The sequence below is a fragment of the Lutjanus erythropterus genome, chromosome 11 (genome assembly GCF_056507025.1).
Source record: "Lutjanus erythropterus isolate fLutEry1 chromosome 11, fLutEry1.hap2, whole genome shotgun sequence".
In the NCBI taxonomy this organism is placed as follows: Eukaryota; Metazoa; Chordata; class Actinopteri; order Lutjaniformes; family Lutjanidae; genus Lutjanus; species Lutjanus erythropterus.
This window is the reverse complement of record NC_139327.1, coordinates 28,472,717-28,616,895: the sequence shown is the minus strand read 5'-3', so window position 1 is coordinate 28,616,895 and position 144,179 is coordinate 28,472,717. Positions and strand designations below refer to the sequence as shown.

Below are 144,179 nucleotides of genomic sequence, written 5' to 3'. Positions count from 1 at the left end.
ATAGATGGAATATGTTGGATATATCCGTGCAGAGTTTGCATGTTCTCCTTGTGTTCTTTTGATTTCTGTCTGGCTTCCTCCCACATAAATTTGATTGTAAATTGGTGACTCTAAATTGCCCATAGGTGTGAGTGTGAACGGTTGCCTGTCTCTTTGTGTCAGCCCCAGTGATGAACTGGCAACTTGTCCAGGTTGTCCCCGACCCCTCGCCCAGTGTCAGCTGGGATAGACCCCTCACCCCAGTTTTAAAGTTGCTAAGACTTCTCTTAATGTCAATCATTTTCAAACCATAATTCTCATTTAGCTTTGGCTTTTTTGGTAGGACGTGATTTGTCCCGATTCTCAAGAATGGGAGATGTACATATTAAAAGTCACAGAAATATAATGGTGTGAGTAATAAAAAAAAACAAGCTTGAGAAAGAAGACCTCCACGCACAAATGCTGCTTGAAGTGGTTGTAAATGTCAGATTGTCAGTTTTCAGAAAAGGTACAGAGTTTGAAAAGTTGTGAGAGGAAGAGTTTTCAGGTTTTAATATCATTAGTGACATCCACTGTCTTTGCTGATGAAGGCATATTCAGCTAGGGGCAGTCTAGATTTATCCTGCCTTCATCTTACATAATATTTAATACTGTCATCAGTCACGAAATAAAGGAGGGAAAGATGGAACATAAATATAAACTGTCTCAAATTAGTTTTACTGTTATTTTTTCATTATAAAAATTCATGAGGTAAATTAATGAAAAATATAAAAGAGGTAATTTGAGCAAAAGCAATTTGTTCCCGTTCTATTTTTATTTCTTATCTCCTGAAACTGAAACCTATCAAGTGCTTTTTTAAGACGACAGCCTCCTCCCCTGAAAGTCAAACTCATTTTGACAAATCCCGATTGCGTGGGAGGTGACGTTGTGCTAGATATGCACAAGCAGCAGGACTTAAAAATCAAAGAGAAGGGAAAAAAATGGGTAAGACATTCCAGTGCGTATATTTTAAAGCCCTGAGCACATCATAAAAGTGAAGTTAGAGAGATGAAAATGTCACTCTGACTGAGTAAAATCACAAAATAACTCATGAAAGCACGAGAATGTACTGTAGATAGCTTGCTGGGAGATGAGTCATACACAGCTGTATGTGTGCTTATTTGACAGGCATTGCACCAGAGAGGTTCGACTGAAATGCTGGGATTCTTTTTTGAGTTCTTGTGTAGTTAAAAGGATTTCGGCCTTATTGTCCTGCAATGTAAATGTATGTAAGAAACTGCAGAGGAACAGGGCTGAGGGTGCAAGAAGGGGACGAGTCATTATTCACTGGATGCTGGAGAAAGAGATGAGGGGAAAGTGTTGCTTTTGTCTCTGTTTTCAGTTCAGAACCATCTGAAGGCCACTGGCCAAAATGAGCCCTCCTCAGAGCACCCAGAAACTATTTTTAGTCCAGACATTTGCTGAATAAGAAAATATTGTTTTGCTACTTAAAAAAAAAAATAAATAATCACTTTGAAGCCATGAAATGTATAATTTCAGTCCATCACAGAGAGCACTCCAATACTGACACCAAATCAATGAGCTCTTCTTCTTTAAAATCAAAATCTCTTGGTTGGTTTGCCAACAGTCCCTCTGGATTTAATAAAATATCCACGCTGCAATTTTTTGTGAAAGGAGTTTAGAAAATTACAAAAAAAAACCAGACAGTTCAGTGAAAGGTAACTCTGTCAGTTCTGCTTTTTTTTTTTGACTGATGTCTGCTGTCAGCCCAGAACATCTCATTTATTTATTTAGAAGAAAAATATTGCTTTTTCTAACAACCATTTTCTCTGCTGTTTTTTTTTTTTTTTTAATGTTATGGTATCTCGCAACTCACAAGGACGTGGGAGTGTCATGATTCTCCAAATCCACAATTCTTAGACTTTAGATATCAAGTTCATGATTTGATTTTTTTTTTTTTACCACTGACAGCTATGTCATTGCTAGACTATCAAATCTTGATTACTGAAGATTTTAACAGCACCCACAATTTTAATTCTGGTACAGATAAGCCACACTCTGACTGATAGTTGACCAGTATTTATTCTGGTCCTTTTTACCAGCAGCGTCTTCTTTTAAGCAGCAAAAACAGCGATAAACTAAAATAAATTCAATATTACAAACACAAGCGTATTATCAGTACAAAAATGAACCTACAAACACAAAATATTATCAGTGCAAATAAAATACAAACACAAACACGTGTGTGCCATCTGACCCGAAATTCAGGAGCCCCACCAAAGTAGGAAGCCCCCACCGAGGCCAGCAACCCTCACCAAGGAGGCGCCGCACACCTGAGGAGGGACCTCCACCGAGGCTGGCACCGCCCGCCGAGCTGTGAGTTATTGTGTTGATTGTAAAAAATATTTCAATAAAAATTCACAATAAGAAAATGGCAGCACCAAGGAGGCACTCCTGCTGTGGTTGGGGAAAAAAAAATCAAGCCCCAATGACTAGAGGTGAAACAAAGCTGACACAGTGAAGTTGATTTCTGACCTTTGACCTTTTGGATACCACATGGAAGAGGCGCCAACTGAGCTGCAATGGGGCTGCAGCCCCAGAATGCCACTTGGGCAGCACTTTAAAGGGCGTGACCAAGCCATTTGGCCACTCATATGTTCAGGCCTGGGCTACTATTGAATGGAAGTTAATGCAACTTCCTGTGTTTTGGAGAAACACTGACCTTTGCTATGCCGTCATGGCAACACTATCTGACAAAACGTCAAGATCTTCACAATATAGTACTATCATGGTCTTAAATGGATAAAAAACTTGCTCAACTTATCAGGTTTTACTGGTAATTAAGCTTGTTTATCCTCCTTATTTGTCCATATCAGGAGAATTGTTTCAACATTAGTGTCAAGAGACTAATTAACTCAAAGTAAAAATGTTTATGACACAGCGAAACATCTAGTCAGAGTCCAGTCATGTGGTTCAAGTCCCCCACCTGTGTTTCTTCTTCTCGCTTCTTGCTCCCTTGTGCTCCCTCTCATTTCCACATCTTTTCTTTTCTCCATACTTACTTTCCCACCACTATTTGACAATAAGCAGGAGAAAACCAGCCAATTCCTTGCTCATCTGTGTGATTATCATAAAAAATGGCACGTAATTCAATTCCATTAGCTATTTAGACGGGGAGAGTGACCATGGGCATGTGATTTTAGGCTTTCACACTCAAACAAACGCACATAAGAACACGCACACACACTTATACCTCTAGTGGTCCCACACAACACACAAGGTCGTGACATTTTCATGTCAGGACAGGATGAAAATAGAAAGAGGGCCATGAGCTGGACAGACTGAGGCACAATGAGTCAGTGGGCTGATAACACAGACAGACTGAATCAGTGGGCTGAAAGCAGAAGACAGTTTGTGGGAGCGTGTGTGTGTGTGTGTGTGTGTGTGTGTGTGTGTGTGTGCATTCTTTCAAGGGGGAGAGAACAGGGAGGAAGTCAGAGAGATGATGTTCTCAGGTTTTTAGGGGCTTAGCTGCAGGTGCTGAACACCAGTCCTGCAGGTCCCTTTGGACGTCTGCAAACTGTTCTTCAACCCCCTTCTTCACAGGCTCTAAATAACTCTAACTGCCTTTATCCCAATTAGATTTATCCTCTCCCTCCCTGCCTCACAATCAAATACACACACAGTCACTCTGCTGTCTTGCTGGTTTTATGTTCTTAATCATACCATCTGTTTTTATTAAATTTCACTTACTGCACTGAAATGTGGAGGAAGAATCGGGAAAAATATTTGTTTAAACATGGAATATTCCTTTTTTGTAACTGTAGAAGTTTAAACAAAATTGATTTTTCGCCTTCTCTACCAAATTTCATTAATATATATTGAACAGTTTTTATATTTGGGCTTGCAATCTATTGTGATTTCTTATGTTAAACATATTCCATTGACTGCTGAAATAAACAGAATAGGCATTTCATCTACATACAAGTGCCTTTAACTAATGGTCAGCAGCCTCACCAGATCTGTCACAGCAATACTCTGACGGATGGAAGAGAGGAGAAGAGTGATCTTTGAGATTTGGCAGCAGCGGCTTTTCCACAGGGAAACACTGTCCTCTTGTGGTAAATGTTTTGAGATGAGAGATTTAATTTAAGAATACGCCTACTTGCATGATAACAGCTTTTTATTTACAGAGGATCAGCTTTGGGATATGGAAGTAAATTCTTTTTGTATGACAAAATTAAAACCAGACAAACTATAGATAGAAGGTACTGCAGATTGTCATGATGACTTACAAATATGATCATGTAGAAAACCCAACCCAAGACAAGAAAAGATGTTGTTGAATCCTTAAAGGATAAGGCCAATGATATCCTGTATTTTTTTTATATTAGTCAAATCCTGATGCAGCCTAGTTTACATCTCAATTATTGTCCCACACTATTAAAAACATTAACTATACTGTTACTCTGGGTGGTATGTCCTTTCATTCTGATGAACATGAGTTTACTGAACATCTATACCCTGTTGCTTAAATACTCAGTGTGCCAGTAATCCACGGCTGAAAATAGTCCCCAGCAAAATGCACTATATACTCCAATTTTAGTGACGTCTGCTAAATAAACTAATAAATAAGTAAACAAATATCACCAGCTCCGTCCGGTAAATATTGGCATCAGCCATTGAAAAAACATGTTTGGTCGACTACCAGTTAGCATCTGTGGAACCAATGGGCTTATGGATTCATAAAGTTTTGAGAAATAAACGTGCGTTGTCAGTTTTGGTCTTTTCATGGGGTGTGTTGGAAATAAGAAAAACATAATAAATCACACCAGTCTTACTGTTTAAGATTTTAGGGATGCAAGATTATTGTTTTTTGGGGTTTCATTTTTGCAGTGTCTTAAAACAGCTTTACAATTTTTCCACTGCAGCAACTGAAAAGTTCTCATATTTAAAATGCCAGTCAGAATCCAAGAAAAAAGGATATGTTTTAGGAATATCATACAAATACTACAACAAAACCTTGACAAAACGAGTGAAAGACAGTCAGTAGCAGGTCATTAGTCAACAATCAGAAATTACTCACTGGTTGGAGATGTCTAGTCCACCAGAGAAGAAGACTGGGTGAGCCGACCCTTGGTTATAGAAATGAGATGATAGATGAGACTCTTCCGGTTGTGTATTGGTAATTCATTCCTTTGACGCAGTTGAAATTAGTTTCGTTAAATAACTGAGCCCATCGTATAGGTGAACATTACTTTCTAGCTTGGACAAGGCACTAACTAAAAACAGAATAACATCCGTCCACTACCGTTCTATGCGTTCTCATTCTATGTCCCTGTTTCTCTCCCGGAAATCAAGAGTCGTCGCTGTGATGTCACATTCCCCACCGCGCGAAAACTTTTACGTCTGAATCACAACAATTCTCCGAGGTGAGTTGACTTCATAGCATAAATACAGGTGAAGATAACTGCTACTATTGAAGAGCTTTCTTGTGTAACTGCACGGAGGAGCAAGACAGCTGTTAAACACGACAACAGAGCACGTAGCGAAACTCACGCAGTTAGCTAACCTGCTGCTGTGTTGACAGGTAGCTAGCTAAGTTAGCTAACGCTATGTGTAATGTTAGCTTAACAGGAGCTAAACTATATGATTCAACCCAGTAACATAAAGGCATCAAAAGGTAACGTTATTAGCATGTCATTAAAAACATTAACTTGGTCTATTTCTAGATGCATTCTTTCACTTAATTTGACGTGTTCGTTAGTTTTGTTATTAACTTTAACATTATATTACACTTGAATGTTCCGACTTATAAATGATACAACTACATGTCTCGGACTAATGATCTAAATCTATTGAAACTGAGCATTTTGAGACAAAACCAAAAATCACACATGGAGTAGAGCTTTTGTGATGATGATGAATGAATTATAATATAGTTAAGAAAAATAGAGATAGCTACCCTGGATCAAGAATTTAAGCTCGGTAATTTAATAGGGCTGCACAGTTGATTGAGATATTATCAAAGTCGTAGTATGACCAAGTGCAATATCCAAATTGAGCCTGCAATCTTTTGATAAAGTAAGAATACGTGACAAACAGCATTGCAGTGAAGTACTGTAGAGCTAGAGAGATGCCATGGTTTATAAATCACCAGATGTAAGAAAACGTGTGATACAGACGCCAACAAATATCACATCATCTTGTGATGCAAAATTTCCAGTAGCTAAGACTCATGTAGCAATATTGGTCAAAAATAATTTTAATTTGATCTTTTGTTAACCATCAGTGATGGGCAGTAATGCATTACTATAATAAATTACTGTAAAATTAATTTTCCAAGTAATTTGTAGTGTAAGGGATTACAATCTGTAATTATATCACGTAATTCTTGGTTACTGAGCCTCAGTAGGCTCATCTTTTGAGGATGTGTATGTGCAGCAGTCAGAGCAGGTCGTGTCAGTTGCAGTCAGAAAGCAAAACGAGGGGTGGAGGATGAAACGGAGGGAGAGAGGCATACTGTTTGGTTAATCCACAAAGAATATGCACTGATGAAATCTCATTTGAAGGCCACACTCAGAGATATCGATTTTATTTCCACCACAGCTGACATCTGGACAGCTAACAACAAAAGCTTTCTGGGTGTCCACGGTTTACTGGATCAACAGTTGAACCTTGGAATGCAACAAGGCTTCCAACAAAGTACAGGAGTAATATAACAAGTAATGTAACTTCTTACTTTTGATACCAAGTAATAACTAAAGTAATATTATTACTTTTTAAAGGAGTAATAAGTAAAAAGTAACTTATTACACTTCCTGAGTAACTTGCCCTGCACCATATTGTGCAATCCTGTAATATAAAAATGAAAAATCAGGTGCTCTTTAGGGACAGGGCCAGTAGTTAGATAACCATAAAACACACAATGACTGTCTAGCTTACTAGTGATGGAAGTCCTCTATTGGCTGGCAGTCTTGAATAACCCTAGGGACTCTCATGGTGAATATAAAACATGAGAAACATCTTATGATTATAAAATTATAGTATAATTTCATATTTGCCCATAGTTCCATATCTTTTTCATCCCAAGATTCAACTCTGATTTTGGCAATCCCTGCTTCTCAATAAGTACTACTGATGCAAACTGAACTGAGTAGTCAACATAGTGATGGCTTGTTAGCAGAACCATTATTGTACACGAAATGCACTGACCTGAATGACTTCTGCAAAGGGAATGCCATTCAAGGCAAAGCAAGGTAAATATATCTCTATAACACCTTTCAAAAACAAGGCAATTAAACATGCTTAACATGAGCCATCAAGGGACTTAGATGAGATGTCAAAGAAATGCAAGACAATATAAAAAGACAAAGATTAAAATATGCTAAAATAGAGGAAGAAAGATCAAACAGTAGACAAGTCGAAAGTTGGCACGGGCTGACAAGATAACAACTTCTGCACTGTAGTCTTGGTCTAACCAAGGTAGTGGCTGCAAAGTGCAAACTGGCAGCAACAAAATGCTGCAGTCAGCACATCAACTGATAGCACTGGTAACCACGATAAGCCCATTTGTCTGTGTGGCTGCAGCTGAATTTTAAGGCGACATCGCAAATTAGATGTCACTATCTATCCACTGTTGCTAAATCTATTTCAGTTGATCTCACAGTGAAATGCTTTGGCACGAGCTCTCCTGTTTTCATCACTGCTGCTGATTTAAGTCAAGTGTTCACCTCCCTCTCTTTCAGAAAGCAAAAATGTCAAAGATAGACAAGATGAGCATCCTGGGGGTGAGGAGCTTTGGGATTGAGGATAAAGACAAACAAGTCATCTCTTTCTTCAGTCCTCTGACTGTGCTGGTTGGACCCAATGGAGCAGGGAAAACGGTATGAGAACATGATTTGAGGAGAGCAAAGGTTGACTATGAAGCATGACCTGGAGGGAATGAACAAGACAGTTGACAGAACTTTAAGATGACACACAAGCATTAGGATTTGGCTAGCTGGTCAGATTTGTTCCCTTTTTGTCATATTTTGCAAGTGGCCACTGCAAAAGATGGATAAAATATTCCACTGCAGCTCTCATGTGTTAAATCTTACAAAATATGACACTTTTCTTGTTTGTTTCCAGACTATTATTGAGTGCCTTAAATATGCAACATCAGGAGAACTTCCTCCTGGAGCCAAAGGAGCTGCTTTTGTTCACGATCCAAAGGTGAGCTTGCTCTCTTGTATCAATGAGTCACCATGGCTTGCTGAATATTTTCTGAAAGCAGTTTTCTTTGGGTTGTCAGTAAGGTTACAAATTTTGTGCACTTTCCTTAACTGATCCTTAAAAATACTAACAATCAGTTAATTATTTTATAATTAATAAGATATAAAACACATGCTTATTTCTCATTTTTTCCTCTTTTTCATTTTTTCTCTTTTCTTTCTCATTTTCAGTTTAATATTAAGTTTCCTTCACTAGTAATTGGCTCCACCAGACAAACCAATGTCAGATGAGGTGCAGTTAACACCATTTCTAGACTATAAACTAATTATTGGTTAATACATTTTTGATTGGTTAAATTCTCAATGGTGATTATTCGATTAGTGATCATTAACATTCCTAGTTGTCAGTATCCTCAATATTTTACTACTAATTATGCAGGGATGTTACAGTTTCCACCTGTCCACAGTTTTGTATTTGCGCTTTGAAAATGCCCTGCAAGTCTCCCACATTATCATCTACAGACTCTTTTGTATTGAAGTAACATGTAAAATGATATAATAAAAACAAGTATTTGTGAAATTAAATGAAAACAAATATTTTAGAATTAGATTGTGCTGTCCTAACCAATGAATTAGTCTATTTCAAAGACATTCCTCATACCAGAAACAGGATACTTACTTAAAATTAAGGAATAATTGATTAATTACTTAGACTTACTGATTAGATCTGCACCAGTTTGTAATGGTTGTATCATTAGAACAAGCACATCTGTATGTTTATATTCTCCTTACCATTTTAATCCTAACCTGATAAAAGAAAAAAAAAATCCAGCAGAGTTGCGCTGTGCATCAAAAGTGAAATTTAAGTCAGTGGAAATTAAGAACTCCCCTAAACCTGTGCTAAACATTTTTATCAGTATGTGAGAAATTCATCCTCTACAAATCCTGTCTGTTCTCACATGAGATTTATCCTGTAAAAGAATGAAAGTTAATTGGTATTCATATTAAATCTCTATAGTTTCACAAAAGTCTCATAATCCTTTTGTTATGTTTTAAGATCTGTGGGAAACTATTAAGTGTACCAGAGTGTTTTCTTGAAGTCTCTGTCAGATGAGGAATTCAGGGGCTGTCTTTGTTAACTGCAGGACGCCCATGAGACGGACGTGCGAGCACAGATTCGACTTTTATTCACTGATGTCAATGGAGAGAAAGTGACCGTCCAGCGCTCCATGTCCTGCACTCAGAAGGCAAAGAACTACACCTTCAAAAGCTTGGAGCAGGTCATTACCAGAATGAAGTAAGCCACAGTCTCAAGTTTCTTTACTCATTTTGATGTTTAATATTAAAAAAAAAAATGTCACAGTTGCATGACCCCTTCCTTTTTATGTGACCTCTGTCATTATTCATCCAGAGATGGTGAGAAGGTGAGCTTGTCATCAAAGTGCGGTGAGCTGGATCGGGAGATGATTTCTGCACTGGGTGTGTCGAAGCCTGTGCTGAATCATGTCATCTTCTGCCACCAAGAAGAGTCTAACTGGCCACTGAGTGAGGGCAAAGCACTCAAAGACAAGTTTGACTCCATCTTCGCTGCAACTAAGTAAAGCAAAGTCATTCTTACATGTTTGGGGGTTTAGAAAAAAGCTTCACATTACCTCGAATGAATCCAAAGCAAAACAGCACTGAATAAAACTATTAATTCATGTATTATTATATCGCTTTGTGTTTCTCACAGGTATATAAAAGCTCTGGAGACGATGCGTCAGCTGCGTCTCAAACAGAGTCATACAGTCAAAGAGTGTCAGGTGGAGCTGCGCTACTTGAAGCAAAACAAGGAGAAAGCTCAGCAGATTAGAGACATGCTTGCCAAGAAGGAGGCTCAGCTGATGGCCTCTAAAGACAGCGTCCTGCAGATAGAGAACCAGATCGATCCGCTGGAGGTTGGTTGATGATGTGTGTTTGAGTGAATGTTGATTTGCATGTTTAAAAACAAAGTCAGTGGACAATGGTATAAGTGAGAGATTTGTCACATAGTTTAGATAGTATTTTCAAACATATATTTGATTTAGTAAGATTTATAATATTGGAATATTAGTTTAAAATAACTGTAATGCCATTTTGTTTTATATTCCCAGCTCTTTTTCTCATTGTTACACGTACCCTGGATTTTTATGTGAAGTTGTGCAAGCCGTGTTTCTTTGTATGAAACATGTTGTGCAATGCATTGATGAGTCAGTAGACCACGTGTATTTATCTAATAATTTCACTGCTGACTCAGTATTGGATACTAAACTGTCAGTTTTATTTTGTCAGTTAAATTCTTGCAGCAAAGCACATTGATATGTATGTTGAAAAAGCGATATAGCTAGAGCTGTAACAATATTTTCACTCTCTTTTATTGATTAATGTCAAAGATAATGGCAGATCCTAATCCCGTGTTCATGACGTGACAGTTATAATTAGCAAATATATGTACTTGCACTGACAAACCTTTTGGATATTTCAATATAGTAATTGATCAGTCAATCGAGTACGAGTTTCATCTACAGTCATGTTGAAAGCTCTGCATGTTTTAAAAGAAGAGATGAAGATAATTAGTCAACTGTAGATTCCAGCAGCTGAAATCAAATGATTTAAGCACAACATGAAATAAACCCCCCTCGTAGAGCCCTTCATGTGATATATTAACTTAATCATTTTCAGAATCGGCTGACAGATATCGACATGAAACTGGGGAAAGTGATGAAGCTGGACAACGACATCAAAGCTTTAGACAGCAGGAAGAAGCAGATGGAGGAGGACAACAAGGAGCTGGAGGAAACAATGGAACAGGTAACATATTTAATATATCTGGGTGATTCATAATCATGTTTAACAAAAACTTAATTTTATTTTATTATTTATTAATATTTAGCCTAACTGTCACAATCATTAAACAAAATATTTGATGAATTGTCATTACCAAAATTCATCCAGACCCATTATTCTGTTGTTCTTTTTAATTCCTTAAAAAGTTCTTTTGTATTAAAAAAAAGCTGCAGTGTTATTTAAAATTGGTTGTATCTATGATGAATAGTGATATTTATGGTATTTAACAAAAATAAATATTTATTTTATTGAAAATTTTAGTGTCTGCACTAAAATTTCGTCATTACCACAACGTGACTTCGTCTGCCTATAAAAACTACACTGTCCCTTTAAATTGACAAGCAGTCCCATTATGCATCCCTCGAAACAGAGGATTTAAAAAAAAGGTTTATTTTCTTATTTATTTTTTATGATGGTAAAAAAAGAAACATTAAACATTTAATGTAGAACTTAAATAGGAATGAGAAACAGTAATAGGTATTGGAGGATGGGAGAAAGCAGCATCAGAATCACAGCTCACCCTCCTCAGATACGACTGACTGTGGAAGCAGCGCATTGGCTAAAATGTTTTGGGAAATGTGACACGATGCAATAAACAAAGATGATGAGGTGAAAAAGAGGAAAACACAACAAGTCTCCCTGTTTGTCTCTCTGTTTGAGGGTTTACTGAGCTAAACACCTGCTTAATAACACTCCAGACTCCAGTCTGTATGAAGTATCATTAGCCTAAATGGGAAACTAATAGAAAGGCTGCAGATGGTGAATGAGGCTGTTGTAATTCTGTAATGACAAGCCTCTTCATCACTGGCCTGTATTGATATGAATGTACTTTACAACTGTTGGATGTTTCTGCTGCTCTAGAGCCAGGAATCTCTTCCCTCCATCTGTTCGGTGCTTCTCAGTCGTTTTTGTGTCTGTGTTTTTTAAAAGTGTTTATGTTTGAGAGACTAAAAGTATCAGCAGCTGAGGGCTGTTTTGTGTATTTGTAGTTGCATGTTTTTTGCGAGTGACAGAGGTGAATTGTTCATACTCTTCTATTGTTGGCCTTTACCCACTTATTATCATTATATCTACATTACTGATGATTATTTATCAAAAGTCTCATTGTGTTACTTTGTGAAAAGCATTAATAGTCAACTTATCAATCATCGTATTTGGTCAAAAATATACTGTAAGGTCATAATGTGTTTGCACTATGAGAGTTCATGGTATATTTTTTCTAAACATTAATGTTTTTTTTTTCCTTCAGTGATTTGCTGTCAGGCAAGTGGGTCAGAAATGTACTTGCCCCAAGTCATTTTTACTTGCCCCTGCACAAATTGTTCTCTTTATTGGGAGATATCAAATAACAACAAAGACTTAAGTTCATTGTCATGTGTACTCTACGAATGCAACATCCATAAAATGCCAGAAAATACTGAAAAATGTCCACCAGTTTCTCAAAGTCTGAGGTGATGTCTTTAAATGTCTTGATTTATCAGTCCAAAACTCAAATATACTGAAGTTACTTTGTTAGTAAATGAACAAAAGCAGGGAATCTCTATATTTGAGAGGCTGAAAACAGCATTTTGTGCAATTTTGCATGAAAAATTATTTTACCCCTTGATCAGTTCTTTTTTAGCTTCTTGCCAGGTACAAGTAAGTTGCTAGATTTACTAGCCTAATATAGCATTTTATTTGCTAGCTGGCAATCAGTATTGAGCCATGTTATATTGAGATTAATATCATGTATCGCTGAATAGCCTAAAAAATTGAGATAATGATGTAATGCTCTGAACTGTATGCAGCCATTATTACACCTACAGCAGGTATATGCTGTGTTTTCATCCAGATCCATTGGTGCGTTTGTTTTTGTCACATCAGACCTCTGTGGAGTCAAACTTCTGACCCTGACAGTTTGCTTTCCGGTGCTCATTGGGCTTCAGAGCCACACTAAACCAGTGATGTGTATGCTGCAGGTGTTCCAGGGTTCAGATGAGCAGCTGCAGGAGATTTACCAGAACCACCAGAGGACGGTGAGGGAGAAGGAGCGGAGGCTGACAGACTGCCAGAAGGAGCTGGAGAAAGCTGGTCGAGAGTGTCAGAGACTCAACAGAGTCAAGGCCGATCTCCTGGTGGAACAAGGTACACACCTGCGCGCGCACACACACCAGTCTGTGATACTTGATATACTTGTACTTTCATAGCATTTCCTTGTAATGCTACTTTCTGCTTCTACTCCTCTTAATTTCAGATGCTAATATTGTTCTTTTTACTCCACTACATACATTTTGATGCTTTAGTTACTTTGCAAATTTAGATTTTTTATACAAATAAATAGATAAACTCAATCAACTTGTATATAATAAGTAATTAAAGTGAGCCCCACCCTTAACAGCTGCCACATTGAAGAGATGAACATATTAATTAATAATTATAAACCAATAATGTATATTATTCTGAAATGGGCCATTCTGTATTGTGAGTACTTTCAGTTTTAGCACTCTAAGAATATTTTGGTGCTAATACATTTGTATTTTTACTTAAGTGGGATTTTATTGCAGTGCATTTACTTGAAACAGAGTATTTTTACACTGTGATATTGCTACTTGCGCATAACTAAACACTTTTTGAACTACTGCAGAATTTCAGAATCAGTCCCAGAAACAAGCCCTAGAATGACTTCAAATATTCCAAACTCAGTGGCTGTTCTTTTAAGCACAGAAGCAAAAAAACAAAAACATGGCAGATAAAGAGCGACTAAATTAGCTGCTGAAATCCCTCCCTGTTTTCCCAGGTCGTCTACAGCTGGAGGCTGACCGCCACACGCAGAATATCAAGAACCGTGACACTCAGGTGAGAGCAGAAAATTGACCTCTATGAACCTGTCCTGCGGCACTGAACGCACTCTTAGTTGTTCATTTGGTAGGGATGCAGTTAAAACTTGATGACACCTCGCTTTTGTTCCCCTGGAGGTTGAATACGGTCATTGTAAGTTGCTTTGGACAAAAGTGTCTGCTAAATAAACATATGTGACACATATGAGGAGCAGGTCAACTCCATCACAAGCAACAAACCTTCATTTCTAAAATCATATACAATAACTATACTCAAGACGAAACATTGTTGCATATATTAAGAAATGTACTTATAAAATGTACCATTATTTTTAATTCAGTTCATGAGCTTTAGATAAACAGTTGACTATAAGCTCTCACACGCAGTATCTCTTTCTCAGGTTCGCTCTTTGTCGTCCTATCTGGAGATGGAGGGTTATGACCGAATGCCCTTCAGCGCTCTGCAGCTCGAGAGCTTTCATCGTCAAGTCACACAGAGACTGGAGCAGGAAAAAGAGACAGCCGGTCAGGTTATGGTAAGAAATGCTCATTTTGATTTCTGAAACAACAAAAAAAAGTCACAGCACTTCTTATCCTCACGCTGTTTACCATGATGTGGATTTTTATTAATGTCATGACTGATTAAGTGAAGAAAGATTGAAACAAATTCTTAGTAGAGCTTTAAAATATACACATTATTATACTAGAATGTCTTAAACTGAGTTTGCGTATCAAGATCGATAGTTGTTGCATGATCTCATTATGTGAATTGTGAATAATGTTTGCATATTTGCCTCCAATGGCGTGATCAGAATTCAATAAACCAGAGTTCCTAGATGTGTTTTTTCAAGTAATTATTTGTTATGTTATATATATCATGTATCTTCTTTCTTCTTTTCCTCCTTATTGTTCTAATTTCCTCTTTTTTCCTTCTTGTTCTTTCTGCTTTTTCATTCCTTTTTCTTTCTTCTTTTCCTTCTTTCCTTTTTCTTTGTTTTTCCTTCTTCACTTTTCATCCTCTCCCTTATTTTTCTCCTTCTTTCTTCCCGTCTCCTTAGTTTTTCTTCTTTCTTGTTCTCCCTTCTTTTTTTTGCAGTCGGCATTCTCCATTTTTTTCCATCTTTAATCTTTTTTAATTTCATCTTCTTTTCTATCGTCATCCCCCTTCTTCTTTTTCCTCCCTTTTCTTTATTCTTTTCCTTCTTTCTTTTTTTTTTCTTCTTCCCTTTTCATCCTCTACTTTTTTCTTTTCCTTCTTCCTACCATCCCTCCTCTTCTTTTCCTCCCCTTCATTCTCTTTCTTCCTTCTTTATTTTCTTCATCTTTTTCTGCAGTACTGCTGAAATGTGTTGATTGATGTGTGTTTGTGTCCTTCTCTCCTTTCTTTTCTACACACTAACCAACATGCCAAAAATTATTTTTATCACACTTTTACACATATTCCAACCATCTTAATTATTTTCTAGTTTTGATGTACTGATTTTTCAATTTTTAATTCTACTTAGAAGAAAGATTTTCAGTAACAGTCAGTCGGATAACAAATAAGTATACAATTCATGACCATGATGCTTGATTCGTCCTCTTATTATTCTGTCCACTCAGGCTGACCTGCAGGAAAAAGAGCAGCAGAAGCAGCAGGCCATCGATGAAATGAGGGATAAGAAGACAGGCCTGGAGAGAACCGTGGAGCTGAAGAGAGACCTGCAGGGAAAGAAGCAGCAAGAACTCAGGAATGTCAGGGCAGACCTGCAGAGGCTGGAGGGTTCATCGAGCCGATTGCAAGAACTGGAGAATGAACTAGCCAAAGCGGTGAGTACAGAAAACAACAGCTATGATGAGGTTTTTTTTAAATGGTGTGAAGTTGTACAGGTGGTAGTTGTGTATAACAGTGTTATTACAGAAATACTGTTGTATAAAGTTTTATTCCTTTGTTCATATTTTATGTATTTTTATACACTACTTTTTATAAACCACTCAAGTCATTGTAGAATACAACTCAAACTCAAAAATAGCAGTTGCTTCAAACAGATGCTCTGGTCCAGGGGCCATCTGACCCGTTCAGTAATGCATCCATGTTCCCTTTTATCTGTGCGTACCATGTGTTCTTATTGCACCACTGTGTTTGTGTGTTTTGCTCTTCAGGAGCGTGAGCTGCAGAGCGTGGTTCAGAGCTCCAACGTGGAGGAGCTGAAGGCAGAGGTCGTGGAGCTCCAGAGAGAAAAGACTGAACTTGACCGCACACAGAGAAAGCTCGACAAAGAGATGGAGACGCTCAACACACACACCACCGCACGCACGCAGATGGACATGCTGAAAAGGGACAAGGTAATGTGCAGCCTCACTTCACCGGAAGGCAACTGAGGTTGAACATTTCCCCGCCTCAGCATTGAGTCTCTATGTTTACCTCCCTAAGTAAAGCGGAGTGACCCTTACTGAGCGTAATTTAACCCTGTGTGCTCATCTCCTTTCTCTGCTTCTCCTCTTCATCTTTACTCTGTCGTTTGTCCTTCCTCTGTTGGCTCCCCTCTCATCTTTCCTCTTTGGTTCCTCAAGACGGAGAAGGAGGAGCAGGTACGTAAGATCAAGTCTCGACACAGCGAGGATCTAGTGTCGTTGCTGGGCCACTTTCCCAACAAGAGAGAGCTGGAGGACTGGATCTATGCCAAGTCCAAGGAAGTCAACAGTACCCGGGACAGACTTGCCAAACTCAAGTTAGTCAGACTTATTTATATAAAACGTCATACGTGATAAACAAAAACAAGAGAAAATCTGTTTCTGTGGCAGTGACTTGTAATATGTCATGGTTTTCATAATTCACAGTAAGGACCTGGCATCAAGTGAGCAGAATAAGAACCACATTGCTGCTGAGGTACGAAAGAAGGAGCAGCAGTTAGCCAGTGACCAAGAGAAGTTCTTCGATATATGTGGCAGTCAAGATCTGGAGCAAGACCTGAGCAAACTGCAAGATGATCTGGAGAAGGTCTCCAAACAAAGAGGTGAATGCTCCGAAATAGAAATTAGAAGGATCTTTTTAGCATAGATGCTGATGTTAAATCCAGACCTGGAGAAGGCCTTCTTACAGAGCGAGGAGATGGAATGTAACAAAAGAAGCAACAAACCTGCCAAAAAGGTCAAGCTCGCCAAGATGCACCGCAACATGACGGGATGAGTCCCAGACAAATCCACAGTCTGCACATTGCTGCTGCCCATTGTGATTTTGGTGAATCCAAACTAACCTTTTAAAACCCCAAAGTCACACAAAAACAAACTTAACAGATCAAGGCAGCAGCAGACCAACAACCAGTATGTTCTGCCAATTATTACTTATATTTTTATGACAGGGGTTTCCCGCCAAAAAGGACTATCTGACAGTGAGGTAAAGGAGTGAAACTATTCTAAATATAGGGAACACTGATAATGATTTTTGTTTTTAGGTTGGCTTTTTTTAAGTGGCTAAATTAAGTTTGCTTCTCCACACACAGCAGTACATAGCTTAGCCTCCTGCACCAGTATTCCTGCTGCGTCTTCCAACTAAATCACTTCCCAAACGCTTTGTGTATTACATTGACTACTGTTTTATGTACTATATAGCTGACACAAATATGCACACAGTGAAATAAAAACCATAGCATGTGCAGCATGTACTTTTTACCTCACGTGGCACAATGTAATGCTTGCCATTTCATGTGCACTACACCTAAGACTGATGATGGCAGAGACAGAACCAGAATCCCATTTGCATTAATCTATGTGCTTGAAGTAAAAAAAACAAAAACAAAGAACTGATGACTTTGTATAAACACCAGTCTAGTAGCAGTTGTAGTCATGTATGTGCTCAATAACTAAAAATATGATAAATGTGTTTTCTCTCCCTCCACCTGTGTCTCTACAGCCATGCTAGCTGGAGCCACAGCAGTGTACACCCAGTTCATCAGCCAGCTGACAGAGGAGAGAGAGCCCTGCTGCCCCGTGTGCCAGCGGACGTTCCCCTCGGAGTCTGATCTGCAGGAAGTTATCAGTGACATGCAGTCCAAACTGCGCCTGGTGCCAGACAAGCTGAAAAACACAGAGCAGGACTTGAAGAGGAAGGAAAGGAAGAGAGATGACATGATGGCTCTCAGACCTGTCAGGTATGGAGAGAGCTGGCTGTAGCAAAACAGAGATTGAGTAACACTCAGGGTTTCCCTGCCTATCTAACTCAAATGCCTGTGAGATAATGGTGGAGACATTAGTCATTGTCATTCACAATTTCTGCAAGATCAGTGTGATTGTGAGGCAAATGATTGTGTGTTTGTAATGAAAGCAAGGTTAGTTTATGTTACAGAGGTGAATGGGACTGGATATCAAACCTCTGTAGCCACTTTTTTGAATGTCAGTACTTGACAGATAATTTATAAAACACATAAGCATGAATATTTTCCCTGATTGACAGGTCTAAAGCCATAAAGTGTGTGACAGTGATTTCACAGTAATAAGCCCTGAATCATTACTCTACAAGATGCCTCCTGTTCATCCTGTTTCTACCTGATGAAATGCAGCAAGTGCTGCTTAAACTTCTGTCACTTCTTTTTAGGGACTATCAGTAAATTACTGTTTGAATTACACAAAACAATGTTATTCTCAATACCTTATTAGTGAAAATTATGATTAAATAATTAGATGTGTTTCGTGTAGCACTCTTACTTCAATTGTTAATGTGTAATTAATTTATTGTGCATAAATATTTGAATAGAAAATAATTCCATTTTTTTTCAATAGCATGTTCATGTCTCATAACCCAGTGACTCCTAATCAATACTCAATTGTATTAGTATACACAACTAATAGGCCAGGTCTCTTTTTATTGGATTTTAGAGCATCCTCTTTTTATATTAATGCAGTCAAGGAAAAATCCTGCTTTTATTTCAGTATCAGAAATGTTTGCCCTTAAGTTGCGAAGCAAAAAGTGAAATTGATATTTTATTTTTCACCTAAGTGCAGGGCATTTTAGCTCAGTAAATAACTTAAATAATTACAGGCGCTTACTGACTTAGATTTAAATTGAAACCTGTATAAAATGTGTAAGTAAAGGGCATTATTATAGTGTCCTCAGTCCAAAAAACATGGCATTATACACAGCACAGGATAAAACCAGCAAGTTCAAGATTTACTAGCTTTTGTTGTGTCCATAAACAACTTTTAAATAATCTTGAACATCATCTATTAGTGGATATGGTTCCCCTTTTGAAAGTGTTGCACTTCGGTACATGAATTACCCATGATCACGGCAATTTAAAACAGTAAACTTAGATTGGTGTATTCGTAGACTTGCTTGTCACTCTAAAAACATATGTTAAATGTAATCTGCTGTGTAAAAGCAGCATGGCATGTAGAGAATGTAGGATGAGTTCTTTTTCAGCCCAACTGGGCTGCGTACCATGACATTATTATACTGAATTTAATCCATGAAAATAAATAAATGACCGTGAAAAAACATGAAGGATAAATATAGCATTCATATTTTAAAAAGTAAAGCTGTGTTTAGCATCTCAAAAAGTCTGATACTGCAGTTTGAACAATTCAGAATTTATTTTCATAATTTTCTGTAACTTTTTTCTTAATCTAATTTCTGGTGAATAGAGTGTATTAAGTGATTGACCTCTTTATATCATTCACACTTATGTGAGCATGCACCAACTGTGTGTGAGTATAAATCATTCATCTGGCATGTGGTTAACTGTATATACTTGTTGTTCTTTATGCCATTTGTTAGAGTACAGGCTTTATGACCCCACTAGATGGAGCTAGATTCTCATATGATGGTTCTCTCTGCTGTCTTTCATGAACTGAGCAGAACCCACAGTTCAGAGTGTAGTGACTCAACAGCCCCTTCAGAGCAGTTGCAGAAATTGCAGAGAAAAGCTCATTCAGAAGAAACAAATATGCAAAGCATCATTACACATATAATTGATAGACCGCTTCTTTTAGACCTCTAATTTTATTTTTTTTGCAAAAAATTGTCTCACAAGATCCACTTCTTTTGTCCAAAGCTTTGTTTTGTGATTCATCTGCAACTAAAAGGACCTTTCAAATATTGTCAAACATTTCCAAGGTTGAGAATTAAAGTCTCACAGCAGTTTGGGGTAAGAAGCGGTTGTTGCCCACATGAACATGCACAGGTTTTTCAATGCTGCTCGAAGTTCACAATGCTGAACTTCTGGTTTTCCGCCTGGACGATCAAATAGAAGGAGGCGGGCAACGCAGAAATGTTAGGTATCGTGGGTCAGAAAGAAGTGATCACGGAGGTTCTCCTAATTCTGGTGTCTGACTACATGGAGCTCTATAACAGTGCACTAACCACTTACAATGTATGAAAGGGCCTCTACCCTTAAATGGCGTGGAGAATTGCTTTTGCCATTTTTGACATAATGCTAAATTGAGAGGGAATGACAAAGAAACTGTATATAAAGTTCAATGACTCTAAGTCTGGTGCTTTGATATCTTCAAATGGGCCTTTCTGAGTATTATATAGTGATATTTTAAAGACTTGTGTTCATAATTCTGATAAGATCTGTTTTAATTAATTATTGAATCGTATAAAGAGTCAGTTTCATGTCATGATTGCCAGCTGGGTGTATGGGTGGCCGTGGCTTCAATCCTGATCAGTACAGTGCAGTCTCTGGCTCCAAATCACATCATAATGGCACCTATGTCTGGTATTTTTGGGCTGTTTCATTTATGTACATTGAAATGAAGTGGAGATGCATCGTCCATCTTAATATACAGTCTAGTTACCGCAGGGAGTCAAAGAAAAGTTAGAGTTTGGTGTCAGTGCCAAAATAAATGTAACTTTTGCCTTAATTCTCAAGTATATTTCTCTACTCTTTTGTGCCTCCCAGGCAGTCCATTGTACAACTTCGGGAAAAGGAGCTACCTGAGTTGAGAAACCGCTTGCAGACTGTGAACCGGGAAATCGAGAGACTGAAGAGTGATGTGGAGGAGCAGGAGACTGTGCTTGGTACCCTGATGTCAGAGGAGGAAACAGCCAAGGCCTGCCTGCAGGACATATCTCTCATGGACAGATACCTGGTACCATCTTTCTGTCTGTCTCTCTTTTTAACCACCTCTGTCTCTTTCCATCCTGTATACTCTGATCAGGTCCTGGCTAAGTCTTCCCTCTCATTTACTTGTAATCTCTCCTACCTCATCCATCCTTTTTTTTCCTCCAGATACAGCCAATAAGAATCTTTCTTCTCTTGTCATTTTCTCTATTTTTCTGATATAAATTGCTGCAACATCGAGCATGAAAAGTAATAAAATTGGCATTCTTTCTTTCCAGATGGACCTTAAGGAGGTGGAGAGGAAAATAGCTCAGCATGCAGCTAAACTCCAGGGAGTCGATCTGACCAGAACCATCCAGCAAGTCAGTCAAGAGAAACAAGAAACTCAGCACAAGCTAGACACCGGTAAGATGTTGTCATGCGCCCACTTAGAGGGAAATTCCACTTTTCTGCTGTCTGGGTCTTCTGTTGTAGTTTTGTCATCTCTGTTCAGGCGTGCAAACCTGTCACCTTTCTGCGAATTTCACCGTTTTGCAACCAAAGTAGGTCGCTTACATGATTCATGCAGATCCAGTGAGAAATACTTTTTTTTTAAATTTTGGATTGTGGTGTTGGATCGGTAGTCCCGGTGCAGCAAGAGCCCAAACCATCAATCTGTGGTCGGCTGTGTGGAAAAGGCCCAAACAAAGTTGCCACATGTAGCCTGGGATAAGAGATTAAATTGGAGGAAACAAACATTTTTAGCACACTGTGAACTACCGGGTCATTGACAGAGAACAGTGGCAGTGGATGTAACATAGCAAGCTGCACTCTCTCTCTTCTTGCAGCAGACTATACATACATGCTATCTGTACAACATATAATGCATGCATCAACTACCTCTTATCAAAAATGTAAGAAAACTGGACAAAATAGAATTTTTGTGTGGCTAGTTTTTACATTAATTCATCCTCCATTGAACATGTTGGATACAAAATAAAACAAAAGAGCAAAAAATGAATAAGGCAGCTAGTGTTTCCTAAACTTTTTCTGACACCCACCCCTTCAGAAGCTGAAAAAAGTTCATGAGTTGAAACAAATGTAAGTTTTTTGTTTGTGTCTGTTTGTAACCTTCTGTCCATGCAGCCTCCAGCAAGATGGAGCTGAAACGCAAGCTCATCCAGGACCAGCAGGATCAGATTCAGATGCTGAAAAGTTCTGTGAATGAGACGAGAGCAGAGAAGCTCCAGCTGAGCAGTGATATGCAGAAACAGCAGCAGCTGGAGGAGCAGTGTGTCGAGTTCACCGCTGAAATACAGGCCTTGACCAGGGACATCAGGGTACTTTTTACCGTTTTTCGCTTCTGTAGGCTACTTTTTGTAAGATGCTGATGCAGAGGCAGTTTTTCGTTGTGTTTTTATACTGATAACAATACAGAGTCTCAAAAGTTAACAAACTGTGATGGAAACAGAGAAGGATGGTAAATGTGAAGATCATCTGACTCAATGTACCAACCAGGCAGCGATTACAATCACTGCACGCAGGAGAGACACTTCTTTTCTGATGGTTTCACATCACAGATGGTGAAGAAAGTACTTAAAAATATTAGGCACGTGTATGCTGATACTGATCAACAGATAGTCTGTATGAAAAGGAAAGTATCAGTGGCTTTAAAGGCGAGCAGCTGCACACTCACTGTCGACTCTGAGCTGCTCTGCTGACACGTGAGGCTTACTCGGACTTAAGACTAGGGAGTTGGCAGGGTTGAGTCCAGGCCAAAAAATCCAGTTTTGTTCACACATACAGCTCCTCTGGATAGTTTCTAGATAACTGCAGAGTTGCAGTCCATGTGTGGAAAGGGTTTCAGTTGCCCACCCGCATTATTTTACAGTGGGTTCATAGTCCAGCGTAACTTCACCTGTACATCTAACTCATAGAATTTTGGGAGACAAAAAAATACGGGGACTAGGGATGTGTGTGATTAGTCGACTATACGATTAAACATCACTACTTTCACTAGTCAGCACCAGAAATACTAGTCGTTAAAACTATTTATCAATATTTCATTCACGCACAATGTCAGTTAACTGTTGCCTCTAAGGTGTTATGCAGCTGCCCGCCACTAGTTGGGGCTGTGGACCCATTAGATGGCAGCCCCCCTTACCATATGCCATTGGCACGTATGCCCTGATGGCCCAGGCGACCACGGATGTTTATGTCAGTAAAGTTGTGCAGATGACAGCTCATAAATCCAGAGCAGTTTGGCAGTGTTTTAATCTAGGAAATGGAAATAGTGTTGAATGTAGACTGTGACAGAACAAACTGGTATATAATCACTTGACTCTGTGATCGCATTCAGAACAGATGTGGACATTAACCTGCAAGCAGAGTAGCTGCTGCTGCCAGCTCTGCTAGCGTTAGCCACACTGTGTAGCAGTGAGTCCAGGTCATTTACCGGCTGACGCTGTGATCGTCTTCAGTCTGAAAAGTTGAGGCATTTAGCGAGTTGTTGTCTGGTTTTGTTTATTAATGTGTAATGTTTGCATTGCACAGCGCAAAGTAGCAAACCCTTAATATGCACATTTTTTCCCACTGTGTTAAATGTTAAAATTAATAAATTCTGCTCAATTTTAACTGCTTTCTGAATGTTTCCTCGGTGTTAGAATAGTCGACTAGTCTAAATTAAATTTTGCATTTAATCGACAGGGGAATGAGTCGCCAGGAACATCCGTAGTGGGAACTACTGAATATCTTAAGACAACTTTTTAATTATTTATTAAGTGATTAATTTGTGCAACAGCGTTTTGGCTATGGGCTTAAATTATTGCATATGTGTCTATTCATAAAGAGATCAGACTGTTAAGTCTGGATTGGTGATGTCAGTCTGATATCTTATAAATGAATTATGCCAATATTGGCACTCTATATCAACATTAGATGAGAACAGTCCCAAACTAGTCGTGTTGCATTTTGAACACTTCTGTGATCTTGTACAGACATACACAATTGCAGAGTACTGCAGTACCATTTTGGTATATTTTTAGTGTGCATTTGTCCTCTTTATTAATTTACCTCAGTGAGTTCTACTGCACTATACAAGTGCACAGTAATAATAATGATGTGGTGTATACTTTTGGCCTTACTCTTAATTTATCTGGTTCTATTTGGTTTCATTTCTTTTTTAGCTCTACATATGGTAAGAAAAGAGTTCTGTGCTCTATAAACATGCCATGTTGTCCTTTTTCCTCTCACTTCGTGTCCAACCAGGAAGCGAAGGAACAGCTTTCCCCTTTGTCTGCTGCTCTGGAGAAGCTGCAGCAGGAGAAGCAGGAGCTGGTTGAGCGCAAGAGGCAGAGACAGGAAGAGGGACAGGAGAAGGTAGACACGTTCACACTTTGGTTTCTCTTTCACTGTACTGAAAACTCACCACACATTCAGTAATAAATCATTGTTTAACTCACATAGGTGAATCATATGCTTCTCTTTTTGTTATCTCTTTCTTCTTTGGGTGTTGGTCCCTCTATTTTTGCCTGGATGGACCTTTATTGTTGTTTTCTGTTTGATTTCCTTTACATGTGACCACTGGATGTACTTCATAGTCAAAAATGAATAGTCAATAGTGATTGAGCAGTATTTTCAAAAATCTGTTTAAAATCTGTTTAAAATTACCTTCTGTTGTGGGTTCATGTTTAAAAAACTACAACTAAAGAGCTTATTCTGAAAGTGATTCTACAAAAACCAAAGATTAAGGATTGGCCAAAGCAGCTTTCATTTTTGTCTGCTATATATGATTCATCTTAATCTAGCCACAACTTTCACACTTTGTCACAGATCAATGCCATTAAAGAGAAAGTGAAGGCGATCACCACCTTAGAAAGAGAAATCACCAAATACGTCGATGATGGCAAAGACGAATACAAAGAGGTAACATGTTGGCTGCTGTCATACTTCACACATCTGTTTTTCTTTTTTCTATGGATCATTTTGTGTTGGACATTACATACGTATAGTTATCATAAAAGCTAAAATGTCTTCATTCACTTTGAAACACCAGCTTTTCTTTTTTTTCTTTGAATAACGTTATCGTTGCCTTAGATGTAATTGTGTTGGGTTATTCAACAATATTCAAAAGAACAACTTTATTGACACTGACTGGTTTTGTTGCAGCAAAAAGAGTCAGAACTTCAAGAAACCAACACTCAGCTCCATGAGGCTGAAAAGAATAAAGAGAAGATCAACAAGGAGATGGGAAACATCCGTCAGGACATAGACACCCAAAAGGTGCAGCCTTGAATACCTACGCAGCTGCTACCACTGTTATTCTTCGTAACCCATGTTTTCTGTAGCCATTTAGTTACATCGTAGTAAACATTTAATTTGCACTCTGTGGAAAACCTGCAGGGACATGGCCCTCAGGTTACATAACACTTTTTCAGTAGTTAAAGCATTTTTAATTTGTTTATATTTCTTAGGTCCAGGAACGCTGGTTACAGGACAACCTGACCTTGAGGAAGCGTGTCGAGGAGTTGAAGGAGGTTGTGGCCAAACGTGAGGCTCTTATGAAAGACATGGGCAACATGCAAGTCTTGCAGCTGCGCCAGTAAGAGCACCACACTGTTATCAATTGTGTGAGCGATCCATAAGTGATAAACGGGAACCAAGCTGCGCAGATACCTTATCTTTTACCTCTGCGGTGTCAATGTGTAATCGTTATTTACGGTCAGAAGCAGTGGCAGCTGGTGAATTTTTCTCTGGGGGTAAATGAATTGTGTATTTTAGTGTATTATATTGTATTTTAATATACAAAAAAGCTTTTATTTGTATTTGCTGAGCTTAAAGAATGTTTTTTGTAATCCAATGGCGCTTGTTTAGTTAAGGTAAGTAAAGATACTTCAATTAGTCCAAATTCTTTGTAATTATTATCTTTTATGCTACAGTTTATTATGCTGGAAGACTAAAGTAAGAAAAAGGCACCTCAGTAAGTGTGAGAGAAATTTGCCCCCACAAACCTTCAGACAATGGAAGAAAATTATAAATACACTACAATCACTGAGAAAACAACAAAAATTGAGAATAACTAAATAGAACATGGTGTTATATTTGGAATTCTTGTGGCTTAAAATTTACTTTTTGGCATAAATTCTCCCTGAGAGATGTTATTCTTTAAGGTGTTGCCGACTTTTCTGCACAATACAGCACTACTTAAATGTTTGTCAAAGACCAACACACCGGCACATTCAGATCAGGTCCAGGTTCTATAACTCTCTGCTTTTTATGTGATGTTCTCATCTCAAAACACGTTATTTATTGCGACTTCACTGAATTTTATATCTCCATTATAGCTAGCTGATGCACTAGACCTCAGCTATCAACACATTTTACTCTGCTGTATTAATTTTCAGATGTAAATTGAGCCACTCGCTCTCTGCTGCCACCCAGAGGTTGGTTGTGTGTAAATCAGCAGCATTCAGATGACTGCTAAGGGCTCAGGTAACGTGTGCCCTACCAGAGGATCGAACTGCACATATACAACTTGTCAGTGGGCAAAAAATTTGCGCCCCAAGCCGGAAACACGTGATCTATGAGTTGTCAAAGTAATTAAGTCTTATTCACTGAAAGTCTAGGATGTGGGGAGAGGTGAGGCCGCGCTCAAGCGCCCTCTATTGCCCAGCCAGCACCAGTCAGAAGTTAGCCACTCATTTTCACTTGACCTCATTCTGTACTTGTCCAGAGAACGACGCGAAGCAGAACGCAAGTTGGAAGACTTGAAGAAGAACCGCAGTATTGCGCTGGGTCGCCAAAAAGGCTTTGAGGAGGAGATACTGCATCACAGGTGAGCTATGTAGATCTGTTTTTAGATTTAAGGTCTCGTGTGTAAGATCTACAGTGCCAAATTAGCAGAACATGGCAGAAATTGTATATAATATTTCTAAGTATGTTTTCATTAGTGTATAATAACCAGGAAATAAGAATTGTGCTTTTGTTACCTTAGAATGAGCCGTTTATATTTGGAGTCCATGGGTCGTCTTTCATGGAGGCTGCCATGTTCTACCTTATTTTATTTCTTATGTCTTATTTCTTATTTCTTTACTTCTTAAGTTTACTTGCAATGATGCTATTGAAATAAAACTTGAAGACCGAATGACATGTGTTGAGCTTTGTTTTTGGAAATACGAATCATGATACATTGTATGATTTTAATTTTTCCCATGGTCTGATGTTAAAAAGCACGCACAAATAGCAAGAAATTATAATATTGAATAATATCGAGTACCTGTAGGGCTGAGAAAATAAATGATTTCATACTCACTCAACATTTTCACCACTTAATGTTTAAGCAACAGAATCACAGGTAATTGTTTCGCTACATCAGTATTCATCACTACTTGTGAATTCGGTTTCATATTATATTATTAATGTGACCTTTTCATGAATTGAACTTGGCCATTTAATTTATTGCTTGCAGAAAGGAGCTGCGAGAAGATCAGTATGACAAAGCTGATGAGCGCTACAAAAACAAGATGATCACAATGAGGACCACAGAGCTGGTCATCAAAGACCTGGATCTCTACTACAAGGCCCTTGATCAGTAAGTGCTGCCCTAACATGTACACACACTCACCTGTGGAAGGTATTAGTATTTCTCAATCTAATTCAAAATTGAGGGTTTTGGGGATCGTAACGGAGCGTAGGTGTTAATGTTATTCTTCTTTATCTTCGTTTTTTTAATGTTGTCAATCATAACCAACAATTCAATCAACCATCTGAAGTAACAAACACAGATCTATTAGTTTGATAAATCAAGAAAGATGTCTCTGAGAATTGTGATAAAATGCCAGGTGGGGACAGTTCCAGTTTATACGCCTTATATGAATATTACAGTAATATCCTCTGATTACCGTGATATTTTTCCCACAAATATCAGAGGGCGGCACTTGTAGAGGCAAACGTCAGAGATGTTTTTTTAGGCTGGGAAAATGTGTGTATACGTATACAGTGACACAAACCGAAACAGATCTGAATCAGTGATTTCAAACCACAAAGGTATGACAAATACGTACATGAGTACCTGTCCACAGTTGTGCTGTACAGTATGACCAAGACCTTATCTTTTTTCGCTTGAAGTGCTGAATTTGGTTTAAAACTTACTCAAAACCATTGTATTGTACAGTAGGTCTTACCTGGTTAACAGTAGTTCTTTTAATTTTTTTCAACTTTTTATTTCTTTTTCTCCATCCTTTAAACAAACAAACAAACAAAAAGCAAAACAAAGACAATTCTGTCTAATATTCGTTTACCTCGTAACAGAAGCTGTAAAATCACTTCCCCCAAGATGCACTAAAATAACTACATAATAATAGTTTATAGCAAAAAATGAAAAGAACTCACAGCAGTAAAACATCACTGAGCATTTGATTTGGTTTATGAAAGAGGCCTGGTGTTTGCAAGTAGGTAGTAGTGTTGTTTAAGAGTTTGTTTCAACTTTGGCACATCATTTATCTAACAATTTTTGGTTGTTTTCTTATGAGACATCCGCCTGCTCTTTTCCTTTTTGTGCCCTTTGAAGTTTTTAGGTCATTGGTTAGAAAGTTAACTACGTCATGATGGAACAGCTTTGAGTTCGAACAGTGATATCAGTTCACTTATATGTCTTCCCCCGCATTTGCATCAGGGGCTTAAGGGATTTATCAGCTTAAAGGTTCCACGGTAAAGCATTTCGCTTTTACTAGTCGGTGGTGCACTGCCGCCTCACAGCAAGATAAGAAGGTTCTGTTCCCATGCTGTTAAACATGTTGAAACACATCATATCATCGCTTTAGCTTATTACCTTTAAGTCACATACCTTTTGAACCCTTTTAGATCACATCCGCTGTCATATTGTGCATCTGTTTAACAATATGTGACTAAAAAAATGCAAAAAAAAAAAAATATTGTTTTGTATATCAAAATCCAGTCATGTTTTCTTCCAGTACAAAATATGATGAGTGCTGACACATGCTTGAACCAACAAGTTTCAAACAATATCCCTGCATCCCTCCATCCCTCCATCCATCCATCAGTCTTAAACTCTTAGCAGCACAAAGCTAAAATTCATTATTTAGCCCACTTTTCAGCCTTCAAATCAAACTCCTCCCAACATTATCCTATCTATCCCATTGCAATGGGAAATACATCACGATAAGGAAGCTAGTTAACTCTTGCAGTGCTGATTCATCTGGACATTAAAGCCCTGAATCTGGACCTCCAGTATTTGGTGCTGTGACACAATGTGCCCCAACAAGCAGAGCTGTCAGCTGTTAACCTCATGCAAACGTATCTGTATTATTAGAGTGAAGCATGACTCATCAGCATTTAGTCATTATTGCAATAACTGGTCAAGCGTACAGCGGTGATTTAAAAATATCATGCCACATTTAAATGCCATGATGACATTAAAATATCACTGTGTGGTGCCCAGTCTATCACTGATGTATGTCATTGCATAGATTTGAGCTACATCTAGTCAGCTTTTCTTTAATGTAATTGCTGTCACCACAAATACAGGCCTGTAGCTTAATCTGTTGAAAGTAAGTGCAATTTAAAATCCAATAGAAATTTGATAATTAGATATTTTCCAGGGTGGGATTCACCAGAAGCCCCATGATAAAATAGTCAGTATGAAGACTTGAGTATTGTGATAACATACATATATTGCCATTTATTACCTTTCTAATTAACCTGATTGCAAATTTTGTACCCAAACAAAAACTTTCTGTTTTATCGGCTAAGATAAAGTCTTCAGTCGGTTCCTCTTTTGTCAGTCTTTCTTCTTTAAAATGGGATTATCAAGCAAACGGGCTCACTAACAGTGTCATAAAAACCTTCCAGTTCCCCTGATGGTGACCTCTGCTGACCTCACCAGAAAAAAAAAACTCATCACCATCTATTGGACTGAAAAAACAACAGATTTTATTATTCTAATACCAAAAAGTTTATTTCATAATTGCAGTATTGATCATTTATATGATAAATGATAGATCCTTGGTGTCTGTTTATTGATACAATATTGCCTGCAAAATATCACAATACTATGCTATCAATTTTACCCCCCCGATGCGTTTGTGGAAAATGGACATGTTGCAGGAGTTGACTTTTGCTTGTGTAGGTGGATAATGTCTGTGCTGTAAGACACGTCAATTATCTTTGTCTTTGTTAAATGTCTTTGAACTTTCTCTTATCGTTTCTCATCACAATGCGCTAGAAAGCGCAGCTGTAAATATATCATGCAAAGTGTTTCGCAGTAGTGTTGCTGATCATTTTCCTCATACATATAAACCTCATCCCAGCAATGTCACATTCATCCAGTGTGTATTTTAATGCATGTTAGAGGTGAAACACTTAGGTGATAAATTGATTAGTCAATTAAGGAAAAATAAATGTGCAACTATTATAAAAATGGATGAATAGCTTTGTCAATTTTTCAAGGAAAAATGCCATATATTTGCTTGTTCCAGCTCCTTCAACGTGCTGCTGCTTTTCTTTATCATATAACTTTGTAAACTGAAAATCTCTGGGTGAAAATGTAACGCTTCTGCGTCTGGGACAGCCGTGGCTGGAGGCATTATGTTTTCAGGTTGTCCGTCTGTCATATGTACATACAGTGCTTAACAAATTTATTAGACCACCTGTCATAAAAACAAGAAACCCAAAATATTTTAGAAATCTTTCAAAAACTTGAACAACAACACATAATAACCAAAAATCTTAATATTTTGTATGGCCTCCTTTGGCCTTAATAAGAGCTTGCATTCTTGCTGGCATTGCTTTTATGTATTTTTTGACAATCTCTTTTGTTATTGAGTTCCAAGTAGTTTCTAGCTGTTCCCACAGACTTGCTTCAGATGAAACGTATGTGCGATCAATCTTTGAACCTACTAAATCCTAAATTTTTTCAATAGGATTCAAATCCAGACTTTGACGTGGCCGGTCCATCAGTTCCAGTACTCCAGATTTCTTTTTCTTGGTCAAATTGTCTCTGCACGGCTTTGAAGTATGCTTGTGGTCATTGTCTTCTCGGTTTATGAACCCACGACCAATCAGATTCAGTCCAGATGCACTGAGATGTTGTGGTCAACATTCTTGTTCATGATACCATCGATTTTCACTGATTTTCCCACGCCGTTTCCACAAACGGAACCCCATACCATAATGGAATCTCCTGTTTCACTGTTGGTGCAATGCATCTGGCATCAAAACATTCTCCAGCTTTTCTGCGGACATAAACACAACAATGCTGACTGAAGACTTCAAACTTGGACTCATCCGTCCAGAGTACTTTCTTCCAGTCATCAACAGTCCAGTGTTTGTCTGGATGTTTGCAGGCCTCAATAATGGCATCTTAGCAGCCAGTTTTCCCTTTAAGCCTTGCTCCATCAGTCGTCTGCTTATGGTCATTCTGGAGACTTTCTCAGACTCTGATCTAGAAGATCAGCAGTGGTCTTCCTTCTGTCTCTAGTACTTCAAATCTTGAGGTGATCTCAGAGACCATCCAGCATCATGAAGTGCATTAATAATGATAATGTATCAGGATCAGAACTACCACAGTTGCAACTCTAATTTATAATTCTGAATATCAAAAGTAAATAAAACTTTTCTTTATTTGAACATTATCAACAATCACATTAGTTAAACAATATGTTTGTTAAAGAGAAACAGTAATCTGTGATGTGCAACTGATGTCCTAAATCATGTATTATGTGTGAAAACTGACTTCATTTGCTTCTAGAAATGTTTAAAGAAAATAAATCCACCCCAATGCTATGCAAGTCTTACCAGCACAAGACTTATCACAAAATAACAGGTTTGTTTCCAAGAAACATGACCTAGCAACTATCATTGGCATCACGATAATGTGGCATTATGGCGATGTGGCATTGGGTTTGCATTTGCAGTATTGATTTTGGTGATAAAAATATGCAAATAAGTTGAAATTTATCAGCAGAGTAAAAAAGTGTGACAGTGCACTTCTTAAACTGTTCTGGAGGAGTTTTAATTTCAGAATGAAATGGAAACAGTTTGATTGTGAATAGAAAACCAGTGGGTTACTATTTTATGAATGTGTCAGGCCGAGTAAAGGCCTTTGCTCATTTATGCTTTTGCAGTGGCTTTCTTTTCCCAAAATCCTTTCTTTCCATTAAATCCTCAGAGAATATTCCAAAAATCAATATGTCCTGGTGGCAAACCATTTGTATTGCTCTTGGATATATGGATAAGTCTGACAGAGACACTAACTGAGGATGGAAGGTACAAGTGAACCTCGGTAAGGAGCTGTGAGCTCACAGTCCCAGATACCATCTGAGGAGAGAGCAGAAGCATCATTTACCCACATGTGGGTTAGTTAAGGCATCGGTACACTGTTATCAAGATTAAAAGCAGGCCTTAGCAGTAGACCATACATCCAGGTCACAGTTTCTGTCTGAATACACAGAAAAGTTTTTCATGGTGAGATGTTTTGATTTGTGAGTAGAATGTGAAACTCATTTTGCAAAAATGATGTGTGTGCATAATAGGTCAAAACCCTGAGGACTATGATGAGACACTCATGTACCTACAGCATAATCTCCTGTTTCATCGTTGTAAAATGACTGACTTGAAACTGTGACTGTCATTATCTCCGCTGACATTTTTAAAACATCAATCTAAATAGTCTAAGACAGTACTGAGACAAGGGTAGGGCGATGTCTACTGAATCGACATCATGTCCACAGTGAAACATCGCGATGCACGATATTGTTGCTGGGTCTAAAAGGGTCTTTGTCTGGGCACCAAATGTCAGTAACTTGGTTGTGTTTAAAGACAAAAATAATTAACATGACATGGAGAGACAGTGCAAAGTACAGCATCGCTAGCCTCGTTTTATTTTCTCTCCCACATGTTAAAAACTGAACTTAGGCAACTACTCTATGGCATCTCTGAGGGGCCACACTACCTAAAATACAGAAGGCTTTTAAATCATGATGTTAATGACTGGCAGCCATCATGATGGACGGTGGCATCGGCAAATAGCCCAATCTAGGGCTGCACGATACTGGAAAAAACTGACATTGTGATTTTTTTTAACCCTGCGATATATACTGTGATATGAAAAAATACAGGATTTTTTTTTTTTCAGATCGTATCACGGTTTTGAGTCACGGATCGGATCATTTTTCGGATCAGCAAAAAAGAAAAAAGTGGTGGCATTGGCACTGTCGACACAGAACACGTGATTGGTCAGTATCATCCTTCTTGTAGCCGAAATAATTCCAGATAACTGACGTTGCTTTTCTTTTTGGCACCAAGTCTTCGTTTTTGCCGATTTTCTCTTGTTCGTTGCTCATTTTTCAATGTTGTTACCAGCGACTCACTCCATGTGCAGGGGCGTGGTCCCCTTTGGCAAACTGAACACATTTGCCTCCTCCATCGCAGGACCTGCGATGTGACTATTGCGCACACGTACATTGCGATGACAATGCTCAAACGATATATCATGCAGCTCTAGCCCAATCCTAACTAAGACTACAAAACCTGCAGTCTCTCCTAATTAATGTATTGATCAAAGAAGTGGAGCAGGGCAGATAGGCTGAACATAACCACAAAAACTTGTTAAAATAAGTTTTGCACAGAACAGAAGAAACAAACAAAAAGAGAAACTGCAGCATATTGTGTAACATTATGTAATAAATATGTTAAAGCTGCTGCAGTGACTCCCTAAAAAAGAGATCATAATTTTATTGGATTCATTTTTGTGTGCTTGTCACAACAACTGTGCAGCTAGTCATGTATTCCACGTGATACCATGCCAATGTTGACGCTCAAGCCCACGTAGAGAATTGAAAGTATCTTAAAGTAGGGTACTGGGTCATTGGGTCACACATAAAGTTATGTCTGCCAAACAGCGGAAGTGAATGGTGACCACTATTCAGACACAAAAACAACAGAATAAACACTATAAACATTGTTTGGTAGATTTTGCAACACTGCTTTCCAGTGAAAATCCAGCAGTGTTTTGTGGACTAACAAAATAAACCCTACCTTCAATCAGCACAAAGGTGAGTAGATCATGACTAAATTTTCATTTTTGGGTCAGCTATCCCTTTAAGATTTCAGAACAGTGATGTGCTATCTGTGGTTTTATTTTTTATTTTTAACTGACATCTGATATGTTACCCCAACTCCAAATGTTATTAAAATCCGAGTACAAGTCTTGGTACAGATATTTAGCAAGGTGTCTCAGAATGATTTTGTTTTCCGGTCGTCCCATTCTTCTGAACGCAGTATCTCAAGAACACTGTGAGGGAATTTCTTCAAACTTGGTACAAGTGTCCGCTTGGACTCAAAGAACAACGTATTGTATTTTGGAGGTCAAAGGTGAAGGTCACAGTGATTTTTGGCCATAACTCACGAATTCATAGGCTAATAATGACAGAATTACATGCAAATTTCTAATAGGATAAAACAATGAGGTGATAACATTATATATCCAAAAGGTCAAAGGTCAACTTCACTGTGACATCATAGTGTTCTGTAAAAAATCTTATGTTATCAGTTCTCTGTACTTGTAGGTGCCACATTGCAGTAGGTGCTTCACCATCTGTTACCTGGCTGTGCAGTGTTCTGGTTACTATGGGGTTACTAGGCTGACTCATAAATGTTTCTGAGCCTATGCATGTGTCATTGTCTCTGTTCTTTACCTGGCAGATTGTGTGTAACTTTATTGCAGTTTCATTCAGATTGTTGCAATATGTGGTGGTGAGTATTATCAAGAGTATTGATAAGGATTGGTGTCAATAAGTAGTATCACTATCAATAAAATCCCAATGACACCCATCCCTAATACCCGATTGATTTGACTGAGTCAGACTGCTGAGGCCTCATACTAACTTTTCATAAACTTTGGGATGTGTTTTTGCACAGAAAAAGGACTGTGGATTTTGTCCCCCATCTCTTACATTATAGGAAGAGATCTGTTAATAACCAATACTTTTTGCCTTATCAGCAAAATGCTGGGTCTGAAATATAAAATCACATTTTCCTTTCGATCACGACCATGTTTTCTAAGGTATTTGTATGTGATACTCTTGCAGTAGGAAGTCAGTTGGTCAGATGAATGGATAAGGACTGCTCTACTCCCTCTGTCTTTTCTTTCTTTTTTCATAGTTGTTCTATTTATCCACCATATATGGCTTCGGAAGAATCGCTGTTGGTAATACTGTTATCACTCCGGAGTTTATAAACCACATCAGAGTTTCTCATCAGTTTGCTAGATTATAGACAAAATGTTTCTTGGTATGCCGGAAAGCAACATCCAGTTGGCTGGTTTCATATCTTTTATATCAACATTTTGTCGTATCAATATTGCATGGATTTAGAAAATAAAAAATTGCTGTCGTTATCATTTTGTAGCCAATGTATCTGAAAATATGTTAAAGTTTGAAGTCAGTCAGCCCATGTAGACGTGTGTAAGAGCACACTTGTGCAACCTTCACAAAGCTTCATGATTGTTATCCATTTCTGACAGTTTGAGTTCATATAAGTTCCCTTTGTGCATGCATGCTAGTCTGCACACTGTGGTGTGGTGCATTTGTTCACTTTTGAATAAGCCTAGAGGATACCAAGCATAAATGCTTGTTACACATGTACTTATATGGCGGTCTCACCTCCTCCTGAGCTGTGTGCTCAGCCACCTCTTGTTCATGCCGTACACCCATGACTGCAGCTGCCAACAAATGCTATTGTGAGGTTTGCACATGACACCACTACCATCTGCAAGATTTCAAACAATGATGAGACTTCATTTAGGAAGGAAATCAACAGTCTTGCAAAGTGGGGCACAGACAACCTACTGCTCTGTGTTAGCAAAACCAATGACCCAATTGTTGAATCTTGGATGCACAGTGCTGTCTACGTCAGTGGAGTCAAGTTGGAGTAGGTGGACAGTTTGGTTCTTGGGAAATCAGCATCACAGATAACCTGTCATGGACATCACACATCTCCAATCTGGTAAAGAAGGCGCAGAAATGGCTGCATTAAGAAGGCAAAATTCCTATTCCTATACAGCCTGTTCACCCTGCTGCCGTCAAGCATGGGGATACATCTGCTACTGTACCACCAACCATCAACAACTATTAATCAAGTAATCTAGAAAATAATGGATTCTGAAAATAATCAGGAGGAGCAGTCAGTAAATGTTTGATAGCTGTTTCGGGCCCATTATGGTATGACATAGTAAATAGTCTGCCTCTGTCTTGAGCTTCTCACCTGATTGTCAAAACAAAATTGGCACCTGCAATTATTGCTGAACTTTAAGATAATGGATATGCATATGCCCTTCTTCTTTTTCCTCAGAACCATCATGAAATTCCACAGCATGAAGATGGATGAGATCAACAAGATTATCAGAGACCTATGGCGCAGCACATACAGGGGTCAAGGTGCATCTCACTTTAGAAAGAAATCCATTTGTATGTGCGTAGTTCTTTTCCCTCATTCCTCTGTCTCTTCGTGTTTCATCACGCCCTCTTCCCCCCTCTCTCCAGACATTGAGTATGTGGAGATCAGGTCAGACGTGGACGAAAACGCTTCTGCTGGAGTGAGGCGACGGGTTTACAACTACAGAGTAGTTATGGTGAAAGGCGACACAGCTCTGGATATGAGAGGACGCTGCAGTGCCGGTCAGAAGGTACTAAAAAGAGTTTTCAGTATTTGCACATACATTAAAAGTACATACAGTCAAAAGTTTTGACACAAGTGGAGCACAGAAAAAAAACGAGATATCTAGTTCAAGTGGACTGTTGTCTGATGAAGTCATTTCAGTTTTTATTTTTATTTATTTCCCAAATGTGCCTATATTTCCATCTAGGTGTTGGCATCCCTGATCATCCGTCTAGCTCTGGCGGAGACATTCTGTCTGAACTGTGGGATCTTGGCCCTGGATGAGCCCACCACCAACCTGGACCGAGACAACATTGAGTCACTGGCACACGCCCTTGTCGAGTGAGTATACACACACACACACACACACACACACACACACGCACACACACGCACATGCATTGCATTGCTCAACCCCTAATCTTGACTGATGGTCATATCTACATGCCACAACTCCAACTGTTACCCAGCAACCTAAAACTGAGTTTAGCCTTATATCTAATACTGTTTTAACACCAAAATGAGTGCGTATATGCAGGTTTTAAATGCATATAAACCAGCTAAAAATAGGTGATTGGCCCTTTCCTCATTGCCATTAGACCTGGTTGCCATTCTGTCTTTTTTCTAATTTAAATAGAGACACAGCTGCCATGTGTGCAGGAGAGCATTACTTTTCATTATTACTTTTCAGTACTGAATCTCTGTGGTTTGAAGTTTAGTTTCTCTCCTGTGTCGCTGTTTGTTCTATAAGATGTCTGTCTCAGCTGCAGAGGAGTTGTGTTAAGTTACTGCTGATGAAAACACAACGTTTCCTGTTTGTGCTGCTTCATAATAGAAGTATTTAGTTAACAAAATAATAGGGGACTTTTATTGTGAAAAATGTGTATGAAGTCAAATGTTAATTCACTGTTCAGCAGCTTAACTAAATACAAGCGCTTCATCAATAAATATGCACTTTCAAGCGACTGCAAACTGCTGTGCTGCAGCACTGAGTCAAACTGCAGCACATGTGAAAGAAAAAGGAGCAAAAGATGCTAAAAGCCTTCATTGCCTCTGCCAAAAATGCACATAAATAGCGTGTCAGTCCTCGTGTTGTCTGTACATTACTGCTGATCAGAGATGATAAATACCCGTGACTACTGCAGAGTCATTTCACCCGGGACTGAATGCAAATTGTACTTTTTCCAATTGAAGAAAAAAGTCAGACATTAGTGAGTTGAAGTGGGCTTTTTTGTGCAGTGTAAAAGGCGAAGATGCTCTGCACCAGCAAAGTGCAAGGGGCTGCTTTGATGTGGACATGTTGCTATAGACACTAGTGAGAACATGAAATACAAACCAGGAAGTCTAAGACAACGTAAAACTGTTACACCCTGAAAAGTTATCACTGCAGCAATAATTTGCTCCGCAATCTCAAAGCTTGTGTAGCATTTACATATTGATACAAGGTAAATGCAAGCCTTCTGCAGCAGCCCCCACTCAGTCAGAACCTGGTCTCTATACTTAAAGGGATAGTTTGAATGATTTGTGAGGGTGTATGAGGTACTTATCCATAGTCAGTGTGTTACCTACAATAGATGGCAGTTGCCACACCCCCAGTTTGGAGGAGTAGCAGGATTACTGGTGTAGGAAGTTAAGCAATGGACTGCTGTGGACAGGGCCAGAAACACATTTTAGCCACAGACAAAACAAAAAAAAAAAATCAGTATCAGTTTAATTGTGTGCTATATTTAGAATATTTTAACCTCTTTGCCTTGTCATCAGACAACTTTTTCAGAAGGGAAACCACTTTTTTATTAGTTAAATATTTCTCTCTCTCACTCAGCCAAACTCTTTAGGCAAAATCAGCTTTTTACCTCACATAGCACGACAGTTGCTGGGTTACTGCTGCCTTGATTGGTCAATCCATTTGTGTTATTAATTGACTACTATTTTTTGAAACGTTAGGTCAGATTCACCAAAGTCACACAAAAACACCAACAAACTATCAGATTTAGGCAGCGGTAGACCAACAACTCCCATCTTCCACAAGGCAAAATGACTGGTTTTGCCAAAGGAGTCTGGTTAAGTGAAATACAGCAATATTTGACTTATATAACAGCAGTTTTGCATTGGAAAAGGCTGTCTGATGGCAAAAGTGTGAGCAAGCAGTGAAAATATTCTAAATATAGTGTATGCTAGTGCTAAAAAATGTCTTGTCCGTCGCTCTCCCCAGGATCATTAAGAGTCGCTCTCGCCAGCGTAACTTCCAGCTGCTGATCATCACCCACGACGAGGACTTTGTGGAGCTGCTGGGGCGGTCCAGCTACATCGAGCACTTCTACCGCATCCGTAAGAACCAGGACCAGAACTCTGAGATCACAAAGTGCAGCATCACCTCTCTCTCATCCTACCTGCACTGAGCAGACAAATGACTATTTAAACTCCTTCGGAAATGCACAATAATCTTTGGTCCTCTTCATTCCAGTCTGGTAAAGTCAGTGTTCAGTTGATTTCGTTGGAAAAAAACAAGGTTTTATACAATATTTCTGAGCTTTTTGAAGCGGGACAACAATGCACTTTTAAGTCACTCTTTCTGTTGACTAGATGAAAAGTTAACTGATCTGCTCAATACTTGTCTGTCCTGTTTTTGTCTCTTTTTCTTCAACCACCTGTAAAGAAATTTTCAGAAACTCTTTGGAGGCATACTGTGTCGATAATGTTCCCTTTTAAAGTAATTCTTCAGTAAAAAAGCACCAGGTAAAGAAAGTACAAGGTGAAAGTGACATTACAAAACAAATCTCTTAAAGACAAACCAACGCTAAAAGTTATGGTTCAAATCACAGCTGTCCATTCTATGGAGAACGTCTTCGTTCTTTTGAGACTTGCACTGGTGTTTGGTCTTTTCAAAGTGTTCATCAGTCATATGATGACAACAGAAGGTTCTGTTCTGCTTGCAGTTTGCAGTTGTATTTCCATTTTCTCCACTTTGTGAGCTCATAATGTTGTGTCATTAAATTTCTTGTGAAGGATATGAGGGATTATCTCTTCTCACTGGAGTTCCTTTTTTTTTTTTTTTTTTTTACTTGTGTGACAACCAACCCTAACCGATCCCAAGATCTTCTTCAGAGAAACATCACTCACTTTTGATGAAGTTTGTCATCAACCACAGCTAAATCAAACAAATCTTATCTCTCGTACGCACTGCGCTCTCACTGCAATTTTTTTTTCTTTTTTTTTTTCTTTTTTGGTAATGAGGGGAAAAACGTAATGCAGAGGCGTGGGCAAAGCAAGAGTATAAATCTTGTGTTCTCAGGGAACAACTTCAGAACAAGCCGACGATCTGACTGATCAATTCAAGGGCTTATTGAAAAAGCGTCTTCCAGAGGTCAAGAGCCAAACAAGCTTGTATCATGAAGATGATGCTTCTTCTGGTATCTGCTGTGGTACTGTTGGTCAGTCCAGCTGTGGTCAGTCCAGCTGCTGTGCCTCATAACCCTGTCACAAACCTAGAGAGTATAATTGAGCTGGCTGAGAAATACAACAAAACTGTCACTGAGGTAAGAACTCATCTGATAAGCATATCTATTTTCTTGCTTGTTATCTTGTTATCTTTGCAACAGTTAATTGGTGCATTATCTTGTCAAAACCTTTGATGCCTGAAGTAATAAATTATCTAATTTTTCTATCGTGCTGCAGGAATTCTTTGTGGAAGATGTGACACACCTGGCTGAGGGCGGACACGGATGTCAGGTGAGATGAGTATTATGCCTTTAAAACATCGTTGCTTGTAGTTACAGTGCTAATGTTTAGCAAAGTGAACGCACTAACATTGTGGTTGGACAGTGAGATCAGCATTTTGTGACTTACATTTGTGTTAGTCTTTTATCTCAACCGTTCTTGAGAATTGGGACAAATCATGTCCTGCGCCAAAAAAAAAAAAATTAAAACCTACACTCTAATTTTTTGGGTGAAAAAAACCCCAAAAAACAAAAAATTAACAATACCTGCCGATTACATAGGTACCTTTGTTTTTAAATATATATATATATATATTTAATATATCGGCCCATTAAACTTGTCCCAGATTTCCATCATCTCCTTCAGATTTTTACAAAAAGCATGACTCAATCAGGCATAAAAAGGGTTAGCTAGATCCTCATCTCCCTCATTTCACTTCCTGGTGTAAAAAATTCCTGAAATGATATTGCTATCAGATGTGTCTCAACCAGAACATGTTAACTCTGTAGCCCTTTGAATTGTATCAAAATGTGTATTTTGATCAGTATTAATAGAATTCTTAGCAAAATAAGATGGCAAACATTTCATCAGCTTCAGCTCTTCCTTTGATAAAAAAGTTAATCACTAAGTGGTTGGCCTGTTACAGGAGTTAATAGCAAACAAGCAGTGACCTGTTTTCTGATAGGGACCAAACACAGTAACTTCAGAAGACAAATCGCAATAAAAGTAGCAATGTCCATTGTGCGCATTTTTACATACGTGTGCGTCTGTCTTATTTTTAAAGGCTAACGTGTTCTCTCTTGTATCCCACACAGGATAAGTTCTTCTGCAAAGTGCACCATATCCTGCATCAACATGAAAAATTTGGGAAAAACAACCAGGAGAATGAACTTGTGAGGAACTTGAGGATGTATATCAAGGCCAAAAATGTAAGAGTTCCATTTAACATCGCATTTACTAAGTGAGAATGTCAAATCTGTTAGAAAAGTTTTGAGTCTCACACACCAGCCTTGAGTACCACGCACACACACAAAACAAATGCAGGGAAATATAGAGGAACGTTAATGAAAGGTTGTGTGGTGAACCAATGTGTTTTCTTGTCTTTCAGAAAAACTGCACAGAAATTCTACACAACGTGACACATCCTGGCGTCCAAAGCCCAATACCCGTCCTCATGGACCACCTCATCCAGTGTAGCAAGAACGTGAACCTCAGCGGTACCCGCTGAATGCTCCCCAGACCTGCGACCCAACTGTCGGTGGATCACGTGTGTCTTTGAGCGTTTTTTTTTTTTTTTTTTCTAAAGGAATTTAATTGTTACATTTCAAAAACATTGTAATTGGTTGGTTTGTAGTTTAACAGGTAAAATAAGTCGCTAAAATGTTCGTTCTTTCTTTGTCATGTTGTTGATCGTTTTTATTCAGGAGTGATTACAAAGATTGTATTGTATTGAGTTATCTTAAAGCAAATTCTTGTCTGCAGTCCCTAGGCACAACACACAGCCAGCACAGTTCAATACCACAAACAATATAATTTTTTTATTTTTATTTTTTAGCTGTTGTTAAGCATCACAGTGGTCACTGAAGTGACTTCAGAAAGGATCCATGGGCTCAGGTCTGGGCTCAAGCAGCTCTCCAACTAGAAAAGAAAACATGGAAGGTGCTGCCACCCAGATCTGAGCACTATCAAATGCATCTACATATTTATTTTTTTCATTGTATTTAAGTTAATAAATTATGGCTCTCTTATATACTTGAATCATATATTTATTGTAATCCTATCATACAGCATTGTTTGTGTTTACAGAAAAATAAATCTTTTTACCTTTGAATGGTGTGTCTATGGAAGTTCTTTGTGCAGGATGGGATGTTCATTAAAGTTCTCATTCATTGTTATCTAGTGCAACAAAGGATTACAATGTGTTGAAGCATTTAATCTGCAGGGGGCCATATTCCCAAAGCTTCTTAGTAGAAATAATTGTGATGTTTTCTAAGGATTTCCCTTTAAAGTTAAGAGTAGATCCTGGTAGAGATACAAGTTACTTACGCAGCATTGTAGCCCTTAAAAGTGCTCCTAAAGGTGAAAAACTGTTGGGAGTAGGGAGCAGGAGTTTTAACAGTCTTCAGAGTTTCAGACAGTGTGGTAGAGTAGAGAAGGAAATATTCTGAATGACAGCGAGTTACTGAAACACTACACATTAGATCGTGCAGAGATGTTTGTGATTTATCTCATGTGTCTCGTGTTTTACAAAAGAAATAAAACTAGATACGGCAGATAAATGTCCACCGTAATGCAGTAAGACTGTTCACACTTTGCGGCTTCACAAAAGGGCATTCAGGGACACAGATTCCCCCATTAATATCAAATGCTAAAATTACTAAAGTAGTAAAATCATCGTGCTTAATGAATGTGAACAAACACATTCAACAACTATCAGCATTTGAACAGGCTGCTGCGCAAGTAGGCCTGTGTTTTCAAACTGTCTGTGAGCTACTTTTAAAGATCTTTTAAAACCAAAAAAAAAATGTTTGTTCTGAGTTTGTCAGCCAAATTTGTATAATTAAAAGAATATATATAAAGTAAGTATGTAAAATTTTGTCTCAAGTCATGAAAAAATGAGCTGCTTCTCCGTTCTGAAACGCTGGGGGCGTGTCCGCTCCACTGTCACAGTGTCAAATACCAATACGACCTGAAACACGGAGGCTCGGTCTAGCAGCTTCATTGGACACGTCCAGCCTTGTTTGAGCCACCAGAGCCAGAGGACGGTGACAGGGTGGTATTTTTTTCTTCTGTTTCAAGTTGTTGCAACTGAAGTGAGCTGAAGTAAGCAGGTAGACTGATTTGGACAGAGAGAGTCGCTGAGGTATGTTTGTAACTGACCGTGTCGTGTCGTTGGTGTGTCGCTTCGTGTGGCTTACATAGTATAGGGGGACCATGGCTCCGGCATGTCACTGAGTCATGTTTCAGAACTACATAATTCTCAGTGTTTTAAAATGTTTTCAGCAACTATGTTCTAATATGTAATGTGTTTAGAAAAAAGTTTATTCAAAAGGGTTTTCTTAAATAGTATTCATAATTACATTATATCTTAATGAAATCTTTTGATTTGTCTGTCCTTTCTATGCCCATTATGGCTAAGAGTGCATGTTTTTTTCCTTTTTTGGATCACCCAATCACATTTTCTTAAAGAATGACTCATACCTAGCAACGGGGTCAACAACACCTCCTCAGTAAGATAATGTTTTTCTCTTTCTTGCTCAGAGTTGAGGTTTCCAAAATCAATAAGCTAGGACTCAGTAAAGAGCTCTCTGAGAGTGTTTCCAGATTATCAGTGCAGCTGAACTATAGCTTAATCTGTATCAGTAGTCACAAATTCTTATGTTGTAGTCAGTACGTTTAATTATCTAAGTTTTTGTAGGGTTTATGTCGCTGTAATATCTAATAAACAGATATTTGCATCAGATGATAGCTGATGAGTTCCTAAATAGTGTTCCTTGATATTCCCTTGAGTCCTGGATTGGAATATTGGATCTCAAAAATAATTTGTTGATTCAACTTTTGATCATGATCCACTTGTGCCTGTGCAGCAGCACATAATGTCAACCATAGTCCAAAGACTCTCTGCCTCCTCGTGGGTGACAACCATGGCTGGAGACAATGTTTTTGGGTTGTCCATATGTACCGTGAGGGAATTCATCAAACATGGTGCAAACATCCACTTGGACTTGAGGATGAAGTGATTAGATTTTGGTGGCCAAAGGTCCAATCCGTTTTTTTTTCCCATTCTTGTGAACGCAACACCACAGGAACACATGTGTAAAATTTCTGTAAACATAGCACAAACGTCCAGATAATAAAATAAAAGACAGTCACAAGATGAGATGTGATATAATGCGCCATCATGTGTCCACAACACTTCATAAGTTTCATTGCAGAGTTGTGGCATCACACAAGGCAGCAGTTTGGCTTTTTTAATTTCACAATAAAATCAGCACATTCTTACACAGCTGTGTGTGTATTATTGTGCAGATAACAACAATGCAAGTAAATAAATAGTCTAGGTAAACAAACAGCACTGATCTGTCACTGATATAAATTAGAAGATTTAAAAGGAATATTAAATTATGATTAAAGTCAACATCAGAAAGAATAATACTAATAATCCACTATTTTAAACAATTTACAGATCTAAATGAATGCTATCAGGTGTTGAAATTGTTCTTACATAAGTGTTTTTGAGGACATTCGTGCCAATCAAGTCTAACAGCTGATACGGCTGTTATCAGCTGTTATCAGCTCTTCATCAGTAACTGTTGTCACTTCAGACCGATGCTAAAAGGAAACGAGGATTTTTCATTTCACAACTTCGTCTCCTCCGTCCTCGCATCTCTCTTTCATGTCCTCGCTGGGTGGAGCTAAGACGTGAGGAGAAGAAGCGAGTAGAGGAGACAAGGAGATCCTCCATTTTGCCAGAAAATAACACTTGATACATTTTCTTAAATTCTTTTTAGGTCTATACTACATATATTAGGTAAATGTGGATGGACATGGTGGTAATTCTAGTTTGTCTTTGAAGTTTAATATGCATGATATTGGAGGTTGCAAAGCGTGAAGTCTCTCACATATGCAACTATGTAAGTAAGCTAGAGGTCAGATGGATTGATAATGAGTGTTCGGCTCTCTCTGTCTTTTTGCTTGTCTATCAACATATCAAGAGCCTCTGAAATAGCACTCGTAGTTATACTGCTGTCACTCTTCTGCTTTCAAACCACATAAAGATTTTCAGCAACACAAAAGATAAAAATGCTTCTTAGTACCCAGGAAGGCAACACCGGGTTAGCTTCACTGATACATTTCCTATCAGTGTATGTCTTTGTTATGTATCAGCACAACACAGATTTAGTCTGTTCAGTAAAAATTGATTTGCAGAATATGTAGAGGTGCTGGTAGTAGTCAGGAAATATGTAAACAACAACAACATACATGTTTAACTCGCATAAAACCTCATGTGGTTCTCCATTCTATAAAATAATTAGATATGGAACAAACTGATTGACAGTGAGTGTTTCAGATTAAAAGCACAGGTTCTGGGGATCCTGAAAAAATAAAATAAGCCTGCCAGGTAGGCACACGAAGGCAACTGGGTATGCAAAGCAAAGGACAGAGAGGGGGAGAAAAGAAGGGTCAAGTGACCCGTCAGAGGGATAGTGCATCTATTTTCGTGGCGTAAAAGGAAGTCGGCATGAAGTTGAGGTTACGCAGTTAAATGCTGTCACTTTTTCATGAGCTGAAGTAAAAGATCTAAGATTAAAATCCATGCCAGGGAGCAGGTCTATGTTGCCAAGATAATAAGTGGCATATAAAGATGCTGATTAAACTGCATGATTATTTGTAAATGATCATCTTTCTACATTTTTCTTTTCTTCATTTAAAAATCCATGTTTCACTAAATACTGCATGTTTAAGTTATTTCTTTTTGTTTCATTTTATTTTGGACTGTTGTTTATAATGAAGCAAGACTTGGTTTTACCCTTCGTGCAAAAAATGCTCAGTTCCTAAAAAGTATTATAAAATAAAAAAATATTATACATGAATATTTTTTTTTCACTTTCACTGCTTTAAATCTTTTGACCAACTTCAGTCCTGAGCATAACTATTGAATTTACATGTATTTCTTAAATAATTTTAACCCTTTAATGCCATTTTGTGACTATAAAACCACAATTATTTAAAAAGAAAAACACAAAATATGAAATATTTTCCATATACTAATTGCAAACTGGATTTATTTTGGGGGTGGAGGGAGTATTACATCTTTGGATATGTCAATAATTGACTACAACATTGATTTGAATGCATAATTATTTTTTTGAGCAGTGTGAGTTTATTACAAAATATGCCACCTTTTATCCCTTATGCATTTTTTTTCACTTTCAATATATTAAATTTTTTCACCAACTTCAATACTGATCATAACTATTAAATTTACACATATTTCTAAAATAATTTTAACACTTTAATGCCATTTTGGGAGTATATTGCCAAATTTATTTATTGACAAAAACGCAAAATATGAAACAATTTGTGTGTGTGTGTGTGTGTGTGTGTGTGTGTGTGTGTGTGTGTGTCAGTGTGTCAGTGAGAGAGTTCACTTATTGGTGCAGGAGCTGCAGATCACTGTCTTGTGTACTTTGCATGCATACTTGCTGCACTTTGCACACTGGGTCCAGACTTTTCTCTGTCTCATGCAAAATGTGCACTGCCCACAGCTCTTCAAAGGCGCAGCCTCTGCTGCTGGCTCTTCCCTTTCCTCTCATTCTTTGCCTTGGGCCTGTTCCACCAGTATGGCTGCTGCTGGTGTACCGGGCATGCTGCGTCTTTGGGCCATCAGTGGGGCAACTAGGAATTTCCCCAACTCCTCAAGAAAGAAGCGCCTTTTAATGTGTGGGCCCTGAGGTCAGGGGGGTGGCACATACCGCAGTGTCTCTTTAGCGGTTGGGGCCCAGATCACCTTCCCATTTTTGGATCTCCAAGCAGTCCTCACTTCAGCTGAAGCTGGAAGACTCATCTGGATGAATTTCAGGTGAAGCCTCCCCCTGATGTGTCCTCAGTACCTTTGTCTGTGGCGGAGATCTCCTCCTCGTCCACAGACGACAACAGGACAGCAGCCAGAGCCTCCTCTAACACAAAGTGTCTCTTCACTGTCACTGAAGAAATAACCAGCCAAGGAAGCTATGTGCAGTTATAGATTTGCAGACACAGCACCTTAATAAACACGCTGCACTATAAACCAAACCAAAAAAAGAAAGATGTTTTATACCAAAATACAGGAAATAATGCTGTAATAAAAAAATCCCAGTTTCTTTGTAAACTCATGTTGTATCGTTAAATTACTTGTGAAACACCCCGACTATAATATCTGTCAATCTCTGCTGTCAGTAAGTGATTGCTTATGAGGAGACTTTTGTGGTAGCTGCCCCATATACTGACTTCAGAGAAACATTCATCAGTTTTGGTGAAGCTGCTCACCAACCACACCATAATCAGTCATATCTTATCTTACACAGCATTGTTTTTGTAATGAGTGGAAAATGCGGCATAGGCGTGGGCCAAGTCAGTATAAATGTTCTCAGCCAAGACCTCAGAACAAGCATTCAAGAGCTTCTTGAACGAGCGTCTTCAAGAGGTCAACAACGAACGAGCGGGTGCAATGGAGATGAGGATGCTTCTTCTGTTTTCTGCTGTGACTCTGCTGCTCAGTCCAGCTGTGGTCAGTGCTCGTCACCCTCACAAGCGTATTATTCAGGAATCGCTAAACTTGATGTATGAGCTGGCCGAAACCTGCAGTCAATCTCAAACTGAGGTAAGAACTCAGCTGACAGACACAACTGTTTTTCTGCTTTGTAATGTCTTTTATTTATTGATGCATTATTTTTTTTTTAAAAAAACATTTAATGTAAAAGAAACTCTCTGAAGTACTAATTTATTTCATTATTCTAATATGTGCTGCAGGATTTCTTTGTGGAGGATGTAACACATCTGACCGAGAGCTGGAACAAATGTGGGGTAAGGAGAGTGTTTTCTTGGTTGTAGTTCATGTGCTGGGCTGTTTGTTAAAAGAAGTTTAACTGTTATGTTAGTTATGAAGTAGCACTGGTATTTTGTACTTGGATGAGTTGTAGCCCAGATTTTAGAACCGCAGAACCCCACTCAGATGGAAAATTACCGACTAGCCTCGAACCCAAATCTGTATGCTGTATTTTTTAAGTATTTTTTTAAGAATACACAGAAAAAGAAACAATGTCTGTTTAAAATGTCATTTCAAGGTGTTTACACTGCCAGTAATTTTGACAGAGAATACTACAACATTTCTTATTATAACTTATGTTGTATTTGGCCTAAAAACAATAATAGTTGGATATTTAGTCTAAAATACAGATATATAACCCTGGACAGTCAGTGTCCTGTGTGTTTGTGTTAGTCTACACATTTTCTGATCCGCAACGGAGCATGTAACACAGTAACCAGAGGGTAATAATATCTTTTGCAAAGGAGCCCACTAAAGCTGCCTGTTTTTCTGTCTGATTTATGAGAAATGATTTATTGTTTTATAACTTGAATTAAGATAATATATAAAATCCATAAAATCTTTTTGGACTGCTGTAGTCATGATGATGTATTCTCCCCAATACATTTTTGTGCGTACCTGTAGTAAAACCATATATCTACAGGTCTAGTTTGGAGATTTTAGTAGCATGTGTTTTTGCTGTGGTGTCTTTGCTTGTTTTATTTTTAAAAACTAATACACTCTTGCTTATGTTTATGCTACAGGATAAGTTCTTCTGCAAAGTGCACGATATCCTGCTTAACAGCGAAGACTTCTGTGGACAGACGGGCAAGAAGTTTGAGAGAACCCTGAGGAAGTACAACGAGGACAGAAATGTAAGAACTGGTTTCTTCTGACAAATGTGGCAAAAAATTGCAATACTAAAAAGAGTACCAAGTAGTTAAAGAGTACCAGACTCTTTCTTTAGACAGGTGAAAACAAATTAAATGATGTGGAATGAAAGTGGAAGAACATTTTTTGAATGTCTGCCCTGATTTTCATCTTTCTTTTTCTACAGTGTACAAAGGCACTACAGGGGATGACCAGTACGGGTGTTAGTGCTCAAGTATCCACACTTTTAGAAAATGTCAAGCTCTGTGTCCAGCATGGAAACCTCATTGGTGCCAAAAAATAGTAGCAACTGAGCAAAACCAAGACCCGAGAAGAAAACTGGATATTTGCATTGTAACACTGAAGTTGTGGTCTCGTTTCAATGCTATCGAATACATTTGCTTGTTCTTTACTGTTTTTTAACTGAATTTAATATAACTTATTAATCTATGATGTTTAATATATTTGACTGACATATTTATCAATCTTATCAGTATTAAAATTGTTGCATGTTTGCAGAAAAATAAATCTATAAAAAAATTAATGGAAACGCTTTGTGCTGAGTCATTTGAATATTACCAAAATGCATCTGACTAAACATTTGTTTTTGTGATTAGTACGGTTTTTGAACCATTGACTAAAATAAAGATGGACAACTCATATCCACTTCCTCCCAAGATACAAAACTAAAGCCAATATATTCTACGAGCGCTGAGTCGGTCTGCTACTTTCTCCCAGGGTTGGGAGGGTTACTTTAAAAATGTATTCCAAGTACTGATTACCTGTTAAAAACTGTAGTCTCATTTAGCCTAATGTAATATTTTATGATTGTTAGATTTATTAATTATTTGTCCAGATATTCCTTCCTTTTCCTTCCTGCTACTACAAATTATTACAAATACATGTTTAGATTAATAGCTGTAGTTATTCATATTTAAATGTTCTTTGCTGAGTTGCTTTTCATACTTGACACTCAAACTTAAAGTAACTGATGGTCTGAAGCTTCTCTTTTTACATCACCACCTACAATCCCAAAATATTTTTTAAATAGTAGTTGGAGTTGTGTTTATTTAATTTAAATGTTCACCTTTTTGATTTAAAGACAAAATAATGTTGAAATTTTCACCCAGAGAAGCATTTCTCACTGGAGTTGTGTGACTCGAGACTTGTGAAGTGTTGTAATGTGTGCACACTGCACATGGTAGTGTCTTGTTCTTTATTTTAAAATGGATTTTAAAATCGTAATCCTGCTAAATAATAATGTAAGAGTATTTTTACTAAATGTAACTGTAATCTGATTACACCTTTTTTTTGGAACTGTAATGTCATACAGTTACTCTTCTTGTATCCTGATTATGTAATCCCATTACATGTTATCCATTACTCCCCAGGCCTGTTGTCATGTGAGCAATAGGACCGTGTGTGCAGAAAATACCAATGCAGAAACGTTTAAAAGTTCAAATGATTGCTCAAATATTAATGATTCTGTAAATCATTCAGCCCCCAAAGAACTCCTGAAGAACCCTGTTTTCGTGGAGTGCACTCAACCAATCGGTGCGCCTCAGAAATACATTTGTGTAGATGCTCTCTGCCTCGCTGTGGTGGGCCGGTTCCCTGACTGACTGAGGAGCTCTCTGAGAGAAACATTTTTCACCACTCTTTTCCCCCTTGCCTTAGACAATGTACCCGTCACTCAGTGACTTGATGCAATGTGAGAGCTATGGGGAGGCTTGCTCTTGGTGGTGGTTGGGTCTCTGTGTGGCGTTCAGCTGTGTGTATGTGCGCTACTGAACCGTAGCTCCCTCATTACTAAATAAAGAGAATCACTCTCGTTTTCAACAGTGCTTTTTATAGAACTGTTGGAATATTCCCAATACTTTGTGTAACCTTCCCTCCTATGCTTTTATTGAAGGACTTCAAAGGACAGATAAAGTCTCTGATCAGTTAGTATGTACTGAAAAGAAAAACCTGCATGCTCAGTGGGTTATACACTGCATATAGACTGGTAAAAAAAAAAAAAAAGTGCTGGAAGAAGACCTACCAGCTCAATTTTCATAAAACCTGGTGGCAGGGTTGTCGCATGGACAAAGGAAGAACCTGTTATGTTTTGGAGAGGATACAAATCACAAACAGATACACAAATAATTTTGTGGTAACACTGGTGTCTATGACAAAATGAATAGAATTCAAGATCCATACGTGAACCTGCCGTGATTGAAGTGAATTGTGTCTAACTTGTGACTAAGCATACAACAAAACATAACACCACCTCAAACATTAAATGCAGGAGACATGTAAGGAATAAATAATGTCTAAATTATACTGTATTTCCATGTCAATATAATCAAAATATGCCCATTTCCAGAAATATAATGGTTGCTCTTGCAAATTTGTCATAGAGAAGAATGTATACTGGAAATTTGATGAATGAAAATGCATCATATTTTATGAAATGATGAATACATTTTGGTTTTAAAAAAGTAGCAGTACATCAGTCCTCTCTGCAGTCCTGCAAATTGATTTTTTGGCAAACCCTGACAAACAATTTTATTAGTAGCGTGATTATTATTTAGAAAATGTCAGATAGATTGATGGCAATGGATTTTTAATAGGTCGACCTAAAAAATTCAATAGTTATGTTTTGTAATGAAGTAATTCAAAGGGATCTGCATTATCAGTAGTATCATGTAGCCTCATTAAAGGATGATATAAGATTTGTTTAGACCTGTTATCATGGCTACCAAGCCAAACCCCATGTGGGAACATTTGAAAGTATGCAGATGAGCTTGAATCACCCCAAGGCGATATAACCTGACCCGATATTCACCCGTATCACACCAGCTTTGTTCCTCTACCTGATCTGATGGGATCCAGCAGGAGTCATGCTGTGAACTGCTCACTGTGAGTGTTGTCACTGACCAGCATCATAAACATAAATCTCTAAAGGTGTGGGAAAGACCAAGCTGATCAGGATCATCTCGTGTACTTCGAGTGGCTTGAAAAATATCATTTTGTTGTGCTCTGCCTCTTGATCTGTACACACACAGACATATGCGCTCAGTTCAGCGCTGGCTGCTTCTTTATTGTGTTCCTGGTCGATTAGCCTCGGGGCTGTCTTCAGGGCCTGGGGCCAGTGGGAGCAGACGAGGGGAGGGGCGGGTGGCTGCATCTGCCAGGGGACCTCCTTCAGGGGCCCCACTGTGGCCTGGCTCAGTTTTCATGTCTGTCTTCAAAAGCTCAGCCCCGTGGAGGGAGAGAGAGGGAGAGGAAGATAGTAGCGCTGCAATTGTTATTTTCCTGTGTGCCCTCAGTCAGCGTACGGGTCTGGGGTGGCGGAGCGTGTCAACACCGAGCTGCCTTTTACTTCCTTGTTTACATGTTTTCACCCTCAACACTATCAGAAATAGAGAAAGCACACAGTACTGTGAGCAGATATGTTTTGACAAATTATGACTCATACATGACTCCATTCCAACAAATTTGAGACGTTGTGTAAATGTATATATATATAAAAAAACAATGCAATGATTTGTGAATGCTTCTATTCAAATGAATACAGCACAAAGACAAGATATTGAATGTTCAAATTGATAAATGTTATTGTTTTTTGTGAAGACGCTCATTCTGAATTTAATGTCTGCAACACATTTCAAAAAAGTTAGGCTATGGGAACAAAACACTGGGAAAGTTGTGGAGTGCATACGGGTTTTGGCGCAACATACACTGTCATACGATGTCTTTTTCAGAGACACCCCTGCTTATTTCAGCTAGACAATCCCACGACACATTCTGCACGTGTTGCAACGGCGTGGCTTCAAAGTAGGAGAGTTTAGGTACCAGACCGACCTGCCTGCAGTCCAGATCTGTCTCCCGTTGAAAATGTGTGGTGCATTATAAAGTGAAAAATAGGACAGTGGAGAGCTCGGACTTTTGACAACCTGAAGTCTAATATCAAACAAGAATAGGAAGGAATTTCACTTTCAAAACTTAAACAATGTGTCCTCAGTTCCCAAACACTTACTGTTGTTAAAAGAAAAGGTGATGTGTCACAGCAGTAAACCTGTCCAAACCTCCTGTCCAAACTTTTTTGGAACATGTTACAAGCATCAAAGTCAGAATGAGTGTATATTTACAACAAAACAATAAAGTTAGTCAGTTTGAACAATAAATATCTTGTCTTTGTACCGTATTCAGTTGAATATAGATTTTTTTTTTAATCCTTACATTCTGTTTCTATTTATGTTTTACGCAACATCCCAACTTTTCTGGAATTGAGGTTGCCCTTTTGTTCACAGCAGGATTACAGGAAACACTTTAAGATGTGGGTGCATGATTTATCATGAATTCATACGTGACTTCATGCATGAAAAAGCATGAATTCATTCATGAAGTACATCATAAACTATCAGTAATATACAAGAATTAACAGTGTCTCAGTGCAAGAAAAAATGCCTCAATTAGTGCAACAACAAAGGTATTTCAGTCATCATGATTTCTGAGGTATTCATGATGTTCATGTCTTATTCATAGGGAAGTCTGCAGTGAAAAGGAAATGGCAAAAAACTGATCAGTCACAGCAACGTACGTTTATTCTGTTGAATTGTTGATGTGTTGTAATTATGATAAACTTAGTATTATATTTTCATTACTTGATTATGTTTGTTGCCCTTAAAAATAGAGTAGTGACCTGTCAGCCTTTAATGTGTAACACAAGGGATGATGTACAGCGAGCAGGTCAATACTGCGAAATCAGCCCCGACAGTGTGGTGCAGGACCTCTACATTATGCTGCATATCACGACTTACTTTAAAAAAAATGAATAATTTGCTATCAAATATTTACTTGAAATGACGTTACTGTTCCTCCAGAGTCTGTGATCAGAACTATGTTCATAGCAGCAGTCTGTTATACAGAAGAAGCAGAAATCAGAATCAAGTATTCAACAAAGCCGTGTAAAAAGGTTTTTTTTTTTAATTATATTGTAGTTGTTGTGGATCAGTGATCTTTAACAGTAGGTGGCAGCAACACACCAAGGGTGCATCTACATTTTTGTAAATGAAACAAAAAGAAGAATCTCTCAGGATGTTTATCTATTTAAAAAAAAAAGGTGATTCCATCACTCTTTTGTACATGATGTAAAAGCCAGGCTGTAATATCTGGTATTCAAACCAGACAGAGTGAAGAGCTAATTAACATGAAGCGTAAATGGACATGACTTTGGATTGGATGAAGTCCCTCCTGTGCAGGAGGGTGTAGCCTCCTCCTACCTCCTCTCCTCTTGGCTGTGGGTCCTCTGGGTGCTCCTGCTGTCACAGGAGTTTAGTGTCAGACCGCTCGGGCCGGCAGGGACACACTCACCTTGACATGATCAAGTTGGAAATGAAAAGAACTAAATCCAGACAGTCAGGATGACAGACATGTCGACCATCAGGGATTTAGTCTGTTTCTTTCTTTCTATCTTTCTTTCTTCTCCTTCCTATTCTACTTCCTTCATTTCTTCCCTGCTTTTTCTTCATCTCTTACTTTCATCCTCTCTTTCTGACTCCCTTCCTCCCTTCCACTCATGCCCCCCTCTAACAATTCTTTCCTTCCTCTCCTCTTCCTTTCTCCCCCGCTTCCCTCGTCTCGCTCCACTCCAGCTACATTTTCTTGGAGAGGATTATTATGTTCAGCAGACTGTATGGTGATTATATGTTCATATACTCTAATCTGAGTTTGTGTGCAGACCTGCACCCGGCCAGCTAAGTGCTTTGTAGAAAAAAAATCACGCCACAGTGAGTTATTTCTGGCTGGGTTAATCTTATTTCTCTGGGCACTTTGATAATGGAGAGGACTTGAATAATGAATGGGGTGTATAATACTGTTCTTCAGGCCTGCTGAATGAATTAAACAAGTGCCTATAAGTGAGTTTCTGTGAGTGTCTCTAATATAGAGCCCCTCCTTTTGTCCTTTCAACTCCACGCTTTTATTTCGTATTTTTGGATTTCAAACAAAAAACTTCCACAGTAAAGAAAATACCAGAATGAAATAATAGACTGCTAAACTGCAACATAGACCACACAAGTTAACCTAATCTAATATCTATAAGAAGGATCCAACCCTTCTCTCTCCCTGAGCTCACATCTCTTCATGTGTGTGTGAACATCTCAATAGTCTCTGCATAATGCATGGTGTGTTAGTTAGTCAGACAGCTTGACCTCACACAGACTATGAGACTTTAAATGTTTCTCAGAAGTTCGCTGGTCTCTCTGTGGAGCCGATGCTTTGTGAAATATCAGATTAATTACGTTGTGTGAAGAGGAGGGTGCTGATATTTCAGAACACAGATGCATCTTCTTTAAAATCAGTAAATAATTGATTTGTCTTCTTTGATAATATGTACGTAAAAGCGACATGGGCTAAGGTTTTACTTCAGAGTCACTTAGTTCAGAAGGCGGTGAGGAAAAGTCAAAAACTTATTTTAGTTACCGAGAGTACTTTAGGCAACTTCATTGCAGTTTAACGCTAATTTTGTTATTTCGTTCCCATTCCATTGTATGTTGTTTATTTGGTTTAAAGTACCAGTGAAAATTAGTGGCATCTTGCAATGACCTTGTAGATTGCAAACACCTCATCTCACCACTTTTGGCCCATGTTCCCTTTGTTTTAGCTCATCATGGCATTTGACAAGTTCATGCTTTTATTCTCCTTATGAACTTTATGTCAGAAAGGTGTCTTTCCTTTAAAATTTATGCTCACAATACAAAGCATATTTCTGAAAATCATCTCTACAAATAAGATTAGCCGATTGAAGAGTAGAGTGTTTTAATTATTGTGAAATTTTCTTTTTCAAATGAAATACAGTACATTTATTTTTGGCCTATGACTCATCCCTCAGGATTAATTTTTGGCCTTTCATAGGAATTAATTTGACCACCTCTATTCTAAGTCAGTGAAAACACAGCTGTTCTTATTTTCAGGAGATTATACACTAATGAAAACATACTAAGGAAAATTATATTCCATTTCTGCCATATTCTGCCATTAAATCCCCATAAATCTTACACTTGTGATCAATTTTCTGTCAATAATAATGACCAATAACTGACTGAATGTTTCAACACTATATGACACTGTCATGCCAAACTGTCCTTATTGCTTGTTGCATTGTCCCTTGAAAATAGTCACCATATTTAATACAAATATAAATATTTAATATAAAGTAATACTACCCTATAAAAATACTCCATTACAAGTAGAGTCAGATAGATGTATCGATCGCCTGATATTGGCCTGTCACAGTTATAGCAGTTTATATCAGTAATGCTGAACATGTTGTCCAGTATATAAAAGAAAACAGAGTATATTGCAGATTGTTTTAATTTAGTTGTTAGCTTTATAGGAAACATTTTATGAATATTTCTTTCACTTTTCTTCATTCAAATTTAATATATATTTGTATGTCTAATTTGTATTTTTCTTAATTTATAGATATTTAAAATATTAATACAAGTTAAAGTTTACTATTTCAGTGCACTGATGTAATTTTGGACAATAATGTTTATTGTTAAGCTGTAAAATAACCCACCTGCCACATATGTTTGATAACCATATTTCATTGCAATATTGTCCAATATATTGATATTGAAGTTTTTTTACACTGTCCCAAAAAATCCAGTATTGGTCAGGTTCTAAAAGTTCAACTGCGCTTAAGATTTTAAAAAAGTTGGGGAAAAAAATCTTGGTATGAAAGTTAAAGTACAGGCGCCCTCTACCAGAGTTATATTAACCCATCTGGATAATTATTACTGATACAATAAGTGTGAGCAGCATTTTAATATAGAAAAATAAATGGAGTAGCACATTGTAGAGAAGATGATTAAGAACTCAGATGCAATTGTCAGGCATTACAACACACTGATCATTGAGAATTGATGCCATGGATGAAATTTAAAACCTAAAATAGAAAAATAGAAAAAATGGTACTTTGGGCCAAAAGGCTTAAGCACCACTTTGGTTTTTAAGATCTTAATCTGCAAAGTTACAGGTAAATTCAGCAGTTTGGCAAAGTAGAAATATAAAGTAGTGAGTGAGTGAAAGCTTGTCTGACATTAACTGAATAGAAACACACATGATGTGCATTCACACACCAGTTTGCAGAGAAAGGAGAAGGAAACAGGAGCTGCAGATGGACGGCATCTCCTGCTCTCTATACCTTTTAAAAGACATCCATCACCCTGGCCTCAAGTTTCCAGAGAGTAACACAATCTGTGTGTGTGTGTATCTGTGTGTCACACAGGTATGTGTGTGTGTGTGTGTGTGTGTGTGTGTGTGTGTGTGTGTGTGTGTGTGTGTGTGTGTGTGTGTGTGCAGACTTGAGCAGTAGGTTGGTCCTGTGCTGGTTGGGCTCCTGATGATAATAGAAGGTGACTAATAGAGAGCGCAGAGGTAGCTGTCTCCCTTCACTCTGGTCACATTTGTTGCTGCTGGCAGTGGATGAATTATTGAGTTTGGGGTGTTTGGGGGCTCCTGCCCCTCCCCTCACATTCCCTTACTCTGCTCCCAAGGATGACAGCCACCCTGTATGTGTGTGTGTGTGTGCGTGTGTATGTATGTGCATGCATACTCCAGCAATTAAATGGAGCCTCATTCTGTCAAAAATGGTCTTCCCTGCATGAAAACATCTCAAGCAAACACACACTTCTCTATTTCTCTCACACCCCTCCTCTCTTTCTCTCAAGCTCTCTCTCTCTTTTTATTTTTGTTTCTTTATTATCTCTTTTTAATCTCTCAAACATCAGTCTCTTTAGCTCTTTAATTCTGGTTATTCATATATTTTTAACCCTTTAAATTAATTTGCATAAAGTTTCATTCAAAACGAGGTTTCATATTTTAAAAAAATGCAAACAAATTGGTCCCGCACACCTCCATTATTGCACGAGAAAACGCAATATACCTTTCAGCTGCTGCTGAATAATTGAAGTGCCCTCAGTCGCCACATGCCGCCTTCAGCTCAACTTACCACACAGCGAGTGCGTTATGATATCAATACGGGGTATTACAAAGATCAATTATTCACACACGGCGACGGCGCTCCTTTTTTTTTTTTTTTTAACATCACATTTACGTCAGAAACACTTCATTCAACAACAACATGTAAAGGCCTCATCGTTGTCATTCTTAGACTGCTCGATAATATTTTTTAAGACGAAACTCAGATAAATATGTCCGGAATAAAATCTGACACAGTTTTAGAAATAGGCCCAACAATTAACGTTTTTATCTTCCCCTCACACACACACACGCACACACACACACTCACAAAATCATATTTGACGTCATTACTTATCGTATTAATCACCTCTCAGAATGAAAGAGAATTATTAATAAGAGCCACAAACGTTTCCGTGTAATTGCAAAGTATCGATCCCCTGGCTGACAGCAACCCGCCGACAGTCTCAGTGGGAAAATCACACAACCGCGGGTCATGTTGACTGTGGAAGCTTTTTATTTTATTTTATTTTATTTATTCATTTTTAATTAGTTAAAAAATGTTAATACTCGGAGAAAGTGGCCGGATATTACGCAGAGAATAAAGAGGGTTTTTTTTTTTTTTTTGCAAAGTGGGCCTCGAGTAAGAAAAGACTTAAGATGCAATGAAAAATCACATTCATTTTCAACGATAGTAGACATTTTTACGGCAGCCATTTTGACATGAAATGGTTGCGTAAACAATGAGACTAATTAAGATTCCGTTACATGCAGGTCAAACAGAGTCAGGCTGCTGCCACTGTGCATGTTTGTTCAATGAAAAAGCTCTGCTGCACAATGTGAAACAGCATGTTAATTAATATAATTGTGTTTACCCTATTAATTCAAATTAACATGGCTGCCGTGAAAAAGGTCCATAGCGTAGTTGGCCTGTGTGAAATAATAATAAAAATAAACCGTCTCCCAATCCATACTAAATAAAATAAAAATGACATAAAAAATAATATATTAAAAAATTAAATGCATAATATAACATAATAAAGGGGGAATACTCACTTATTCAAACGAGAAAGAAAAAAAAAACCCTTTAATTTCCCTCTTTCCTCGGTTAACCTGTTGTGTCTCCACTTCGTCTCTCCCCAGAGTCACCCAGAGTTCCCAGTCAGACTTCTACTCCCTTCTACTCATCCACATTACTTCGTTTTATACCAATATATAATTAATATTGCATCGTCATTACTTAATAATTTCAAACCCCATGGCATGCACGACATAACCCGGTGACATGAGGGCATCCATAATTAAAAAACTGCACTAATTAGACTGTAGAGGGGAGGCGGGAAGGAAGGGGCCATTAGCGGCGTGTAGACAGGACGCGCAGTCTGCGCGCCGCGGTGTGAAAATTACTGTGAAAATGGAGGCCCTTTTATTTTCTGTGGCGCTTATATCATGTACGACAATACATATTTAATCCCAGCAGAGGTTTGGGAATTCATAAATAAAACAGTCGGGCGAGTTGCCATAAAACAAACAAAGTTTTTGTTGTTGTTGTTGTTTTTAATCGCCCATTTGATAAATAGAAAATAAAGTGAGAAAAAACAACTCATCTGATTTTTTTTTTAAAGTCTATAGTTGAACAATTTTTATAGGCCTTGATTAAAATAATAAACCACAAAAATAAAGTCGCTGCTTCGAGAATTTTTTACAAAATAACCAATAATTTATTAAGTTTAAACTTCACACATTTTTTTTCAAGTGAAATAAAGAGTGAGGAAAAAATAAATACTTAAATTAGGTGATGTATAGGCCTATACACTGTATATATCTGGGCTACTATATAATAAATATATAGCCCACCTGTAGTAATGCTCCAAAACATGTTCACATCAAAATACTAAAATATAGCAGCAGCCAAAGCAAGCCACACGGATGTGCCTCATATATGACGAATGTGTCATTTCCATTTTCTAAATAATTCAAACAGACTCAAGTGTGTCATACCTGGTGAAAGTATTACGGTAATCATTCATATTTGTGCGTAAAATGATCATCATTAAACTCACATTAATTGGAATTTATATTTAAAAAAAAAAATAAAATAAGTGAAAACAGTTTAAGATAGTGTACGTCTGCACATGTGAGCCAGTGATATGGAGAATCAATTTTGATTTCAAACATTTAAAAAGAAAATACACCTCTCTTTTCACGAAATCACAATTTTTCTCTTCGTCAGCCCATAAATGTCGCCTCCAAACTCCATTTCATGGTTCAAAAGTAAAAAAAAAAAAAAAAAAAAAAAGTGAGTTAATATCCCTGAATGTGACGAACTGTCAGGGTTTAGTGTGTGCAAGATACATGGTCAACAACATCAAAATAAGTCTCCTCACAGACAAATAACACAATCAATTATCAGTCCCATATTAATGACAAAATCAAGAAGAAAAAAGTGCAACAACGAAGAGGAGTGAGTGACACGAACTGAAAAGTCTTTTTGGAGATATAATCCAAGATGAGACGTGAGGAGCTGTTGATAATAAATCCCTGTTAGTTAGGCTACTTAGGCTATTATTAATCACTCGATCAAAAATGTAGTAGGCTATTTTATTCATGATGTGTGAAAACTTCAGTGCACCGCAGAGTATTTCATTCGTTTCTGTTTTTGCCGCTGGTTGCAAAACCACACTCGAACCACGTTCTTTTTCAGGTCCAGTTTTTCAGCGATGGCCGCGATTTTTTCCGAGGAGGGCCGCGGCTGGATGGCAAAGTACGCCTCCAAAGAGCGCTTCTCCGGCGCGGCGATGGACGTGCGCTTTCTTTTCCTCTCGTTCCCGTTGAAAAGGTCCGGCTTGCTGCTTTTCTCCCGGTACGCAGCCTCCGCCTCCTCCAGCCAGGCCTGGAGGACCGGCTTGAGCGCGATCATGTTGTTGTGGGACAGGGTGAGGGACTCGAACCTGCAGATGGTGCTCTGGCTCAAGGAGCCCACTCCGGGGATCTTGAGGTTGGCCAGCGCAGACCCGACGTCCGCCTGGGTCACCCCGAGTTTGATCCTCCTCTGCTTGAAGCGCTCGGCGAACGCTTCCAGCTCCCGGGGATCCGACTCCACGTCGTTGACGCACGCCATGCCGCTGTGCACCGACAGGGAGTGAGGGTGGGCCATGGTGGCCATCGCCTGGTGCAGCTGCCCCATGGTCTGCAGGTGGTGGTGAGGGTGCTGGTGATGGTGCGCCGGCGTGGTCATCCCGGGAGGCTCCGGGGCGCCCATCCCGGTCACGGCCAGGCTGGTGGAGAGGTGGTCCAGGAGGTCCCCGGCCTCCAGGGTCTGTCCCAGGTGGTGGTGGTGGTGATGGTGGGAGGCGATGGTGGAGGGGACGTGGGAGATGGGCACGGTGGTGGAGGAAGAAGAGGAGGCTGAGGTGCAGGGGACACTGCTCATGGTATGGTAAGTCACGTCTGGTTTGAACGGGTGACTCTTGCCGTGAGAGACAATGCTGTCAGCAGCCGCCAGAGCCTCTGCCCGTGCCAACAGGCTCTCATCAAAGCCTCCGAATATATTGCCCTGCAGCTGCAAGCAAGAGTGCGCATACTGGAGTCAGTGGGGAATTCTGTCAGGCAGCTCTCAGGATCTAAAAAACATTTTCCAAAGGCAAGCAGCGCCGAGGAGAGAAGAGAACCCTCCTCAAAGCGCAGGTCATAAAAATTAATATGAAAGCAAGAGCATTGCTTGAATAGACATGTGTGAGAGGGGGGAGGAGGGGGTGTTGGGAGGGGGAGAGGGGGGAACACAGACAGAGGAGAGGGAGAGGGGGAGATAGCGGATAGAACAAAGTCCTGTCAAATCAACTTTACAGACATTTCCAGCGTGATATTTTCCCCTCCTCTCACCCACTAATCCTCCACAGCCATCCTCTCTCCCCCGACCTGAACGTACCTGCGGGGCGGGCAGACAGACTCTGCGCATGCCCTCCGAGCCTGAGTGCAGGCCGGGATACTTGGGCTCATGCAGAGCCGGGTGCATGGAGAAATGCTGCTTGCCGTTCATGGTCATCATCCTCCTCCCTGCAAGCACCTCGCAGGCAGTGTGGCCCCTGACATGAAAGCCGGGGAGCGGACGGCAGCCACAGAGCTCCTCTGCTCTCCTTCACCAGACTGAGCTGTTCACATCGGCTGCGCCTCCCGGCGTGCCTCTCTTCTGCCCCTCTTCCTCCCCTCCTCATCCTCCTCCTCTTCTTTCAGCTTCCCTCCTCCTCCAACCCTCCCACCTGCTCCTCTGCTCAACTTACAAGTTGCAAAATGTGGTCCTCTTTGCGCAAGCGTCAAAAAACCCAACCAGTCACTATAATTTTCTAATTAAACGTGGTTCATTGATGAGATCGTTGTCATGACTTCACGTAGTATTTTTGGAAGTTTTATTGCTACTGTAGGATTCTTCTGGAAGCCTATTTCCGCCAGTAAAAGAAAAAAAAAACCCCTATGGTAAATCATAATAATGAGGTAAAGGTGGTAAAAAGTTGAAATTAAGATATTAGAAAGGCAGAATTATGAGATAAAAAGTAAAATTCATGACAAAAACTAATTTTTTTATTTATAATTTTGACTTATTATCTCATAATTATGACTTTACCATGGGGATTTTTTTTCTTTTACTAGTGACTTCAATAGGATTCTTGTACAAGTTCACAAAGAGTAAAAAGCTTTTATGAAGTAAACCTCTCTGTCTTACACATTTTTTTTTATACAGATGTTTATTTTGATTCCAGGATATCAACATTTGTTATGGAGTCAAATTGATTAAAATGTTAAAAGAATGAGGTCTAATTTCAACTTAGTTCAGGATAAAGCACATTGTGTCTTAACTTTATAATTTGTCACGTGTTAAAGATGTCAGTTTACAGAAGGAAAGGCTTTGTGAGACAAATAAACTCTTTTCACAGCAGCCATACTGATATGACAAAATAGAGTAAACACAGGTTTTATCAATGATAATCTCTGCTCTGAACGTGGCTCATTGAAAAGGTCCTGCTACACTTCAGCACCACGGACAGCGCAGCTCCTCTGAGACAAGAGCAGATGGATGGATGGTTGGATGGAAGAAAGAAAGAAGGAAGGAAGGGTTGGGAAGTAAATAATTACATGTAATCAAGATTTAGTAATCAGTCAAATAAGTAACTAATCAACCCAGATTATGTTTGAAAAAATGTGTTATTAGATTACAGTTACACTGTGAAGATTACTTGATTTCTGATTATCTAACACTGAAAGAGAGCAGCAACAAAAAAATCACACACACTTGTACACATGTATACATGTGTCTATTTGTGATCTGACCAACTGTACATGCTGATGAAAGCATGATATTTGACCGAAAATGTTTAAAGAGAAAAAAAGAATGTTTGTGGAACATTTTAGAAATTTTTGTGGCTGCATCCACTTCTTATTATATGCAATATGCAATATTGTTTGAGACAATCCAAAAGTAATCAGATTAGATCACATTGTTATTGAAATTCAGTGGATTTTCCTACTATTAATAACAAATTCCATGTAATTTGTATTCAGTAACAGACTACAGATAGATAGATAGATAGATAGATAGATAGATAGATAGATAGATAGATAGATAGATAGATAGATAGATAGATGTAGTTTTGGTGCTACAAGCTTCAAATTGTCTCTGAGGCCTGCAGGTTTCTGACCAGCTGACCTGAGGGCCATGTGAACGCCCAGTCCTCGGGGCCACTTTACACACTTCTCATGTGGCCGCCTGGTTTAAACTCATGGAGCCGGGTGTGGGGTTGGACGGGGCCGAAAGAGGAGCCAGGCGGGCAGAGGCGCGCTGATGACACAGCGGGTCCATCCGATCCTGCCGGCCGCCTCTCTGGTTCCCCAGACTGTGAATAATTTAGCAGCGCTGGTGGCAGGCATCCATTACCACGTTGGCATGTTCTTATTCATTACACAGATTAAAACAGCCAAGGTCTCTTTTTCTCACCATGCAGAACCTGTTGCAGAGCTGTGTGTCGGCTGGCTACTTGCATGGGGAAAGAAAACACACACAGACTTAAGATAGATTTGTGCATTTTGCATTCATTTTACGTAGGACAAAAGGTAAAACATATTTTTAATTTTTTTGATACTTTGGTTGAGATCTTAAAGCCTCATCCTACCATCATATCCTGACTGTTTCCCCCGGGGAACCCAAGAGTAAACTAGCCAGTTTAAGTTCATTTTATTGGTAAAGGCACAAATCATGTCCCAGTCCAAACAATCAGAAACCTTGAGCAGATCCAGACTCTTATTTTTGTAGGAAGATGTTATTTACATCTGGATTGGAACAGTCAATTTATGTACAACCAAGGTGCAATAGCCAGTGTGACTATTTACACCCGAGTTGGCCTAGCATGGCAGAACCAAGCATCCAGGTGTCCATAGCCAACAATGCTATTTGCAGCCCAGGGTGTAAATAGCCAATATGGACATTTACACCCTCATGGTAAAGACAAACCAGTCATCTTTCCTTAATAAAACCAAGTAACTTTGTTGACTAAACCCAATCAAGTTTTGTTGCCTAATCCTTACAAAACGGCAACTGAAAATTAAAAATAATAATTAAGAAACTAACTAAAACTAAACTAAAAGACAACATTGAAAAATAATCGTACACTGCCGTTAAACTGAAGTTTTCCAGGTCAGGACTTGACCTTGGCTGTCCCTGAGGAAAGACCTACACTTTGTCCATTCAGCGACTGCAAACTCTCATCTTGACTTTGACATTTATAGCTGAAATAAAGGGGTCGGGTGTAAATAGCAAATTGTCAGGGTGTGCCTATTCTTACACCGGGGACAAATAGAGAAATAAATAAATAAATAAATATTGTGGGATTTTACTACTGGTACTAATGTAAGGAACCACCATCTTAGCAAAATGTTAGCTTCAATCTTCTCAAAACATTGTTAGTGATGTAATTAATCTCATCTAAAAACAAATATACACTTTACTCTTTAATACAAACTCCAGCTTTTGTCCCAAGTAGAATCCACATTAATGCTAAATAGGTTACCGAACATCATCTGATTCTGGTATCATATAGTTTTCAGTTATTTCAAGGAAATATTACTTGTGTTATATTTATCTGGTGACATAAACCAGAGTCACATTGATGTAGAGTAGATAGAGAAGTTGGTCTCAGTATCAAAGGTTGATTAGATGTTATTCAGTTTCAGAAGTTTTCAGTTTGCAAAATTAATGCTGTTTACATAGAGCAGTGGTTCCCAAAATGTTTCTGGTATGCCCATTATCAGACGCAGAAAATTATTATTTTTATCAATAATTAACAATAATTATGGAAGCAACTTATAAAAAAAATCTCTATGATCTAAATCTCTATATTTCTCCCCTGGTCACCTGCTTTGTCCATGACAGACATGAACCCATCTATTAAGACTGTAAAGGCAAAATTGGGTGCTTTTGATGGAAGTTTCTGACACATTAGTATTTGTAAAAAGCACTAATTAAAAGAGAAACTGAAAACAGTGATGTAAAGTCATTAGAAACAAATGGATTGGCGAAAAAATGAAAAATTGTAATGGTAGAATAAAGCACCTGTGAGATATGACAAAAAGTATACCTCTGTGGTCTGCAGGTACCTCAGTCAGTAGGATTAAGATTAAACACAGACAGTGTTATGATTTACTAGACCTATTTCTGAGGAGTGTATACAGCTTTAATAAAAAGTCAGAGCCATATAGAAAAAAAGCCACATGTGAATGGATGTGTGTATGTATCCCACTGGATTTATAAGATGTTCGTCCCTTTTCTCACCCTCACATCACCCCGAGCTGTTATATAGCGAGGCCATTCATAATTTAGTGCCCATTGTTTACAACTCTGTCACCTCGGTACATTTCATATTCTGGAGATTGCAACTGACATGTTTTATGGAGAGCGCTGTCGTATTTGTGGCCAAATGTGACAGCAGCTCCTCTCTTTTTCGCCCCCCCATCTGGCCTGTATATTACTCTCCACCAGATGACTTTACTACTGTCACAGCAGTCATTCCTTCACCCGTCAGTTCAGCTGCCTGTTTTCTGTTTCTCGACTAACTATAGCTGAAAATAGGGACCTCTTTTACTCTTGTTTTGACACGTTTTAACAACAATGTCTTGTATTTATCATGCGGTCGAGCCTGAATTTGTATGATTACCTCTGCAGATATCAGTGGAGGAATGTAACTAGATACATTTATTTAAGTACTGTACTTGAGTATATCCTTCTCATTCCACTTTCTACTTCATTTCCAAATGAAATGTCATACTTTTTACTCCACTACAGTTAAATGACAGCTTCAGTTTTTTATTACTTGTCGGTTTTAGCATAAAACATTTTAAATTAATTGGCAATTACAGTTTTCAATTTTCATAGTTTCAGCTTCTCAAGTGTGAGGATTTTCTACTTTAAAAAAAAAAAAAAAAAAAAAAAAAAATATATATATATATAAATTATTAAAAAAAATATATATATATATATTTTTTTTGTATATATACATATATATATATATATATATATATATATATATATATATATATATATATATATATATATATATATATATATATATATACATTATTATTTAAAAAAAAAATATATATATATATATATATATATATATATTTTTTTTTTTTTAAATAATAAAAAAAAATATATATATACATATATATATATATATATATATATATATATATATATATATATATATATATATATATTTTTTTTTTTTTTTTTTTAATAATTTAAAATCATTTTTAACATATTTTTAAGATTATTGCTTTTGGTTTTTGGCTATTGGTAGATAGGATGGCTTCTGTTTTCAGCCTTTTTATGAGCCAAACAATCAATTAATTGTGAAAATAATCTATGATGAAACTAATAATTTGTTATAGTCCTATACAAGAAAGCTAGAAATAAGCTCCACAACCAAAACCAACTACAGCAGTAAAATCCTGCTTTTACATTAAAGGAGCAGTTCACCTCCAAAATCAAAAATACATATTTTTCCGCTGGCCTGTAGCACTATTTATGAGTTTTTGAGACATCATTCATGGAGGTGTCTGCCCTCTCTCTCTCCAGTATGATGGGACTAAATGGCACTCGGCTTGTGGAGCTCAAAGCACCAAAAAAATACATCTGAAAAATTTAAAACCAGTGTCTCTTTCTTAAAAATCATGACCCGGTTACTCAAGATAATCCACAGACCGATGAGAATTTCTCATAATGATGCTAATATTTTATAATTAAAATGATTTTGACATGTAATTTAAAAAAGATTTTACTCTGCCATAATATTAGAAAGTTTACTCATTCTAATTTTTGTTATTTTTATATTCATACCCACATAAAATTTTAATGGCAGAAATTGTCTCCCACATAGTCCACTCCCCCCAGTACTTGTTTCATCACCCCCCCAGTCACCACCACTGGATCTGCCAGGGGCGGTGTGCCGTCCCGGGCCCCGGTTTGAATTCCCGTCCCCCGGGGGAGAGCCCAAAGTCCTTGCATTAAACCAAGCCGACTCTGAGTGTTTTCACTTGACTTCCTAAAGTAAGAAAGGCTCATGCATTATTCAGTGATATTTTAATCTGTCGTAGTCGCTGGGTGCTGTAATTAAACTGAGAGTCAGAGGTCTTTTCCTGTGATGTGGTGGGAATTGTTTGGGGGGCAGGAGTGTCAATGTGAGCGTCTGTGAGTATAATGACGGGCTTGTTCTCCTTCATAAGATGGACACAGTGGAGGGTATTGAATTATGTTGACTATTGTGTCCAAACCCAACAGATAATTATAACCTGATGATAATAATGGTAACAACATTAGTGGAAAGTAACTAATTATATTGAAGTGCAAAGACAAGTTATTTAATGTTTAAACTGAATAACTTTGTTTTTTTGTAAATATACACTCATTCTGAATTTGATGCCTGAAACATGTTCCAAAAAAGTTGTGACAGGATCGTGTTTATCGCTGTGTTCCATCACCTTTTATTTTAACAACTAACAGGAAGCTTTTGGGAACCGAGGCCGCTAATACAGATGCTCGCCTTTTAAAGTTAGTGAACAATCTGGATGGTCTTTCTCCTCTTTAGTCTGGAGGTCACAAGGTCACAATCTGAAATGCCGTCGATCAGATCACATCGATTTTCCAGTTTGCATCAGTCCATCTCAGATGAGCTCAGGCCCAGAGAAGAGTGCAGAGTTTCTGGATGTTGTTGATAGATGGCTTTCACGTTGCATAGGAGAGTCTTGACTTGCATTTGTAGATGCAGCAACGAGCTGTTTACGAGCAGAGGTTTTTCTGGATTCTTTTAATGATATTATGGATTGTAGATGATGGAATCCCTAAACTTGAAATTGTGTATGGAGAACACACAGGTTTTCACACAATTATAGTGAGAGATAGGTGTTTATTGAGCACTCCACAACTTTCGCAGGTTTTTTTATTTTGCTGCCCGTCTCAACTTTTTCAAAACATGTTGCAGGCATCAAATTTGCAAAACACATACATCAGTTTTAACATTAAATCTGTCCTCTTTGAACTGTATTTAACTGCATACAAGTCAAAATGTACTGGCCAATCACTGCATTCTGTTTTTATTCTTGTTTTAAACAACGTCCCAGTTTTTTTGGAATTAGGCAATACTGTTAAGAGGAGCAGACTATACAGCATTTAGTCAATGCTGATAAAGTTTATTCAGATGGATCTTTCATTTAGTTTAATTGGAGCTTCTTTTCCTTTCTAAGACAGTTGAGGGGTTTTTGTTAGTCAGGCACAAACTTGAAACTTTCAAACAGTTAAAATGCCAGCTATCTTTGAGGTGGCAGTAGCTCAGTCTGTAAGGATGTGGCTTGGAAACGGGAAAGTTGCTGGTTCAAGTCCAGCATGGACTGGTAGCTGGAGAGGTGCTAGTTGATCTTCGCACTTGTGCGTGTGTGTGTGTGAAAATGTAATTTTCCTGAGGACACATTAATTAAGTATGCTTTCTTATTCTATGACCATATTTAACCAAATGACTGTTGGTCTTCATATGTACTAATTTTGTATTCAGACAACTATAAAGGCAATTCTACCCATTACTGTGACAGTACATGTACTGAAGTGTTGTGTGATGCTGTAGTACTCTGTCCACCCTTGTCTTTCAGGTAATATGCACAATAAAGGAGACCACACAAGAGTTTAAGGTAATATTTTCAGGAATGCTTTTGCTTGCATTTTTTTCCCTTGCCAATGTTGACTTCTTTTTTTCGGTCAATTTTCTTTCTGTAACTCAAAATGTTCCTTTTTTTTTCTCTCCAAGATCCAATTCAAATTTGTCTTTTTTTTTCTTTTCTTGTTTTTTTTTTTTGAAGTTTTCTTACAAGCACCCAATTCCTCCATCTTTATTGGCAAAAGCAAACATGCTAGTAAATTAGAAATCCATTTTTTACAAACAAAATACATGAAGAAAATACATCCACATCCTGCAAATATAAACAGTAACAAATCCAAAACTATTATCCAATAAACATTTTACATTTTTTACACTGTTGTGTGATAGTAGCATACAGAAGATAGTACAAAAAGTGGGGGAGAGACCTTCCCTGAATCCTCACTTACACAAGCAAGAACCCTGCCAGTATAGTTTTGTCCTATTAAACTGCCAGTGACCTCATGTAAAAAAACAAAAAATGCATGAGCAAATCATATTAAAGCACTGAGTGCCTAAAGGGAAAAGCTTTAGCTTTCCATCAAACACCTGAACCTCATTTTGACCAACAGAGTGATGGTAAAGAAAAGAAAAACATGAACTCAAAAAGGATTTAATGGGACGATGAGGTCACTGGCAGGAGACTTCTGAGTAATCAGTCAACAGTGAGATATGCAATCCAAACAAGAGCGCTACTGACATTGTAGGTGGGAGGAAATCACGCAAACAGTTCTGCACACTTTTTCATGTGGTACCAGTTTACATCAGCGAGAAGTTCTCAGTTAGTGACTGTATTCACGTGCAGGCAGAAATCCGCATGGGTATTTACGAGCAGATTTCTGCCTGCACGTTCGTGTAATAAGTTAAGATCTCAACTTTGTTCTGGTGCTTCCATCTGACTGGTTACGTTGCTAGATATGATCAGTTTAGTTGATTTATGATACATCAAAAAACACTTCATTAGGCTGCATGTAAACATAGTTATGAGTTTCAGAGAAGCAACAAAAGTAAAAACTTAAACAGTCAAAAATGTATTTTCTTGCATTGAGCACAATTTTCCATGTGAACTTTAATGAATTACTTTCCTCCCACCCTGAGGATTCTAAAATACAGTATATGTAAAGAATTCAAAATAAAATATTGTCATTAAAGGTGCACATTGTGGTTGCACTTGTAGAGTGGGTCCAGAGCACTGTCTGACAATATACAGACGCACTAACGCACGAATATCATCGTGAGGTGCAGGACTCCCGGTGCCTTTCAACAGTGTCTTCTGCAGCTCGGAGCAGCTCTTAAAGTGTCTTTAAAAGAAACGTGCTACTTGGATGACAAATTTAGTGAACTAACAACGTGGACTGGTTCTACACAAACGCAAAGTTCTTGCAGAAGAATAAGCAGAGATGCTGAGCACTCTTGCTTGACCTTTTCTACCTGACACAACCTCGTCATTCGTTTAAAATGACAGAAAAAAAGAAACTCAAAAAAAAAAAAAAGGTACAACAGTAATTTCTCTTTCAAGCATTTACAAAATTTACAAAAGTAAATCACAAATCTTGTAAAAATTCAGCCATCTGCTGATTGTGTAAGGCAAAGAAATTATATATATTTATATATTAAAATCAACTGTTCAGTATTACATTCAAACACCTGTCTATGGATCTCACATTTTTTTTTGAAATGGGTGATCTGATCTGTCTTCTGATCTGTCTGGCATATTTTGGACGACCAGGAGACAGAATTAAACAAGTGAAAAATGTTACACACTCTTAGAAAATGTAGAACACCTGTGCAGGTGTTTATATTTACAGAGTGGCACCGGACATTTAGTGAGCAACAGAACTAACCAAAGTGGGGGAGAATTTGAATATTCACTACAAGACTGTATCTGACGTGCATGGACACGGCAATCTGTAAACATAGTTTGGATTTTTCTATTGCACTGGTATCCTTCTGTACCTGCACTGGCTCTAATATGATGATGGTACAGTATCGGTGGCTCTGTTTATTCAGGAATACAACATGCACAAACTAGCATGTAATTCATGCCAGGACACAGAGCCACTGTCAATAAGATTTGGATCCTTTAACATTTTGGGGGCGAACCCACACCAAAAAAAAGTGAAATGGAAAACCACACCATACTGTGCCAGTATCAGTACTGCACAGTGCTTTTACGCAGTGGAAAAATAAATAAATATCTCTCTGGTAGTGACAGAGAACGTTCTATCGGTGAAGGAATGGCTGTCCCTGAACCGAGGACAAGATTTTTCAAAAACTGGTGAGAAAAAGAGCTTAAATACAGTATGTATAAAAATACCTATTCACAGTAGACACAAATGTTGTGCATTACTGATATTTATCATCTGGTAAGCACACTGAAACTTACATAGGTTTTTCTATCTATAAGAACAACTTAACATTTATCTTTCTCAGCAAAAGTGAGATGTTTTAAATAATTGTTTAGTCGAGGGATACAAAAACCATCAGCCCTCTAAACTTCTTTTCATGTACAATAAAGTAAAGACTTTTTTTTACTTTGATTAGAGTCTAAAATTACTTCGTTTAAAAATACTGGAAAGGAAAAAATGTGAGTTCTGTTGTATTGATTTTATCTGCATGTGGGGGGAAAGTAATGACTGGAGGGGAGGTCATGACGAATCGCAACGCCTTCACCGTCTCCAAGATCGGCTCTCGTACTCGTCATCTTCATCATCGTCCTCTTCCTCCTCCTCTTCCTCCTCCTCACCAGGCAAATAAGAGCTAGCTTCCTTCTGTTTAAAGTGAAAAAAACAAACAAACACAAATCTCCTGATTAGCTTTGCACACTTTATTTGACATTTTCCACATGAACCAAACTGCTTGCTGGTTTTAATAAACTGTCTAAGTAATATCTCTCTCTCGTTCTCTCGTTTACCACCTGGCTGTGTTGAATCATTTTGGTGCTTTTAACACATGGGTTCTAAACTATTTTCTGAATTCTCATTAATCTAATAAACAGATATTAGCATATGAATGCAGACATATGAATTAGTGAAATTTAAGTTTGTCAAAAGTTGTTAAAGTATTAATACTTTTTCAATGTGTTTAAAATGTTTCACTATCTGTTAACTATAGTATCAAAAGTACCAAAGCTATGAAAAAAAATCTAAGTGCTCATTCAGGACCTCAGTTCAGTTCAGTCTTTGGCAACAGTAAAACCACAGGGTTCAGTGACTTTTTCTGTGTGCAGGTTGTGAATTAAAATAAGAAAAATAACCAATTTGGGAGCCTAGCACTTTTTAAAACTTTTGCTGGGGTATTGAAGAGATACGGAATATCATTTTTATATACTAGTATTGTATCAACATTTAAAATTCTGGTATTGTGACAACAACAATTTAGCTCGTTAAAAAATGCATCTGCTTTCATTTGCAGATATCTGTTCTTAGAGATTAGCCTTCAGCTTCATTCTTCCATCTCAAGTTGCTAATCAGACTGTAAACAATGACCAGCACACAGAAGAGGAGGTCTGGATATCTGTTATCTGGATATCATCTGGCTACACCAGAAGAAAAAAAAAAGACTTTTTCTCACTGGCTAAATCAACATAAGACTCGAGCTGATGCGTCCAAAGATCTTTGAGCAGGTAACTCAAACATATGGCCATGCAAATTGGTTATGTTGTACCACTGTGTGAGATGGCAAACTAGTACCACTCTCACTTAGAAACCACAGTCAGGTGTGTCTGTTGCAGTTGTTGGTATTACATTTGCATGTACATGGGAGTAACGAAATACTACAAATACGTTTCAGTATAAAGCACTACAACACCTCTGACGTAGTGCCAACAAAAACTGAAATTTATAATCTTCACTATGAAGTATTTATAGTATGTTTGTTGTACTGACTTGTATAAGACTTTACAGTGTGACAGCTGGCTGCGTCATGGGCTACTGGTGATTTCTGGATTGCACTACACAAACCAGGCCCATTATATCAAAAGTCTTGGGTTGGAATGAGAAGAGCTTTGAGTGGATCAGCAGTCTCTACATCAAGAAATATTTTCAGAATACTTATCACATACAAAAAAATTATACAAAGCATGCTGAAGTGACTGGATCTGCCCTTGGGTCATTAAAACTTGCTTGCACACAAGCAAGACTGCAACCTCATAAAACACAACTCAAAACATGAGTATACAGTATGAGGATTTCACCTGACAGTAATGTGGTTTTACTCAAAGGGCTAAGATGCTCTTAGTACTGAGAGGCTTGCCCTGATTTTCCATTGGGAGCTGCAGTGAAAAATTTAGAGGCACTAGAAAGAAATGTTGAAGTAAAATCTTTGAATATAACTAAAACTTCCAAAAGTTTCCCCACTTAGGGTTCCAAGTAGTATTGTACATAGACTTCCTTTCCTGGTTTCTGAGAAGCTTTATGTTACTCATGAAACCATGTTATGCATAAAGTGCCAGTGTGATGTGTCCTACCGTATTGTCCTCATCTTTAGCCTCCTCCTCTTCTGGCTCTGTTGTGACAGAGGGCGTCTTCGGCTTGTACCAGGAAATTTGCAGCACACGACCTTTAAACTTAGCTCCCTGGTTAGCGGCCTAGAAAACAAAACAGGAGAATGATTGCACACTTAAAAGTAGAATCAGTGGGATTTGCCCGAAAGATAGCAGGAGGTTTTGGGTTGGTAAAGCCTCCTGAGCACAGCAAAATAATGAAAATACAGCCACCACCACACATTCAAATCAGTCATAGGTGATGATTGAAAGGGATTATATTCATGAGTCTATAGATTGTTTTTAAACAAAATATAGCATATTATACCATTAAAGCTTAAACTGGTTTTGTGCCAGTAAAAAAAAAAAAAAAATCTTATTCACAGACTTGTCACTTACATTCTCTGCTTCACTTCGTGTCTTAAAGGTCATGACAACCGTGTTGGCGTCTTGGTCACGGACGTCCTCGATTTCACCAAATTTCTAAGATTAAAAGAGAAAAAAATATTAGTATGAATTTCATTGTAAATGTTAAATAATCAAGGTAAAATTCACCATAACTCCTCCATAATATTTTATTTTCTTTGACTAAATACTACAAAAAAGAGACACATTGTCCTCACCACAAAGTGTGGCATTAGCTCTTCCTTCTCCTCCTGTGTGACCCCCAAAATAGCCAGGGCTCTGGGTCTGTGGTCAACCACCATGCGGTTCACGGGCCCGCTGCGAGCCATCATCTCACGGCTTCGGCCCCTGCCACGGCCCACGTGCATCACACCGGGCTCCAGCGCCATCTTTCCTCGGCCCCGACCTCGACCCGCCGGAGGCCGGATGAGACCCAACCGAGTCGCCTAGAGGGAGGACAGATTGAGAGGTTTAATGTTATGCAACGGGTGACTGCTTTTTTTTTTCCCCAAATCACACAGACAAGAGAATATGGGCGCCACCTGGCTGTGTTAAAAAAATCATAACGAACAGCTGTGGAAAACAGATTTTGCCATGCTGTTGTGCTTTTCAATATGAAAACAAACATGCCAGGAAACTACAGTGTGTTTATTTATTGTGTCTACTAAAAAATCTAGCATATAGAAATACACAAAATATTCCACATTTTCCTTCTCCTTAGCACTTAAACACTCTCTAAATACTTGACTCTGGTCTCCTCCTCCATCACTCTCTGCCCTTTACCATTAGTTGTCACTCCTCCATTTTTAAAGTGACAACTCTCCGCTTCCTAACCACTCCATAACCTCACAACCACTTTCTCTTCCATTTGTCCCTCCCTCACTTCTGCCTCTAATTGTCATCCTGCAATTTTCTTACAAGGACGGGCGGCTCAAACTTTAATGAGACGCGGCTCCATCAGCGTAGGACCCGTGTCTGATTTGGCTTCGTTAGCGGCTGTTCCTCTGGGCTTGCTTAAGTGGCTGCAGTTTAATGTGCAGAAGGAAGGGTTGGGTTTGGATGGATGGGTGGGAGGGGAGTGGAGGGGTGAGGGGTATGCATTTTTAACAACCAGCTAATTTAGGACCCACAGGGGTAGAGGGGAAAAAAACATGGCAGGCAGGGTGTTGCTAACAAAAGCTATGTTCTTGTTAGGTTGATCTTGTGACACGGCTGACCTCGCGCGTGTTCGCAGACTTGGATGTAGCTTAGAGTAAACTTTTCTTTTCACAGAAAAAAAAATGTTCTGATTAGCAGCCTCAGCAGGCAGACGCACAGGTTTATGTACTTTTTCAGTTATGGACTCAAACGTTACAGAATCCATAAGGTCACATGCTGGCCAACATCAGTACACTGCAAAATTTGGGCCAAACCATATTTCCAAATACCTGATTCTTCATGTATATCATGACGAGTGTGGAAAACATGTCTGGTGATTTTACTCATCTGGACCGATACAAACAATGCTGTAAACTTCACACAAAGAACAGCTGTGTCATGGCATATTGTCATACTTATTATTATTCTGCTCCCTTTTTCTTTGCTCATTTGTAGCTTATAACAGAATCATATCTTAATACCCACGAAATTTAACACAATTTCCTCTATTTTTAAACAAGTGTTCAAAATAAATTAGTCAAATCAAATCGTGAATAATTCATTGTAACTGCGACCTGTGACTTCTGTTTGTGATAAGTTATATTTTTAGTTATTTAAAAAAAAATCTCATAGAGATGGACTGTATAAGTATTCCAGCCATTGTATACAATAAGACCTCATTAATCTTTCAGATGTTCAGTATTACACACTAACTAACTATGCATAAGCTCTTTATAATAACATATACAATTTATGAGTTTTTAATGTGTTACATAATAAATTAAAGTCTATGGAGGCCAATTCAGTCCCATTGCAGTTTTAACACAACACATGTACAAACTCCATTCAAATCTCTAGATGCTCAGTGCTTCACATTCAACTGTGAATAAGCAATATATGACCTGTGCAGTTTCTGAGTTACATACTGCAACATTAAGGTCTAATGCTAAATAGGCTTGCCACAGCAGTAGGTGTTACCGGTGTTCAGGTGTAAAAGGATTATATTACTCGCCACCCATCACTGTTTTCTTTTTGGAAAAAAAAAAATAAATTAAATAAATAAATAAATAAATAAATAAAAAAAACCCATTTAGTTTATTTTCCTGAATCAACCCGTGTTCATCAAATAAGAAAACAAAATGATAAAATACTAAGCCCGTTACCAATACTTAGACAGATGCTGCATTTATAAACTGGAAGTGTCAGAGTTGCAGCATAGAGTAGCAGGAGGACTTCAAATGCACCTTAAAAAGAGAGTAATCGCTGCCTTACAGGAGGTTACTTGACACCTGCAAATGGTTACAGACTGAAATCCACTGAAAGGCCACTTAGAGCAGAGCCCCGGCACTGTCAAACAGTTGGGGGGTGCGAGCAGACATTAAACGGAGTATTCTCTTGTTCAATACCTTTGCACTAAGGAGTTAGCTGGTGCTAATTTGTCTAAACTAGGGCTAATCTGGGTAAACCATACTAGCCTTGACAAGGAGGTAACATTACAACCGGGGTGTACTTTACGATAGTGTTAATTTACGACTAGTCTGTGGACATCAGCTACAGCTGGTGAGGTCAGTGTGGGGGATGTTTGATAGAACTGGCAACTTGAAACTTAAAAATGAACCAACCGTGAAGGTATATGTTTTGTTAAAACTAAAGGGAAGATCTGAAGATATCAAGCATCATCACTCATATATTTACTTGTAGATTTTTCCAGTTCAATAGGGATCACTGGCGTTTTGGATGTGCTCTTTACTTATTACATTTCTACTTCTAAACAATAAGACAGTGCTGAGTAATATACAACACTACTATCTTATCTGCTGACTTCCTCTACGGCATTTCTTGGTATCACATCCTCAAATTCAGCCCTCAAGAAAAATGCAGATGATGCGAAATGCTGCCAACGTCACACTCTCTGAGTTTGTGGAATCTTTCTAGATTGCGTGTATTACCTCCACCTGTAGCTGCCCCAGTTTTCTTTTGAGGTCTGTTGTATCCTCTCCAGAGCTCATCTTCTTGTGAAAGTCCAGCTCAGCATCCAGCAATTCCTTCTGGGCCTGGTCACAGATGTAAAATGAAAAAAAAAAACCCTGAATTTCCTTCACTTAATAAAGAAAAATCCTACAATAGCAGGAGAGTCTACAAAAACTGACCCTGTATATGAGCTTCAGATCTGCTGAATCAGATCAGATCAGACTGTTTTGGACCCTCTGTCTAAGTCAATTAATGAACAAAAAAAAAGCTAAGGTGTATATTGAGCATCAAAAAGTCTTAAATTTAACTTGTTGAAACCTACAGAAACCCACCATACATAGTGTGGGTAGATTTTAAGACCTTTTCAAGACCGTCATGAACACAATTTAAGACTGATCTTAAATCGTACTGGCAAAAGAAAAGTATGTGAATCAATTTGAAAATGAAATTAGCCAATCCAAACTGTGTAATGCAAGACTTCTTGTCCTTTCCACACTTGAAGGTGGAGCATGAAGCTATCTGGGTGGGTTAAATTCTGTCTGGGCAGCACAGTTTACATGAGAGGTACCATGATTCAAATCTGTCCCAAAAACATTTGAAACATTAAAAAGCAAGACTCAAGTTAATGTGACTTTATAAAATTAACTTATAACCCAATCAAGACCTGTCAAAATCATATTTAAGACGTTTTAAGATCTAAAATTCTGATTATTTTTGGATTTTAGACTTTCTAAGGATGTACAGAAACCCTGGTCATGTTAGCGCCAAAAGGCCCCAGACTTACATCAGTCTTGGTCTTAGGCTGGCTGTGGTTGGGTTTGGAGCTGGGCACCTGGGAGGTGGGATTTGGGTTCATTTCGTTCTGCATCTGTGCAATCTTCTCCGTCAGCTCCTTCAGGGTCTTCATGATGTTGGCCCTCTCCTCAGGTTTCATCCCTCGGTTCTTTTCCAGGCGGTTTATCAAGGCCTGAAGGAAGGAGGACAAGGAGAGAGAAGAGGAAGGTGAGGAAAAAAATATGAAAAGAAAGGTTTAAGAGGTGAGAAAAGAAGGGGTGTTGAGGCTGGTCTTACCTTCTGACACTCAATCTGTTTCTTTAGCATCTCCTGCTTCTTCTTTCTCATGTCCTGCTGGAGTTTTAATGCCTCCTAAATGAAAGAAAAAGACAATAAACACAATACGTTCACTGACATGGAAAAAACACAACATGCATTTCATTTCTCAGTGGTGGCCCCCGAGAGGAACAAATGGTGAATCCCAGCTCTGCTATCCGTGTTATCAGTCAAAATACACATTAAAAACTTAAACAACATGCCTGTTTCTTTTTGAGGACTTCCTGTGCTTCTAATGCTTTTCCTGTTTTCCCAAGGCTCTTTGAGGAGGACTTGAGGGATGTGGAAGAGTAGAGGCTCTTTTGGGTGTTTGTCAGTGCAGGCGCCACCTAAGACAGAGGAATACATTGAGTTAATCAGGATGATGTTAATGTACTGTTAACTGACTAATTGTCCAACTACTGGATGGATTGCCATGTGATGTTGTACAGATGTTCATGGTCCTCAGAAGATGACTTTTACGACTTTTGTGATCCCATGACTTTTCCTCTAGTTCACATTTTGGGGCTTGAGTGAAAAACTGACAGATATTGACAAATTTCAAGTTCCCCTGAGGACGAACAGCAATAACTTCAAGGAACAGTGTGTAGGATTTAGTGGCATGTAGCAGTGAGTTTGCATACTGCAACCACGTCACTTCACTCTCCTACACCCCGGTCACGATCGACAACACATCACTGCAACCTGCTTGGAGGCAGGTAAGACTTGCTTTGGCCCTGCCCCGGAGAGGGTCGATCTCAGGTGCAGTTTGGCACAGCCTGGTGCATTAAAAGTCCTAGCGCAGAGGTTGTTTCTTGTCATTTCCCTAAATGATGGAGACTTTGAAAAAGCAGACTGTGGATGCTGCCTGTGGCTGGCTTATACCCACAGTCTACATCTGGTGAGTCAGACTAAGGAGAACGCACGCAAGGCGCACATCTCAAGGACAACACAAAAGGCGATATCTAGAGCTAGTGTTTGGTTTGTCTGTTCTGGACTACTGTAGCAACATGGTGGTGCAACGTGGCAGCCTTCACTGAGGTGGACCAGTACCCTCTGTAGATATAAGTTAAAAGGCTCATTCTAAGGTAACAAAAACACAAATTTCTTATTTTCAGGTGATTATACACTAATGAAATCAGATCAGTATTAGATTTCATATCGGCCATATTCTGTCAAATCCTATAAATCTTACACACTGGACCTTTAACAAGTAGGGGCATCATCAGATCATCAGGAATGTATCTGATTCTAATGCTGTATTGATATCCCATCAATTAACATCATGAACATTACACATGCTTAACTTCAGCATGGTGGCACTGGGAACATTTTAATGTTCACAACATCAGGTGTTAATGTGTTAATTATGAACGTGTGAAGTGTGCCTTAGTACAGCCTCACAAAGCGGTGTAATTTTATTGTTTCCAGAGACGCAATCACATTTGTACTCTGCTGAAGATATTAACAAGTTTCTGCGAAAAAGAATAATTTACTTGAAAATGCGATTCACACAGGCCTGCCATCACACGACACACACATGCATAGAGACTAAAACGTACAGTGACAGCATCTGTGTTTGGGTTCAGGCTGTCCGACTTGGTTGTAGCTGTGATCCCAGACAACGCTGGCAGGCGATGCTTGGGTACAGTCTTGTTCAACACGTAGGCAGCCGGACTGTGTTGCTTGATCCCCTGCAGATAAAAGACTGGAATTACCGCGGTTGTATACCTCCGCTAACCAGTCAAGTTGAATTTACATCCATATCTGTCCAGACTCATATGTAGTGAAGACTTTGAGGGAATCTAAGTATATTTTTTGGCAAAATGGAAGTCATCACTGTATTGACATAATTCCAGTGAATAATTTCCAGTGAATTTTCTTCACTGCAGTGGACTGATAAGAGAGCTTTGTCAAATGTTGCCTGAAGCTCAATATCAGCAAAACCAATGAGCTTATGGGGCACTGCAATGCATCGAAAAATGTGTTTTGTGAGGTCACAGTGACTTTTGACCACCAAATTCTAATCTTTTCATTCTTGGGTCCAAGTGGACATTGTGTCAGATGTAATGAAATTCCTTCCAGGCATTGCTGAGATATCTAAATCACAAGAATGGAACGGACGTAACAGTCCCTCTTTGAATCAAAGGAAACATTTGTACCAAAATTTGAAGAAATTCCCTCAAGGCGTTCCTGAGATATCTTATTCACAACAATGGGGAACACAGACATATATAAGGAGATTCGACAGACATCCCAAAAAACATAATGCCTGCAGCTGTCGCCGGCATGGAGACAAGAAAAGGGAGAAAAATGTAAATCTGATTAGGGGTTTCAGCTCTTCATACTAACCTTATGCACGTTGCTGTGCTGCGGCGCCTGGCTAGGTGCCGATGTGGCTGCCTGGCTCCCTGAGCTCTGCTCCTGCTGCTGGAGCCCTGTGGCATTGGTGCCTTGCTCACGGTGCCAGTACACACGGATGAAGCGGTTGTTGAGGACTGCCTCGATGCTGGATATGGCCCGCCTGGCCTCTTCATTCTTTGTGTACTGGATCAACGCCGCCTCTGGGTCTCCACCAAATACCACCTGGAGAGTGCGAGGGTTAGGTGTGTGTATATAATAAAGTTGTCTGCACAGCTGAACTTCATGAACATGGAGCTATTTTTTCTGTCCAAAATTCAACATAGTCAAAAGTACCACGGCCACCATTCAGTCACATAGTGTATCTAACATTGTATTTTAGCATTCACATTCACTGATGTTCAAACAGGCTTAACTTGATGTTCTACTGAGATTATGTGAGAATGTAAAGACCTATTGGCAAATCAAAGTTCTCCAAGTCTCTTTGCCAAATTATCCCCTCAACAATGGAAACTGAATTTTACCTGAATATTGACAATGGTTCCAAACTTGCTGAAGTGCTCGTTGAGTTTGGTGATGTTGTTAAGCTCACGTGGGATCTTGCGCACCTCCAGCTTGGTGTTCACGTAGTGATACCTCTTGGGAAAACTGCTCTTATGTTGGTTGTTAAAGCTCGGCCTAAAACGAGAAGAAGACCACAGTGTGATGATTTGTTTTACACCAAAATTCATGGAAAAACTGGACAAGATCACTAACAGTGATGTTAGTGAAATAGAAACCAGATTAATGGCCTTAGGTTTGAGTTTCGGCATTCATATTAAAGTTCCTACAGAACATAACAGCTGACCACATGTCAACTTGCTTGACACCCTAGATGGATTACAAGTCGAGCCTTTGCAAAGGAAGCATCCTCGTGTGCACCTGCTTCCCACAGCTGAGACAAAGGATAGGCTCCTGACCCATGAGTCACCTTGGCTTGAAACAAGGCTCCCTTAGCAGTAACAGGAAATGTGGGGAGTCACCAGTTTGTCTGATCAAATTTCAATTGACCAGCTAGTTTCTTTAAATGTCTTCACAAAACCAGAACCTGTTCGGTGACGGTTTAAAGTGACTATGATTACTCTGAGACAGTAGTGCAAATTTCAAAGCTCCAAGCTCAATTTCGAATAAAATACTCAGTAACTGCTGCTGTGGTGAAAATGGTTTTGCTGTGAAAATACTTGTCAGGGGAACCTCCCTTTTTTTGCAGTGCTCAACTGCCATTTCAAGTGAGGAGACAACAACTTCTTTGGTTGAGATAGTGTAAATTCACTTTGTTTGGGTTTGTGTGATGAGATTCTTGCATAGTTGTCTTAATAGGCAAATTTTAAAATGAAGTAAAACTTTTGTCAAGTGTATATGCCTTTGAGTCCTTACTTCTCCATCCAGGGTTTTTTAGCTGCTGGGCCCTCAGCTGTACTGGGTCCCATGGTTCTCTTCCTGTTGTCCTGATCTGTGTTGAAACGGGAGACATTACTTCCAGGGGTGCTGGCTGCAGTGGCAGGCTCCGTCTGGATCACTATGTTGGCAGCTGGAAGACACGCACAGACAAAAACGCAGAAAAACAAATTAATACTGGGATATTTTGTAATTGCCTTTATCCATCACAGGGTTGTCCACCATCATACAGAACTTTTATGTTTGGATCCCACGAGTAGTACTTAGGTAAATTCTTGCTACCTCTGGAGCCTTGTCCTTCGCTGGAGGTGAGGCCGATGAGGTTGGAGCGCTGTGTCTGCACCCGGGGGATGAACTGACGGTATGGGTTACGACCTGCTGCAGTCAGGCCTGGGGATTCTGGGTTATAGCCCTCTGGATCATAGTTATCTAATGTGTAAAGATGAACATGCACACATACAAACGCAGGCTTAGAGGAAATGTGAAACTTTTTTCAACTGAAAAATGTGAGAAAAACTAACCTAAACACAAATAAAATAACTAAGATAAAGTGAAATTACACAATGAAACCAAGCAGTCTAACATAAATTAATAACGAAGACAAAAGCATAAATGAAAGTTCTGCTTTTCATTTAGTTACTTAACATATTTGTATGTGATGAGTTTAAATGCTTCCGATGGCTATGACAGAAACGTGTGACATTCTAGGTTGCAGCTCTGAGTAGTTTGGTCTGGGGAACATACAGTGTATATATATATCAGGTATCATCTTAGTTTTTGTATCATTGTGATGTGTCTTAAGTGTCTTTTCCCAGTTTTAGAGGCTGCATTATTTGCCTTTGCCTACTTAGTCATTATAGCCACTTCACTGAAATTCATTCAAAAATCCCATTGTGTTAATATTTTGTGAAAGCACCATTGGTCATCCCAACTATAGCACTTATACCAAAATTTAGTAATCACTAAAATGGGCTGTGTCTGTGTTTTGCTATTATATATAATGTTTTTGGATTAATATTACTGCTGCATTAATGTGTATGTTGCATTTTACTGCTGTATACATTAAGTTGTGTACTTTTAACCATTTATATATTGTCGGGTAGTTTAATCTGTAGCAATATGTCACACACTGTAAGATTACGATATGTTTAGTATTTACAGCATGATATTTAAAAGGAAGATATCTATTGAGATATATTTATTGTATATTGTGGAGTAGCCTACAGATAGACATATTTCATAATATGAAAAAAACAACAATATAAACAAATGCACAAATGAGGAGCATAAATTAAATTGAAAAAAGTTATCACACACAAGATAAAACAACATAAGGTGATAAGTCTTATCCTGAGCCACAGTTTACTGTAACACAAAGGCAAAATCTAACAAAATGTGTCCTCCTGTGACTGAGAGTTGAATTAAGGTAAAAAAACTCAGAGTCTGTAATTAACTAAAAATAGATCTACTCTATTTGAACTAAGCCCCTTTTCTGTATAACTGTATAAATATTCATGAGCTGAATTATGGGGAAAGCACTCAACACAATATGATGTAGAAAAGTTAATGTTACTTGCTCAAAGCAACTTTGTCTGTTAGGTTAATAAACAGTGCCACCTGCTGGTAAACAGCTACTACTGCAGCCTGAGGAAATACATGTACAATACTGCACCATCACACACAAACCAACTTAAAATGACAGAAAACAGAACAACAGGGTAAAGAAAAAGTCCACAAAAAGCAACATAACTCTCAGGAGCTTTGTCATTATAGCTCAACTTTATAAAGTCATATCTACTCTAATTACTATAAAAATAATTAAAGAAAACTCATAGCAGGAAGTTGAGATGGAGCCAAAGCAATGTCACTATCAAAATACACAGTCCCAATCTGAATAGGAAAAGCATCGCTGCTTACATTCAGACTGGACATATTGGGGACGAAGAGACACAGATGAGGACGAGGAGGGAGGAGGAGGAGGTGGAGGAGGAGGAGGAAGAGTAGGTGGCAGCCCCACACCAGGCGGTCCGATAGGAGGAGAAGAAGTGATTGCCGATTGGTGGTTGGGTGTATCAATCCCACTGGTTGCTATCAGTGGGGGTCCTGAGGGAGACACAAGCCCAAGCTAATGTCTCAGGTGTATCGCAGGTATGACAGTGAGTCTTTGGTCTGTACTACTAAAACTTCATCTCATGCCACACAGGTTGCTTTAATACAACAGCGAAGGTGACAGGAAGTAACAGCTGTTCAATGCATTGCTTCAGTTTTATATTCAGCAATATATTTGATTGATATACCTGATTAATAGCCAGTCAGACAAAAAAAACATGGTAAGAACATCATCAAGAACCAGTGTGATCAAAGCAATGGGCGAATAATCCGCAACTAGAATGCTGATTTTTAACCACTATCAGTGTTTGTTTAAAATAAAAAAAAGACATACTTGGTTTGCTCATTAACACATTCTCATGTAGCAAGAACTAAAGAAGCGTATCTTAAAGGCTCCACCTGTTAGTTGTATGATTAGAGGAAACATAAAATATATACTGCAAGTCTTTTTTTTCTTTTCTTGTGTGTATGTGGAACAAGTCCAAACTGGTGTGTCAGACATAAACCAGCCTCAAAACACAGAAACTCTTACAGCCCACCATCGAGAACTTTACTGAGTTACCAATACAGATGCCTTGACATTGAGATTTTTCTCTCCTTTTAAATGTTTTAAAACGCACAGAACAGTCACACTAAAGAGGTTACAAGATATGCTGCTCTTCCTCTGGGTGAAACCAAACAAACAAAAAAAAAAAGTGTGTGTAGTCTATGTTTACAGAATGTTTTCACACATATTGTAGACTCTACAAATCATGCTGATAAATACTGTGCTTTAGCTTGATTTCCATGAAATAAACAAGGCTCACGAAAACAAACTTGTATACTTTGATATATGTATCTAAAATAGCATTAATCAAATGAATCTACACTTAAGTCACATAAATATAAGGGCTACTACAAGAAGAGATGTTTGACCTGTGAAATTTCATCTGTTTAACACTCAAAGCAGTTATGACTAGAAAGACATGATGAATATCAAGGCCACATAAGTATTGCCCCATAATAGCTTTATTACTGATATTATTATAATGGAATTACAGCTGATTAATATCGCTATAATAATTTCTGATTTGACGGATTTTGTCAAACCCTTTAATTTGGATTCTTAGGCAAAATGCTCTATAAAAGCCAAAAGTATATTAGAGAAGCTAATAAGCTAAGCTTTCTGATGTACCTGAAAAACACTGGAAAAAAGATAACTGAACATCTGAAGAGTCAGAATTGTTCTTTACTTTTGTTTCAACAGTGATGGCAGTTAAATGTGGTTCAGTTAGAGCTGTGGGATGTTAAATCATCCATCTTTACTCACTATATCTGAGCTTTTTTACCATCAAGTGTGCATAAACTACTGAAAAAACTGTATTGTGCATCCCTAGTTATAACATATAACACAAGAAATAAAAAAAAATGTTAAACTTAAATTGGTGGCAGAAGCCAGAAAAGGAGTAGTCACTTGGAGATGATCATAAGCGACAGGAAATGTACTTAGATATTTCATGTATATGTATTAAATGCAAAATATAAATATATATATCTCCACTTTGAGAAATTGATAAGCGAGAGATGGAGGATAAAATGTTTTTCATGGTGGAAAGAAGTGCTTCAGAGAAGAAAAACTAGCTGCAGTGATTTGTAGAAAACAAGACAACAGTCACCTTTATAAATGTAAAAAGGCGGTCAGAAAAACATATGCACTTTCTAGAAGTTGGCATTTTTGCAACAGTGTGGTGGTACTACTTACCAGTCATGGGGAAAACACCTGGTGGTGGCGGTTGGCCGTAGGGTGGCATCGAAGGCATCCTGAGGGGAGGGGGTGGCTCAGTGATCGGGGGCATGGGCAGCCCAGCGGGGGGCATAACCGGTGGAGGTGGGAAGGGAATCATGCTAGGCAGATTGACATCATCAACGATGAGAGGGTCATTGCCGTGGTCGAATAGACAAAGGTCGCCACGGACGCAAAATCCCTTCTCTGTGTGAAAGAGAAAAACACATTTGTGGTTATTTTTGAAGTTTAGGACTGCATAAAAGAAACATTCTCTACGCAAGAGCTACTGTACAAATACTCTTGAGTATCTATTTGTAACCTACTGTAAATCTAACAGGGTTTTTAGACGCCTGGAAGTCAAATTAATTCAGGAAAATATGACTAAAAGGAAATTAAGAATGAATAAAAGAGCAAACACAATAAACAAGATGAAAGACTGATCTTGTTGAAAGCAGCTAAGAACTACAGTGCATGTATTTACCCCACAGTCTCATTAAGGAAGTGGGTCCCTAGTGGCTGTGTTTGAGCACTGTGACAGATAGCAGTGTGCTTCAGGGACCGTGGGTAATTTTAAACCCTCTTGTGTCTCCGGAGAGGAGGGGAAGAGCTAAACAGTGGTCATTAGTGATGAGACTAAACAAGGCAATCAATAACCCTCATGGGAAGATAAAGGTAGAGTTTACAGAATAGCCAAGGCAAACTTTACAGTAGCCATGACACATATTGAAACAGGCTGAACGTAATTCCTCTGATATGGTGAAAGGGACAGTTTGCCAAACACAAAAAAACAGAAGAACTGATAGAAAGAAGGAATCAAATGAAAGGAGGAAAAGATGATTCACTCTGTTCTTACCATCGTAATCCCTGCAACGCTGTTTGAGTGAAGCGGCCTTGTTGCTGAATGGCTTGCCGACGCCATCTTGCCTCTGGGTGCCATAGTAGCCAGACCAGCTGTCTGTAGTGCTATCAGGCAGGTGAGCCGGCGTCGCTATGGGGACACCTCCGGCTCCCGAGACTCCAGCGGACGACGAGGAAGAGGAGGAAAAGGGGTGCGGAGGTGTGGGCAGGGGAAGAAGAGGCGGTGGGTGCTGCTGTTGCTGCTGGGAACTGGATGTGGTCGAGGAGTTGTAGCAGTCGGTGTCCTTCCTTTCCAAGTCAAACTTTGACTTGAAGTCTGTGAAAGACGAGCAGAAACAGGCATTTTAACAAAACATGAATGAGTATTACAGTCAAGCAGAATAACAGCTACTGCTCTCATCCTGCCAAACATTTAGAGATGTAGAATAACCTTGTGGATAATAAGGCCAATTCCAGCCCGAGTTGCTGAGTCCCCACTGGTGTGAATGCAAAGCTGTCCACATTGTCCCTTATCGATAACAACTCCCAGCAATACTGACCAACAATCCAGCAGAAAATAACACAATCTACTACATCCAGAGCTCCGTTCAGTCTCTTCTCTGCACGCAGGGTGTCTCCTGCAGCACCTCCACATCACTAATGCTCAGTTTGACTGTACAGACAGGTGCTTCAGGAACTTCTGCTCTCTTGGGTCCACTCCCCTGTGCTGCTGTTGTTGTTATTGCGTTCGGGGTGGGGGAACTTTCTCACCTCTGCCTCCTCTGTGCTCCCTGTCTCTGCTCTTTCCTCGGCTACCGCTCCTGCTGCGGCTCCGGCTGCGACTCCGGCTGCGGCTGTAGCTCCTCCCGCGGGGGCTGCCCCTGCGGCGCTCGTGGCGCTCTCGTTCACGGTGGGAGTCGCTGCCGCTTTTCCCATGCCGGTCGAAGTCACGGCGTTTGCGCTCGTCTCGCCTCCTGTCATCCCGGCTCCTGTGTGGTTGATAAGTTAGAATTACAATCTTTATGCATGTGTTAAATGCAACAAGTCCAAAAGACATATTTAAGAGTTGTTTATGAAAATTTTTGTTAAAATGTGTTATGTGCTTATAGCTGCCACAACATGATAATATATGCATGACAAAGTATAGCCTAATGGTGACTATTATGAAACTGTATTTGTATCATGTAAGGATAAAAGCCTGGAGAAGTTTTAGGCTTCTCTCTGTGTCCCCATCTGTCTGTGTGAAAGTATCCAATTTGCATATTAACTGCATGACAACTGAACAAGTGAAGCCAGTGAGAATGTAAAGGCAAGGGAACAAGGTGAAGAAGTACAGATAGTAGTGTTACAGGAAACAGATCCCTGGAGAGACTGGGTGTTCTGTCCTTGCTAATAAAAATGTAACCGTTTGTACCTGCAGTGTAACAAATTCCTCTTCAGTCTTATTTGCTTCATCCTTAGGCAAAGATGGAGGCTTTTGTTTGCAACCAATAAATAATCCTTTGGAATTATAGACAAAGACAGATATTGTCTCTAGTAGTAGTATTTAAATGGTTTTTATCTCAGCCTAACTAAATGCAACAGGACTTCTATTTGCCATGATAGATTAGTTCTACTTCTAGTTAAATTGAGTCTTAAACCAGCTGAGGCAAATGTGATCTTAATGACTATATCAAATAAGGACACATGGTCATATTTCTCTCTCTGTCTATTAATAAGCACATTGAAATCACTTCCAGTGGCTTTTATTCACTGCATTGATGAAAGAATCATACTTTAAGTAGGGACTGGTGGATTGATTTTTCAGAATTGATTCTCACACGCTACTCATTTGGCATTGATTCCTTTAAAAAAAAAAAATACTAATACTATATATAATAATACTATATAAAATTGATTGCTTTTATACTTACTGGCACAAATATATTTATTTAAAGGAGAAATATGTAATATATTCACTGGAATTTATCATAAAATGACCACAATATGTCAACAGAGATTAAGGAAAAATGACTGCTTTAGTTTGCCTGTTTCAAGTTAATCAGAGTTAGATTTTGTTGAGACAAGATGTTTTTGGAGAGAGACTTTTATTTTTCTTCTTTTCTCTAATTTTCATTGTTTGTAAAAAAAAAAAAAACAAAAAAAAAACCCTTCATTCATTCTGATCTGCTCAAAGGCACTGTGCAAATTTGCTGTTGCTTGCTGTTATTAAAACCTCACTTTCATCCGTTTTGCATTAAAACTAACTAGAGATCCTGTCATCATATTTGTCATTCATAGATAAGTCCTCTGTTGAACACATTCAGTTTCAACACACTGTACTGTGTGCAAGAGTACAGGCATCTGTAAATCATTCTATACCTTTGACGTAGTGTCCGATCACTGCACAGCAGGTCTTAACATGATGTTTATGCAGGTGATCCTGCTCGCTCAGTCTCTCTTCATTTTTAATCGAGAGGTGCCGTGCGTGCCAGGCCTGATTAGTTAAAAAAATTCAGAGGTGCACACCCAAGCGACACGACTCCTTTTGGAGCCTTGGCACTCAAATCAACGCAGGATGTGATGTCATTTTTATTGCATGCCGGGCACACTGTGGTGAGCATAAATCCAGCACCACTTAAACTGCTGTTGGATGACAGTTTAACAGCAATTGCATTGTCCAATCTGTTATTGACTAGGCGTGTTATAGACAAGAGGCAGCCTATTGGACACCTGGGCCCTCATCAAGCAGGACACATGGGATTTCAGACTAACTATGCAAATGTATCCACATGTTAGGATCTTTATACAAAAAAAAAGATGGATTTTTTATCAGCATTAAGAGGGTGAGGCCCTGTATTTCGGAAATTTCAGCATGCTATTGAGGTTAAGGTGTCTTCTGTGTCAAAATAGTGTCTGCATATGCCTTGTGTCTGGTCATTAAACAGGTAAACATATCCCTGAAGGAAGCTACAGCCATACCTGGACTCGTTGAAGTCAGAGCGGTTTCTCAGAGGACTTCTCCTCCGCCTGTTTTCTCTCTCCTCCTCTGGAGTCTCAGCCTTGAGGGAAAAAAACAGTTACTTAAACTCTTCTCCATTTTGTTTTTAAGGGGAGACTTGGAAATACAAAGATTCCTCTCAGTCTGAAAACAATGGGTTTGAGTTTAGATACCTGAAAAAGTGCAGTTCTATGACATTCAATGATATTATACAAATTCTTTGATCCAAAACCCCATAAAGTAACAGCATCGCCATTTCATGTTACACTACCTGCTTATCCAGTCTAAACGTAGTAGGAAATGTCACACTAGCTCTTCTTACCTCCACAACATCAGATTTGACAGCAGGTGGTTTGACCTCCTCTTTAGGAGCTTCCTTAGCAGCAGGAATTCCCAGGTAGTTCTTGGTTGTCAGACATTCAAAAAGTTTATCGACAAACCCCATAGTCTCTGCAATGATGAAATGAATTGTGTGAATAGATTACATATTTTTACCATTCCCACACAAAGAGCAAATTAACCCCAAGGCATGAAATGTACAAACATTCCTCCTGAATCACACTACTTGCTACTCTCCAGGCAGCGCTAAATACATACAGTCTAATAAACACCAAATGATAGGCAAAACTAAACACAGAATAGACATAAAACAGGGAAAATCTGCTTGATAAAATGCAACAGAATAAAAATGACCTGAAGGGAAAAAAGCAATCCACAAAAAAACTTAACAGTCAAGGAGGTTATTAAGGGCATTTTATTTGACTGCAATCTTTGTATGTTTTCCAGAGACTACAGTTAAGTTCTGACAGACTTTAGACTTAATAGCTTCATTTGTCACCTTGTAAAATGACTTTGTATGGGGATGGTTAAAGTGTCAGAGAATTTTAACTTCAATCAGCAACTAACTAAAGTATTGCTGCAAGGGTGCAGAAATGAGCTGTGATTTTAAAACCTTGAATTCTCAACATGTGACAAAGTAATCACAGGGACATGCGTGTTCATCACCAACCCAATAAAACAACTGCAAAGACATTATTGTTTCTCTGTGATTGTGATTAAATTGTACAGTTAAAAGTACAATGAAACCATTAAATAAGATGAATCACGCAAGGAAAAAGACCAAAGCACAACTCAACTCAGGCTAACAACTTGATGCTTCATGTGACACAGCCTGGAGACATTAGAGAGGAGAAAGTGGTTGCAAATGATGTAACACCCTCTGGTGGCCATATTGGTGATCTACAAGTGGCAGGCCTAGATGGTGATTATATACAGCTACTGGCATTTCTGAATGTAAAACTTGAGCTTATTGTCTAGAAAAAAAATTAAAGAAACACTATTCATTTCTTTGCATTTTGGCCAATTCATTGCTTATAAATCTGGTGCTGCATTAACACTGTGTCTGCTTGCATAAAGTAAACTACATATTGTGTCTGACCAGGCAAACGGGACAACCAAATCAATTCCGAATTGTATTACTACACTGGACAAACAGGACAGACACTTCTTTTTATTAGATTTTAGTGTATTTTATTTTTTATATTAATATATTTATGGAAAAATCACAGTTTCATTTAATTCTGAAAACCCTTTGTACCTTTTCTCTCCAGTTTCTTGGTCTGTCCTCAAGTTACTAAACAAAAAGTAAAGTGCATGGTCATTTTAACCCAAACCATGATTTTTCCCCCTGCACTGTGTACAGATGTGCATGCTTCACACATTCTCCAGCCATTGCCACCTTTGTCTTAAAAATCCTGGGAAAACCCTGCTTGAGTTGAAAACCAATATACACCTTGCCTGTTTGTTTATCAGACTATTTTAATGTTTCTGAATGAATCTCTTATCAAAACTTTCTATTTTCCTTTGTTTATGATCAACAGGTTTACATGAAGCTATTTTTCTAACTTGATCCTCATTTCCTATTTGCCAACAATCACTTGACTGATGGGCCTCCATAATGCCACCGGCTGTGATTCCAAGAAGATTTCGAAACATGATTGCAAAGTCTCTATTGTCAGTGGGATGTATGAAGGGAGTAATGCTACTCCCTTGCTAAATGATGGGAACATCGGCTGTAGGAAAAGCTTCTATACAGCATACTTGACTAGCGAGAGGTCGGGTCAATATCAAAACAGCCCGGTGCATTTAATCACACCAGCAGTGAAGCTCTGTGTGGAGTTCATACCTTTTTGTAGGAAGACATCAAGCTGATCAGCACAAAGTGCTTTCAGCTCTTTCTCCGGTTTGTCCTTCTTCACAAGAGCCACCACATAGTTGGCCAATGCAGAGGGGTCAGCATCACATCTGCAGATTAAAATATATTTATTTTAGACTTTCAGCTACTTTTTATCTGACTTTAACAACAAAATGAAAAATGAAATAGCAATGAAGCTTTTGCAAAAGTATTTAATGACTGAAGTAGGGGAGAAAAAAGAGGAAGAGAAAACTGAAATATTTATAATTGGTCTCAACCTAAAGCAGTATACTGTATGTCAATGAGGCATGCTCTCCAGTGGTGTTCAACTATCCATGCATGCAAATATTCTTAAAACACCAAACCAAATATGAACAAAATGAGAACATCACAAGATAACAATGCTGAAAGCCCTCTGAGCTAGCAAGTGGTGGAGCAAATACAGAAACATTACTATCACACGAAGCTCCAGAAAGCATCCTTGACAACTTCAAGCTAATACATAGGTAACTACATAACTAAATAGCTAGTAGACCAGATAAAACTATTAACTCTCAAAACTACTTCCACTTCTATTTGACCATAATCATAAAATCCTTGGGATCAAAGTACCTGACACAATAACAGACAAAAGACAATAACCGGGCAAACACAACCAGGCAAATTAGCAGCTGAAAAAAACAATACAGCATGATGGACACTGGAAATTTGGAGCCAACGATACTGAGATTAGGGAGTAAAAAATTCCAATATTGATATATCAGCTGATATGACATAATAACATCTGTGCATTGAAACAGTAAACTGTTGCAGGTATTTTTTTGATAATTATAAGTAACTCAATAAAAAAAGACATACAAAGAAAACTATGCATATATTAAACTTGAATTAAGAAAAAGGCTCAAATGTAGATAAAATAATACCTATACAGTAAAGACAATTTGCATTATGTTCTGTAAATATAAAAAAGACAATTTGCATTATGTTCTGTAAATATAAAAAAAAAAGTCATACATGCATACGAACACACACATGGCACCGCAACCCAGCATAACAAATAGGACTTCCCATACGGATTTTTTTAAGCAGGGGATCAAGATGTCTCAAACTGAGCTTATTATAAATTAAAAAACAATGAAAATGAGAAGGATATTTGTGGAATTAACAAAACCATCATGATTCAACTAATTTCAATACGACATCTCATTTTTTCTCAAGAGAATAAGAGTTCAACTCCCTAGCATCACTTTGAGGAACATGCCTCAATATTTGACAATAAGTGACTGTTATAGCATCACCAAACAGTGTCTGTGTGTCTTACACCATCTACTCCTCTACACAACAACGCCTCTTTAATCACATTCTTACATAATAAAATCCAACAAATTATGTGCATTCTCTGGAAATATTAAATACGAAGCAATCTGATTAATTTGCATTTGAAAGAGAAGTAAAAGAGAGGGAGAAAGACTGTGTGTAACTATGGTAACTCAAACAGCTAACGAGTTTGTTTTATTTGTAAAACAAAAAATATCTACAACTCAGTAACACACCTACAACTTGGTTACACGACCCCACTTAATAACTATTTTAATCACAAGTAGCAGCATACAAGTTAAGCTATCTGTTGCAGCTTGATAGCTTGCTACAGAGCGGTGATAAAGTCCCATTATCGAGGGCCAACTAAAATTACGTGCCTAACAACCCTAAAATAACAGTCAAACAAACGTACCACATCGCACTTAGTTTTAATATCTTTAACGCTAGCTAGTCAAACAAACGTCCTACTGTCTATCTTTGCTATGAAAAGCCAGCTAGCGGCAACGGTGGTTAGCTAACTCGTGCAAGAAATTGCCATTAGATTCTAGCAAACACCCCATTGATGCCTGGCTAAACCACTGGCTAACTGGCTAGCGTAGCTACGTAGCATGCAAGCTAAATGTCATTTCAATTCAACACTCACATTGGCTCCAGGAGTTTTGCCAGCCACGACTTCAAGGCTTCAACATTCTCTATAATCATCGTGAGAAAGACTATAATACTGTCTATAAAATGAAAGTGCGTTTTGATAACCCTACTTTCATCGTCTATAAATTTATAAGCTTTAAGGCCGTATGTCTCTCTTCACAGGCAGGTCGGACAAAGTGTTTTACGGCATGGCAACACAAATCGAGTTGTCGTAACACAGGCCAGACGGCGGGTCGTGTCTGGAAGGGAACCCCAGACCACCAAAAGATCTCGTGAGAGTGGTCATTTTAACCCAAACCATGTTTTTACCCCAAACATAACCGATGTTTTCTGTCCCTAAACTTAATTCTTACCACAGCGTTATCACATTATAACACATAAACAGTTTGTACAATGTGCGCTATGATTAATCAATGTGCCCAAATCTCGCGAGAGTTTCGCAAATCTAGGATTCCCTTGTAGGAGAGACCCGGCGACAGACGTTACAACTACAACGTGTCCTTATTCAACTGCGATTCATTATATTCATCTCAGCGGCCCAAGACATGTGTGTCAAATATACAAGATTAACCAAACCGTTACTATGTGATTCAAGATCCTAGTTCGCTAGATATCTAAACATACGACGCCCGAAAAGTTCTACAGACTACATTTCCCAGAAAACCACGCGGGTAGCTGATCGTGGGTGTCATCAGCCAGACACCGGTGGCGTGGGTCCCCCTTGTCAAACTGGGAACTATTCTGCTGTTCTTCTGTCTTAACAACATAATAGGAAATAGCTTGTAATTTTGGGTCAAAATGACGGTAGGTACAATGCTGAAATTACATGCAGTTTAGAACGTTTAATGATCGATTCGAGGCAGTGAATACGTTATATCTCATTAACTTACTGTAGCTGTTAGCTAACTTAGCTAACATAAGCTAGTTGTCGAGCCAGGTGAAGAAATACACTTGAAAGAAATCTGACTCAGCTGAACCAGAGATTACAGCTGTTTACTTGTTAAACCCGTGTATTTCTGTTATTTTATATTATATCTTAATATATTGTAGTATATTATATTATGTTATACTATCTGGCACTTAACACTTTCCTTAGAGTATGTTTTTTGTTATGATATAATCAATATTCATTTTACTTGCAGCTATTATTGAACTGGATTTCCTCTAATGAGCTTTCAGTTTGTTTGTCATCGTGTTTCAGGAGCGAAAGGGAACAGCAAAGTTGGACTTTTTGAAAAAGATTGAGCAAGAGATCCAGGAGAAATGGGAGAAGGAGAAAGCATTTGAGCATGATGCACCAACAACCGTTGGGGAATGCACAAAGTGAGTATCTGCTATGATCGGGAGGGACCCTAATATGATCTACTCCCAAAGAGAGAGTCTCTTTCTGTAACACATGTAACTCAGGACTCGTTCAATATGTAGTTATTAGACTGTCTGTGAAGAAACACATAGTTTGCTACACTCAGGAATGTCAGAACAGTTTCTGCAGGTGTACTTCCTTCACCTGATATCTGTCTGATGCAATGATGAGCACCTGTTTTTAATATATATAGTAGTAGGTGTGTAATTATTTATATATAAAAAAAAACAATGCAAGTGTGGGTGAGGCTCTAAGCTCAAGATATGAGGTGCTGTTAAAGGCAAAGTTGTTTTTTTATGTTGGATTGTATGAGGTACTTACTGATAGGTGCATTACCTGCAGTAGATGGCATTCAGCACACCCCCAGTGTGGGCAGGCAGCAGGAGTGGTGGTGTATAGAGCTAAGCTATGTATGGCTGTGAACAGGGTCAGTAGCAAAACTTTTTAAATATTTTAACCACCTAAAAATCAGTTTCAGTTTACCTTGCTATCAGACAGCTTTTTCTGATAGGAAAACAGCCAGCAACTATCGTGATCTGTAGGTAAAATTAGTGATTTGGCCAAAGGAGTCTGGCTGGTTTGCAGAGGGTGATAATTGGCTCATAGAATTGCAGTTTCAGAAAAAGCTGTCTGACCCCAAGGCAAAGCAATGAAAATGTTGTAGATGTAAATATAGCAAATATGAAATCTTTTTGCTCTCAAATACATATTTTGATTAACCACTTTGTTTTCCTTCCAGCAAAAACAAGTACTTTGTCACCTTCCCTTACCCTTACATGAATGGCCGATTGCACCTTGGCCACACGTTCAGCTTGTCAAAGTGTGAGGTAAGTAAATTAACATCTTCAGTCTGCACCTATGGCTACTTGAGATGCAAATATCCAACGACAATGCTCTGTGGTATCTGAGCTTCTGCTGTTCAACTTTTTTTCTTGTAGTTTGCTGTTGGTTTCCAGTCTCTGAAAGGAAAGAAATGTCTCTTCCCATTTGGGCTGCACTGCACAGGAATGCCTATCAAAGTAAGTGTTGTTTCATGTGTTTTTTCAGTCTGTCAAATAAGTTGTGTGTGTGTTGCTGCAAAAACACAAAGATGTAGTAGGTAATTTTAGGTTTGATAATTGTTGTTATTGACTTGTAACAAAGATCAGTGTTGTTTTTGACCTGTGATTTCATTCAGTAACACACCATGCAAGTCGTCCTCTTAATTTTCACTGATACTCTATTTTATAAACATTTAGTAATCCACCCCTGTTTTCAACCTCCTCACACACACACTGCCTTTTCCTTCATTCTGGTGTTCATCTATCCATATTGTGTCCATCAGGCCTGTGCAGACAAGCTGAAGAGGGAAATGGAGCTGTATGGAAACCCTCCACAGTTTCCAGACGAGGAGGAAGAGGAGAAGGAGAAGCCAGAGGCATCTGATGAAATCATCATCAAGGACAAAGCAAAGGGCAAGAAGGTCAGCATCTGAGGAACCAGACTGATGTCATTTTCAAAAATTTGGATGAAAAAATACAACTAGGGCCCATTATTCAAAGTTTTCTTGTAGTTCAGCATGAGTAAGAGGTTTTTCAATTTGCCTTATTTTCACCTCTCTTCTTTATTCCTCTGTTAGAGCAAAGCAGTGGCCAAATCTGGAACCTCTACTTTCCAGTGGGACATCATGAGGTCTTTGGGTCTGAATGACAAGGAGATTGCCGAGTTTGCCAATGCTGATCATTGGCTGGAATATTTCCCTCCTCTGGCTGTGAAAGACCTTAAAAAGATGGGAGTCAAGGTAACTAAAATGATAATGTTACTCTAACAAACAACTCTTGTTTGTTTTGTTTCTGTACTTTTGTTTCTGTGTCTGTGACCCTTTATGAAATGAAATATATATGTGAATGATATACAATTAACTATTGCACCTTCTTGTGATGTCTTGGGACTTCAAGAGTTTCACACTAAATAACCACAGGCCCACAGTCATCTTTTGGTTATTAATTTTAGTAAATCATGTGTAAATCCTGGTGTCATGTTATCACTTCACAGGTGGACTGGAGACGTTCTTTCATCACCACAGATGTGAACCCCTATTATGACTCCTTTGTTAGATGGCAGTTCATAACCCTGAAGGAGAGAAAAAAGATCAAATTTGGCAAAAGGTGAGATGGCCTAGATTTGATTTGTTTATTATTGTGTCATGCACAATGAAAAAATGACTCATTAACATGTTTTCCAGTCTTTCCTGTAACAGTTATTTTCATTGTCGATTAATCTGTTGATCAGTGTTTCCCAAATCCCATGATGATGCCCTGAAATGTCTTGTTTGGTCCACAACTCAAAGATATTCAGTTAACTGTCAGAGAAGAATAAACAAACCAGAAGATATCTACATTTAAGGAGCATCAGAATTTTTTTTTCATAAAAAAATATCAAAACAGGAGATTAATTTAATACTCAGTTAATATCCAATTAATTAATTAACTGTTACCACTTGCAAAGTGTTTGAATTTGGTTTCTGAAAACTTGTAGGAATCCTGGCCAGAGAAAAGATTCCTGATCTGAACTGTACAGCTAAAGATAAATGTGTTTTGAAGCACTGTCCTTGCAGTAATATGAGGAAAAATAACAAAAGTAGGCAGCACCCTGCAGTATGTAATATGATAATGTTTTCTACTTCATCTTCGCTGGTATCATGAACAGTTGAAGTTTCTTGCCTGAAACGATGTCCTGTAACAATGTAATGTCTTTCCATGTGGGTAAAAGCAAAGTGGATATTTAAAAATTAGGACTTTTTAAACTGATGTTAAAGTTTGCCTTTTAGTCTCAGGCAGTTTATATTGATGTTCTGACATTGGGCGTTCTTATAATGTAACTCTCTCCAACTCTTCTGCAGGTATACCATCTACTCCCCCAAGGATGGGCAGCCTTGCATGGACCATGACAGGCAGACAGGAGAGGTACAATTACCTGGGATAATGTAATAGTTGTGAGAAATTGTGATATGATTATATGATCAATTGTGAGCCCTACATTAAATGGGACTGCGTTCTCACATTTTTGCCACAATTTTGAGTCACAGACTTCATTTTAAAATTATTGTTGTATTGCAGATTTATGACACTACCTCACATTTAAAACACTTGGTGATAGGATCACCAGTTATTTTATTTGATTATTTATATGATTTACCACTTTTGCTTTACTGGGGAGGAAGAAAATTAATTCCAGATTATAGCCCAACAGTACTGGATTGTAGGGGCCGGTATTGAAACAAGGGAGTAAAAAAAAAAAGATTACATATTGGCCACAGATTTTTTTTTTTGCCATGATCCTTGTGACAAAGGAGGAGGCAGGATATTTTTTTGGTTTAGTGATAATCTTTATTATCCAAAATGTCATCATGGCACTGAAACAGTAACCCTGTACTAGTATTTTTTAAATAATAGTAGCTAGTAGTATAATAGTAGCTATGAATAAAATCATGCATAAATATACTTAAAAAACTGCCTATAAAAATATAACAATCTGCATTGTGTTCTGTAAAAAGTTTTCATATCTGTGCATATGTTGTTTGATACGTGCTGATATGAATTTGTTTTTGTTATGTTTATTTTTTGATATGTTACCGATGTAGCTGTAATAGGCCAAGATCTTCCAAATATTGAATTTTAGCAAATGTTTGTTTTCTGACATTCACACATAATCTTACAATATATAGGGAATAACAACTAAATCCTTTAAAGCTGTCTCTTACTTTGAATTGAGAGCTGTATTGTGTTCTTTTTCTCCCAACTAACGTTTTTCTTCTCCTGCAGGGAGTTGGACCTCAGGAGTACACTCTCATCAAGATGAAGATGGTTGAACCGTACACAGCCAAATTCAAGTCCAAAGTCTTTTATAGCAGGTAGTAAAACTACAAACAGTGTCCTGCCAACAATGCTTTTTAGGATGGAAGCAACACCACAGACAAGTTTTACACACACTTAAGTATAATTCTCATCTTGATAAACACAGTGCCGCTAACTCTCACTGTGAGATAGAAGTAAAGTGCTACTACCATCTTCCTCACAGCGGCATGAAAGGCAAAAACATCTTCCTGGTGGCTGCCACTCTGAGACCAGAGACCATGTTCGGTCAGACCAACTGCTGGGTGAGGCCCGACATGAAGTACGTTGCCTTCGAGACGACCAGCGGAGACGTCTTCATCTGCACCAGCAGGTCTGCCAGGAACATGTCGTACCAGGGCTTCACCAAAGAGAATGGAGTGGTGCCAGTGATCATGGAAATACTGGGACAGGTAATAACTATGTGTGCTTCTGGCCTCCAGCTGCAAGTAAAGTAGGATTTTATTTAATTCAAAGTAATGGTGTAACACAAACACTGATATCTGATATGATTTAATAACAATCAAGCAGTAACAGTGGTGTTGTTTGGTTAAGACCAAAGGACACGGTAAACTCACTACTGACACATCCAGACCAATCCACCAGTCAAGATTTTCGACTAATAATCCAAACAAACATGAGTGTAAAGGTGAAAAACACAAATTTATTGGGGACCTACTCACATTATCTGCTGGGACAAATGACCGTCTGTGGGTCCTGGTAACTGACTGTCAAGATCATTGCTCAGGTTTTGTGCAGGTCCTGAAAAGTGCTTCAGTTTTTGGATAAAGTGTTTGAAACTGCTTGAAAATGCATTTGCATTACATTCGTAGTAAATCGCTACCTGGCTGAATACTTGGCTTTTAAGGTAAAGAAGTAAAATAAGTTGGATATTGGTTCATCCAGGTTAGGATGCCAAGACTCCTTTCAGACAGATGACACATTTTGTAACATGAAACTTTGGTGTGTTTTCCTTTAATTCGTTACTCTTCTGCAGAATGTTATCATGGAACCTAATTTAGATTTTTATAGCACAATAACATCTGATTTAATGTGACAGAGAAGTGAAACAATCATTTGGATGTATATTAACATGTAATTTACCACAGCTTTATGGTGAAAAGTCTTGGAAAGTGCTTGAATTTGACTTGGGAAAAGGTTTAGAAACCCTGACTACTGTAAAATCAGCCACTGAAGATGTTGAAGGGACAAGGTGTCATGACTTTCTGCACAAACAACCTGCAAAAAAGGTTCTCATGCTCTACTCTCTGCTTTGCAAATTTTTTATTATGTCTTTCTAGGACATCCTTGGCTGTGCCCTGAGTGCTCCTCTGACCTCCTATAAGATCATCTATGCTCTGCCCATGCTCACCATTAAGGAGGACAAAGGTATGAGTCAAAAAGTTAGGAACAATAGCAGAGAGATACAGTTATTCAGAGAGGTTATGTTGTTTGACTTTTTCAAGGCAGAGATTTTGCCACCTTGGTTAAAGTGTTGTAGCTGTTGAAAGGCATCTTTGTCAGCGTTGCCCACAGCAGTCAGAATACCCTCGAGTAGAGGCACCTTACTTTCTGTTTTTTATGTGCTTGAAATGCATCTGACAGCTGGTGAATAGTTCGACATAAGCTACTTGAGATGTGTTAATGTATTTCTATCTGTCTGTGTTTCAAATAAAGATAATGTATTCCAGCTCATGTTGCTTTAGGTATTACTTTCTGCTGAAAATCTGCACCGAGCTCTATCGCTTATTCCTCCTCATTTTAGATATTCTTGGAGCAGCTTATTGAAAACTACAAGGGAGTCTCAAAATAGAGGGCCAAAGTCACCTTATAATTTATGAAAAGCTGTATTGTGAAGTCAAAGGAGAGAAGTAATGGGTGTTTTTTATGCCCTGAGGGTGGACATTTGTAAACATATAAAATGGATCTAATTGCGCTCAGGGAGCCTCCGCTCTGTTAGAAGTCAGTACTATCTATTTTACTGGTCTGTGGTGCTCCAGGGGTGTAGTTTGTCTGTTTGTTTTCGTGTGTCCTGTTGATGAGTTTATGTTAATTGGATTTTCTGAATGACTAAGTTGAAATGTCAGAATTTCAATAAGAACGAATCTCCAGTGCCCAGTGTGTCATCCTGTTTGAAGGGCTAATGGAAAGAAATGAGTGAATGTGAATCTGGGACGACCTGTCACATTTATCAGTAACCAGATTTTATTTGTTCTTCACCTCTTCACAGTTAGTTAGTCACTCCACTGTAGCTGCTCAGCAGTTGAAACAAACCTGGTGGCATTTGACATTTAACAGCTTTGAATGTGTATAACTGAGAAACATACTACTTGATTTGCATAAATGCATTATATGTGTTGGCCTTTTGCCGTGTCTGTGTTTTGCTCAGGTACGGGGGTCGTTACCAGTGTACCTTCTGATGCTCCCGATGACATCGCTGCTCTCAGAGACATCAAGAAAAAACAGGTGACCTTTAACTGAATTTCTACAAAACTATGCTGCCAGTCAGGCAGCCTGTATACCTCAGATGAAGTCAGCTGCAGCAAATGTAAATGCTTTATAATAACCGTCTTTAATAAATCGAAAATGATTTGTTAATTCAACTTTAAGGAAAAAAATGTGACCATTTTAAGACACATCTATTGTTTCTGCATGCACTACATTTTGCATTTTAATAGTGTTGCGCTTTTTTGTGCTTGCATTTCCAAAAGGCTCTGCGGGAGAAGTACGGAATTGAGGACAAGATGGTGTTGCCTTTTGAGCCGGTAAGCCGATGTGCCGACGTCTGCTTGATTTCAGTCAGGTTGCAGTGATCCAATTCAAAACGCAGCCTTAATGTGTGTGTTTGTATATGTATGTGCACATGTCAGGTCCCTATTATTGAGATACCAGGCTACGGGAACCTATCTGCTCCTCTGGTGTGCGATGAACTAAAGATCCAGAGCCAGAACGACAAGGAGAAGCTGGCTGAGGCCAAAGAGAAAGTCTACCTGAAGGGATTTTACGAAGGGGTGAGTCGACTTAATGGCTAATGAGTCAAAAACAGCTACATAGGTCAGCAAAACGCAAGCCCTCTACAACCCCCCTGTGGGTTTGACTTTGGGTTTGAAGCTTATAAGATTTATCTCCCAGACACAAATCAAGTGATTTACATCTTAGGGTTTGACTAAATTATTCATTAATGGGCTATTGGCTGCTTGTTGCCCTCGGACATTTTGGTGCTGTCTACTACTGAAAGACTGTGCTGCATTTTTCAGTTTTAGCTCAGCCCCATGTTTATTCCTGTCACATAATAACATTAGTGATGTTAAAATTTTCAAATTCATTCAAATGATGCATGCCATGATTTGCAAGGGACTGTACAGCAGCACACAATTCATATGCGTACTCTGAGAACTTGTCTTCTCACTGAACAGTTTCTGATCATTTGCTATTGAAGAGTGCACTGCAGAGACGTGGCCCACTTCTTGTTGACTGAACTGCCAGAGTAGTGAAAGAAATGCATCAGTATGTATGAAATGTTTCTTCCTTTGTCAGATCATGCTGGTTGATGGCTACAAGGGGCAGAAGGTCCAGGATGTCAAAAAACCCATCCAAAAGATGATGGTTGAGAGGGTAAGACGGTCTTTGTTTCTAGCACTGGTTTTACAGCAAAGTTACCAGGTATATGCATGTTTTTAGCCATTGCCGGTGAACGAGTTTGCCTGTCTGTCAAGACTCATTTCTTTGCAGGTGGGCAGAGAAAAAGACATTTTTAAAAGTGTCTGTTCAGCTCTCAGTGCTTTGAAGCTTCTAACTGAATCTCTGTGTTCTGAAAATTAGTTTCTCTTCTGTGTCACTGGTTTTACTTTCAGATATCTGCTTTATTTTGTTGGTTTCTATTCACTCACAGTCGTACAATGTAAAGTTACTGTTGATGAAAACCCATCGTTTCCTGTTTTTGCCTCTTTATATTAAAAGCTTTTAGATAACAAACAGACGACTTTTATTGTGTAGAATATATAGGAAATAAAATGTGTATCCACCATTCAGACACTCATTCAGACATCATGATTCCATCTCTTCCAATCGGAGCTGAAGCCAAGAAATACCTCTGACTCCTGCAGAGTTGAATGCTATTTGTACCCATTCCCATTGAAGATAAAAGCCAGATGTTAGTTGGTGTTAGTAGGTTTTGTGTCTAGTGTGAAAGGGGCTTAATGCAAAGACATCTTGGAGGCCTGTGCACTGTTCTAATAGTTCCTACCATACCATGTATGATACATGTTCACTTTGTATCTATAATGATGTTTGCCCTGTACTGATCTACCACAGGGCGAAGCCATGATCTACATGGAGCCAGAAAAACAGGTCATGTCACGTTCAGCTGATGAGTGTGTGGTGGCTCTCTGCGATCAGTGGTGAGTGCCATGTGAATTCTGATCTCAGCAATCTTTAGACTATAAAAGCTAAAGTGTGTTTGTTAGTAATAAGAAGAAATGATTTGCCCTGAGTGGATCTGAGGCTGCATGCTTTTCTCGTGAGGTATCTTTTGAGTCAAATGAGTTCAAAAGTTTTTGTTCTTTTGATAAATTATGCCAGAATATGGCCAAGATGATTTGAGATGTTCTGTCTTATTTTTAAGTATAGAATATCTCATACCATTTGCAGGCTTTTTTGATTAGCTGTATGCTAATGTTATGTGTCTTTCAGGTATTTGGACTATGGAGATGCAGAGTGGAAGCAGCAGGCCAATGAATCCCTCAAGTCTTTGGAGACGTAAGATATCGACCTCTGACGTACCAAATTTCCTGCCCTGTCATGTTTTTCTTTGTGCAGTGTTTGCCTTGGGGTTCCCATGAAGCTCTAGACAATCTAGTATGGTGTTGAAAATATATTTAATAAGTTCAGTGCCTGTAAAAATCATGTTGAAAATTGAAAACAAATCTCATCATGCGGACGTCTAAAAAGATAACTAACTGCATCAACATCCTGTGATTTTTATGTTCTCTTTTATGCGCAACACTTCACAGATTTTGTGAAGAGACCAGAAGAAACTTTGAGGCAACTTTGGCCTGGCTACAGGAGCATGCCTGCTCTCGTACCTACGGACTTGGTGAGCGTTTCCTTTTATGGTTTGTGTGTGTGAGTGAGTGACTGTGCTGCACCATTTAAAAGTAATATTGTTTCTTGTCTTGAGATTAACATGTGCCACCCAGCTAAAGACAAACAGTAGTAAAAGATTTTGTGAACTCGAGTATGAGTGATGTTTCTGGTCCATAGATGGAGACAGAGGACTGCTGATAAAGCACTCAGCAACAGTCAGCCTTTCTGTTCATACAGGAATAGATGCAAACTGAAGGCCAGCTGGCATACTGTACAGGCCAGTGCAGTGCAGCCGAGGCCCGTTAGACTGTGGACTCCTACTGTCAAAATCTCCCCACACACATTTTCAGAATGTGAAGCACAAAGTTTTTACTGTAAGGGTCCAGATTAATTCCACTTCTGTCTCACTTGTGGAAATATAACATAGCTCAAATGAGAAGATGCAACTGAAATTTGTATTTTGATCAAAGAGATACTGCACACTAAATTAAATTACTGCATTGTGATGAAACACTTTAGTGCTGGTGTTTATTTAGACATTTCTTGATAAGCTTATACAAATTGGCATTTCATAGTTTGAAAATGGCTGAAACTCTACCCACTGTTTTAAAATCACCCCGAGCCTTAAGAGGCCAGTACTGTGATGGAGTCGACTGTTGAGGGAGACTCTGCCTCATGAGATTCATAAAAAAAATCAGGTTAGCGCCCTCTAATCAGAGTTGGGAGCTACCCCAGCCCCCACTCATGAGTGGGAGTCATTTTCAAATGTATGTATGCTGATCACAAGTCATCATTCACAGGAGTTTACAGTATTATTATATTTTTTTTATTTAATTAATGCAGACAAAATAAGAAACATAACACTCGCAACAATATGAAGACATTACAATATAACTCCAAAAAAAAGTTAATAAATAAATTGAATTTAAAAAGTAGATAAAATAGAAACTCAAAGATAAAAGAAAAAAAAAACATAAAATTGAAAAAGATCCCTTCAGTAATTCAAATAAGATTTATAGTATCAATACAATTAGAAACTGTTGACACTACTTTTTGCAAACCCTCCATTCAGTGTTTTTACATTTTGATGGCGGGAGACGCTCCACTAGACTGCAACAGCACGGTGACAGTGTAATGACAATCCCCCTCAAACACACACATACGCAGACAGCAGAGAGAGAAGCTAACCTGCAGCCTCTCCCAGCGCCTAGCTTTAGCTTGACTAGCTACAACACAGACTTTTTCAGAAAGGACCACAAATGTGTTTCTAATGGCTCTCAAAGCTCCAGCGGACTCCTGTGTTTCCAGTGTTTCGCCGCCGACATGGAGTCGGGCTCATGGTTGGTTAGTTCTGATGACTTCCTCTTCAGTGGCTGTCCTGTGCAGCCCCAGTGTGCCACACTCCTCAACATATGGCCCTCTTTTTGGCATTTTTTAAAATGATGCAGTGGGCGGAGTTAGGTTAGTTACTTAATGTGATCACAGAAATATCACACGCACATTCTGTCTTTTCTTACAGAGACTTACAAATGGGTAACTAATGAAAAGAAAAATCGAAATGATTATGTGTATGATTAATGATTTATATCAATTATGTGATATGCATTATGTCTTGTCTTTCTTAAATCCAAACAAATGGAAAAAATATGGTGTGCAAAAGTAGCTGCATTTATTTTTTTCCATTTGATTATATCAACATTTCATAATTAATTTCGCTCCAGTCTCAAATTTATGTTGCTACTGCTTATGAAAATTAATCACTGCTCAAGCTTGCAGTAATTTGGGTTTTTTAACCACCAAAAGCTGGTAAAAAAAAAAAAAAACCTCAGTCATCTCTTACTGGGAACACAGAAGCATGAGCTTAGCGCCTTTGAGGCTGATTGAGTGATATGTATTTCATAACTCTGCACACACACTCTTTACCCTAAAAATTTAAATCTGTGGAAAATTGGGAAATTAGAGAGAAAAAAAGTGAGTGTCTGTTTCTGGTGTCTGTCAAAGCAGCAGGTCAGCCACTTGTGGTTTGGTTGAGTTTAGTTTATTTGACAATAAACTTTTACATCTCAGCTTGTTTTGCCAGGGATTACATAATAAAGCCCAGGACTTATTCCATTGTGTTAGTGTTTTTCTTGGCTTCAGAATGTAACCAGCTTGACAAGATGGCAAATGCAACAAAAGATTGTGTCAGCACAGACGAGACAACAATTGTCTTTCTCCAAATAACAATTTTGTGTCTCTCTCTCATGGATGTGTGTGTGTCTTTCTCTGGATTTGTGGTTAATGTGTGTGTCTCTGTGCGTGCGCGTACGCCTCCTGGTTACCATAGGAACGCGGCTGCCTTGGGACGAGCAGTGGCTGATTGAGTCACTATCGGACTCCACCATCTACATGGCTTACTACACTGTAGCCCACCTCCTCCAGGGAGGTGTGCTCAACGGGCAGGGAGGCTCACCACTGGGCATCAAGTATGGATGCAACACACACACATACACACAAACACACACAACTGCACACTAGAATAAATGAGGATTAAGCCCTTGCTGCCTCTCCTTCTCTTGTCCTTCTCTTTTTGCCTTCAAATAACTAAAGATGAGCTTCACCTGAGGGAGAAACTATGCAATTTAATAACTAAATTTAATCATTTCAAATGACAGGTCTTGATTTTCAGACTGTCTCTTTTGAAGAAGTCGATTTGTTGCTCATTATTCATCCATAAGATAAAATAAATAAAAGGGTTGTTGTTTTTACTTTCAGGTGTCTGCTTGTTCATATTCACCTTAAACACGATCTAATAACTAAATTTAATCATTTTAAATGATAGGTGTTGATTTTCAGACAGTTTTTTCCTAGAAGTCAGTTTGTTGCTCATTATTCATCCATGAAATGAAATAAATTGATAAAAGTGTCCGTTCAGTGACAAATGCTGCCTTTTGGAAACAGTTTTTAAAAAATCAATGTTGATTTAAGTAACATCAAGTCTGTTCCTAAGCAGTAATATGAAAGGGAAAAGAGTGGTGACTGACTGTCACACATAAGCATTTAATTATTTATTTTCCCCTTGATTCAACCCATTACGTCCCTCCTTCCACTCTTGACTGTTCTTGTTTTTTGTCTCTTTTATTTCTTTCTCACAGGCCGGAGCAGATGACCAGAGAGGTTTGGGACTTTATCTTCTTTAAGACGTCTCCTTTCCCCAAGACTGACATCCCCAAAGAGCATCTGCAGAAGCTGAGGAGGGAGTTTGAGTACTGGTACCCTGTGGACGTCCGTGTGTCTGGCAAGGACCTGGTGCCCAACCACCTGTCTTACTACCTCTACAACCATGTGGCCATGTGGCCCAAAGACAGGTGAGTTTGCCTCTTTGCCTCTTTATGTCTGTGCTTTTTTTCTCTAAATTGGGGTCCACATAGCTGTTCTCTAGAAGTTTGATGCTTAAGTCTCAACAATCAACTGTCTGTCTCCAGAACCACTTACTGCACCTTTAATGTTTGTATAGCAAATGAAAAAATATTCTGCACAGCTAGCTTAGCTTAGAACAAAGGCTGCAAACAGGGGAAAAACAAGGAGCTTGGCTCTGTGCACCGATAACAAAATCCACCTACCAGCTCTTCTAAAGCTCACTAATTAACACATAATATCTCATGGCAGTTATGGGCTGAACTCTTGGCTTGGACGTGTTATTTTTTTTCCAAGACTGTTCTGTCTAGTCCCGTCCTACTGTGCTGTGATTTGCCAGTTCTAGTTGCCTAAGATGCTTCCTTGTGAATGACAGAAAGCCAGTTCCAGTCTCTGACCGGTCAATCGGTGCATCCCTAGTGTTTATGTTTTGAAAATTATGATTTTATAATGGAAAATCGATGAGAGGGATCACTTGATTCTGTTCAAACCCGCTCACATTGATCAATAATTGCTCTGACATTCGTTGGGCTTCAGCTGCTGTTCAAACTTTAAAATGTTTGCAAGCCTTTGAACTTCAAAAGTTGTACTCTGTTGTGATAGCTTTTATAGTTTTAGAGCAATTTAAGTCAAAAGTGACTGCTTTTACAGATGTTCTGAGACTTTAGGATCACATGATCGGCTAGAGTGCGGAGCAGTGTGTTTTACTGACTAGAAAAATAAAATTTAAACTGCTCCCACAGAGTCCCACAGCTTTCACTCCTCAGGCACATACACTATAGACCTTAAAATGTACCCATAAGCCTCATTTCTCTTTAAATGTAAACTTGAATTGATAGGTGGAGCACTCATTCACTGCCATATAAACTAAAGGCTGACTCCTTCTCCACCTTCCTCTTTCTTCAACTTACATTTTCTTTCTTAGTATAAATGTAATCAATATCATCACACTCGGCTTCTCCTGCTGCCTGTAATGTAAAAATCTTAAAGCTTCAGTTTGGGCCAATTTTCTCCTCAAGAAAATGTGGCCTTAATTGATTGTTATTGTAGATTTGTCACTCCTCCATTCACTGCCAATGTAAAGTTGGAAGCTTTCCACATATGCAGATAGTTAAGAAATTTACAAAAGTGAATCATTGTGTTTTGCTGTTTATATTACCATCACAGTTTATTGCTGATTCCCACTTAATTTTAACACTGTGTGACCAAACCAATTCATCCTCATGCCCTGCTACATCTGCTTCCACTAATATGCTAAAAACTCTTGGAGCTGCAAGCTTTAGCATTTCAGCAATTAAACTTCTCCTCAAGAGAATGTGAACTTGTGTAGGATTTTCCTCTGAGACGTGCTGGCTCAGTGCTTAACACTGCTTTCTCATAATCAGAGCCTCTGGGGCCGATTCCCACTGAGAGCAGCTTTCCTCGTGGTTCACACAGGTTGGTCAGACAAAACAAGTAATTTGAAGATGTTATCCTGGTCTCTAAGAAGCTGTGATAGGACATGTTTGAAAATCTTTTGACGTTTTGTGCATTAAGCTCTTACTTGAGAATTTGATCTGCAGATTAATTGACAGGGAAATTAATCAGGTGCTGCAGTTCTACAAACATGGATCTGTATTTGAGGCATTAGTGTTTTTTTGCTGCAGCGTGTGCCTTGGTGATTAAATGTCGGTTCAAATGCTGGCTGTGCAAGGAAATGAACAATGTTGACTTATCCTTACATCATGCACAATTACAGCTTCTTGAGCCTTACTCTTCAGCTTCCCAGCAAAATTCTTTAGTCCAGTGGCATTGTTTATTGTCTTTTGGTGGAATTGCATCATGGTGATCGTATTGTTTTACTGTTAAGCAAAATCCTGGTGTCCAAATTAATGATTTCAAGCATATTGTAAAATTAGTTAATGAGGTTTTCTTTTGATTTGATTTCAAACTTTTTTAAAATGAAATGAATTATTGGTAGAAAAAACTAAAACAAAATGAATATTCCACAGACTTTCAGAAAGCAACATAAATTCAAATTTCATGTTTACTCGTGAAGAGTCTCATCTAGTGTAAATAAGGCTGCAGCTAATTTCTATTTTTGGTTTGATTCATGTGTTGATTATTTTCTCAATTAGTTGTTCGGTCTGTAAAATGTCAGAAAGTTGTGACAAATCTTGGTGGGTGTTTCTCAAACCACAAGGTGACATCCACAGCTGTCCACAACCTGGAGATTATTCAGTTTATTGTCAGAGCAGTAAAGAAACCAGAAAGTATTCATATTTGAGAAGCTGGAAAATGTCTTCAAAGAATAGCTCAAAACAATTTATTAAAATATTGATAATGAGAATCAGAATAGTGAGTGATTAATTTAATAGTTGACAGCTAATCGATTAACCAACAAAACTTTGCAGCTCTAACTGCAAAGTATAATATTGAAACACAGTTCACTGCATTTATCATTTATTTGACTGGTTTATATGCGGTTTTGCAAACGTTTGTTAAATGGAGACAGAGCACATATCACTAATGTGAAAATCTCCTCACTAATATTATGACAATGGTTTTAACACATGACTGAATAATGTGCATTCCCTCTGCTGCCCTTGAAAGGGAATTAGATTTAAGGGGTCATAAAAAGTGTTAAATTAGGTTTTAAAAAGTGACGAGCAGCAACATTGGATGAGGGTATTAAGGTTCTCCGCCAGGCAAATCAAAAAAGAATATTAGGATGTCACCTCTATGTAATCACCAACATTTTACTGTAACTGTCATTTAATTACATACTTTAACTATAACAGATTACAAATACGTGTATTTTGAAATGTAATTATTTGTAAGTAGTCACTCCCCAACACTACCAATGGGTAAGCCTTGTTTTAGCCTAGCAGTTGCTTGCAGCTTGCAGTCCCACGTCACAGTTAAGATGAGTGAAGAGTCAGCAGTCAGTATAGGTTATATATAGGTTTTATATACGTTTTTCAAGGTTTTTTAAAAAATTGTTAATCACAGCAACTACAAGAGTTCCTTTGAACATACAGTCCTCCAGATTTATGTCTGTAGGTGATAAAGAATATCATCTAAGCAGGGAAAATAAACCAACAACAGTTTGATGATGCTATCATGCTGACCTATATTTTACAAAAAATCAACCTGGATAATTTTTTTTTTATTTATTGCTTTCCTTATAATTGTTAATGATTGATAAAAATTGTACTGATCATACTGATGGTGAAGGTGAAGATGACACGAATGTGAACACCGTCTCTTGTCCACAGTGGGAAGTGGCCACAAGCAGTGCGAGCCAACGGACATCTGCTCCTCAACTCTGAAAAGGTGCGTAAAATCTTAATAGTGGGAAATAGTAATCGTTATATGAGAAATGAGAAATCTGTAATATATTTCCCGTAAGAAATCAGAGATCAAGGAAACGTGCAAAGTTGAAATACTCTGACAGCAACACCGCAGCCGTGGTCTCCTGCTTTGAAATTTCAGTTCTTGTCCAGAACATGTGTTATTGTTTGCTTGTTTCATGTTAATTAGGATACAAGTTAATGTTGAATGCTTAATGATTAAGTGTCTGTTTATGAGTCAGAAGATATCATTAATAATCTTTTAGAGGGAGCAGATGTTTTTGTACTTTTTTTTTTCAGAATAACAGGCTTAGCTTTACATTGACAGACAACTGACAGTTATAAACAGCTGATCCACTTACAGTGTAGGTCTCATATTCGCTTGTTATTATCAATTTATGATGCTGTGCTCATTTTGCACTGCAGTGAACCTGCCTGCGCATCCTTGAGTTGAGGAGGAGGAGGGGGCGGGGGGAAACTACTCGCTACAACCACAGACTGTGTATTAAATGCCTAAAATAAGCTATCTATCAAACAGTGGAGGTTATAATCTCAGAAGAAAAGGTGTGATCACATCTGATGTAGTCTGCAGTTGTTTGACTACTGACATCAAATCATAATGTGACAATATTGTCATATTTTGCAGCAAACCTTTTGTGTTTAAAAACTACTTCTCTTATGTGCCAGTAATTAACTAGTGTTTGATGCTGTTAAGAATTTTAATTACTGCAAACACAGACAGTCTGTGACACGATGGTTGTATTCCACTCAGCTTTGTAAGGGACTTGTGTGGGCGGGCGCACTTGAAAGATTCTGGCTGCTAACATCTGTTTTTCTATTCACCAGATGTCCAAATCAACTGGAAACTTCCTCACTCTCACCCAAGCCATCGACAAGTTCTCAGCAGACGGTACACTCCGCTTCCACTTGATTTATCACCCTCCTGTGTTGTGCTTCTTATCTTTTACTCCTCTCTTCTGGTTTTCTTTCAATATCTCTGTCATGTTTCATTGAAACGCTGGAGGAAAACACATCAGGTGTACATCCAGAGGAGATTACAGTGCGCTCTCATAGCGCACGGGCCATTACACTTGATTATACTATAAGCATCTTTTATCCAGCAGTGAAGATAATTAGAAAACGCCCCGTCTTCATAAGCTAGCTGAAGTGTTGATATTGGATGCTATGAGCTATTGTGTATATCACATCCCTTATACTGCACTGTAAGTAATGAGTTTCTCTTTAATAATTTATAATGTATGCTTTAATCAAAGGGTAACAAATAAGGCAATGTATATTCAACAAGATCCTCTCCACCAGAAGCAACTAATTGATGTCCAGCAGCTTTATGATATTACTGCATTTGAAATGTTCTAATCAATCATGAATTATCATGTTATTTGCAGTACCTCCTGTTGGTCTCTCAACGGGACAGCGAGACACAGAGGGAAGGAGGAAAGTGTAGCCTCTGAAATTAAATATTTATAGGAACATGAGAGGAGGACAAGATTTTTTTGCTGTTGTGAGACCAAGAATAAGACTTGATTTACAGTTGGCTCTGAAAACGTAATTTCAAACAAAAGCTTCACATTTGATGGGCACCGGTTGGAGTAATTAATAATCATAATGCATTTTGGTGTCTTATGTTGTTCATCTCCACGTGATTATTTGGTTTTCTCTTTGTGTTTTCTAGCTATGACTGATTGATGACGATTATGTGATTTTTTTTTTTATCTATACCTGGTAGGGATATAGATTAACCATGATATCCCTCCTGTCCTCAGTAAACCTCAGGAATAGTCGCTCCATCCTTTTTGTTATTTTGATTTTTGTTTGTCGTTTCTGCCTCCTTTTTTTTTATGTTTGAATGAGCTGAATAATAGATAGACGTGTCTGTTGTGTCTCTCTGGAAGCCGTCCTGCCACAGAAGTAAAGAACCTTAAGTCTGACAGCAGATAGACGTATTAAGTTGACTTCCTGTCTAAGAGCTTGGAGTGATGTCTGCTGGGTATTTGAAGTTTCTTTCAGACTGAGGAATTTTCCACAAAGCCTCTGAACTTCAGCTGGTTGTCGAGAAGTGTTTTGCAGGGGAGAAAATAAGTGATATGTTCAGTCTTTGCATATACAACGTACAGTTAAGGTGGCCCATACAGTTGGATATTTAATTCAGGCAAATTATAAAGTGTTGAGAATTGAGGCGTCATTGAGGTTCTGAAACTTTAACAACAACTTAAAGCTAGAGTTGCAAATCTTGTTCAATTAATCAATTAGTTGTCAACTACTATTATTGTTGTTCTACAGTTATTTTCATAACTGTGAATATGTTCTGCTTCCTGTTGTCCTCTATGTTGTCTGTCCATTTAATACATTCAGTTACATTTATGTCATCTAACAAAACGCAACTAACTTGTCTGCTGGTGAGTCATGTCTGTTGTTGGTATTAACTAAATGGGAAAAAACACAACTAAATGATTCAGCCGTTGACACAGCTACAAAACGGCTTGACATGACCAGCTGCATTGTCACCAAGTGCTAAGAAAAGCTGAGGCTCAACTTTGATTTGCGGTGCGTCACGCCCAACAGACGGCGCCAAGTAGCGACAGTTTCTGGCCTTCATTAAGAATGACTTGTAGCCTGATGCTTTGACACCAGTAGTCTAGAAATTTAGAAATTTGTGACATGGACATGCCATAGAGTTCAAAATAAAGGAGTATCTTAAAGATGATGATGCAGATTGATACTTTCACTTTGCACATTGTACATTGAATTGATATATCGATTTAGATCAATGTATCGTTACACCCCTACTCGTGTAACGTAGTGGAGTGCTGAAGGAATCTGGTTTGTGACATTTACACGTGCATGATAGGCTGAGAGACGTCCCTTATTTGCATAATTTCCCATGCCGTGGTGCTGAGAGTTTAAGCTAGCTATTTTATGTTCCAAAATGAAAAGGTCACTGTTTGTCAGGGATTTTTAATGCGTTTGCAATGTGTTTATTCAGAACATGGTGGTTTATGTTGGTTCATCTTGGTTATTGTCATTTTTGTGCTTGTTTATTATTACACCATGAGTGAGGTGTCTAGTGCTTTTCTTCACTCCAGCTGTATCATTAGATAGTAAATTGGAAGGTGTTTCCTCTTTATATTGCATACAAATATAGAATAGAACTGAGAAGGGCTATTCAGTTTTCATTTTGCGCTGTGTGATGTAGTGTTTACAAATAAAAAAAGATGCAGGAGACAATGTTGCATGCTGGGATTTAGATTAGAATGCAAATCGGTGTTGTGAGTCTGATTCCCGATGAATACCTTACATTAATATCTGTCCCCAGTACTTATATTGGATCAGAATGGTCCTATCTCCAGTTAGTTGCAGGCCAACTTCAGACGCATTACATTACAACTGTTCTCTGTTGCTCCCTGTACGTTGTGCTGTTTTAACACACCCCTTCGTTTCTTCTCTCAGGTATGCGTCTGGCTCTAGCCGATGCCGGGGACACGGTGGAGGACGCCAACTTTGTGGAGACCATGGCCGACGCCGGCATCCTGCGCCTCTACACCTGGGTGGAGTGGGTGAAGGAGATGATCGCCAACCAGAACAACCTGAGGACAGGACCTGCTGACACTTTCAACGACCGGGTCTTTGCCAGGTAGATATGGGAGTTCAATTAAGATGGGTTGATGGATGTTGACAGGTAGATATATAGGTCACATGAATTATTTAGGGAAAATTATCGCAGTAAGCAAAGCCATATATTCAGCAAATCATTTCTAGTCTGTACTGAGTAGAATTACAGTATTGACACAGCATTTAACAAAAGTCAGATGGATTGGTTTACATAAAGCAGGATTCAACATTAATGTTTTTCACTTGCCTAGTCAGGGAAGTTTGTCAGAAATCTACTTGCCACTGTAAAAGTAGTTTTCTGTATTAGCGTTTACTAAATAACAGCAAAGTAGCTGCAGAGCTGCAACGATAAGTTGATTTATTGATTAGTCGATCGAAATAAAATAAGCTGCTAACTATTTTGATAATTGATTAGCCATTTCAGTAAATTTTCAAGCAAAAATGTCTAACATTTGCTGGTTCCAGCTTCTTAAATGTGAGGATTTGCTGCCTTTCTTTATCATGTATGATAGTAAAAGAAGAATCTTTAGGTTTCTTACTGTTTGTTGGACAAGAGAATAAATTTGAAGTTGTCACTTTCGTTGGATATTGTGATGAGTAATTATTACAATTTTTCAACATTCGATAGACTAAATAATTAAACAATTAATCGCTAATTAAAATACTTGTAAGCCCTAAGCTGTAGTAATGAGTTTTACGATTACCAGACTTGCCTCAGCGTTCATGTTTTGTACAAGCACCAGCAAAGGCCTGGAGGGCAGGTTGTGGCAGTCCTATTAGCTGCCATGCAAGAGATGCTGTTTTTTCTTTTTATGGCACTCCAGTAGCGTTTTTCAGTAACTTTACGTGCCTTTAAAAAATGCCACCATTTTATCCTTTTTTATCCTTTATCCTTCCTCTCTAACTTGCAGCAATACATAGTTGGAGTAGTTCACCTATAACCTCTATCGCCACTCCACTGAACTCTTGTTTCTGGAGCAATAGAAATGCTCGCTAGTGATTCAGCTCTCAGACTCGGTTTTACCCGCCGCCATTTTCTCATGAGTGCCCCAACGGTACTGTGCTTGCGCAAAAGAGATGAGAGGAAGGCAAGATGGTTCAGTCCATTAGGTACTTCCATCAGCAGTGAGTTGCCAGATTTACCAGCACTGACATGGCATTTCACTTGCCCTGAGCAATGGGGCAATCCTTATTGTAGAGCCCTGCTTTAATAAAGGTCACAAAGTTTGATTTATTTATTAGTGTGCTTTTGTGAGCTTAGGTGAATTGATTTTTATTTTCTTTTTGGAAAGTAAAAGTAAGATGTACTGTGTTCAGTCAGCACTCAAAGGCAAGAAGAGATTAAACCAGGCAACTAGACGTTAGCGGGTCCTTCAGAGTTCAGGACGGTTCCCCCTGAAGATCCTGATCTTTCTGACTCTGTACCTTTCAGTGCTGAAACGTGAATAAGTAAACTGAACTTGCAGACTAATTTGAAAGGATTTTTTTGTGTCCTGTCTAGTGAGATGAATGCAGGCATCTTGAAGACGGAGCAGCACTATGACAGGATGATGTACAAAGAGGCTCTGAAGAGCGGCTTCTTTGAGTTCCAGGTAAATAAAATGTCCATTTATATCTAATACTCTCTTAATCATCTTTATATCTTAAACACCAGCATGCTTTTCCATCCTCGCTAAACATTTGACAAGACTATATTTTGGATACTGCAATGACAGATTAAACAGTAGATGGAGCATAACATGACTGAGGATTCAAATCACATCCTGAATGTGGTGTGAATTCACCGGATTAAAGATTGTGTCTGGGAATAGTTTAGGACAGAAGTTCTCAGCTTTGTTTTGCTTTTCTCAGCCAAGCACGCCTTACAAGATAGAAAATCTAGTGGGGCTCCAACTTATGTTTGTCCCAGTAGAAAGAGCCAGTTTCCACTATTAATGGATGGCATGTCCCTGACTGGTTGGAGGAGGATTTAGATTAGAATGTAGTTTATGAACTATTTTAGATTTAAAAAGTCAAATCAAAACTGTGGAAAGTGACCAAAACGCTATTTATCTGAGTTTCTCTCTCGTAGATTTGTGGCATTTTTTCCTCTCAAATTTATGACTTTATAATTTCAGGGTTTTTGTGTTTTGTTTTGTTTTGTTTTTTACATAAATTTGCAATTATTTTCTAGCAGATTTATCACTTTAAAAGCAGACAATATGAATATCGGAGTTTTATTTTTGTCTTAGATTTAGTACATATTTTTTATTTGTTTTCTTCTTTTTTTCTTTCTTTTTCGAATATTACCCTCCTGCTCCAGCTCAATATATATATTTTCATGGCTTTAAAAAAATGGTCTTCAAACCACTGGTTTAGGAATCACATAAGAACCAATGATGATGATTTAAAAAGTTCAAAGTGAGCAAATTAGTTTTTCTCTCATAAATATATAACTTTAATCTTAAAGAATATCTGCAATTTCTTCTCATAAATTTGTGAGTATTTTTAATTTAAATTAATAAAACGGACCACCTGGCAGATTGTCCCATAAGCTTATTTGAGAACCACAGGTTTGGGAATCACATAATAACTAGTCATGATGGCCTTTTAAACTGTTTTTGTTTGTCTGCAGGCAGCCAAAGATAAGTATCGTGAGCTGGCTATCGAGGGCATGCACAGAGACCTCGTCTTCCAGTTCATAGAGAGACAAACTCTGCTGTTGGCCCCCATCTGTCCACACCTTTGTGAATACACCTGGGGTCTGCTGGGCAAGGTAGGAGATTGTGGATTTTCCTTTTTTGATCTGGTTTCATGTTCTGAGTGGCCTACGTGCTCCGACTGCAGGTTCAAATGTGACTTTCATCCCGTCGCTCCTCTCTGTCTTTCATGTTCATCCCTCCTGTAAAACAGAAAGCATGAAAGAAACATTTAAACTTCCTCTGTTCATGTACATCCATGAATGCACCAGGGAGCAACAAGCTGAGAGACATTACTTCATGTAGGTCTGCAGTACTGCAGGTCCCACTGCTCATTTACCTGTGTGAAATTGTTACACACACATCCTGTCTGCTGGTGTACATGCCCACCGGAGCCTCTTATTCTCATCGGTATGAAAGGAACGCACACACTGTTGCATGCTCCCAACAGCACAGAGAGCCGAGAATATTTTTAACACTCGAATTTATGAATATGAAAGAGTGCTGCTGCGCTGGAGATGGGTTTTTCGGTTGTCGCTTAGCAACAACAAAAGCCCCACAACTCCAATCATGTGTTCAGCGCCGCCAGCTAAAGAGCTAAGAGGCACTCAGCGGACACAGAGGTACACACATCAGTCTGGGATTCTTACACATGCCCAGCTGATACAGTGTGTCTAGTTTTGTTATGAAGGTGGTGCAACCGCTGGCTGTGCTGTAAATGGGATTCTAAACCTCCTGGACCTCAAACTTGTGTTGCTGTTGTTTCATTCTGCACAGAAAACACTTCTTGTTACCAAAAATACATTAACGCTCTTTCATTCGCCACCATTTCTTTTCTTTCTCTCCTTGATAGACTGGTTCTCTGAGGCAGGCATCGTGGCCCGTGGCGGGCCCGGTCGATGAGATCCTGATCCGCTCCTCTCAGTACCTGATGGAGACGGCGCACGACCTCCGGCTGAGACTCAAAGCGTACATGCAGCCCCCCAAAAACAAAGTAAGATGTGTGTGTCTGCGTTGTTGTTTCACATGCTTCACTGCCACTTTCCTTCACTGCGGTAATGGCTTTTTTAAGTAATTTTGAAAATGAATATTGAGCTCAGAATTGATTGCTTTCTTTTTAATAGTTTCTTTATGAAATCCAACACTCGTCTCGAAGTGCATCAAGTGTGGTAATTAAATCGGAGGCAGCGTTGTGTCAGAGTCTTTTCTCCCTCGGGTGTTGTTTAACAGTTTCATGATTGTTTGATGGGGAAGCACAATGAGGCAGAAAATAATAAAAACAGCACAATAAGAAGCTTGAAAATATCAGGCAGCGTGCCCAAAGTAGAGTTGGGTTGCAGAAGCATTTTGGCATGTCTGGTTCCAGTATGCAATCTGCTTATCAAATCTGAATTTTAAGTCCCTTATTGAATCTATTTAGTTTATAAATAACTGATCTAATTAGGACAAAGAAATAAAACTTGCAATTTGTTGAGCAACTGATTTGGTGTTTAGAGATATAATAACCTGACTTTCTTTTTTGTGCTTAACTCTTTGATGATTAAAAAGAAAGAAACTGTATTAGACTCAGCGCTTAAAGAAATGTTTCACCCCAAAATTTAATATACACGTTTCCCTTTTACCGGTAGTGCTTTTTGTCCATCTAGATCTTTGATGCTGAGTTTTGGAGATATTAGCCATTTTATTTCTTCAAAAGTTAAAATATGTCTGGAAATACAAATTAATATGAATTTAACATGTTAATAATGAAATGAGTATTTGTGGGGGGGAAAAACAAGACAAAAAACAAATTTACACAATATTGATAAAAGGCTTTTCATGAATCCTCATGCAATCATCTGAGCTAGTTAAACAACTAAATCGTGTTTTGTCATGTTTTGCAACTTCACGAGCAAGAGACTCTGCCGTACCTCAGAAATTCTCAGTGAAAGTGCAGAGGGTGAAGACTTCTGATCTTGATGAATGAACTGTCCCTTTAACAAATATGTGCATCTTATCTACTTTGACTGGAGGTAATTGTACAAAAAATATGAAAATGTTTTGAACAAAAAATGAGGTCTACTTTAAATCTAGCTTTTAGTGTAGTGGTATTCTATTTTTTCCATTCCAAGACCTTGTTTTTAGACTGCGTACAAAAATGTATAGAAATCACCTTTTCAGTGCCTCACAGGACACAAAGCCTGTGTAGATTATTGAGTGTGCTCCCTTTTTCTCCACAACGGCATCCTGTATATTGAGGGTCTAAAGATAGACTGTGTCGTATGCTGTGTAGAAGCCCCCTGAGGCAAATTTGTCATTTTGAGCTGTACTGTATGAATAAAATTGACTTGACTGTCCCTTTGGATTCACTTGAAGATTTAAGTCTGTGTTGTATTCACAGCAGGAAAGTTGGCCTATTGTTTGTTAACAGTTTGTCACTTCGATAAGTGGCTGTAGGCAACTGGGAGAAAATGTAAACAAGTATTGACAAGATTCAAGACAGCCGATATCTCAGGCTTCCAGGCTGCCTTCATCGATTTGCTGTAAATATTTAGTTGCCATGGAAGCATGATGGAGGGGTGATGGGGGAAAAGAGGAGAAAAGGGAAAACGGCCATGTTCTCATTCAGGTATGTAAAGGAGGCAGATAGATAAGCTTCTAATGCTGCCCTCGCCCTGTCTAACCATCAGGAGACGTGACTATAAGACAGTGATGGTAGACTTTCAGAATAGGTATCGTGCCTCATGCGAACTGTGGACATAAAACTTCCATAATGCATCCATAATGTTCACCTTCGGTTCAAATAACATGAATACCACCAAAATTGCAGTCCATCTATCCATCCATCTGTCCATACCTCTGGAACGCCTTGACGGAATTTCTTCAAACTTGCCACAAATGTCAACTTGGACGTGGGGACGAACTGATTAGATTTTGGACGTCAAATGTCCCTGTGACCTCACGTCCATCCCCATACTCTTGAATGCATTATCTCAGAAACACCTGAATGGAATTTCTTCAAATTTTATACGAATGTCTACTTGTGCTCGACAGTGCATTGATCACGGTGACCACACAAAACATGTTTCTGACCATCACTCAGGAATTCATACACTAAATATGACCAAATTACACATAGATGTCTAATCAGATAAAATGATAAGGTGATGATATCTTACATCCAAAAGGTTGAAGGTCAGCTTCACTGTGACTTGGAATGTTAATGATTAATTATTAATCGCTGTTAAGAATTTAACTGATTAAAAAGTGTTAATGCACAGCAAAGAAAATGGCAGTAATTGTGCCTCGCCTCATTTGACATTGTTTTGTTTAACAGGGCCATTTGTTGAATAAGGAAACTTAAACTTAAAATGGGAAAAATCAGGGGGAAAAAAATGAGAAAAAACAATGACCTTGAAATATTCTGCACAAATCCTTGAAGCTCTTTGTCAGTCCTCTGCCCTACTCTGTAAAATTATTCACTGAATCGATGATTAACTTCTATTTTGCATAAAAATTTGTTTAATACATTTGTGAAATTCCTCCAAAGTCTTCATGACATGACGGCAAGTCTGAACAGACATGGATGTAAAATACAACTTAACTGTTTCAGATAATGTTATCCCTTTCGTAATGTCTTATACAGCTTTAACTAATTTTTAATTCATAGTGGTAATATGCCATCACACCAAGACTGATTTGTGGAAACACACATACAGGCACACATGCAGTACACGACTAGAGTAGACTTGACAGCTGTCACATAAAATAAGTTCACAGGTCCCAGTCTTCATTGTAGAAGATGCCATGCTCACACAAACGCAGCTTGCTTCTTGAATAATCCAAACACACACCATTTGCTTCTCATTGAGGCCACCACCCACCTTCGAAATGTGCTGTCACTGTACTGAATAGATGCAAAACCATCAGAATCTTATGTACCTGACTGTTTGGATAATGAATCTGAAATGGGCTGTTTTGTGCCGTTTCTTCCTTCAATAGAAAGGTGACTCAAAACCGCCAGCCAAGCCCTCCCACTGCACCATCTATGTTGCCAAGAGCTACCCTCCATGGCAGCACAGTGCCTTATCCCTGCTCGGCAAGCACTACAAGGTGAGAAACAAATATTCACACAGACGTTTGGATGTTACATGTGATATAAGCAGAAGTACACTGGTCCACAGTGCAGTAATGCATTAAAATCCTTACTCCGGTGTCTTAAACGATCATGTAAGTCATGCCATATTTTCCATCTGCACACCTCACTTCATCTGTCTGTCTCGACTTTGTCTCAAAACTGTTTTTGTTTCTCTCTGTCCAGAACAACAATGGGGTCCTTCCTGATAACAAAGTGATAGCCAGCGAGTTGGGAGCCCTGCCCGAGCTGAAGAAGTACATGAAGAGAGTCATGCCTTTTGTAGCCATGATCAAGGTAAATCTGCAGGGAGTCGGGATGTCGGTGTTGTAGCATTCGCGTGTTTGTGTTAAAGTCCCTTGTCCCCTCTCCACCTTTCTGTACCTCTAACGTGGGCAGTGAATCAATGCATGTTTGTCACTTTTATGTAATTATTTATTTAATTCCAACATTTGACACAAAATTTCCCTCATATTTCTTTTTTTTGTTATTTTCTTCTGTGTATTTGTTCAAGTTGGGTTTGTTTACTGCCTTAGAAGCTGAGATTGCACTTTAGTTTACATTACACTAATATGAAATAATAAGTCGAACTGTTTCAAATTAGACAAAAATCAGACAGTAGGCCGTATGAGACCCTTATTAGACTTTATTAGTAAGTAGTTTGGGGCACATTACAACAATGCTGTACTGTAAACTAATAATAAGGGTCCAATAATGGGAAATATTACACCTACAGTTGTGTTGTAGTGTGAACCAAATTACACTCTTAAGCCAGTCCAATGAGGCTCTAATAAAAGGTTTAATATGGGTGAAAGAAGGAGCATGCAATTTCAAGTTCTTTTATTTCATACAAAGTTCAGCTTGTTATGTCTTATTAGCGTACTGTAAAATAAAGTGAGGCTGAACAGCGGTTTACTCAACTTGTCCGTGAGGTGGCTTATCTTCCGTTTTTTTACACACAGCTCTGCTTCACATTTGTCTAAATTCTGCCCCCGTAATTCTGTTGAAAGATTGTCTGCATCTTCAAAAGCTATTATTATTTTTTACTCCTCTTTGTGTTGAACAATGACAAAACTGTAGCCAATATGAAAAAGCTGTTTGAACAGTGTTGCACCGAAATTCAAAGGAATTTTCAGGAATACTTTGTCTGGAGAGTTTAATGTATTTATTGATTGAAAGAGTACAAAAGACACTTTTGACAGGCTCTCTCAGTTTGTTCCTGTGTTTGTTTGCTTGTTACCTTCATAAAAAATTGAAAATGTTTTTGTTTTTTCATCAACAACTTGGCTGCAGGTCCATATGTTTTTGTCTACAGTTCCCATTCCCACCTTTCACATTTTGGCTACTTTGCATTCATGTTAAATTCTTATCACAGTTCAAACCTCACCACTTTTAGTTAAGGTTTTCTTTTGATCTAGTAGCAGCATTCACTTAATATGACAAGACGGTAAAAAAACCAACACTAAATTAAAGTGTCACTGCAGTTATTGTTTGTGTTATATCAGCTTTATATACACTTCAGGTCAAGTTACTAATAAATGATCAGAAGAACGATGCTTATTAAAATTTTAGTTGTCACATCTCCCAGGTGCCCACGGCTTTGTTCAGGTGTTGCAAGGATCAAACAGAACGAAACTAATAAATAGTCATGATGAGCTTTGTGTTCGTCCATGGCTCGTCTCTCAAGCTGGTCTTTCAGCTTTCAAGTTGTTTTCTCACCCAGCTCTCCTTGTTTGATGGTTTGTTTTGGCATCTTTTGTTCACAAAGCTTTTTTTTCCCCTTAATAATCTCATGGTGGCAGCATCAGCATAACAATGAACTTTCTGCGTAATGCTGAAAAACCTGATTTCTTCAGTAGGTTGATGAAATATTGCACATCCTGCTCTTCTAACTGCTGGCTTGTTGGAAAATGTAGAAAAGTAAAAGTAAAACTTGATTCTGACTATTTGGGTTCTGCTTTGTGTTCTGCAGGAGAACCTGGAGAAGAATGGGCCCAGAGTCTTGGATCTGGAGCTGGAGTTTGATGAGCGGGCAGTTCTCATGGAGAATCTGGTCTACTTAACCAATTCTCTGGAGGTATGTTTTGCCACCCAGCACACCTAAAACCAGACGTGATACTTAAATATTAACTTTGGTATTTTTCAACCAATTTTTCTAATTTGTTTAACCATCTAATTCCCAGTAACTAATGGTAATAACATTTTTTGAAATTGGTTCGGTATTGAGGGAGAGCAACACAGCTGGCAGACATTAAACTGAGCTGCAATGTAACCCCTCCAGGCAGCTGCACTCCATTAAAGAACGGCCACTAAAAGCATTTCTTGGCTCAGACTGTTTTGTGTCTGACAAAATTATGGAAAGGATCACTACAGAAAGAGACCCTTTTTAAAAGGGTAATATTTTAAACAGCTATTTTATTGCTCTCCCCAGACTAGCCAAACTTCCCATGCAAAATAGTAATTTCTACATTGTCATCTTCTTTCGAAAACAAAATTTCAAACAAAATAAAACTCACCAAAAACATCCCGACTCATTTTTCCACTGGTCCAACAATCACCAGCTCTGGTTTGGTCAAAATAAACCCTTTATTCATCGCGTTAGTTGTGTAAAGAAAAAGAGTTTGCGATTGTTGGAACAGTGGAAAGACAAGGCAAGACATTTTTTGTTGATTTTTTTTTTTCTGTCAAGTTTGAGTCAAAATGAAAATCTGGTTAGTTTGGCGAGAGCAATAAAACTGGTGGTGTTTCTGGTTAAACAAAATAAGGCTGGCTATACACAGTGAAACAAGGTTGCAGGTGTAAAGCCCTCTGCAACACACTTGAAACTCAACTGTAACAGTTTGTAAAAATCTCAGCTTTGTGAAACTAGTTTCATGCAACAACCAGTCAAAATGCTGATAACGTGTCAGACGATGATGTCTAACCATGACACATCATTCTAACTGATTTAAACTGATTGATGGCAACTTTACAACAACTTAGCACCAAAATGAACAAAGCAGTAAAACAGAAGATGGTTTGGTTTCTTGGATGCTTCAGAAGGAAATTATCATCATAAACTTCATGTAAGGTTAGTAATGCTGTCAAACGAACGTGAGCTAGGTTAAGTTTGTTTGCATTGCAGTTAGCAGTTGACTACTGCTAGCTTAGTTATAGCCGTGCTGTAATAGAATATTTTGATGAGAATCAGAGCTGATATCTGTTTTTTAATGCTTGTGTCAGAAGGTGACAAGTTTTTTTATTCATTCATTTTCCTATATCCTGTAGTTCAGTATTTTTTTTCCCAGCATTACCACACAGATCTTCCTATTCTGCAGGACAGCCATTAGATGCAAATTAAGTTTCAGTGAAACTTCCAACTTGAAATAAACTAGTGAGAAAGGGAAAAAACGGATGAAGTTGTACAGTTGCCCAGAGGGATTACGCTGTAGCTTAGTTTTGCTTCTGCCACCTGCAGTGATCTCTGTAAATGTTGGACCAATTCCAAAAATTGTTGTCCCCTATAGTTGCTATGACACAAAAACATGGGAAAATAGAGTCCAAGTTGAAAAATATTGAAGTTACCCTTTGAGGGTGACCCCACTCAAATAGTGTACATCCCATCTGAAAACAGGCCTGAGAGCAAAGCTGGTGGTATAACACTAAATTTGTTGAGGATGTAGAACAACCTCAAGCATCTCAGCTCCAACTCTATTTTATATCCCAGAATCCTCTCAAATATGAGCTATAAACTGAGCAAGCTTACTTGATTACGTTCTGTTTGTCTTTAGATAAATGTCAAGCCGCAGCGTGCAGTTGCAGCATTTTGGTTTCCTCAAAAATCAAACTCAGCTTTAAAGCTTCACTACTTTTTCACCACTTCTGCAAAAGTCAGATGAGACAATCCTGAGCTGAGTTGTCAGTCAGGAAAGCCCTTAATACTTTTGTCTGCAAAGAAGCTTAGCTTAGTGAAAAAGTAGAACCCAAGTCCCTAAGATTCTTTTGTGAATGCAGCACAGACTTAACCACAGAAAAGGAAAACTGTACATGATCTACGTCAAACTAACGCTCTGAATCCAATACCCACGTGTCTGATCGATCATAGCTGATCATAAATAAGCTGCCATACAAAAGACAAATTTATATGGAAATATATTGTATCATGTAGGGCTGAAAACCCTATAAATTGGGTTCAGCTGATTTATAAGTGATAGTCCACCTTAAATTTAAGAAGAAAACACTGTCGTCCTTCAAGGTGTTTGTCTCCTAGGACGTCCAGCAGAGAGGTGGATTATGCTGCAGACGTGGCTCGAGAAGTTTATAGAACTAGTTTACAATTCTGGTATTTATCTCAAGCTGAAATACCGTCCCTGACTAGGAGTATGAGACAGATTAGTGTCAGGCCAGATGTTGAGTCTCTGATCACTGCTGGAGCCCGGTTAACACTGCCAGCTTTTGCCAGTGTGCATCCCAAACACACCTGTGTACACTGTCTGGTGGTGGCTTCATCAGCTGATTATCGTTGTTTTTTCCACATCTCTCCTCCTCGACAGTTGGAACAGATTGACGTCTTGTTTGCATCTGAGGCCGACGACAAAGTGAAGGAGGACTGTTGCCCAGGGAAACCGTTCAGTGTTTTCAGATCAGAGGTAAATGCGTTTGGCTGTGTGTTGTTGGCTGCTCTCAAAACGGGCTGCGTGAGTATGTGTGAGAGTGTGTTTGAGGACAGATGTAAGCTTCTTTGTTCACTCACGTATTTATCAGCTTGTGTATTCGCAGTATGTTCCTGTTTGTAAGAGTGTGTCTCTGAAGCTGCTTGTGTAACTGCGCGCTTCCCTTCTGCAGGAATGTTTATGTCTCCCAGATGAACAAACTGTTTGTTGTACACTCAAAATCGACAATTAAATTGTGTGGTTGTGCATTTTTGTCATGCCTGTCTCCCCAGCCTGGAGTGTGTGTGTCCCTGGTCAACCCTCAGCCCTGCAACGGCCTGTTTTCTACAAAAGTTGACATCCGACAGGGGGACAGCAGAGACAGCATCATCCGTAGGCTAGCCAAGGTCAACAGACTCATCAAAGGTGAGTATGATTAATGACATACAGCTGAAATTCATAAACTATGGTTAGAAACCCAAAATGGGCCCATTAATGTACCAAAATGAGTGTTATAATGATGAAAGATCAAAATGTTTCTGAACCAAAGGGTCAAAGTTTGTAAGGGTGTGTGCAATAGAGCTGCACAGTTAAACAAAGAACAAAATATGTCCCACTGCAAAAGTCAAATAGCAAGGATGTGATATTTTTTTAAGGGGAAAATGTGTGTCAGAATACCATTTAAATCGAATAATCACCAACAGCTTGATTAATAAGAGTAATTTAATTACAGATTTTTGTAACATATTACATTTATTTTGTAATTGTATTACATGTAAGTACTGTATTTTTCGGACTATAAGTCGCTCCGGAGTATAAGTCGCACCAGTCGCATTTTTTTGGGAAATTTATTTTAACTGTTGTCCGTGCTCTGATAGAGAAGCGGTTGCGTTGCATGAAGCGGTAACACCAAGAAGGTCCTCCCGCAAAGTCATTTATATTCGTCGCCTTGGCAACTACCAGGGTGTGGAGACGTACCTGCACCGTTGACAAGCCTCTCCCGGCAGCACGTTGTTCAAGCACCCATCTGTGAACTTGTTCCTCCAGCTGTGGCCATCTTGCTTTTAGCCCGCGATTAGCTTTCTTTGTTTTCTTCATTGCAGTACGAGTAACCTCCGCCTTTCGCCAGTCCCTCACAAGTTTCTCGCTCAGTCGCTTTTTTTCTGCTGCTCGATTACCATTTTTCAGCTGCATATTTCACTACTTGCAGCTTGTAATCTGCAGAATATGTTTTGGGGGGCATTTGTGTTAAATCTTTCTCAGTTGTCTTTAAGTTAATGTTTAAATTAATTTTCAGTGGTACAGGAGTAGCAGATACCAGTAGTTGTCACAAGCCTAGAGTGCCCTCTCGCTGCTGTAGGTAATGTTTACTCCTTGGTCATGTTGGTCAGTGTGAAATAACATTTAAGAACATGTGAAATTATATATTTTAATTTATACAAGTCGCACCTGAGTATAAGTCGCAGGACCAGCCAAACTATGAAAAAAAGTGCGACTTATAGTCCGGAAAATACAGTAGTCACTCTCCAGCACTGCTAGTATCCTATTAGACATTTGTGTGCAAACTACTTACATACTGTTAATCCAGTCTGTCTGGCTGTCTAAAAGCCATCTCTCAGCAATTTTTATAGAGGCCAGGTCTAAATGCAGTTATGACGCGCTACATCCATCCACATTCAACCATTGTATCCAAGCCAAGCTGTATTCTTTACGTGATGACAACTTACACCTCCCTCATCACTTCCCTGCTTACTTTTGTCCTTCTCTCCCCATCATCACTTCTTCCCTCCTGTGTCTCACCTCCACCACGACCCCTCTTATTTTTCATTTCCTCCATTTTTTTTGGTCTCCACCTGTCCCTCTCACCTCACCTCTGCCTCCCTCCCCATCCACCAGATCTGTCAAGAGTGAAGCTGATGAGGTACGAGGACCCCGTGCTGGGCCCTCGCCGGGTGCCCGTCCTGGGACATGAGGAGCGGGGCAAGCTGCCCATTTCCAACAAATCTGTGTTCAGCGTCAATCTGGAGGAGAAGAGGGTCACTCTGGCCGACAACGGCCTCAGTGTGGACATCGGGGACACTCTGGTTTATCTGGTTCAATAGAGTAACGTTCACCTTCTCTCTGGTGCGCGCACACACACACACACACACACACAGGCACATGGGGGCACATTCAGCAGTGAATCGGTCATTAAAGGTGCAAATGCATCATGACATGTTACAATAAAATGGGTCATTTTGACTCAAAGCCATAAAGCAAGCTCAGAAGTAAATGTGTGTTTTATAATGTATGTTTCTGTCCTGCACCATTTGCCTGTGTCAGATTTGACACATACAAATTCTCACTGTTTTGCACCTTTTCACTGCTGAATGCAACCCAAAGAGAATAGCTGAAAGTAATGGGACCTGAAAAGTTTGCTTCTATCTTCCTTTGAAAAAAAACATATAAACCTCTGGGTCTTTGGTACTTAAATCAGGTTCTTTAATGGTTTGACCAAACCCTCAGATTTTGAAATCCTTTCATTATGGATTTGGTATTTGGAGATAACACCAGAATTTGTAGTTGTTTTGTCTGTTAAAGTTGAGTCCAGGCCACTCTTTTTCCCCATCTGATGTGACGCACAATGAATACGTAACTCTCTACCATCTACTAGTTCTATAACATCTACCACCACGTCCTATTTTGTTGCTGGCCGACCGCTTCTTTTATGTAATTACATTGTGAGACAACTCCTGCATTCTCCTCAATGCCTGTTGTTTTCATATACATGGTAATGCGTCTGCTGTGTTGTTTTATACATCGAGGGTGAGGCGTATCGCTCCCTTGTGTTTTGTCAGCCTGTCAGACGGCTTTCCTATTTTCTAGCTGTGGATGGGGCTCGTCTGATTCGTGCTTTTCCAGAGAAATAATAAAACGTATGAAATATTCAGCCTCCTTGTTTCTGTCTTTTCTCTCTGCGGTTTTATTTCTTCTAAGGACATAAACAAGACGATGGTTCACTGCAAGAATATCACTCTTGACACCCAAGACTGTGTGTCATGGCTTTGGCGGAGTCTTTGGATCTTTGCCCTTATAGCGTAGATGGCGAGGATCATCTTGCTGTGTGAGCAGTCTTCTGATGAGGATGATGTGTACAAACTGAAGCTGTGAGGGGGTTGAGGTTGTGAGAACTTGCCATACAGACAACTACAGGCAATATTTATCGGTTACTTGGAGTGAGGAAATGCAAAGGACAAAGCCAGTAAACTCATTCTGGCATCTGAATAAATAAAATATTACAAAACAAAATTGCAAACATGTGGGTCAAGATACTCATAAAGTAAAGTTTGAGTTTGTCCTAATATTAGATGAGAGGACTACGTAAGAGTATTAGAGGAGAGCATAAGGGAAACAAATCAGGGGAGGAAGATTTCTTATTTTATTTTGCATTTTAAGACTACAGTCGAAATGTTGAGAATAAAGTAGATGCACAGTATCGGAGCCAAGCATAAGACAGCAAAAATCACAAGAGGAAGATTGTGTTGCCTTTAGACAGAGCCAGCTGTTTACCTCTCTCTCTCTCTCTCTCCAGTCTTTCTTGGCTGTTGATGGAAACATAGCTTGAAATTTAATCAATGTGAGTCAATTAAGGGAAAAAAGCAAAGGCAGATTGTTTTCATTTTTTCTTTTTTTTTTCTTTTTTAATTTTGCGTAATGAGAATAAAAACTAAATGTCGAGATATAACACAGATTCGCACAAAATCCGTCCACCAGCACGTCTACAGCTCAATAGTTGAAAACATTCTTCGTCAAACTCGGATCAGTAACTTCCGGAGTACCTGCTGGTTGCCTAGCAACTGGCTACTGGTACAAATTTAAGGTTAACTGCTACTACTTTAGTTTTTTTGCAACTGAATGCAAGTTATGCTCCTTTTTAATCATAGTTTTTCATATCCTTCCCGTGCAGTGAAAGCCAAGTATCTCAGGTCAGATAAAAGTGCAAAATGTCCATCCCAGTTTTTCAAAGCCCACGGTGGTCTCATTTAGTCATTCTAAAATTCAAAGATATTAAATTTAATGATAATAGATAAAGGAAATCAGGAAATCTCTGTATTTTAGAGACTGAAAACAGCATTTAATGCCATTTTTGCATGAAAACTTACTTTAAAGATTAATCTATTATCAAAATAGTTCAATAACTCTTTACCACCAAAAACAATATTTATTTATTTTTTATATAAATTTCGCTGATATTACATACTTTTACTTTAGTACAATTTGTATGCAGGACTTTTAGCTACTTGTAGTGGAGTATTTTCATTGTATGATACTGCAACATATGGATACTCCACCACCGGCTGCAAATGTATTTAACAAATTCTAACATTTTTTTTTTTTTTTTTAACTGTAGCACAAAATAGACTTTCCAGTCATATCTCTCAGTGTCTGTTCCAGGGGTTTAGTTCTGCTTGGTCTCTGTGGATCTCAAAGGCTTCAAAGGCTTCTGGGAGAATAACTCTATGTCTGGGATTCTTATTAGTCAAATGATTACCAATAATCAAATGTAAATCATTTTCACACTACTTTTGAAGACTTTTGAAGACTTCAAAGACCCCCAAACAACCGTAATCCTTTTTGAGGCTACTTTCTGTGATGTATACCCAGAATTAATGCCACTATAATTTATTTTCATTCTGAAAATGAGCTAAATTAAGTGAAAAAATTGTCCACTTTTCATGTGCTACATGTTTCTCAATTTTGTGTGTTTAGACCCACTGTGTATGTGTGTGAACTGTCTGTACCTCCAAACACACAATAGTCTCACTACATGTCCTTCCACCACGTACAGCTTACCTCACTTCTCTTTCTGTCTGATTCGGTTCCCACTCACTCACACACACACACACATCTGTCTAAGGTCAATGTCAGAGCACAGGAAATGCATGAATGCAGACAATCCCCTGAACATGAACCACAGGTGTTTTTCCGGTTCTAAAATGCACCTTTCATTTCCCAGCTCTTCACTGTACTCATTTATGCTTCTGCCTTAAGGGTAAGTGCAACGCTGTGCCTTTTTAAATACACCAATTTAAAATATATTTGAATATTAAACAAACTGTTAGAAATAATTTTGTATGTTTGCCACCCATCTTTTCTTACAGAGGAATTTAATTTGTCTTTACTTAATTTCTCACATCTGTGCAGATGTTTTGGATATTGTGTATCTCTGTTAATTCTACAAGTAATCCTGTAAATAAACACAAAGATTTCAGCTTGTTCTGACCTGCTGGTGTGTTTATGTTAAGCCTATGTTTGCTTTCACATCTGATTATTTTATGCCAGACATTCATGTTTATACACTCTGATGTGTATCTGCCCTCTCTCTGCATTTGCTGTATTAGCGGGGGGGCGCAGTAAAGTCTCAGAAGGAAGACAACTACAAGACTTATCTCTGTCACACAGCTTCTGGCCAAGCCATCCGACTGCTGGTTTATCTGCTCCGACACACACCCTCTCACTGGGGAAGTGTCACTGCGACGCTCCCCTCCACCTCCTCATTCCTGCTGACTCTCTGCTCACCCTCTCCTCTTTCGCCTCCTCGCCTCACCCCTCTCTGGATGCCAACAGCTTCCAGTCATGGAGCAGATGACAGTCACACACCAGTAAGTGTTTTTCTTTGTCCTTACCAGTACACAATGTTGCCACCACTGAATACAATGGAATTACAGGAAACAACTCACTTATCTTATTCTGTTTTTTATGCTGCTGTTTCCTCTTAATATTTTTCTTCTTTTATGTCATATATATTATATAATAATATAACTAAAGCAGGACCATTTCTTAAATCTATTATTGCTGCTGCTCCCGCTTTTCCTACTAAATTTTAAACTTATGTTTGCAATTTCCTATGATTAAAATGTTGCTGAAGGCCTAAAACTGTTGAATGAGGGAGTAAATGCTGCATTGCACACAGTGGTAGGATAATATTAGAAGGATGGTGTAATTGCTGCTAAAACTTCATAGAGAAAGCCAACTTAGTACAAAACATGCCGCTCTAGGAAAATGAAATTAGCTGAATGAATGAAATTAATTAAATTTCTGCTTACAGAGACTAATTTGCTAATTTGAGACTATTTCTTTTAACATTAAGCCTGCAGTTGAGTATCAGTGGCACGTTAGGGGCTTGACAAGCTGTGGTGAATTTATCAAGCATCTATATAAAGACCGTCATTAAAAATCTAATTTCAGACCAAGGCTGTCAGTCACTGAAGCCTCAGCATCAGCAATTCAAGAGGAGGAAGAGGGGGGCTTCACCACAGGAAGTGAAGACAACTGGAGGTCAAACGACGGCCCCGCAGTGATGGACCCAGTACTCACACAGCCCGGCCTCGGCGTCACCACGACAACCATCACCACCATCACACAGACGGGAGGAGACTGGAGCACGGGCCTGTTTGACGTCTGTGGAGACAAGACTACATGTAACATGAAAACACAGAAACCGTATTCTCATGAGCACAGCACATTATGACTCTGATTTGCACCAGCAACCTGATTAAACCTGATTAAATCATGATTAAATTATATGGCAACAGACTTTTATATTAGTGTAAAATTAAGAAAGATTAACTTCACCTTAGTTTGCCCGTTTTTAATCTACTATTCAGCCAAAATGTTTTTCTCAAAGTAGGAGAAATTAGAGCTTATTTACTGAGCTGTGGCCAACCAGACTGACTAGCTTTTTAGCTAGCCAGCAAATAACTGTGTTTTATTAATTTTTTATCTGCCTAGCAAACAATTTAATGTTTTATTAACTTAGTGCTACCAAATAATGTAACATTTCATTAACCTCTTAGCTAGATAAACATTTGTTTAAAATCTGTATTTACTCATTTTAAATGTTTTGCTAAAGTCTGCGTAGCACCAATTTTAAATTAATCTTTGTTTGTGCAACCCAGTAATATTCTTTGTATAACATTTTTTAACTTGATGTTGCTACAGCATGAATTTTAAGACATAAAAACCAGCAAATCATCATTTATTCATTCTTAGCTTAGTCTTGCAGCTGAGAAAAAAAATCAATTGGATTTTTGTCAGCCACAAGCAAATACACACACACACACACACACACACACACACGCACACACACACACACACACACACACGCACACACACACACACATTTTGCTAACCTGTGCCTGTGCTTGCAGGTATTCTCGGGGCTCTGGTGCCGTGCTGTTTGGAACTGAGTTTAGCTCACCAATATGGTGAGTGTCTGTGCATGCCTCTGCTACCAGGATCTACTTTTGCCATGCGAGTTGGGATCAGGGAACGGTACAAGATCCGGGTGAGTGTGTGTGTGTGTGTGTGTGTGTATGTAGGTGTCAATAAGAAGTGAGGGTTTGTGCTGCTTTTTAGCATCCTTGAACACAGCTAAAGGCAGACTTTATAAAATCTCAACATGCCTTTAAAAAAAGTTCTCCACAGTAGATAATCAGTTCAAAACCATTGTCCATTTCGGTTCCCTCTGAGTTGTGCAAGTGAATTTCCTTGATTATGTTTCCGTCTTTTCATGTACATGTACCTCATGGTTCTGGTTGTGTTCCTGCTGCATTGTTGTGTCTGCATGTGCGCTTTTTCTATATGTGTTTGCATGTATTTGTGTGCCCGTCTGCATGTTGATCCACAGGGCAGTGTGTGTGAGGACTGGACCACAGTGTACTGCTGTTACCCTTTGGCTGTATGTCAAATGATAAGAGAGATGAAGCGGAGGATGAAGACACAGACGTATCATGTGTCCACTGCCCTCGACTCCTCCTGAAGAAACTCAAGACAGTAAATGAGAGCTGTCCTTTCATAATGCAGCAGAGACTGGAGAGGGCCAGCTGAGATTTCTAGTATGAACATCACAAAGAATCAATACCACAAGGTTTGAACTTACTTTAAATGCCCCTGAGGATGTCTTGGTCAATAAAACAAGGCTATCCTACAACATTCAAAAGAGACTAGAAAGGACAAACTTTGATTAAAAGCATAAAAAGCAAAAAGAATCAGAGTTGTAAAGTCTGACGCAGTGCAGCTTAATGCTGCTTTGGAGGTTATTCGATTCAAACTGAAATCTGCTGTTGGGCCTGTGTTTGGAGACGTTATTAAAAATAAACTTGTTAACAATATCCTGCTTCTCTAGCAGAGGCAAGAACTCATCAAATACATTCTGAGTTTGGCGAAAAGCAGGTGGCAAGACACGCTGATTTGGTTTCAGTAGCCGTCACTGTCAGCAAACAGCACTAAACATATGGTACAAGTCTCAGTTAGACAGCAGAAACTTTCATAAACCAGCCAACTTTCTTTATTATGAATATCTTAACCCAAAAAAAGGAAATACTTCAACTACTGAAACTGTCACATAAATTGCCTCATCAGGATATAACATAATTAAAAATATTTAAAGGTAATCTAGGTATTTTTCAACTTGTGCCATGTTTTCCTATGTTTCTGTGTCTATAAGTGACTAATGTGGACAACAGTTTTTAAATTGGTCCAGTATTAAGTGAGATCACTGCAGCTGGCAGATACAAACAGGCTGCAATGTAATTTCTACAAGGAAATGTGCACGTCAACGTACGTCCACTGAAAGTGCTCAGTGAATTAAGGGTTTATTTCAACCAAACCAGAGTTGTCAGTAACTGTATTGAATTACAATTACATCTACTTTAATAATTTGTGTAACTAGTTAGATCTAAGTAGTTACTCTTCAACATTGCTAGTGTCCTATTAGACATTTGTGTGAAATATTTTCATTATTGGTGTAAGAATTCTTGAGTTATGGTCAAATATGTGATTTGTGAGGTCAGAGTGACCTTGACCTTCGACTGCCAAAATTTAGTCAGTTCATCCTTGAGGCCAAGTGGTCATTTGTGTCCAGTCTGAAGAAATTCCCTCAAAGCTTTCTTGACACATCATGTTCATGAAAATGGGATGACCCCAAGACATTATGCCTGTGGTCATAGCCGTCGGTAGTTGGTTTTCAAAGATTTTAAAAAATTGTGAATCCCAGAGTCCCTTCAGCAAACAGTCATGAATATGAACATAAAAAATTAGGCTGATATGTTCAGTCATATGTGAGATTATCTTCTCTTACACCTGATGGAGATAACAATAATTAAAGTAGGGGTAACACAGACTCAGCACTGCATGAATGAACAGCATAATCATCAGAAGAGCATTAACAACTAAAACAGTGATGGCGAACCTGTCATCCCTCTACATGAAGTATGACCAGCATGGCATTACAATCAAAATACATCAACAAAATCGTCCAGTGACAGCAACATCATAAAGTCGTCATCATCATTCTACAAATACGACTTCATACTCAAGATGGGCAGGCTACTTCCTGCTTCCTGCATTAAGGAAGATCATGGCTGTGGGGATGGATACTTTTTCCTTTTTTTTTTTTTCTCTTCATCTGTTTACCTTAAATGAGGGGAATCTGAAGTGGATGCCAGAGGGTAAGGATTGTTGTCCCCATGGGAGAATAACGTCCAGTTTGAAGAATACAAAAGTCACCTTTAAAACACATTAGCCTTAATACACTGTTCAAATACAATACAATACAATAATGATATAATATAATTTCAAGGTGACTTACTGCAGTCGATTTTTGAGTTTTGGGTTGGGCTCAAAACTCAAAAATCTATTGCAGTGAGTTGCCTTGAAATTGTGAGTTTTTTTTCATTTTGACATTGGGAAACACTTTGTTTTTAAAGGTTCTATGTAAATAAAGTTATTACTATTGTCATCATGACTCAGAGTTTTCAAAGTGCTTTGTCAGACAAAGCACAAGCAGGATGCCCAGGAGGCGGAATAACAACAGAAAGCCAAACGGTAAGGCCGAACAAAAGCAAGACAAAAACGTCACTGACAAATTTTTATAAAAGGTCAGTTCTCACAACACATCACCAGTCACCACTAATATCTGGACACATACTTGGTTTCAGCTTTACTTTAAATATCAGCCACATAAAAAGTTGTTTGCGCTGCTCAAAACAACAGAGATTTTGATTTGAAAAATGTCTTTTAAAAAAAAAAAACATGTCCCTTGTGCTCTGGACATTTAATACAGCCAGACTATTTCCTAGATAGAAAATGGTACAACTGAGGTAGGAAAAGCGATTTGAGTGAACTGACCCTTTAATTTTGTCTGGCATGCCAAAGGTCTCCAGACACGTTATGGTGCTCAGCCCCTCTCAGACATGAAGGACAGATGGAGTGAGGAAAACATAAAGCTTTCTAGACCTTGAGGCCCAAAGTGTGTGATGGAAACGTAGCTCAACAAAATCAGAGTAAGAAATCTCATTTCTAACTAGAGCGTAGCCAAGAAAAGCGTACTCAGTTCAGTTTGATCCAAGCAGTCATTTGATTTCTTAATTAAGCATCAGTGCTTTTTGAGAGTTGTTTTATTTATTCCAGACTGTGGGATGAAACAAGTGCGCGAGTCCACTCAGTATGCAGAACCACTTGTGTGATTACCCGGTGAACAGGCCACAGTGTAGCGCCGATCACAGTCAACAGTTCAAGTACAGTCTGATGATAATAAAAGCTATTTCCATATTTCTGATTTTCTTTTATCCTTCTGTTCCTTGATTCACCTCAGGCATTCAATCATGTTATTAAACCAGTCCTGATTGCCGTGGTTCCCTGAACCCGAAATGCCAACCAGCAAGAACAGATATGGAAAATGTTATTCATATACAAAGCAGATGGGTCCTCAAAGGGCAAATATGTAATTTGTTAACTCTTACGGATGTGGTCCCCCACCTGGCAGCTGCTTGAAATGAAATGGGGAAGGAGAGAAAATGGGTCTGGTGAAGGAGAGCGATGTGAATAATAAAACTGAATCACATTTTACACACAGAACACTGCACATTTCAAGGATTGTGCTCTGCTGAATGAAAATAACAGTTTTTCTTCATATGTGGGCTTTTCTCTCTTATTCAGTTATATTTCTGGTTTTGAGTATATCAGCAGTCCTCATTCTTAAACCAACAGTGTTACTCAGTTAAAGACTGATAAACTATCAGAATGACAGAATAAGGCGTCTTATGCCAAGGTGATCCACATTTGTCAGCGAGGATAAATTATTTCAGATTATAGTCCTTGCACCATGCAGTTGAACGCAGTCATGTGCAAGTCTATAAATGCTCCTAGCTTTAGAAAAGAAATGCCGCTTTCTTTCACATTATAGGGGATTTAGCCTACCAGTTTATGTCCCGCTGTGGAAATTGTGAATTCACGCTTTATGCAGAATACCAAGTCCAACCCTTATCTTAGCCTTATCTAAACAGACTTTGCAATTCACAAGATCCCAGCTGAGAAATATTTTTTAAATAATATTCTCATTTTTGTAGATCAAAATATTGCGCACTAACCCAAACTTTTGCCATTCTAATCAGTAAAACTACCCAGTGGACGTTACAGTACAGTATGTTAAAGTTGTTTACAAGATTGTTAAGTTTTGTTGCTTTATCTTCAGTCAAAATAAAAACACTTGGATGGCCGCAGTGGTAATATGGTCAGCAATATTTAATCATGTAATGTAGCAAAGTACATTTAGTCAAGTAGTTTGGTACAAATTTTAGGTATTTGTACTTAACTTGAGTGCAAGGGTATTTCATGCTGTAGTTGGTGGGGACAGTAAACAAAGTGTCCCCATAGGCATAGAAAAAGCCATCAGTCGGTGCAGGGGGAGACAGGGATAAGTTGTGCTGCTGCCAGAGGAGTGCAGACTGAGAATAATTTAATAACTCACTAGATTTGTCTAGACAGTGGACCAAATTAATGTGAGGCATAATGATGGGAAGTACACAGTCTTTCAAAACTTAAAAATGTTGTCTTGCATCTATAATTAAGTACAGGTACTTTGGTCAATACAAGTTAATGAGATTCAGTATTGTGACAGACAATAATGGTTATATTTTATTTTGTTTTATTTTTTGATCAAAATTATTGCTGCTACAATTCAGCACTGCCTCAATATTAGTAGGGGATATGTCCCTTGCATCCCTACCCAGTTCTACACCCTTGCATGAGTGTTTTCTTTCATGTCACTTAATTATTTAAGTTACTAGTACTTAAATAATTAAGAGTTTTGCGCACAAAACATACAAAGGACTTATAAATGATACTTAAAGATGCTATAAGATGCTTTGTCATAAATTCAAAAAACCCAGCAGTTTATATAAGATTTTAGAATAGTTAAATGACAGACAATTAATTGGCAACTGTTATGATAATTGTGATATATATAATTAGGATAATTTAACATGCTAAAACATTTCAAGGTTCCAGCATCTTGTATGTGAGGATTTGCTCATTTTCCTTTTAATAATTTTAATAATTTCTTTTTTTTTTTTTTTTTTTACAAACCAGTCGATGGATTAATTGAAATTTATCAGCAGTTTAATCCATAATGAAAAGGAATAATGAATAGCTGCAGTCCTATACAAAATACCTCCTCAATCAATTACAATTATAATGTCCTGCTTGTACATTAGCCAGTGATATACCATGTGACTGTTATACTATTATATATATTTTCCTACATTAAGTACTTTTACTTTTGATACTTTTTTAATATTTTCCTGATCATACTAATTCTTTTACCCAAGTAACATTTTCACTGGAGGACTTTTTAGATTGTGGTATTGGTACTTTAACTTAAATAAAATATCTGAATACATCTACCACTGGTGATAGATGTCTGCATTAGGCTCCAGTGTTTTCTGAGCAGCCCTGGGTGGATAAATCTTCCTGCGGCTCCACTCTTCTCTGCCTACTGGGGGTTGTTAGCAAGCAGGATCTGCCTCGAGCAGAGCTGCCTTCAGGCACTTTGGTTACATCTTTCCCTCCCCGAGCAATGACCAAATGTTATTGCTTCAGCATCAATAGTTTTAAATTGGGTTGGTAAATTGGAAATCAATTTACTTTGCAAGCCAAATACACCTTCAAGATTGCCCTGCATACTCTTTCAGACTTCATAACTATTTGCACTTTTTTTTTACTTTGACTTTTATTGAACTCACTCCTTTGGAAGGAGCATCAAGAACTATAGCTCCACATGTGGGTGATTATCATTCTCTAGCAGCTTTCTCAGGCCTCCATAAAAGTCAGTACTTTTAAAAGGGTATTTAAGATGATTTGAAGTGGGGTTACCTTAAGTAGATGTTGGTCAACATGCCCTCAGTTTGTAGGGGTAGAGAAGAGCACCAACATGGAAGCTAAACAATGTACTGCAGTGGACAGGGGTCAGCAACAAAAGGTATTTTAGCTGCTTAAAAAAGGTCTACCTGAAAGAATCAATATCAGTTTAAGTGCATGTTAGATGTAGAATATTTTTATTGCATTACTTCACTGTTAGACAGCCTTCATAGGCGAAGTCAGTAACTTTACACACTCAGGTTACTTTTGGGGACATTACATATACTTAATTTCCTGTAGACTTACCCTAACCATAACCATGCCTGGCCAAAATCCTGACCTTAACCTAACCAACATTATCCCAGTGGTGTTCAAACTTTTTCTGGCATGCTGCCCTGCAGAAGCTGCAAAAAGTTCCCTTCCCAAACCAAATTATTTTAAATGAATCATCAACAATCATAAGGGAGGCAAATAATAAACTAAGTATCCGAGTTGAAATTAAGTGAAATAAAGTTTGGCACAATTGTTTGTTTATTTTCCCCACATAAATCATCTTTATTCAGCTTATTTTCACTCCATATTCTTCCAGTCATCAACAAACACCTGCAGTGGCTCTATGTCCCACCAGTGGGATCAGCCACTGCCTTCCCCTAACTTTAAAGGAGAAATACATAATATGTTTACGGTAATAACTGTTTAATGTTTTAGAGGGAATAGATGTCTGTAACAGTTAAATTGAGCAGTATGTTAATGGAGTTTGGCAGGCAGTCACTGAAGCCCACTCACTGAGTGTGTATTTTCAGAGCAGTGTGCTTTTGTTTCCAGGACAACGGGCTTAGCTTTACATCAGCAGACAATTGACAGATATAAACAGCTGATCAGCTTACAGTGTGGGACTCTGCATCACTTGTCATCGTACAATTATAATGTTGCATTTGTTCGGTGTCCCTACATCCTGCAGGCAAACAACAACGTAAGTCGCAAGAGGAAACAACTCTCTTCAACCATACAGTGTATATTAAATAGGGATTTGACCTACAACTGTATTTAATATACTGTTTATGGCTCTAGTTGACTCTTTGGACTTTTTGAATGCTAGTATCTTACATATTTCCCCCTTAAAATCAGCATTTTGGGGACATGGGTTTTGTCCCCAATTGGACAAGCTGTCCTCAGTTAACTGGTCTTTACTCTGAAATGTGTCCTTAAGAGTAGACTAAGTCAGAAACACACACACACACACACACAGCCTTGCCTTACGTCATCTCTTCCACAGACACCTTCATGCCTGAACCATTAGGGGGCAGTGTTGCCCCAGATCTGCCCCCCCCCTACTGTCTGTTCTGTTCCCACAGCTGCTCAGTGGAGTGAAATCAGTCTTAAGTGCTGATGTGGGGTCAGGGTTGGGATTTCCACAGCAGCAGTAGAGGTCAAGATCTGGAACAGTGGAGCCCATCCTCAGTCAGCAGTCGGACAGGGACCATAAAACGTCTCTGCTGATGTTCTTTCCTGCTGTTTCAGCACGAAGACGACCATCCCCGCAGATGCATCAGGTGTAGAGCACCGGCTGTTATCGACAACAGCCCCTCAGGGAAGTGTGTTTGTGTGCGCGTGGGTGGGTGTGGAAATGTGTGTGATGTATTTAGATGTATCTAGAAAGGCTCTTCCCATGACTGTGCTTGTTGGGAACTGTTACTGGGGCAGAGAGAAAAAAAACAATAAGCAGATAAAATACAAAACACAGCACTGGGAAAAACAGATTTCCCCCTCCCAAGTTGCACATGTGACGAATAACAACTAACTGAAGGTGGAGTGTCTTTTGCTTTCCCAAAGTACATGCTGACATTTCTGTTGCGTCTTTATGCATTTCACATCTCTTCTCCTCTTCATCTCTCCATTCACATTGCCTCTGCCTCCTGCAAGTGTTTCCTCCCGATTGCCGTTTATATTCTTGCCTTCCCTGCATCCCTCCTCAATAATCTCATCTTTTCTCCTCCATTCACTTCTTCTTCGGTACCCTCTTTTGTTTATTTCTCTTCTTCTTCTGTGCCTGGCTCGTGCCGGTGTGTGTTTGTGAGAAGAGAGAGGAAAGAGAGAGGTGTGGAGAGACCTGCTATAAGCTGGAGCAGTCGTCCCCCTGGTGATACTTCTATCCAGGACAACAAGCACCACCTGGGGTTTACATAACACACACACACACACACACACACACACACACACTTCCTCACACTCGCTCTTCATATCACTTTCTCTCGGATACTCTTTTGTTTCATCCTTGCCCTTCCTATGTCTCTTTCTGTTTTTCACTCTGTCTTTCTCTCACACGTCGTCGTCATTGGAGAGGGGGGGGGTGGACATTCAGCTGCTGGTTAGCCTGCAGCTAGAAGCTTTGGCAGTTTGTACAGCAGTCTGTGTGTTCTGCTACTGAGAGGAGTTGTCTTGTTTTTGGGGGGTGTATGTGCGATGATGGGAGCCTGGAATTTACTGGCACAGCTCTGCTCCTCGGACTAAGCAGGCAGTTTTATAGATTTTCTTTTTCTTCTTCCTGGAGACAGACAGGAGGAGAATTTCATTGTAGGAATGATTTGACTTGAAAAACCACTGTCATACACAGGGATTATAATGCTAGAGATTTGCCAGCTTTTGTAGTTTTTGTTCCTCAGCAAGACTACATTCCTGTCTGCTTGAGAATTTATCCTTAAATTCCTCGCATGACAGAAAAAGGGAGGATCGTTCTTTCATGATATAAGCTGGGTGTCCTTTGAGGTCATTAAACACTGGCAGTTGGCAGAGCTGCTCGAAAATATGGCAGATGCCTTTTTTTTCTTCCAGCATTCATCAAAATAAACAAATATGGGCTATGTTTACAATTTGGTCATGGATCATACTGAATTATGGTTGTATTTTAGAAAAATGAATGATTTGAAAACATTAAACCAGTTGATGATTAATTCAGTTACAACAATACATTTACTATAATACATTATTAACATGCAAATTAGTATTGTTTGCATGTTATTTTTACAGGGAGTTGCATAAACAAGGATTAATTTTTAAACCAAATAAAATCTTGGTTCAACTAATAATAAGAAATAATCTTTCTTGATTTGGGTGCAAGGTAATTTAAACCGCTCTTTTAAAACCACAGTTTAATTTTAACTTTGCACCGAAACTCAAACTCAATTTTTAAATGTGATCCAGTATTTAAACTTACAATTTAATTTTTAATATGACTGCCTTTTTTAGATGGAGTGAGCAAAATATTGAAATTCCTTGAAGAAGGTTATCTGATAAAACGGTCCGCCAGTTGCTGCCAGGAAATCTTCTGATCTTTTAATTAGAGATTCTCGGACTAGCCATCATAAGTAGGCTAATTAGACCAGCATTAACTACTTTTTGCTAGTTGCCAAACAATAGTAAAAGGACTATATAGTGAGCTCACTATATGGTGAAAAAGAAACACTTTTGGACTGTACTCTCTGCATCATAAAATATCTCATTGCCATTGTTTTTCTTTTGGTGCAATGCATGATGGTATATAGCGCTTTGATAGTGATCATTGGTTGTACACTGCTTTTCATCAGTCAGTCAGTGTAATGTTTTGTGGTGTATTGTTAACTTTTTAGCCAGCTAGGAAACTATATAATGTTTTGGTAGTTTTTTAGCAAGCTTGCAAAAATGTAATGTTTTGTTAAGGAATACATTTTTTAAATGTTTTTTATTCAGTCTCCCTATTGATTAAACTCTATTTAATTTCATTTTACGTAAAATAAACTTGAGTTTGAGATAAATTGTTTTTTAATTGTGCAACAGTGCTCTGCTGAATTTTAAATCTGAATTAACTCATTATAAATCTCAAACTAATCTCAGATCAAATTAATTGTTGTTGGTGCAACCAGTCTGTATTCAGAGGTTAAGAATGGATTTGTTCATCATAACTAAATGTTAAAACAGTTTAGAAAAATAAGCAATGGAATGGAAATGAATGGAAATAGAATTTAACTTCAAAGTTAAATTTCAATTAGAGGTACATGTCAGCTTCAAAGGAGGCCTGATGTGACCACATTCAAAGTCTGAGCTGAAGCAATATGCGGCAAGAAACAGAGGTCACTAGAGGTCAAATGGTTTATGAGCGCTCTTGCAAAGAAAAAAAAACTGAAGGAGTGCTGTCTTAAAAATCATGGAACAAATGCGACAGTCAGAAATAAGAAAGGAGGAGGATCAGGACATGCAAGTGGCAAGTAATCCACAAGGATAAAAACGATAATCAACAGGATAATTTCTTAATTATCTGCACCAAATTTCTTATTTTTATCTAACTGTCGCTCAAGGAAATGTAAAAACAGAATGGAGAATGGCAAGAGGCTCCTAACACAACAGTGAGTATTAAAAGCCTTTTTATATAGACTCATATAAAAAAAAAGCACTTGTATTTTTCGGGGTGTTCAAACAGAAATGCCTCTGTTGAATGTCAAGAATGTCACTCATTCTTGTTTGAATGCCCCAAAGAAGGCAGCTGCTAAATCAGTAGTTTTCTTGATTTATTCTTGACCCCCTGCATAGATCCTTTTAACACTCACAGTTGTGCCAGGATGCTGATTTATACATTTCTTGCTCCTCTGGTAGAGGTGTAATTTTCCACCATTTCCTCACTTTTCCTTGAGCTCCCATGGAGTTCCAATACAGAAAACGCGAATGCTCACTGTGCCACAGGTTTTTGAATCTTCCACTTGCAAAATGCATATTTTGATGCGAGCATGGATTATGAAAAGATGGGTCCACAGGCGGGGGATGCCTAAAATTCTTCCTTCTACTGCAACTGTGCGATGGCGTTTTCGATTCCTCCCTGCAGACTCGGAGGAGCCATATTGCTCGATGTCAGTATGGAGCACTAGTCGTAAACGTCCAACAGGAAACCTGAGGGGATAAACACTCTCTTTGAAGGTGTCGTGATGGCTTCTTTCTTGTGACAACTTCAAAGTCTTCAAAGTGAATGTTTAGGTCAGTGCTTCCGTTTGCCAGAAGGACTTTTTGCCATTTCGCTGTGCAATAAGAAGTCACTTCACACAGACACTCTTGCTTATAGGATCACCTTGACCCCCAGGACCTCTGCTCTCTGCCTTGTATGCTTGTTCAGAAATCCACTCATGGATGTGAGAGATGCAAATCTGAACCCATGAGCAATAAAAAACAGTAATATGGTCTGATGAGTCATCTTCTTTCCACTTGAGACATTCACGTCTT

General features: G+C 38.6%; 7 protein-coding genes across 7 annotated transcripts; 5 read left to right on the top strand and 2 right to left on the bottom strand.

The window, feature by feature from the left end:
* Positions 1-7,712: 7,712 nt before the first annotated feature.
* On the top strand, positions 7,713-39,572 carry rad50 (RAD50 homolog, double strand break repair protein). Its single transcript, XM_084729879.1, has 27 exons — positions 7,713-7,865; positions 8,110-8,193; positions 9,338-9,489; positions 9,604-9,789; positions 9,925-10,129; positions 10,893-11,021; positions 13,016-13,181; positions 13,834-13,892; positions 14,275-14,409; positions 15,476-15,682; positions 16,016-16,198; positions 16,427-16,584; positions 16,694-16,869; positions 17,766-18,003; positions 20,752-20,941; positions 21,192-21,318; positions 22,039-22,232; positions 24,160-24,270; positions 24,724-24,816; positions 25,060-25,173; positions 25,365-25,492; positions 26,624-26,725; positions 27,359-27,481; positions 36,259-36,344; positions 36,450-36,592; positions 36,773-36,906; positions 38,777-39,572. The coding sequence occupies exons 1-27, from the start codon at positions 7,737-7,739 to the stop codon at positions 38,961-38,963; spliced, it is 3,939 nt and encodes a 1,312-aa protein (XP_084586005.1). The 5' UTR covers positions 7,713-7,736; the 3' UTR covers positions 38,964-39,572.
* Positions 39,573-39,623: 51 nt separating this feature from the next.
* LOC146319281 (uncharacterized) lies at positions 39,624-42,112 on the top strand. Its single transcript, XM_084729878.1, has 4 exons — positions 39,624-40,100; positions 40,240-40,293; positions 41,097-41,210; positions 41,390-42,112. Exons 1-4 carry the CDS (start codon positions 39,954-39,956, stop codon positions 41,507-41,509), a joined length of 435 nt encoding a protein of 144 aa, XP_084586004.1. The 5' UTR covers positions 39,624-39,953; the 3' UTR covers positions 41,510-42,112.
* A 5,156-nt stretch (positions 42,113-47,268) lies between these two features.
* LOC146319280 (uncharacterized) lies at positions 47,269-49,231 on the top strand. The gene is made up of 4 exons (XM_084729877.1): positions 47,269-47,644; positions 47,794-47,847; positions 48,613-48,723; positions 48,906-49,231. The coding sequence occupies exons 1-4, from the start codon at positions 47,405-47,407 to the stop codon at positions 49,020-49,022; spliced, it is 522 nt and encodes a 173-aa protein (XP_084586003.1). The 5' UTR covers positions 47,269-47,404; the 3' UTR covers positions 49,023-49,231.
* A 10,509-nt stretch (positions 49,232-59,740) lies between these two features.
* Positions 59,741-61,867, bottom strand: pou4f3 (POU class 4 homeobox 3). Its single transcript, XM_084730360.1, has 2 exons — positions 61,617-61,867; positions 59,741-61,250 (listed from the first exon to the last, which is right to left on the bottom strand). Exons 1-2 carry the CDS (start codon positions 61,734-61,736, stop codon positions 60,312-60,314), a joined length of 1,059 nt encoding a protein of 352 aa, XP_084586486.1. The 5' UTR covers positions 61,737-61,867; the 3' UTR covers positions 59,741-60,311.
* A 7,041-nt stretch (positions 61,868-68,908) lies between these two features.
* On the bottom strand, positions 68,909-94,012 carry rbm27 (RNA binding motif protein 27). Its single transcript, XM_084729876.1, has 21 exons — positions 93,651-94,012; positions 91,679-91,797; positions 89,816-89,943; positions 89,475-89,554; positions 87,285-87,502; positions 86,530-86,850; positions 85,653-85,880; positions 83,720-83,905; positions 82,078-82,231; positions 81,782-81,937; positions 80,890-81,043; positions 80,357-80,590; positions 79,567-79,698; positions 78,229-78,354; positions 77,987-78,061; positions 77,700-77,882; positions 76,894-76,998; positions 74,026-74,253; positions 73,802-73,885; positions 73,388-73,507; positions 68,909-71,690 (listed from the first exon to the last, which is right to left on the bottom strand). Exons 1-21 carry the CDS (start codon positions 93,707-93,709, stop codon positions 71,589-71,591), a joined length of 3,192 nt encoding a protein of 1,063 aa, XP_084586002.1. The 5' UTR covers positions 93,710-94,012; the 3' UTR covers positions 68,909-71,588.
* A 290-nt stretch (positions 94,013-94,302) lies between these two features.
* Positions 94,303-127,905, top strand: lars1b (leucyl-tRNA synthetase 1b). The gene is made up of 32 exons (XM_084729874.1): positions 94,303-94,459; positions 94,857-94,978; positions 95,758-95,845; positions 95,957-96,037; positions 96,343-96,480; positions 96,637-96,798; positions 97,053-97,165; positions 97,900-97,963; positions 98,822-98,910; positions 99,078-99,303; positions 100,192-100,279; positions 101,280-101,356; positions 101,602-101,655; positions 101,761-101,901; positions 102,428-102,505; positions 103,205-103,290; positions 103,583-103,648; positions 103,903-103,985; positions 106,302-106,440; positions 107,110-107,322; positions 110,629-110,686; positions 111,550-111,613; positions 114,172-114,355; positions 115,835-115,925; positions 116,948-117,088; positions 117,865-118,005; positions 120,993-121,103; positions 121,312-121,422; positions 123,098-123,202; positions 125,658-125,753; positions 126,050-126,182; positions 127,653-127,905. The coding sequence occupies exons 1-32, from the start codon at positions 94,454-94,456 to the stop codon at positions 127,856-127,858; spliced, it is 3,555 nt and encodes a 1,184-aa protein (XP_084586000.1). The 5' UTR covers positions 94,303-94,453; the 3' UTR covers positions 127,859-127,905.
* Positions 127,906-131,217: 3,312 nt separating this feature from the next.
* plac8l1 (PLAC8 like 1) lies at positions 131,218-133,786 on the top strand. Its single transcript, XM_084729873.1, has 4 exons — positions 131,218-131,398; positions 131,985-132,217; positions 132,947-133,083; positions 133,426-133,786. The coding sequence occupies exons 1-4, from the start codon at positions 131,373-131,375 to the stop codon at positions 133,555-133,557; spliced, it is 528 nt and encodes a 175-aa protein (XP_084585999.1). The 5' UTR covers positions 131,218-131,372; the 3' UTR covers positions 133,558-133,786.
* The last annotated feature ends 10,393 nt before the right edge of the window (positions 133,787-144,179 follow it).

Excerpts from the sequence above, each read along its gene's own strand:
- LOC146319280 (XM_084729877.1), top strand. The coding sequence starts at position 47,405 with ATGTTCTCAGCCAAGACCTCAGAACAAGCATTCAAGAGCTTCTTGAAC. Across the intron at positions 47,645-47,793 it reads GCAGTCAATCTCAAACTGAG|GATTTCTTTGTGGAGGATGT; the intron begins GTAAGAACTCAG and ends TATGTGCTGCAG. Across the intron at positions 48,724-48,905 it reads AGTACAACGAGGACAGAAAT|TGTACAAAGGCACTACAGGG; the intron begins GTAAGAACTGGT and ends CTTTTTCTACAG.
- rad50 (XM_084729879.1), top strand. The coding sequence starts at position 7,737 with ATGTCAAAGATAGACAAGATGAGCATCCTGGGGGTGAGGAGCTTTGGG. Across the intron at positions 8,194-9,337 it reads CTTTTGTTCACGATCCAAAG|GACGCCCATGAGACGGACGT; the intron begins GTGAGCTTGCTC and ends TGTTAACTGCAG. Across the intron at positions 36,345-36,449 it reads CAGCACATACAGGGGTCAAG|ACATTGAGTATGTGGAGATC; the intron begins GTGCATCTCACT and ends CCCTCTCTCCAG.
- LOC146319281 (XM_084729878.1), top strand. The coding sequence starts at position 39,954 with ATGAAGATGATGCTTCTTCTGGTATCTGCTGTGGTACTGTTGGTCAGT. Across the intron at positions 40,101-40,239 it reads ACAACAAAACTGTCACTGAG|GAATTCTTTGTGGAAGATGT; the intron begins GTAAGAACTCAT and ends ATCGTGCTGCAG. Across the intron at positions 40,294-41,096 it reads AGGGCGGACACGGATGTCAG|GATAAGTTCTTCTGCAAAGT; the intron begins GTGAGATGAGTA and ends TATCCCACACAG.
- rbm27 (XM_084729876.1), bottom strand. The coding sequence starts at position 93,709 with ATGATTATAGAGAATGTTGAAGCCTTGAAGTCGTGGCTGGCAAAACTC. Across the intron at positions 85,881-86,529 it reads GCGTTGCAGGGATTACGATG|AGAAGGGATTTTGCGTCCGT; the intron begins GTAAGAACAGAG and ends TCTTTCACACAG. Across the intron at positions 74,254-76,893 it reads TGGGGCAGCTACAGGTGGAG|GCGACTCGGTTGGGTCTCAT; the intron begins GTAATACACGCA and ends TCCTCCCTCTAG.
- lars1b (XM_084729874.1), top strand. Across the intron at positions 96,799-97,052 it reads TTAAAAAGATGGGAGTCAAG|GTGGACTGGAGACGTTCTTT; the intron begins GTAACTAAAATG and ends ATCACTTCACAG. Across the intron at positions 117,089-117,864 it reads CCTGGGGTCTGCTGGGCAAG|ACTGGTTCTCTGAGGCAGGC; the intron begins GTAGGAGATTGT and ends TCTCCTTGATAG.
- plac8l1 (XM_084729873.1), top strand. The coding sequence starts at position 131,373 with ATGGAGCAGATGACAGTCACACACCA. Across the intron at positions 132,218-132,946 it reads CTGTGGAGACAAGACTACAT|GTATTCTCGGGGCTCTGGTG; the intron begins GTAACATGAAAA and ends CTGTGCTTGCAG. Across the intron at positions 133,084-133,425 it reads GGGAACGGTACAAGATCCGG|GGCAGTGTGTGTGAGGACTG; the intron begins GTGAGTGTGTGT and ends GTTGATCCACAG.
- pou4f3 (XM_084730360.1), bottom strand. The coding sequence starts at position 61,736 with ATGATGACCATGAACGGCAAGCAGCATTTCTCCATGCACCCGGCTCTG. Across the intron at positions 61,251-61,616 it reads TCTGTCTGCCCGCCCCGCAG|CTGCAGGGCAATATATTCGG; the intron begins GTACGTTCAGGT and ends TCTTGCTTGCAG.